This window comes from Adiantum capillus-veneris, chromosome 26 (genome assembly GCF_014529385.1).
Source record: "Adiantum capillus-veneris isolate H3 chromosome 26, ASM1452938v2, whole genome shotgun sequence".
NCBI lineage: Eukaryota > Viridiplantae > Streptophyta > Polypodiopsida > Polypodiales > Pteridaceae > Adiantum > Adiantum capillus-veneris.
Genome location: NC_140956.1, coordinates 5,210,753 through 5,354,931, shown reverse-complemented (window position 1 = coordinate 5,354,931; position 144,179 = coordinate 5,210,753). Strand labels below are relative to the sequence as shown.

Sequence of the window (144,179 nt, the reverse complement as noted above, 5' to 3'; positions counted from 1 at the left end):
AAATCTGATATGGTTGCTTCTTTGCCGCCTCTTGAAGCACCTGTCAAACATGTTTGTGAAGGCTGTATTTTGGGTAAGATGCAATGTTCTAAGTTTCCAAAGGATGGGTCAGTTCGGGCCACATGCAGGTTGCAGCTTGTGCATAGTGATGTTTGTGGGTCCATGCAAACTCCGTCCTTGGGCAATTACCTGTACTTCGTGACTTTCATTGATGATTACTCCAGGCATGCATGGGTATTCCCGCTTAAAGCGAAGTCTGAAGTTTTTATGTGCTTCAAACAATTTCTGGCTATGGCTGAAAAATGTCTCGAAATGTACTATGGGCACCCTCCGTTCCGATCGAGCGGGGGAGTATATGTCTCATGAATTTAATGCATTTCTGGCCAGTCGTGGGATAAAACACCAATGTACATTGCCTTATACACCTCAGCAAAATGGTGTTGCTGAGAGGAAAAACAGGTCACTTACGGAAATGGCACGATGTATGGTCAAAAGTCAAGCTTTGCCGCATTCTTTTTGGCTTGAGGCCATCATGTGTGCCACTTATGTACTTAACAGGTGTCCTACGAAAGCTTTGCAGTCTATTACTCCATATGAAGCATGGCATGATAGAAAGCCTTCTATTGAGCACATGCGTGTTTTTGGCTGTTTGGCATATGCTTTGGTGACACAAGTGCAGCGCAGAAAATTAGATGATAAGGCTGTCAAATGTATTTTTGTTGGTTATAGTGCTAAAAGCAAAGGTTATAGGTTGTATCATCCGCAAACAAAACTTATTCTGGTTTCTCGGGATGTAGTGTTTGTGGAAGATTCTGTTCAGCCCTTGCTGTCATGTACTAGAGACAGTAATGTAAGCTCACAGGACATTTATGACACTTTGTTGCCTCTTTTCAGTGGTGGAAATACGAATGTAAGTTCCAATGAGGCAAATGTACAGCCTATGGGGGTTTCTCAAAATGTTTTAGATCAGCCTATTACTGATGCAGGTGTACATGATGTACTTGATGAGGAAAGGGCTGAAAATGAGCAGGCTAGAGGTATGCCAAAATGGCTGGTGCACACTTTGCGTGACAGTAAATTGGATGCACCTTTGTCTAGTTGTACTCGTTCAGGCTCTCGCCATGCATCTTATGCATCAGATTGTTATGCTTTGGCTGTGTCTAGCTTACATGATGTTGAGGAGTCTCTGTCCTTTGATGAAGCACAAAATTCAGAAAATTGGATGGCGGCCATGCAATCAGAATATAATGCACTTATAGAAAATGACACATGGACTTTATGTGATTTGCCTCCTGGCAAAAAGGCCATTGGTACGAAGTGGGTTTACAAGTTGAAACGCAAGCCGGATGGTGAGATCAATCGCCATAAGGCTCGACTTGTTGCAAAGGGTTATGCACAGCAAAAAGGCATTGATTATGAAGAGACTTTTGCTCCCACTTGTCATATGACTACTGTGCGTTTTCTATGTGCATTGGCAACTCATTTTGGTTGGGATATACATCAATCAGACATTGTTACTGCTTTCTTGAATGGTGACATATTTGAGGAAGTTTATGTAACGCAGCCTCGCGGTTTTGTCATAAAAGGACAAGAGGACAAAGTGTGCAAATGTAACAAGGCTCTGTATGGGTTGAAGCAATCTCCTCGTGCTTGGTATGAGAAAGCTGACACTCATTTAGTCAAACAAGGCTTTCGTAACAATCCAACAGAAAGCACATTGTATGTAAAGAGTGAGGGTGATGTACTTCTCATTGTGGTTCTTTATGTTGATGATTTGCTGATCACTGGACCAAATGAGAGACATATTGCTGAATTTAAGGCTGATTTGAATGCTACTTTCAAGATGAAAGATTTGGGGCTGTTGCATCATTACTTGGGTATACAGTTTAAGCAGTGTGATGGTGGTATTGCCTTGTGTCAGAAAAGTTACATAGAGACATTGCTATGTAAGTTTGGACTTGAGGATTGCAAACCTATTGCCACTCCCATGGAAACAGGTTTGAAGTTGAGTCTACATGATGCTGGCGATCCTGTTGATGTCACTCTTTACCAAACTGCTGTTGGCTGCCTCATTTATGTATGCAACACGAGGCCAGATATTCAGTTTGCAATCTCGCAGGTCGGCAGATTTATGCATAGCCCAGGGTCTAAGCATTGGCAGGCTGTCAAGAGGATTTTCCGCTACCTTAGTGGCACTTTACATCTTGGCTTGTTTTATCCCAAGGGGGGATCATTGCCGCCAGACTTACATGCTTTTTCGGACTCAGATTGGGCTGGTTGTTTTGACACGCGAGTGTCCACAAGTGGTTTTTGTTTCATGCTTGGCAGTTCATGTATATCATGGTTGAGCAAGAAGCAACCTACTGTGGCCACTTCGAGTTGTGAGGCTGAGTACAGGGCAGTCTTCACAGCTACGGTTGAGTGTGTATGGCTCAGACGCCTCATGGCTGACTTGGGTGTTGGACAGGACACTGCCAACACTATCTACACTGACAGTCAGAGCGCATTGGCAGTTGCGAGGAACCCAGTTTTTCATGCTCGCACAAAGCACATTGAGGTGCATTACCACTATGTCAGGGAGAGGCTCTCAGCAGGAGAGATGAGCTTGGCTTATGTGCCAACACAGGACAACCTTGCAGATCTTTTCACAAAGGCATTGTCTCGTGAGAAGCTTGAAGCTTTCCGCAAAGCTTTGGGCTTACTCCCCTTTGTGGATTGATCATGTCCTTAGGGCATGGCACTTTCCTTTACTCATGTGCCAGCTCTCGTTCACCGCATCACTCCAAGGGGGATTTGTTACCATATACATGTGGTAGTGATGTGTGTGAACACACTAGGACCGCTGGGGCATTTTTTCCCTCTTTAGGAGGTTTTTTCCCCAGAGCATTGTATATACGCCCATCACTCTAGGGCTATCAATCTTTCAATTGCACACTAAGTTACACACTCTCTATTGTGTGCCTTGAGCTTCCTTCGTCTTCTCCAAGCTGTGTGTGTTTCTCTGCAACCCTAATTCCAACATATGCACCTCATCAAACTGGTGTTGCTGAGAGGAAAAACAGGTCACTTACGGAAATGGCACGATGTATGGTCAAAAGTCAAGCTTTGCCGCATTCTTTTTGGCTTGAGGCCATCATGTGTGCCACTTATGTACTTAACAGGTTTCCTACGAAAGCTTTGCAGTCTATTACTCCATATGAAGCATGGTATCATAAAAAGCATTTATTGAGCACATGCGTGTTTTTGGCTGTTTGGCATATCCTTTGATGCCACAAACACAACGCAGAAAATTGGATGATAAGGCTGTCAAATGTATTTTTGTTGGTTATAGTGCTGAAAGCAATGGTTACAGGTTATATCATCCGCAAACAAAGTGTATTCTGGTTTCACGGGATGTAGTGTTTGTGGAAGATTCTCTTCAACCCTTGCTGTCATGTACTAGAGACAATAATGTAAGCTCAGAGGACATTTATGACACTTTGTTTCCTCTTTTCACTGGTGGAAATACGAATGTAATTTCCAATGAGGCAAATGTACATCCTATGGGGGTTTCTGAAAATGTTACAGATCAGCCTAATACTGATGCAGATGTACATGATGTACTTGATGAGGAAAGGGCTGAAAATGAGCAGGCTAGAGGTATGCCAAAATGTCTAGTGCACACTTTGCATGACAGTAAATTGGATGCACCTTTGTCTAGTTGTACTCGTTCAGGCTCTTGCCATGCATCTTCGGTATCAAATTGTGCACAGAATTCAGAAAATTGGATGGCTGCCATGCAATCAGAATATGTTGCACTTATAGAAAATGACACATGGACTTTATGTGATTTGCCTCCTGGCAAAAAGGCCATTGGTACGAAGTGGGTTTACAAGTTGAAACGCACGCCGGATGGTGAGATCGATTTCCATAAGGCTCAACTTGTTGCAAAGGGTTATGCACAGCAAAAAGGCATAGATTATGAAGAGACTTTTTCTCCCACTTGTCGTATGACTACTGTGCGTTTTCTATGTGCATTGGCAACTCTTTTTGGTTGGGATGTACATCAATCAGACATTGTTACTGCTTTCTTGAATGGTGACATATTTGACGAAGTTTATGTAACGCAGCCTCGCAGTTCTGTCATAAAAGGACAAGAGGACAAAGTGTGTAGATGTAACAAGGCTTTGTATGGGTTGAAGCAACCTCCTCGTGCTTGGTATGAGAAAGCTGACACTCATTTGGTCAAACGAGGCTTTCGTAACAGTCCAACAGAAAGCACATTGTATGTAAAGCGTGAGGGTGATGTACTTCTCATTGTGGTTCTTTACGTCGATGATTTGTTGATCACTGGACCAAATGAGAGACATATTGCTGAATTTAAGGCTGATTTGAATGCTACTTTCAAGATGAAAGATTTGGGGTTGTTGCATCATTACTTGGGCATACAGTTTAAGCAGTGTGATGGTGGTATTGCCTTGTGTAAGAAAAGTTACATAGAGACATTGCTATGTAAGTTTGGACTTGAGGATTGCAAACCTATTGCCACTCCCATGGAAACAGGTATGAAGTTGAGTCTACATGATGCTGGCGATCCTGCTGATGTTAGAACAAGGGTAATAAACGAGAACAAGGGTTAGAATATAGACATGTTCTTATGGATCTATCTCAACACGGGGCCAATGGTAAAGGGGCCCAAATGAGAGATGGTATGTCAAAGAGCAAGGTTAACTAATGGAGCTTAAAATATGTTAGGGTTAGCTTCATTAAAGACCTCCAATGGTTAGTATTAAAAGTCATTTGACCTTAAGCAAGCTAGGGTTGAGCTTGAGGTGGGAACCCGACCTAAACTTGTCTTTGACCTTAAGCAAGCTAGGGTTGTGCTTGAGGTGGGAACCTGACCTAAACTTGCCTTTGACCTTAGGTAACCTAGGGCTGACCTTGAGGTGGAAACTCCACCTAAGGTGCTTGTCATGCTTGATGACTAAGGTACTTGAAGTACTTGTCATACTTAATGAGGAAGTTGCTTGAGAAGCTTCCTATGGGGGGGTAAGATGCTTGAGTCAAAAAGAGACCCTACACACTGAGAAGCTTCCTATGCATGGGGGGTAAGATATTTGAGTCAAAAAGAGACTCTACACACTTAATGAGGAAGTTGCTTGAGAAGCTTCCTATGCATGGGGGGTAAGATATTTGAGTCAAAAAGAGACCCTACACACTGAGAAGCTTCCTATGCATGGGGGGTAAGATATTTGAGTCAAAAAGAGACTCTACACACTTAATGAGGAAGTTGCTTGAGAAGCTTCCTATGCATGGGGGGTAAGATGATGGAGTAAAAAAAAGACCCTATACACTTAACGAGGAAGTTGCTTGAGAAGCTTTCTATGCATAAAAGTCCCAAAGTTAGGGAAATCTTTGACCTAACATTCCACTCACCCGAGGGGCACACCTTTTCTAAAAGGGCACATGGGATACATGTCAGACTCTCATTAAGCTTAACCACATGGTGTGCTTGAATGCTATTGGTTGGGCTAAAGAGGGGTCCAATGAGCTTCTACTTCCATCCAACAAATATCTAGATATTTTCAAGCTCTCTCTCTCTCTAAGGGGTAAGGAGGACACTTGTCAAAAGACTACCCATGTACTTGACTACATGCTGCATGTGATTGGCTAGGGCCCTAGGATATACTCCACACACACACACTCATTTGCAGGGGATTCTCACTTGGTGAAAGTTGAGGAACTCCACCTCCTTCTCCAAGCTTGTGAGAAGTGAGAGCCTACACCAACACTCTTGGCTATGGAATGCAAATCCAACCAAGTGCCAGGCTTCAATGCTTAAGCTTACCATCTTCTCCATCTTCATTACTATGCTATTATGTATGCTAGCAAGAAGAGTAATGATAAGTGAGGAACTATTTCTTTCTCCTATGCAATGTTTCTTCTTCCTCTTCCCTATCCTCATTCCCCGCTAGCTCTCTCCACCTTCAAAGATGTTTGAGGCCTTGGGACTGAGGCTTGGGATAGTTAATTCTTTCTTTAGAGTTTATGTTATGTTTGTGTTGCATGAAGCTTTCCATCTTCATTGCATCACCTAGGTCACAAGGAACACAAAGATTGTATTGTACCAAGTCTCTCTTGATGGGAGAAACTATAATACAAATGCCTATTGGAGGGGGGACCGGCTCTGTATGAATCCGGTTCTCAACTGTTGTCACGTTCTCTAAACTCTCTCTCTCTTGCAAAAGTATTGTTCATGCCAAGTTAACTAAGTACCATGTTTATTTTGCTACCATCAATTAAGTTCACCCGCTATGCTCACAAAGTAATCTCACATAAGTGCTTCATCTAATTTCCTAATTCCGCTACTCTCAAAGTTCATAGGCAATTTCCATTACATTGGTATTAGACCATTTGGTTTCTCTGTTCTTGCTTAAGAAGACTCGGAGGTCCTTAAGTAGCCTATTAATGGTTGATTTTGTTGATTATATTAGGGTAAGTGGGACTGGGATCTATTATCAGTTTTGTTGAGCCCACTATGTGGAATATGGTGCACACCTCGGGAGCTTTGGTCTTAATAATGGAGTCTTTTAGACTTGCCTACGGCTTTACCATTATTAAGCCATAAGAAGTCCGAAAGGAGCTATCCCTCGGCAACTTTGCTATGTTAGACTCACTCCACTACTCTCTATAATTAACCAATTCGAGCCGTGGGTGTAGATACTTAAGTGCCTATTTTCAAAGGCTAAGAGGAGTAGCAACTAAGGTTTTGAATTGCCAAAGCATACACTAAGTAAACACATGAGTTTAATTAACATGGCTGACAATAACCAAGAGAGTAGAATGAACATTGATAATTTCAATTTTGCACATGAAGGTGCTAATGATCATGTCCCCATGTTTGTTAATTATCTTGTCACTAGGTTGCAACAAGCTATGGGCAACCCCGCTTTGCAAGCCGAAGTTACTCAACAACTTCGTGTTTATGGGATTTCCTTTCCTCTCCAAGAGGAGAGAGAGCTTAGGAGGCCTCTTGATGAGACCCCCAAAAGAAGACTCTCTCCCATACGAGAGGAGGAATCTTAAGATCAAGAAAGTAATGAATCCCTAAATTCCTCCGAAGATGTGGCTCCACAAAGAGGGCGGACTAAACGATCGCCAACTCCTCCCAAGAGGAAACATTTAACCCATAGTCCTTCTCCTCGTCACTTCAAAAAGGAAGAGAGGAAAAAGGTCAAGAAAGAGGTCACCCTCTTCTCCTTCTTCTTCACCTTCCTCCTCTACCGATGAAAGCTATGGCTATTCTCCTAGAGAATACAAGAGGGGAGGACATCACAAATCTTACCCTGCATAGCGAAGGTCACAAAAGCTCAAGAAGCTCAAAGAGGGAGAAAAGAGTATCTCTTTTCTCACCTAAGATGGCACCTTTGGTGCTACTGACAAAGTATTGGCCTTCATCCAACAATTTGATGGGCCTTTGGAGATGAGGGCTTCACGGAGTCCTCCAAGCTATGCCATGTAGCTATGCACTTGCAAAAATCGGCTCGTCAATGGTGGGCTAGCCTTCGTGGCAACGGCGAAGCCCCAAAGACATGGAAAACTCTATGAGTTTCCATCATGAAGCAATTCCTTGCAAGTGATGCAAAGGACAAAATGCTTACCAAATGGCAAAGCTTAAAGCTTCTCTCTCGTGAGTCTATCGACAAATATGTGGACAAGTTTTGGGATTTACATCTCAAGGCTACTATCTTTCAAAAGATAGACTTTGCCGAGCAAAAGCAACAATTCTGTGTGGGATTACCCAAAGAGATGGCCGAGTATGTCAACTCTCAACGGCGTGGTTCTATCACTGAAATAATCCACCACACCATGGTTGCTTCGCGCATCAATTTCCAACAAGGGGCTAGACGGAATGTCAAGCCCATGGAAAATAAAGACAAGAGGAAAACCAATGCCCAAAATTCTTACCAAAGCTATTCCAACAACAACAACAATCGATCCAAGGAGAAGGGAGTTTACAAAGGTAAATATAAACTCTCTCCTAAAGAGCTAGAAGCTTTTAGTAAGGACCACAAATGTTTTAAGTGTGGGGAGCAAGGCCATGGTTATCGTCCTTGCCCCAAGAGAATTGTCCGTAATGAGACTCCTAGAGTCTCTATGTTTGAATCTCCAAAAGAGGATGCTCATTGCCAAGGATTTCTCCTTTCCTATGCTTGGGGAAAGATGCAAGAGCATGATGCCTTTAATTTGTTTGACCCTAGTTCAACTCACGACTTCATGTCCACGGAGTTGACCACTAAGCTAGGCATACAAGCCCACAAGATAGGAGATGCATTGAAAGCCAATGGACCTATCAAGGGACAAGACGTCTCAGTTACTTCTTTCATTGGAAAATTAAGGCTTCATGTCCAAAGCTATGTGGACAAAAAGGATTTCTTCATCTCCCCTCTCAAACATGAGAATGTTATCGTTGGTGCACCATGGTTTAACCGCATGGCTTCCAACATGAATTTCCTTGAAAGGAGAATCTACTTCAAGGAAAATGATTGGGTCTTGCTAAAGTTTCTCAAGGCTCATCTCAGGCATACTATGGGCAAGAGTCCTATGGACCACCAAGAATATGATGCTCAACTAGCAAAAAGATATTATGGTCTTTTTTAAATTCTTAAGCTAATCAATGAGATGGCTTATCAATTAAAGTTACCGAACCATTGGCTCATGCACCATGTTTTCCATGAGAGCTTACTTAAGCCTTACAAAGGAGCGCCATCAAAAGAAGCAATAATTGTTGCAGACCCTCCAAAAATCGAAGATCCAAAAGAAGTACTTCAATCTGCGTTCTTCTTAAGACATGAAAACAAGGTATTAAGAAACGGTAAGATTATCTGACGATATCTTATTAAGTTAAAGAATTATCCTTTTAAAGATGCTAAATGGATGCAAGGAATCTAGCTTAAGGATAATATGAACCTTGTCAATGCTTAGAATGTTGCACTACAGTAAGCATATTAAAATGCATTTTAAATTAAAAATGTTTTTGTCTTATAAAACTGATTCTCTCTTTATTGTGCACAAATTTAAGTAGTATGCATACTACTAAGAATCATGTTTGGGATGACGACGTCTCTCAAACACCATGTAGAATTTGTCACTCTACTTGGGAGGGTGAAATGGACTAAAGAGCGGACAGGCTTGCGGCAGCTATAGCTCCCAAGCACCAAATGGATTAGTCATCCATCTTGGAATGATGGCGTAGGGTAAAAAGGGATTCTCTACCCGCTAAGACAAATTGACTAATGACTATGACTTTATCACGTTTACCTCATAGTCGAGGATGACTATGATTTCCAGAGAGAGGTCATGTCATTAAATATCTAATATCTAACCAACCCAAATGATTTTCTCATATTAAACTGATCATTTAATGTGGGGTAATAAACGAGAACAAGGGTTAGAATATAGACATATGCTTACGGATCTATCTCAACACGGGGCCAACGGTAAAGGGGCCCAAATGAGAGATGGTCTGTCAAAGAGCAAGGTTAACTAATGGAGCTTAAAAGACCTTAGGGTTAGCTTCATTAAAGAACTCCAATGGTTAGTGTTAAAAGTCCTTTGACCTTAAGCAAGCTAGGGCTGAGCTTGAGGTGGGAACCCGACCTAAACTTGTCATTGACCTTAAGCAAGCTAGGGCTGTGCTTGAGGTGGGAACCCGACCTAAACTTGCCTTTGACCTTAGGCAAGCTAGGGTTGAGCTTGAGGTGGAAACTCCACCTAAGGTGCTTGTCATGCTTGATGACTAAGGTACTTGAAGTACTTGTCATACTTAATGAGGAAGTTGCTTGAGAAGCTTCCTATGCATGGGGGGGGTAGATGCCTGAGTCAAAAAGAGACCCTACACATTTAATGAGGAAGTTGCTTGAGAATATTCCTATGCATGGGGGTAAGATGTTTGAGTCAAAAAGAGACCCTACACACTTAATGAGGAAGTTGCTTGAGAAGTTTCCTATGCATGGGGGGTAAGATGCTTGAGTAAAAAAGAGACCCTACACACTTAATGAGGAAGTTGTTTGAGAAGCTTCCTATGCATAAAAGTCCCAAGTTAGGGGAATCATTGATCTAACCTACCACCCCGAGGCGGTCACTTTTTAGAATGTGTATGATATCACGTGAGTTAACCGGAGAGGATTATTAAAAGACCAAAATGTATAAAAATGTATACATACAGAGGGGGGTGGGGGTTTTTTAAATAGGCTCACAGTGTAAGTATAGTATGTATATTGGGGTATTATTAATTACCTCTTAAACGCACGTGATATAGGGGTCTTTTCAAAGTGACCGCCCCGGGCCTGCCACTCACCCAAGGGGCACCCCTATTCTAAAAGGGCACAAGGGACACATGTCAGCTCTCACTAAGCTTAACCACATGGTGTGCTTGAATGCTATTGGTTTGGGCTAAAGAGGGGTCCAATGAGCTTCTACTTCCATCCAACAAATATCTAGATATTTTCAAGCTCTCTCTCTCCAAGGGGTAAGGAGGACACTTGTCAAAAGACTACCCATGTACTTGACTGCATGCTACATGTGATTGGCTACGGGGATATACTCCACACACACACTCATTTGCAGGGGATTCTCACTTGGTGAAAGTTGAGGAACTCCACCTTCTTCTCCAAGCTTGTGAGAAGTGAGAGCCTACACCAACACTCTTGGCTATGGAATGCAAATCCAACCAAGAGCCATGCTTCAATGCTTAAGCTTACCATCTTCTCCATCTTCATTACTATGCTATTATGTATGCTAGCAAGAAGAGTAATGATAAGTGAGGAACTATTTCTTTCTTCTATGCAATGTTTCTTCTTCCTCTTCTCTATCCTCATTTCCCTCTAGCTCTCTCCAGCTTCGAAGGTGTTTGAGGCCTTGGGATAGTTAATGCTTTCTACAAAGTTTATGTTATGTTTGTGATGCATGAAGCTTTCCATCTTCATTGCATCACCTAGGTCACAAGGAACACAAAGATTGTATTGTACCAAGTCTCTCTTGATGGGAGAAACTATAATACAAATGTCTATTGGAAAGGGGAGCGGCTCCGTATGAATCCGGTCCTCAACCGTTGTCACGTTCTCTAAACTCTCTCTCTCTCTCTCTCTCTCTCTCTCTCTCTCTCTCTTGCAAGAGTATTGTTCATGCCAAGTTAACTAAGTACCATGTTTATGTTGCTACCATCAATTAAGTTCACCCGCTATGCTCACAAATTAATCTCACATAAGTGCTTCATCTAATTTCCTAAATCCGCTACACTCAAAGTTCATAGGCCATTTCCATTACAGATTGCCTCAGCTTAGTCTTGAGCCGATTGAAAATCGAGACTAGCTAGCTGCAAACCATGGTAAACGGAAGAAAAATCGACGAAATATGTGAGAAAGTCGTCCAAAAATTCTGTAAATCTCAAAATTTCTACTAGTATTTATGGTTTTCTTCTTTCTGAGGAGGAAACTCGATCAGTAGAGCCGCTTAGTAAAAGAAACTTTCTCGAACGTGAACACTGACTGGAATCAAGCTATAAAATGCAAGAAATGTAAAGCCATGTGAAGTTGTGAAATGAAAGGTGAAATAAAAAGAACTAATTAATATATGTGTGTGTATGTATAAATTTATTAGAATCATGCAAGGTGAAGTTTCACTTTAGCATTCTAAAACAATAGAATGCAAAAAAAAAAAACACATATGTGTGTGTGTGTGTATGTAAAATTTACTAAAATTATGCAAGGTGAAGCTTTACTTTAGCATTCTAAAACAATAGAATGCAAGAAAAGTAAAGACATGTAAGGATGTGAAACGAAAGGTAAGTCTCCTTCATGCACTGAAAACAATGAAAGTCTCCCTAACCCAACACAACACTAAGGTTCTTTTAGGAAGCCAAAAAAGTAGGACACCTAGCAAAAAGCAACTCTAGTTTCAACAGGGCGGTTGTAAGCTTTCTTTTCGATCTAAGTCATTCTTATAGTCGAGTCTACCATCAACAAATCTTGTATGGTCTATGGAAATGTTTCAAACGTAAATATGCTAGCTTTAAATTCCTAAGAGAGCACCAGATCTTGAAGAAATGGACACTTCATTGATTACCATAAGTTCAAAAAATTAGATTAGAAAGAAGTAAAAATTACAAGAGGTTACTCCACGGACAAAGCCATCACTACCACAGTCCGAGATACATGGTGACTCACTATCGAACAGAAGAGTGGGGAGTACATATCAACATACCAAGAAAACAAGATACATGGGAACTTTGAGTTGTGGGTAGGCCTATGGAGACTTGAAATCCAAAGACTCAAAAAGATAGGATGGTGGGCCTTTCTTTTAGTCTCTCTCTCTTGGCAAATGCATGTGTTTCTATTGCTGAACAAACTCTCAGTTAATATTTTTGGTCAATTTTTTAATGATCAAACTACCCTTCAACTCAACAAGGCAGGAGCATTTCAATGAACCACCTTTTTCCCCTTAAGCATGATCGGCTCAAACATGCCAGCCCTGAAATTGAATCGATCTATACTTAATTAATAGGTGACATTTGTAATCCACTAACTTTGCAAATAGAGCTCTCTTAGCGCACAAGAAATTTAATGTATACAAGGACCTCAACGTGGAGAGTCAAATTTTTTGAAGTCGTTCCCCCTAAAAGGGAATTCTTTATTGTTAAGTACTTCACTATTCGAGTAATTAGGAGCTCAAATTTGCCACAGATTTCTATATCCCTAGCCTTTTTCTCAAAAGGTGAATATTCAACCATAACAAAGCAGTGTTTTTGAATTCATTTATACCCTCTTCTTATGTTGTGTTGCAATAGACTATCTACTAAGTACTCTTACAAAAATATTAGAGAGATGCATCAAGGCTGTATAAGAGATTTGTGAGTTGTATATGCATGCCTTGGCTTCTTTGAAGAGTCTCCTTGCCACATAAACAGTCTCAGATGAACCCGGTGTTCTGTTGAAGCTTGTGGAAGAAAGAGATTGTAGTTTAATTACTTGCATGCCCACTTTACCTATTTTGTTGTAGAAATGCCCCCATTTCACACTTTTAGGGTGACTCTTCTGACACTTGGGTAAATGATGGGGAGTCACACTTAGTCTTATTTGCTCATCCCTATATCTGCATGCCCTATTCATGCAGTTCTTGTACGACTCTCTAAACACAAGAACAATAATGGAGATGAATATTTAGATATTTTTATATGTTTATTTGAATTTGATCTTATCAATGATGCATTGAGAATTGATATGATTATTATGATGACATAGTATTGGTTTGTTATTAGCAAATTAGTGAGTGGTTAGTTGTAGGACGCATTTGTTATGGCTTCAAGTGTTTATGCACATGGCTTGTATCAATTATCATTAGAGCAACTATCTAATGATTGTAAATAGAGTCTTTGTTATATTCCTATTTCACCCAAAGTGGATTGTATCTACTTTAAGCTGGACCCTTTATCTATAAATAAATATGTACAGAAAGAAGAAGGTAACTTCTACATGGGGAGAGATTGTACCATGTGCTTGTGCTACTCTTCGCTATTCTGTATCTCTCATCTCTACCTTTGCACACATGCATTGCACTCTAATTGCAGAGATACGCATGTCCACTCACTTTTTAGTCTCCCTTGCATCTTGTGAGCCCATCATCAAAGGTATGCACATTTGGTTATGTTGCTTGTACGCATGTTTTTCTGTGTATATTGTAGGGTCACTACGCTTCTTGGATTACATATATGCTTAAAGCCATCACCAATGCATCTTGCACCTAGCCACTTAGTGATTTGCTAACAACACTAGCATACCATGTGATCATATCAATCCTCAATGTGCCATCAATAAAACCAATTCCATAAACATCTTTCAAATATCCATAAGTAGCATTCCATTCTAAGAGGTGCACATACATGTGCTCTCATGTTCTCTCTCCCTCTCTCTCACCCACTATGAGGAAGCCATAACAGAGAAACAAAAAACCGTAGAGAGCTTGAGGGCACCACAACTACTAGTCTTACATGTATGAGGAATTCTCAGTAGCTATTATTAGAGATGATTGAAATCTATATGGTGGGTTGTTTATTGCTTTCTCTTTTAGCTCCTACTCTACAACTATTGGTTGGTCCATATGTCATGATTACTAGACTAAAATTATTTGTTGTCCTGTACGCGATGTTGAGCATCTACAGTCCTCTGTGTTTGTGTGTGTGTGAGTTTATTTTCCCTCATGTTTCACTTATTAACCTCTTCATGAATCTCTCTCACACAAGCAATCGTTAGACTTCTTGTGTACTATTCTTATTATATTCATGTTAAGGCATGTTCTTCTTTGGAATTCATACTATTGCATTAAATTCCCCACTATTTTATTGGTGCAATTATCTAGACAGGAACAAAATATTGGGCTCTAACAACACATTTCATCAAGGGCAATAAAATATGCACCTAGGATGAGAAGATTCAAGAAGAAACGCAAAAACAAAATCTTAATAAATAAGGTCTTACTTGGCTTTGACACTCGACTGCGATGAATATTTTCAATCACAAGCTTAGCCACATCTCCATATGTTGACTAACATAAACTAGGAGCCTAAACTAGGCTTTGATACCACTACAACAATCAAAGGTGTGGCAACCCTACAATATAAGAAAACCACCACTTACGAAGTACAAAACATGCATACCTTGGCAACGATAGTGACAATTCTTCTCTATGCTTGCAATCGCTCATCGGCTACCCAAGCTTAGTTCTTTATCTAGGAGGTACACAATGGCATGCAGGTACTACAATTGCACCAATTTTGATTCCCCTTGCCTTAAGTGCTATGCATAGTCGCTCCACAACGATGCAAATAGATTCATGTGTCTATCCATCAATGAACACACGCGTGCATGTGCACACACACACACACACACACACACACACATGCAGACATGTTGGCTCTCAACACAATATGAAAACAATTTCTCTACCCCTCAACACATGCAAATCTGTTGTCAGGCAGATTCGTTGCTCGCAATTGCTAGCAAAGTGAGAACTAGGCCAACAAACAAGATGTCAACCAAGGATGGAGCTTGACCCATAGGTGCATGGAAACAAATAGATGTGTGTCAATTACCTACTTGACCTTCTAATGACAATCACTAACAAGGAAAAGCAACTCAAAGCACACTATGTATGCGTGCAAGTTATCGTATCTATGATGGCTACGCTCTCTGAAACAAGACCTAACGTTATCGAATTGTCGTGAAACTCAAGGGGTGACCTCTACACACCTAAAGGACACTACCCTAAAGCCTTTAACCCAAATCACTACTTTTAAACACTTGGTGCAGAAATCGCATATGAAGACATACCAAAAATTATAGGTCACTGATTCTAGACGTGTTTAGACCGAATGTGTAGTTCTACTCGCCGTGAATGCAATGACATATAGCAATCTCTAATCGGATGGACATTTAGAGAGAAAACTCACCTCAAAGCTCATACAAGAGCTCTTTGTGAAGAGATCCAAACCGTGTAGCGCTTGCCATTGCTCACTCAGTGGTAAAACGCCTTTGCGATGTAGCATTCATAGCGCTCCTGCAGAGTAGAAGAAGTTCACTCACTCTCTCACAGCACACTTAGTTGAGCTCAAAAGTTGATCAATTCAAAAGTTCTAATTAGGGTTACAAAAATTGGCTTTTATACCTCAGCCTTGGAGATTCTAACTGCTCAGACATCTCCTAGGTTCTCCCATGTGTTCAGCTAATCCGCATATTTAGTATATCACAATCTGGAAACTCAATCGAGTCTCGAAAAGTAATTATATTGAGTTTGACAAAGTAAATAATACAAAATTGGGCTTTTCTCGTGTTCAATGGGTTAACACTCCCCCCCTCCACGTCCATGGCGTCCCTGGCATGATGGGTCTTCGGCTGTTTGGAACTCGTGTCCAATTGTTGTAGTAGACTTTGGGGCTTTGGTGTCAATGGAACCCTTGAGGCTTCAACAACTTTAAGTATGACTCATATCTTACGTTGCCCAAGGTGACTGTAGGGTCGAGGATCCTGCTGTCATAAGTGAAGAAGCTAGTGTAGAAGGCTTCCTCAACGGCTTACATATGATAGCTTAGCACGAACATTAGCCTTTGGCAAAACAAGTGTAGAACCTCCTCCGGGGATGATTGCTTTGATAAGTCATATGTCATCCTGGTTACAGTGTCGCTTGTCGATAGTAATGTGGAATCGGTTGCTTTTGATGGGGCGAACACTTCAAGGTAGGCTAGGAGGGTCTTGCATATCTTTTGAATCAGCACGCACATTTAGTTCGGAGATCCAGTGACAGTCTTAATGGTGTCCTTTAGGGTTTTCACCATATAAGGAACACCTATTCTCTCTCCTTCCTTAGGTGGTGGCATTGATGGGTAATTGAGCTACGTTGGGTGTTCTTCAGTAGCCTAGAATGGTTTCCCTAAGTGCGTACGTGAGGTACCGGGCAAAATAAAAGTGGATCCTTTATGTTCTTTGGGGTTGCCACCAAGCATTGCAAAAATCTTGGGTACTTGAGGAGCCACCCTTTTCTCCATTTTGGTTCGGAATCCACTATCTTCTTCGTAGCCTCTGGGTCCTTGAGATCCCCTTCGTATACTGGCTTTGTTGCTTTTGATTCCACTCTCTTCTTTATTGACATAACTTCATATTTTGAAGAGGGTTGGGGAGGGATGCCTGCATACACTCTTCCCTAAGTACATTTGTAGTCAGAGGCCTTGGACTCAAACGAAGTGAATCATTCTCCTTTCCCATTCCAAGGCTACCTTTTGGTCCTCCACTATGGATAGTTCAATTAAGGTTTGGAGGCGTTCCTCTTCTTCTGCCATCAATGGCCGTTCTCCTTCTCCTTGTGAGTGTAACTGTTCTTCAAGGTGTTGTAGGTCTTCTGCACCTTTGGGGATCTCCATGGGCTCACTTTGTGCGTTGATGCCCAAATTTTCAAGCCCTTGCTCTATCTGTTGTGTTCTTGTCTCTTCTTTTCCTTGTTGGAACTGCGATAATTATTGTTGTGCAAGGCTATCCCTTGTTGTGGCCTCCTCTACTTTTATCAACTAACAGCTCTTGCAGATGCTTTCGTTGGAGTTGGAGCTGTTCTTTTTCTTTTTGTAGGTCTTGTTGATGAGCCATTAGCCTCTCTTCAGCAGCTAGGGAACCTTCTACCATGTGCAATCTTTGATGTTGTTCTAGCCGTAATTCCCTCTCAAGTCCTACAACCTGGGCCTCCAAGGCTTGTATTGCCTCATTGTCTGCTCCTGCACTTGCTCGTGCAGCCCTTGGGGTTGCTCTAAGCCTTTGGATTGTCACATTTTGGAGCTCTTTTTACACCCTTTTTTATTTTTTTCTTCTTTATTAAGCTTGATTTTTTTTTAATTTTTGGCTTGAAACTTACTAAACTCAATATCTCCTATAGATTTAATTTTCTCAGCTTTCTATCAATGATTTTTACTTCCAATAATTTTCCTAGTAACTTTTAATGGAGTTTCTAATTATCTTAATTAAATTTTAACTTTAAAAAAAAATTTAATCTATTATAATTAGTCAAATTAATTACCTAATTATGGTATAATTTTCTTGGCTTGCTAGTAATATTTTTTAACTTTGATAATTACTTTATAATTATCTAAGCTATTTAACTAACTTTTCTCTTTAATTTGAAAGTAAAATCAAATAATTTTAGCTTAAGTAAATATCTAAACTAATTTTTTGGTCATGAGCTAACTATCTTGACTTACTAATGATGTTTACTAACTCTAATAATTATCTTCTAATTATCTAAGCTAATTAACTAATTTTTCTCTTTAATCTATAGCTTAATTAAATAGGTAAACTATTTTTTTGCTAATGAGATAATTATCTTGGTTTGCTAAGAATGCTTCCTTAATTTGATAATTATCTTATGATTTATTAAGTTAGATTACTAAGTTTTCTATTAGTTTTATAATTAAAAATAGATAATTTCTATCTAATTAATTACAAAAATTAACAAAAAAATTATGATTAAATTTTCCTAGATTTACAATAGTGTAATCAAGCTTTGATAATTATCTTAGAGTTAACTAAGCATGTTTAATATATTTTTTATTAATTAAGGTCAAACTTAATTAATTTTAATCCTAATAAAGAGTAATAATTAAGTAAATTATTAATCTTAATTAAGATTAAGTAACCAATAGTTTAATAATATATAAGAGAGTAAATAATAGTAGAGGTTGGTCTAATATTTTTTAATTAATAGATTAACTAGAAAATTTATATCTAAATTAATATAAATTACTAATTACCTAAGATTAGCATTAATTATCTTGCTTAATTACCTAGAGTTTTACTCTATTAGTGATTTTTGTGAAGTATCTCTCTTGCATGGGAGATTTTTGGCCAAGACTCCAAGTTTGACTGAATTTTGAGGTAGCATGTCCTATTTATAGCTTTTTTTGACACTCACAAACTCTCACAGGCTGAAACTGGCAGCTGCTTGAATCTCAAGCAGTCCCCAAGCTCAAGAAGGCACCATCTGCTACTAAATCCAGCTTGGCAAAGTCCAGATATTCTCTCTAAATACTTGGCTACTTTGAAAATCAAGCTTGCTAATTATGCTAATTCTTTGGGGTAATTTTCTCCCATGACCTAAGCAATTGTGCTAAGTCATGGAAATATGTTTTAGAATGGTAAGAATCAGGATTTTGATGATTTACCTAATAAAAAGAGGTCTGATGAGGAGGTCAATGTTCCCAAGAGAGCTAGAGCATCATACGACCATGGGTCAGGCCTAGTAGTAGGCCTATAGATGAAAGCATTCAGGCCCCAACACTGCAACAAATGCCCAACCAATCTTAGATGGGTCTTCATTATAATTTTAAGTTGAATAATTCAAGTTCTTTTTTAAGTATTAACATTACATACGTAAAAGAGTGGGTAAGGATTTAGAAAAGATGAATTTGACTGGAAAACAAAAGGCATCTTCCAAGAAACCAACGTTCACTTGTTTGTAAAATAGGAAAGAATTGTTTGGGTTAAGGCTGGTTGATTTAGGAAAGATATGATTGATCATCCTTAAAATAGTTTGTCTCAAGACACCTCCAACTCCTTGGTATATATATTGATGAATAATGATGGATTTTTAGCCACGGATAAGTCGGTTACCCCCATGAACGATTAGTCTCTACTTCGTCATGTCTTGATGCTTCTACATAAATTAGGATACCGTTTCTTATCCTAGGGGAGCCACCCGATTGCATGGGCAACTGGTTTGGCATATGGGCACCCCAAACTTTGGGTGATGGGTTTCCACCCGGATTATGAATAAGAAATGGGTGTTGTTTTTCACCCTTAGATGTGTTTGAGACAAGTGGGTACGGATCAGGGTTGTTAAGAAGTATCATAAGTGATTGTATCTTGTCTTAAGTTTAAAGATGTCTGTTTGCTAAATGACTTTTTGTATGCTGATTTTCAATACTTGTTTAAAGGAATCACTGTGTTTAGAAACTAAAAGGACTATTATTTTAAATGCTAAAAGAGTGTGGTAGTAATTAGAAAACAAGGAATTATGTGTGAGTGTGGGGTGGTAAGTGGAGATCAACTAAGGTTGTCAATCAAGGACAGGTGGACCTGATTAGTCAGGTAACTATCCATCCCGCACAGTAAAAACGTTTAGAAAACTTCTTCACTTGGAAGGGGAGTCCACCAATGGATGTGCCCTCACATCTGTTAGGGGAAAAAAAGTGTTGGTTGAGGATACCTTAGCCCAATTTGTGGAAGTTATAGGGCCAAAAGAGTTTTGGACTTTTTAGATGTTGTCTCATTTATGCTATGAGATAGAACTAGGTCTTCTTCTAGGGCTGTAGACCCAAGCCATTTTCAATGGTAAAGGTCTACTCTTTGGACCCTTCTCACTTAGAGACTCTAACTTTTAATAGGCCTAGAGACTTTTCAAGGACCCCATATTGACTTTGATGTCAACAGGTTGGGAACCTAATCGATTATATGTGAGTTGGGGTGGTAAGTGGGGATTGACTAAGGTTGTCAATCAAGGACGGGTGGACTTGATTAGTCATGTAACTATCCATCTCCGTGCACTAAAAACGTTTAGAAAACTTCTTCACTGTGAAGAGGATTCCACCAGCGATTGTGCCCTCACATCTGTTAGGGAGGGAAAGTGTGGGTTGAGGATACCTTAGCCCAGTTTGTGGACGTTATAGGGCCAAAAGAGTTTTGGACTTTTAAGATGTTGTCCCTTTTCCACTGTGAGACAGAAGTAGGTCTTCTTCTAGGGCTATAGATCCAAGCAATTGTCAATAATAAAAGTCTATTCTCTGGACCCTTCTCACTTAGAGACTCTGACTTTTAATAGGCCTAGAGTCCTATCAAAGACCCATCTTGTCTTTGGTGTCGTCGGGTTGGGGACCTCTCACTTGGTATCAGAGCATGTGTTTATTAAGGTCTTGGACCTAGGGAAAGGATTAAGATATTATAAAAATTGGGTTTTGACAAAAGAGATTAAAAAAATGTGTGTAATTGAAATGAGAAAGAGAAAGAGAAAGAGAAAATTGTCCCCATCTTTGCAAGAAGATTTCCATCAGGTCTGTCGCAAATTGATGGTCTCAACATTGGGTTCATGATGGCTTTCCTATCTCAATGCTATTCAATGCAAAAAAGCATGATGAAAAGGCTAGATCAGAGATTGTCACATCCCACTCGAAGGATCAGGTGGTCAAGATCTGGTGGAAATTTCTTCATTTTGATGTGGGAGAGTTAAAAGGTTTAGCACTAAATATGAAGAGACTCAAATGAGTTGAAGATCTTCAAGTGATTGAAGTATACTTTTTCATTGGAACAAAGAATCCAAAGGAAATCCTTTTAGTAGATGGTGCCTAAGTATCACAGAATCAGTGGATGTTTGATCAGGTTTCTAAAGTAATCTACCCAAGTAGACTTAGACCCATAGGTGTAGGCCCCAGTTTTAGTGGACCAAAAGATGTTGTATATTTTGATCCTATATCTGATCCACCCATAGTCCACAAGATTCTAGTATAGGCCTATCGTCACCCTTGTACATAGTAGGATCTTCATGGATTGTATTAGCTCTTGTACATACTATGGTTCTTATGGGTATGCTATAAGCAATTTTTTTAATGTTTTGGCAATTGTCTTCATCTAGTGTACAATTTGTTTTTTTTAGTATGAGATAATTTTTTTTCCACTAATTCAATCCCAAGGTAGTACTTGTGTAAATAGCCTTTACACTCCTACTCAAGAGAAAAAAATACTTCTAAAGCAAGTACAACTCCCTCTTCAAGGGAGAAGGACCCAATTTAGAGCAAGATGCCAAAGCATGGTTAGATGCTATGGACAACTATTTCAAAGCTGCAAGAACTGCTCAAGAAAACCAAGCAATGTTAGGCATGTTTCGTTTGAAGCAAAGATGCCAAACTTTGGTGGAAGCAACACTGCAGAGATAATCCCACCAGTAGTCCATCTTGGGAGAAAGTGAAGCAGGCAATGAAAGAATGATATCTCCCTCCTACACATCAGGCTATTAAGATGAATGAATTCTTTGATCTACGCCAGCTAGGGCTTTCATTGGAGGATTATTACACCAAGTTTGTGTCTTTACGATGCTATGCTCCCTAGATGACCATGGAGCAACAAATTTCCCTTCTTAAATCCATGAGTACGTACATCAATTTAAGATGCCCTTCTTAGAGCCAAGCCTCTTGTAATTGAAGGGACCAACTCTACCAAGAATTATAATGATTTTAATAACTTTAGGGAAAGAGCTAAGAGAACTTTTAACCAAGGATATCAACAACGTGGAGTAGCTGAACTTGGAGTAGACCTTCCCAAACATTAGGTTCTATGAATGCAATCAAATGGGACACTATAGGAATAACTGTCCACAAGAGCAAAACCTTGTAACTACTGCTAGAGACATTCCTCAAACTCATATAAATCAAGAAGACAATCTAAGAGGAGGTAGAAATGGAAGAGGGGGCAGAGGAAGAGCAAGAGGAGCAAGAGCTTACGCGGTCATGGAAGAACCAACTTTAATGAACAAGGAGAATGAAAGAGCCACTCGTTTGGCCACAATTAGCAATACTAGAGCTCAACAACAATAGGCAGTTTTGTACTACTATAAACCAATAATGTAAAAACTTTGAGTTACTTATATATTATAATGGTATACATTATTTTATTTTTTAAATTACTTAAGGAATCTAAAGTTAAGTTAGTACTCATTCAAGAAATTAATGGTAGATCTAGCAAATGAGAAAGAGGTTCTCGATAAGAAGGTAGATTTCGAATCTTAAGAATGAGATAGTTATCCAAAAACCAACTCACATTCCTTATGCACAAGATATCCTTCCTTGAAAAATGACCTAGATATGGAGATATTAATGCATGAGACTGATAGGAATCCAAAATAACTATTGGTATGATGCCTCTTAAAACCTTTTACATATTGTTGGTCAACCATGTTAGGGCACAGAGGGGGTACCTCTAGTGTAGTGGCAAAAACTTGTGCCGAACACAGTTTGCTCAGAATGGTAAGAACACGCCGAGCATGTTCAGATTGGCAAAGCTAGAATACATAATACTTGTTGAATATTGATTTCTCTAAATGGTCAGTTAGACCAAGCACATTGACAAGGTGGATAATATCATTGGTTTGTAAAGGTTTTTAAGATGGGCTCAATCCCGAGAGTTTCTTGGATAAATTGAGTAGCAAGTAGTTAGTAATGCTAAAGTAAGGAATTGTGGGATCTCAAAATAAGTCTTGAGGAAAGATAAAGAAAGTTATTAGAAACAAATAAATTAAGGATCAACTAGTTGTATGAAAAGATGAACGTTGATTGCTCTAAATGGTCAGCTAGACCAAGCGCGTTCATGTTTTCAAGGTGGATATATGGATCTCTTATGAAATGGATTTAACCTGATTTTTTAGGGAATACAATTGGTTGTAAAGGTTTTTAAGATGGGCTCAGCACCAAGAGTTTCTTGGATAAATTGAGTAGCAAGTAGTTAGCAATGCTAAAGTAAGGAATTGTAGAACCTCAAAATAATTCTTGAGGAAAGACAAAGAAAGTTATTAGAAACAAAGAAATTAAGGACCACCTAGTTGTATGGAAAGATAAACCCCTAACTCTAGTTGAGATGAGGACATATCAAATTCTTAAGTTGGGGTGATTGTAAGGTTTCCACCTTTTCAGCAACGGAGAGATGAATCCTAAACTTTATAGTGAGAGCACTGGACATACAAACTGGTAACCACTATCTCAAAAGTAGAGAAAATTGGTATTTTTGGAATCTTACGCACGACAAACCTATGGGTAGAAATTTTTACAACCAAATTTGAGCAAAAATCGACCTCGCTATCCTCTCTGAAAGTTTTCACTACTACTTTAAATTACTAAAATAATTGAAAAGTTTTAGTAATAATTAAAGCTAAAGGCTTTACCTTAACCTCCTAGATACTTACTAGATGTTTACTAGATATTTACCAGATATAAAAAAGCATAAAATTCATCCTAAAATGGTAAAATTGAGCAACCAAGTTGAGCAGGGGAGGCCATCATTGACCTACTAGGGACACATTTAGTAGCAAGTATCACTAGAAAGTTAAAGGGCTACCTTGGGCTGCAAGGAACTGCTAAATGCAAGCCATGAGTGCCAAAAACCTATAAATAGACCCCCTATACTTCTCAGTTCCAGTCAGACTCAAAGTGCTGGCCAGAAATCTCTCGTGCAATTAAGATCATAAACCACGAGGGCATCCCCTCGAGACGTGGGAAATATGGTATCCTTGTGGTAAGTATTGGCTCACTGTCTGGGTACTACGTCCGTATTGTGGCAATTCTAGTATCCTTATGGTGAGTCAACTTCCCTTCCCCTTTCCAAAAAAACATATGGGCATCAGTCGATAAAGTGGCTATATGATACTCGTATGCAAGCCATTATACTCGATCAGTAACGCGGCTAATTGAGTGTCGCTTGTTAGAAGCATCTATTTTTGCATAAATGTGGCATTTAGGTCGTTAACTGAGCCGTACAAACGCCATATAGTTTGTATGTGCATGTGCAGTTAATTTTTTTAAATATTAAGTATATGAGATACTTGGTTGGTAACGCGACTGTGAAGAGTATTTTATACACAAATGTTTGAATTGTTCGATATTGTTGTTTTTTTAAGTGTTCTTATGAAAATATATACTAGCTAATCATATTCAAAAGAATGCTTTATTCATCAATCATCATCGCTATTTTAAATTCTACCTTTACATAAGTAATATTCACACTATGTTATTTCTCTATGTAAAAAAGTATATGTACACAATTTGCATGTTAAATGTTCAATTTCATGTTTTTAAAGAGCAAGACGTTCTTTGCAATTTATGATTGGTTTGTATATTTTCAATGTTTTAATTGAGCTAAAATAAAATTGGCAAAATGTACATCACGATGCATGTATCTTCTAAGAGGCGTTTTTTTAAAGTGTATCGTGATAACGTGCAACATATAAACTCAGGTCTTATGTTCTATCAGAATATTTTGAATTCTTTTAGGTTTTTAACATGTTTTGTTAGATTTGGATAACTTTATTAGGAGTTACTTATTTTTATTGCATTTTACACAAGTCAACATACCATTTTAAAGTCAAAATGATTATCAGCCTGAATAAATATAATCTTGCACAATTTTTTTAAGTCTTTGAGTCAGTGTATGGTTTGTTTGAACTAGCGTGAGAGTGCAACGTGCAAAATATAAGTAATAAATTCACAATATATTGAACGTTTTAGGTTTTTAACTTGTATTGTTTGATCTGGATAAAGTTCTTAAAAGCTACTTGTTTGCTCTGTATGTTGCACAAGTAAACATTGCATTTTAAAGTGAAATTTGTTTCTAATGTGTATCAATATAATTGTGCGCATTTCTTAAAGTCTTCAAGTCATGGTTAGTTTATCTAAACTAGTGTTAGTGCAATGTGCACCCATGAAATTGTAAATGATATGTTGTTTTATTGTCCAATGCTAAAATGACGCCAGATCAAAAGAAAATTATTATGAGTGCCATTCAAAAAGAATGTATTTTGGCAATATCTTCATGTGAAGATGGTCGCATACAACAGATTAGTGAAACTGACCTCTTCATTAAATACCTCACTAGCACTATATGGGAGAAAACATAGCGTAGGCTGGAAGGTGAAGGCCATTATGAGTTGCTAAATCCAATAGGGATTCGTGAATTTGACCCCCACCACAAGGTTAGGACAATGTTGGACAATATGAAAGTTTGTTGGAGAGACTTACAGGAAGATATCCCTCCCACCTGCGATATGGCAAAATTAGAGCTCTGAGGAAAATTATGGGAGGAACAGAAGGTCAAGATGAAGTGGTGAAAGCTCAAGACCAAGCTTTTTTATCTAAGAGATTGAAGATGACCCAAGATGCACAAGCGACTGTGAGGGGCCAATCAGATGCCAACAGCACCGTCACAATCATGCGCACCACATTGAATTCCAAGTGCACTCATCTAATTGGCATTTTTGACAAGGCCCTAGTAGAAGGTACAAGGGTTGGAGCAGGCTCTTTTGGTGTGTGCACATTATACACCATTAAAGGCATCTCTTTCTTTCTAGAGCACATCACATATGTGGGAAAATGATACAAGGGAGGGAGTGAGGCAAAATTTGATAGCTTTCAAATAGAGCAAGGAGTGCAAACGCTTCACCCCTCCATTGTAAGATGCATTGGATTTACCACTGAAGCTCCTTGGATCACAATCTTTCCATACTACAATGGGGACACCTTGGGAGACATGATGTGCCACTTGCCATTAACCCACGAATCGTTCAGACACCACATGCACAGGCTACAACACAGTTGGAGGTCACTACCACAAAAAAATCAACACTTACCAGAGATAGAGACTGTACGGATCAAAGTAGTGATTGAGATGATGCCAACAATCTTACACGCTTTAATTGATGGCATTGTGGTTGCTCACTCAGCTGGTATAGTGCACAGCGACCTGCATCCTTTCAACATAATGTTGGACTTTACTCGTGCAAATAAGCCCCATGTTGGCATCATTGATTGGGGCATGATGCTTAGAACGCCAGTGAAGCACGTATCAAATAATTATTTGCATCCAAGCGGAGAGTCGGACCCTGCAGTTTTGGAGGCACAGAAAGCAGGGGAAGGAGAGATTGCAAAGCGACCGTGGGTTGCTCCAAAAATATATGATCCACGAGGCACAAATGCGTACACAAAATCAAGCGACATTTATGCATTAGGATACCTATTTGGCATGTTGATAGACTTTTGGAGTGCAGCTAAGAAAGTTTATTTCCCCAAGAAGAAGTATTTTACCACCCCGATCAAGATGTCATGAGGGCCATTCAGATACAAATAGACTGTTGGGTAAAGTTAAGAGAGCAGGAAGCTAGAAGAATCACATCAAATGTTTTGATCTTTTTCAAAGAGCATTTAAACGTAGACCCTAATCCTGTCCAGTGATTGCTTGTTGAACTTGGCGCCATCTTTTTACCCGCCTGAACATTTTTGTGTTGTATATTTTTCTTGTTGTCTGGGTATTTTATTTGTATTGAAGTCTATTATTATCTGCGTTTGGGGTGGTTCACCTCATTGAGTCATTTGAAGTATATTTGAATCTATATGTCTCTAGTAAATTATCTTGTAGTTCAATATTTTCAATTGTCTTGTATTTCAATCGGATAAATTATCTTTAGTCATTTGTCTTGTGGTTTCTTTGCATCAATTGTGATTTGATTGAAGGGACCTACGGTGTGTTGTGTAGTGGACGAGACTGTTGTCTTTGTGTATCTGTGAGATTGCGAAATGGTGAGAATATATTTTGTCAAAGATATTGAATATTTTTCTATTTGTCCATTGCAGCTCTAAGATACTATGTCCAATAAAGAACCCAATCGATGTCAAATGATCAACAGCAAGTGACTGTTAATGCATTTCAGTGCATGAAATCTCTAGCGCACGATATGTCAGCACAGCAAGTGACGTGCACTGCTCGACGATTATCAAAATGGGCAAATCCAAACCACATGCAATGGAAAGATATCTACTTGGAAGTTTATGGCCATCCACTACACAATGCAAATTGAGCGTTATATTTTGCAAAAATATTGTATGTTCATTTTGTGCAACAACGACCAGTAGACTTTTCATCGAAGGAGACAATTGTTGCCACCCATGATATCAGAGAGAGTTGTGCCACTTTCACCTGAGATGAGCTCACATTGATAGTTGAAGGGATCGACCTACAATTAAAAAAGGAGAAAGATATTTACACGATACAAATGGCAGACAAAGATGCAGAAGTAACACGAATGTCTATAGCCACCCAAACACCCCAACCATCACAGGTCCGGATGGAGAAAAGTATTAATTTCTTAAGCCAAGATGTTCAAAATCTGAGACAACGAGTGAATCCTCTGCATGTACAAGGGACACACATTAGTCACCTTGTCCTGCATTCAGAGTTGGTTCCCTTGCTGCTTCGAGTGCATCTTCATCTTCCCAATGTCCACTTTGTTACAAGAATTTTGATGGATGGAGTGGATATACATTGACATATGGTCATTATTATAACCTCGTCTATTTAATTCATTTAATACAAAATAGTAGCCAATGTGCAATCTGTTCACAAGATATTCCACAAGGAATATATTATATAGTTGGCATGGCAAATGAGTATAAATTCAAGAAAGCCCGCCAAGATACACCTAGCACAATTAGAAATCTATTTGGTGACAAAGATACAGGTTCTGAGCATAACAATTGAGATCGACAGACTATGTACAATCGCTACTATGAAGCATTGTATATGATCAAAACACATTAAATACATGCTCTTTCATAATGGTTTTTGACACAATCTTTATTCTAGTCTCAAGCTATATTCAATCTTTGAAGTTGTTAACCGGTTCTAAGTCTGAGTGTTGTGGGTCTTCTTCTAATTCAACTTCCACATATATTATCAGATTCTCTTCAATTTTTTCTATAGTGCATTAAGATACACCAACATTGAACTCTTCTTTGTCTTTGTTTGGACAATCATACAATCAAATTGGCATTTCCTTCTCGTAGCTAGCACTTTTGGGTGTGATGTAATATCTTTTTGTTGCAAACCATATATACTAATTTTTTAGCTCTGTGGACTAATAATCTGTTGCAAATAGTGCTATGAACATACATACTCCAATTTCTCTCTGAACTTGAGTTTGTTGCACATGGTGCTAGTACTTTCATTGCAAGCGGACGTAAGGTTGAGTAATGCTCTCCACCATTCATCATCCACCACATCCATGCAGGTTGCTCTTTTGCCATTGATTGAACAAAATCATTCGCAAAAGTACTTTCTTTTAATATAAATGCACTCATTCTTTTGATACAAATCAATTTGGTCCTGAACAATGGAGTAGAACGTGTTGATCACGTGATAGAAATCGTTGACCACCTTTGTATTGGACATCATATCTAAATTCCAATACTCTAGATTGAGCATCTAAGCCACTGTATGGAGTGGACTATGAGCGCTCTTCCATCTTGCATGAAGATACTTGGCCAAAATTCTTCGTTGTTTACCAAAGAATGGTAGTGCCACTCCTTCTCTACTACAGACTCTTTTAGCTCCTCAAAATTGACCACCATGTCATCCACACTTTGACCATAAATTTGGTACCTTCTGATCAAGGTTGCATCAGAGCGCTCTTCCATCTTGCATGAAGATACTTGGCCAAAATTCTTCGTTGTTTACCAAAGAATGGTAGTGCCACTCCTTCTCTACTACAGATTCTTTTAGCTCCTCAGGATTGACCACCATGTCATCCACACTTTGCCCATAAATTTGGTGCCTTCTGATCAAGGTTGCGAATCACGAACATAACGGGCATCATTACATGTTATGCATCCATTACACTCCTCCACCAAGCAGCCTTGTTTATAGAGCAATGTAGACATGTAATTTTCTCTTTCACTTCTTCTTTATGCTCAAGTTGCCATTCGTCAAAGGCCGTGCAATTGAAAGTGTTAATCACAGTGCACTTATTACGGAGAAGTGATTTCAATGTATAAAAATGAGTGCAAAACCAAGTTTTAGCAGGAAGTTTAAACATCATTGACATGCACGTTCTGTACTAATCGAGCACTCTTTATCGTTTTAAGATAAATTTCACAACTTGGCACGCTTTGCCAATTATTTTGGCTTACCATGTGGTTTCTTCACTAGTGTACCAATCCTTCAGCACCAAGTTTAAGGTGTGCATATTACAATTATTGGCAAAATTTTGTGGAAGCACCTCTTTATTAATTTGCTAGCGTTTTTACAGTTTTTTGCGTTGTCCATGACTACTTGAACAACATGTTCAGCTTTGATTTCTTTAATTACATTAATCAAGACCTCAAAAATATATTTGTCACTTTTAATTGCACCGGAATTGTCAATCGCCTTTATGAACGTTTCTCCCCTTGGACAAACCAGCATTACATTGATTAATGGTCTTCTTTGAACATTTGACCAACCATCACTCACAATTGTGCAGCTTGAAATTGAAATATTCCCAAGTATTATTTTGGCAACATGCTCTTTGACTTCGATGTAATGTTTGTCCAAGAGAACATTTTGTATCGTGTGATAAAAAAAAAGATGAAAATCCTGGGCCAAACTCATTAATTTTCTTCCAAGCGGCCTTCCAATGATTGTTGTCTACCATGACCAGAGCACTTGCAGTGAATTAATCGCTTTGGCGAGTGCAGTTTCTGCTTCTTCTAGGGACAGTATCCAAAAGCTTTGATGCAATGATTTTTGACATATTTGACCAAGTCCACCTTCATTGTGACGCTTAAAAGGAGTGCTCCTTGACATTTCCTCTCCCTGCGTAGGCTATTCTCCAACGTTAGTTGGTGTCACCACAGGATCAACAGAGTTAATATTTGTCTCTCACTGCTCTTGACTTGCATCCATAACAGAGCTATATATATGTTGTCTCTCGCCATCATTTTTGGTGAGCTCTTCTCTCAAATACTTTGCAATTGTAGGTACCTGAAGATGTTCATATTTCCTACAATTCTTTTTAATGCTACCGAAAAAATGGTCCCTAATACGTGGTGCACTGCTTGATTTTTTTGTGAAGCAAAAGTTACATTGCCACTCCATATATCGACCGCATATGTTCTGAGCATAATCCCACTCTTTGCCAGGGGCTTTTTTATTCTTTGGCTTCTTCGTACCACTTGTGCCGACATTTTGTCCCATTGCTTTTAATTTAAAATTGAAGGCATAAGAATTAGATGTTCACTTTTTAGAACATTTTTGTTCTTTTCAATATATATTAAAAAAACAATCACTAAGAAATTAATCAAATCTACACAATATGAGATTTGCAATGCACTCTAGTCAATCCACATATCGATCACATATGTTGTGAGCAAACATACACATTGCAATGCACTCTCTACACGACATGATAAATACAACAATGCTATGAATTTCTCAATGTAATTATTATTATGATGATTATTTATGCATCCTCTTCAATTTGCAAACTATAAGACACATCTAACTTCAAATGCTACAAAGAATAATCAACTTCTACACTGAAACGATGTCACTTATTTACAAAGCACACACGAAAGCAATAATATCTATGATTGGTCATGTCATGCACTAACAATCTTTCATAATACACAATGCACTCTCTATATAAACCAATGCATGAAACAACGCAAAGAAATATTCAATACAATTACACCCTATTTATACTTTTACATGGTAATTATGACTCCCCTTCTTATGTTCATAAAATTTGTAGTGAAAAAATCATTATAACCCAATTTTACACATATGATTTTGTATGGCTCTTTGAAAACACAATATGGCTAAATTTATTGTGTAAAATGCACTTTCAAATTAGTTTATGTTAGTATACCTTGATGAAATTCTTCTTATTCTCGAGCCTCAAATAACGTAACACCATAAGAGAGAGCAAAAATAAAATAGTACTCACTTGGTAATTCTAAATGGTAGCATGTGAGTGTCTGTAAACTTGACTTGACTTATGTGAAAAGTTCTACATTTTGTAATATCAAAGACTAAATTTCAATTGACATCACATGGAAATTACAATATTGTGCTAGAAATATTAGTCTTTGATGTATTCACCAAACTCAATCTTTATGTGTCAATAAGGATAGATATTATTACTAGACTTCATAGAGGGAGTATATGCTCTTCTCCTTCCAATACATCCGTATCTCTTCTCCTTCTTTCCCCTTCCCCACCCCACTTATAATTTTAGAAGGGGAAATTATTGGGGGTCTACCCCTAACTTATATAATTATCTAGACTTTTGACAAACCCCTCTTCCTTGCACTTAGGTGGTATGTTAAGTTTTCCATGGTTGATCCCCTAGGCTTCAAACCCTATCCCAGAGCTTTGTTGCATCATTTTCTTAAACAAGAATCAAACACAATATAATGCTACAAATCTACAGCTTCAAACAAAAGATAGAAGAGACAATTAGAGATTGTGCTAGTTGATTTTTACATTTCTAGTCGCACTAGTGCATGGTATTGATATGAATTTGGGGATGCCTATTTGACATGAATTTATCCCACCAATCAATTACAAAACACGCACAATGAATCTCACCCATGAAAAAAAAATGTACTCCATCCAAGAAATCCTTGAATATCAAAAATCTCCACTTCTTTCTCACACTCACGCCAAATGAGCAATTTGAAGCCAAGGGAAAAACATACATAGTGCTTGTAAACCAACTATGTGCTAAAACTGAAACTCCACATCTCTCTTCATACGATGACTTTCTCTCACAATTTAAAGATTGTTTTATGCACGATTTACCTCCTAGAATACCACCATCATGCCCTGAAGGCCATATAACTAATATTATCCCCAGTAGTGAATGTCCATGTAGTGCACCCTATTGTTTAAACCCAACCGCTCATAGGGAGATACAAAACCATATCATAGACTTACTTGACCAAGGACTTATTAGACCTAGTATTTCACCATACGGAGCCCCTACCTCTTGTTAAAAATGGAACCTTTCATATGTGTATCAACTACTGGGCTTTAAATAAGATTACCATTAAGAATATGTTTCCTATCCCTAGAGTTGATGACCTGCTAAACCCTTGCTGGACGGCTCATTGGAGACCTTGCCTAGATGACCTCAGCTTTTTAGAAAGTGTGGAAATTGTAGCACAAATCGCATCCATAATCCACCTTTGGGGCTTCTTTGGTATAGTGTATGTGCAAAATTTCATCATCAAAGCAAAAGATGAGAGAGACAGCATGCTAGATGCTACCACGATGGGTAAGGTAACGGCCCCACCATCTTTGCTACAGCGAGCTTTCCTTCTGAGTGTAGAGCTGGCGAGGCCAGCTATTGCTATCGCCATTACTCCTTGGTGCCCTGGACTGTGTCACGCTAGAGCTACTAGCCAAGAATGTTGTCAATGTAGGCTCCCAGCTCTTCGCCGTTATATACGCCTATAGACGCTAGCAACGGCAAACACACACACATACACACACAATGACATACCAATTTTCAATTATTTTTATTAAGTTTTTCTTTGATCACATCAAAATAACTATGGCCTTATTTACTGAAGAGGATGTTCACACTACTGTTAGAGAATGCATGTTGAATCTCATTGACAAAGAATGTGATGATGTAAGCTTAATTAGAGAAACCCCCCATTATTGTAATTGTAATCACGAATATAATTGTGATAAACAATGAAACGCGATTAGACAATGCCTTGGCATGAGAATGAGTAGGCGGTAAGACCTTTGCAATGCAAAGCCCCATGTCTTTTGTGTCCCAGTCTCATAAGGTTAATGGGTAACCTAAACTTGAGGTTTGGGAGTAAACCAAAAACCCTGCATGATGGTAGCTCATAAGTAGCACCAGGTTGTGAGAAAATCTAAAACTCACGGTTGGTGAGTATACCAAAAACTTATTATGTCATGAGATTGAGGAGCTTAGTTGAAGGGGATGTATGATGATGATAATGGTGCCAAAGTTTGGCATAAGGGGGGGCAATTGTTAGGGTAGCACAAACTTGGGCGGCCAAGGGTGTGTGAACATATTGTTAACCTTATAAAGGTCTTTTAAGCTAGGGCCTATTTATAAGTGTTGGGACCGGGCTTTGATTGATCAAAACAGCCATACAATGTCGAGCTTGGGGGGGGGGGGGGGGGGGGGGGGGGTCATTACAATAACAAATTCCTATCACGTGGGTTCAATAGTAGGGATTATTTATTCTTAATTTTTTCACAATTTGACATACAAAAGGGTTTTGTAAAAATGATCTTGAAAAAATAACTACAAATTGAATAGGAAAAGGGTCCCTTTTAATAGTGAAAAATTCACAGCCAAGGGGTTTAATAAATAGTCCTTGGAAGGCATGTGATTTAGAGGTTTTACATATAGTGACCCCCCCCCGGTGTCAAGTAATTGGTGGTAACTCCACTAGGTAACTTGAATGCCTTCTAGGTAAATACTTAGAGATACCCATCATCCAGGGATCTCTAAGGACTGGTTTCCACCTTCTACATCCTTCTCTACTTTCTTGAATTTTTTCATATACAAAATTTCTTCAGATATCACCTTTCTTACTTGCACTTAGGCTTTGTTTGAAGCCTTCTTTACTTCATGTTTCTAAAGAAGTTGAGCTAGTGATTGTGTAGATATGGCCACCATTTGCTATCGAGGAGTGCTAGAGGTCGCATTTTCCTTCTAGATAATTTGATAAATTGCTTCTTGCTCCAATTTCTCCCTCCTATACTTAACATCTTGTTTTACAATCCTCTCTCTCTCTCTCTCTCTCTCTCTCTCTCCCCCAAATATTATCTTTCTATCATTTTGAATTAATATATTGTTAAAAATACCACTCTATGACTGTGATATCAAGTTACTCCTAAGAACAACCATAGAATGACAACACCAACCCAAAACCCCATGTCATGAAGGCTTATTTGTAGGCCTTCAAAGGTCGCTTAATCATTGATTTAAGCACCTTCCTCTTTCTTCACATTGATTCAACAACTTGACCATCAATTGATAAATGGTCTTTAGATTTCAAAAAGGAGAAATTTTAAATCTCCTCTCAGCGTAACTACAAGTTGTAGCTCCCTAAAATACTTTCACCTCTTGACCCACTGGAAGCTTCTACATGACTTTCCTTCTTCCTCTCAACCATATGGGGATCTCTTGTCCGCATACCCACTTGTTTCAAAACTTTTTGCCAAGATGGTTCAAACCACATCAATGCCCTGCTCACTTTGAGTATTGTAGCACCGGCTTCACCTGTAATCCCTCCCCTCCTGACTAGCACAAAAGACAAGAGTGTCAGTTGCAGCAATTGGCTCAAAATACTTGACCCGTTTTTCCATGGAAACAAAATACATATCAAGATGCTTTTTGTTGATGACTATTCTTTCTTCATCTTCACACTCTAACCAAGACCATGAGCAAAACCGTGTTCATCCACTTTCCTTACCCAAAGTCATCCAAGTGAGACATCCCAACCCAACTACTAGCAAATTTCCAATATCATCGTCGTCAATATATATTTTTTCCTGATTACAACATCTTGAGAGCGATTACATCGTCCCATGGAAGGATATAGTCCCAAGTTGAGCCTTAAGAAAGCGGCCATGATCAGAGCTCGGCCATCTACCAATGTAGATGGTCCTGATGTTTCTATGAGAGTTGTCCACTCCTCATAATCTACATCACCTACCTTACTCGATTCTTCTTGGGCAAGGCCATCCACATGCGTCCAACCCACTCCACCTTTTGTCGCATAGCCAGGAACAAAATCTTGCATAGTGGGTTGAGCTTTATCACCTTCAGTCTCTGACTCCAAGATTGCTCTAATTCATAGTCATCCTTAAGGTATTCAAATCTTTGCAAAGGCCCATTGAGATGATGCATTGTCCACTTGTTTGTCCAATTCATCTGCATCGTCCGGACAGAGGTTCACCGAACACGCCACCTTATCTAGACAAGCAAAACTCCTCATGAGTGGAACTAACCTTGAAGGGCATTTTCTCCACCATTGCGGCCTTTTTGTGCAGCATGCATTGCCAGGGAGAGGAAGCTTTGTGGCCAATGAGGGGTTCCCAAAATTGTGATAGCACTAGCTTTGAAGCATAGCTTTTGCATTGAGAAACAAAGAGGATTTCCTTTAAGAGACTTGACAAACGCAAGGGCGTGGCACCATTGCCAATATGGCCTGCAAGTTCACATTCTCGTGGTCTTTGACGTTCCAAATTCCTCTTTCTCTGTGTGTGTGTGTGTGTGTGTGTGTGCATCGGTGGCTTTCCCTCTACTTGGTGGGGAGAGAACGATGACTACACCTTGACACTAGTCAAGCTCAACCAAGACATTCACCCAATTGAGTTCAACCCGATACAATTGGAAAAGTTCAACGTGACAATCGCACCAACCAAGGCATCTTCATCTTCAAGACTAAACATACGTGTATAGCACTTCTACAACAAGCATGACTTCTCAAGGGCACCAAAGTATGGATAAGTGAGACCTTGACCCCCGCCCAACTCAAAGTCAAGAAGCAAGAACTCCAAGAAGTTTGTGAAGCCTGATCAATTAATAAATGGGCCATCTATCAAGGTGTCAAGGCCATCATCGAGAAATTTTGGGATCCTAAAACTCCCAAACCACCCTCCCCTAAGTGACATATGTCACAATTTTGTTCCAAATGTGACCAAACTTATAGGATGGATAGACTATGACTAAAGACACATGTCTATGGCCTCAAATTCCCCCTCCTGACAACTTTTCAAAATTGCCCTTATTATCTATAAGGCAAATTTGACCTAACTATTTTCGGTCCAAAATGTTCTCTATGGCTCAATGTTGTCCTAATGCCCCTCCTATGCATAAAATGTGATTTGGATGTGTAAAGCTTGAGTTATGAACAAAATAAGAAAAGAACTAGCTACAAAAAACCATAGATTCATTGCAAGAAACTTACAATGTCACGTAGAGATTTCTCCTACAAATGGAATGGAGTAGGTGTTGCTTCAAATGGACAATTTGCAAGGGAGTTACAAACTCAAGAAGAAGAGGAGAATACCCAGTGCTCAAAGACTGTACGTGCACTTATTATCCATAAACTTCAATCTATAGTAAAGTTTTGTTTACAAAATTCTTCTTTTATACCTTAGCAAAAGGCTTCAAAATGTAAAATAAACTCAAAACTAGGTAGGTAGAGTTTGGAGAGCACATAGGAATAATTAAATGTGAAACATACTCAAATCTTGGTAGGTAGAGCTAGAGATAACATAGGAATAATTACAAATTGAAATCTCATGGCCCTTACTATTGACTTCAGATTCTTTAAGACTAACCAAAATTACATTTTTGGACATAATGGTATTTTTATTTCAAAAATAAAGGGAATTACAAAATTGGGCTCAAAATGTGTTGATGGCTTAGACTATTACTAACATGTCACCCTCGTATTCTGATTTGGGTTGCATTTATATTGTCATATAATGAAAACTATACGTATTATTTGAATTATATAGCATTTTTTCAAATAATACATTGTAAAACGTATAATCAAAAGATTTCTTCAATCGAAAGTTTCTTCGATCGAAGGAGCGCATTACAATTTATAGCTTGACAGCGAGAGGTGATAGAGCAAGCAGGTATAATTGCATTTTTCAGTTTTATTTTTAACTTTTTTTTTTTGCTAATTCGTGTTGTGCTAGAGGTTCACCTCACACACAAAATTAGTTTGCAGGTGTGTAGGACTATTTCGAGGTTGTGTCGACATAGTCACACTCTTGAAATAGATTGGACATTAGAGCTATGTCTCATGGTTGTGTAGACCAATCAGTCACACTCCAGAGAGATCCATAGGGAATCCCACTTGTGCTATGGTAGGGGTTTGTCACTTCGTGTTGTGTATGAGAATACTCACACTTGAGAAGTTGGCAAAATATACACATATCTAGAATCTTGCTATTCAATATAGTTTACTTTACACGCTAGAGACAGAGCTAAGCTATAGTATAAATAAAGTATACGCATTGCCACGTTTGAAGAGTGAAGAGTTAAGTTTAACTTTCTGTTCATTTACAAATGTACCAATGTTGATATTTTGTTTGTACCATTATTTATTCTTTTGTTTTATGTATCCAACTCACCTAAGCAATAGTACCAGATAGTGAGTGCTAAGTTGAAGCTTTGCTTCTCTTTCATCATTGTCTGGTACTTGCAATAGGTAGTAAAGATATACTCTCTACATGTGCTTTGCAACTATGACAAATAGCCTTTTTCAAGATGTGATGATTAATGGTTTGATTGTTGCGTTGTGTTAGAGATTTTCTCAGACTTCACCGATGACCAGATTAATTATTTAATTTTTCAATCAATTTAATAATAGTGACCACTCTTGTGTTAGAGCTATTAGCTCACATAGTTGAACTATTAAATGCGTATCATGCACTTTTTGTAGTCTAATAGACTACTTTTGTGTGACGTAAACTTCTAGTGATCTGTGTTTAGTAATGTCCACACTTGTGTTAGAGTTTTTAACTCACACTGTTGGACTACTTTTTCATAGCATTAACTTTTAGGTTATTCAATTATTTATTACAAAATCTTATTCCAAAATCATAATCATTAAAAATTGTATATATTTCATTTGGTGCAAGAAATTGTTCACTTTGAATCTTTCTAAGTCTTAATATTAAACATTTTCATATTTCAGCATGTTTTTTGAAATTTGAATTATTCTCTTGGTGTTAATATATCATTGTTTATTTAAATAGACATGTCAGAGATGAAGCTATCACAAACATGTCAAAAAACCGTCATTGAAGCTATTGTTTGCTACCTACATGGTGTGGAAGAGAAGCAGTTTCATCGATGTTTTGAAATTGCAGAGCCTTCTAGCTCTTCAATGATTTTGTCAATACATTGACAAAACCTTGCTTTGAGTGCTTACATCAATCATTCCCCAATATCATTTGATATTGCAACTTTTAGTGGCAATCAATTGCAGGGGCTTGTCAAGCAAGTTTTGGGCCAAGTATTGGTTGCTTTTGATGCTCTGTAAAACCCTGAATTTTTCTCTCTCTCTTTAGTACGCAAATAATGCAATTGGTTTTTCAATTGCATGCAGAAATGAAAGGAAAGAGCAAGCTAGAAGGCCCTAGCAAAAGACCGAGAGTGGATGATCCTACCAATCTAGCCACTGAGATAGAAGTGGTAACTCTCGCTCAGTCGGTCAATGTAGAAGCAATAGCCCAAGGTGATGATCCACTAGTATTGCACCTTCTACGGGATTGACATGTTTTCCACTTGCTAGTTCCCCAAGTCGGAGAAGGCAAATGGGCATATATCAAGCAAATTTGTGCACTACATCTTGCCTTCTTAGACCTTGTGTATGCAGCTGAAGTATTCAAGATCCAGCACACGGGCCAATTGCTACACAACAAGCCATAGAAGAAGACACCACTTTAAATTATCCAACACCAAGGTATAATCCTGCCAGTTGTAATTGTGCGTCACTCCCCATGGCCAATGCTTTTCTTCAAATGTTGGAACGACGGCCATGTGGAGTAGTGGATACAAGCATGTCACTCATATGGAAGCAAGCTTGCCATCAGAGAGTTTTTGTAGACAGCTAGTAGTATAGAGCGCTTCCAAGGCAATATCTTGCACATTGTCAATGCTCATTGAAGCTATTGCATCACCATGATTTTTTGCACAACGACCTTCACCCTTGCAACATTATGTTGCATTTTGTTGACAAAGTGTTTCATGCGGCATTACAGATTGAGGCACTTCTAGCTTATTCCCAACTACAAAGACATCTCCAAAACTAATAGATTTGTCTTTGTAATGTCAAGAAAATCACCTTAAAGACTACCCTTGGGCTGCCCCCGAGTGTATCTCCACCAACCTCCTCCTTTTTCTAAAGCCATGAATGTACATTCTCTATGCTGGGTTCTAAAATACATACTTAATTGCATGCCAGAGCCAAGTGATTGAGAGCAAAGAGCCTTTGTAAAAAACATACATAGAACTCTTGATTTGGGCAAAGATAAAACCCCCAAATCGACCTTCAGCTTGACCTTCAGCTTGTTTATCTTTTGGTCCAACCAAACAATGGATACAAACAACTTTTTTGGGTTGGCAACCAAACAATGAATGAATACAAACAACTTTTTTTGGGTTGAAATTGTCATTCTCTACTATTAATGCAATGTTAATTTAAGTATCAAATCATGATTCAAGTGAAAATTTAATGTTTTCAAATTGTCATTATATCATTGAAATTGGTTTAAGTGACATTTGTGTCATTGTCTATATATTGATTTGTCAATTCAACTTGTAGCAGATTTTCATTGATTATATGGTTGTTGGATTTTGGTATTTTGTTTGTAGATATGGTTGAAGACCTTGATTACAACGAGGCACGAGGAATTATCAGTGTGGAGCAAATTTGATGTGGACAATCAGACTTATCAATTATTGCCAGCATTCAAGAGGATGAATCAAACTTAGAGGGCGGGCCCTTGAGTCACAAACAATGCAAAGACTTATGTTCGAACCACTTTTTTTGGAATACACTGTTCAGATTAAGTGGCCACGCAAAGGGAAATCCACCAATAAATCTCTCTGACTTGCAACATGTGGGTTTAGCTTGAGCTCTTCTCCAACTATTTATCCATCAACAACAAGTTATCCCCAATAATAACCATATTTCCATATACTTCATTCACCAATGCTATGCACATTACATATTGGGCAAGAGAGTCAACTAGTATGATAAGACTCCTAACATGGGTGTTGAGCTCGATCGCATTGCCGACAAGGTTTTAGTGTAGAACAAGCAAAGACCCCAACCATCACGAAAGCGTGTTGTTATTCTTCTACCAGAGGAGCATGAAATCATTGTGGAGATGGCAAGCCAGGGAGTTGACCTAGCAAGGCTTGAGGTTGAAGGTGTTAGAGCTTGAGACATAGCTCAATGCCACTAGAAGAGAGCTTTGCACTAGCTCAAAGAAAGCTTGCAAAATACAATGAGAAGTTTGGTCCCCTTGCAGAAGAAGATGTTGCAGCTGCCAATCTCAACGCATTTTTGGCTTCACCGACAAACTTTGCATCTCTTGGCTTTGATGATTTTTTCTTGAATGAGATTTTGGCAGATCTCACTCAGCATGTTGAGTTGTAAAATCTATACCTTCTATTGTTGTGATCCTTCAAGCCAACATTTTGTATTCATTTTACATAATCAACTTTGATATTTGTTGAAAATTCTATACAATAAGTATAAAATAAAATTGTTTGACAATCATACGACACAAAGTGACATGGAAAAAAGAGAGAGATCATAAGATATGGCCAAAAAACACAAGTTAATTACAAATATGTTGTACCAAAGGTGTTTTTAAACAATGTCGTCACAATCAAACATTGGAACCATGCTATCAACTTCTTTCATGTCTGAACATTCTGAAGCCACCTCCCACTCTCACTCACCGTCACTTTGTACTTCAACAACAACTGCCTCATGCGTTCTCTTTCTACCAAAACAATGTTCAGGTGCTCTCATTGCAATGTTGCTTGGAGCATGCAACAATCTCATATTACAAAACACATATACCAAAGCCTTGGCTCGTTTTGGTTTTAATCTATTTCTCTTCTTAGTGTGTAAGAAGACAAATGTAGACCAATTTCTCTTGCAGCTACCACTTGAAGTAGCAATCGATAATACTCTGACAGTAGTTCTATCTTTTCTCCACCATATTCTTTCCACCACATAGGTGCACTAACTTTTTTTACAGCATCATTGTCCCAAGGTTCACCAAAACTACCAACCCTATTGGCATAGTCAATGCATTGATGAAATGCATCTTTCCCCTCATCCAACCCTAAGAGTTTCATGCACACAGCTTTGAAACCATGCATCACTTTTGAATTGGAGGATTGTTCATGAAGCTGAAATTTTGGATCCAAAGAGAATGTTGCACTATGTAATGGCATGTGCATTTACACCCATGGAGGTTTTGTGCATGAAACTAGAAATGCTTTATCTCTATCACTATATCCTTGAAAGTCCTCAAGCTTTTCAATGGCTTCTGACATTTACCAATATACCTTTCCAAAGATAGAAGAGCCTTTATCCACCAAGCACAATAGATCCACAAAGGGTTTAGTAACATTGACAATTTTTTTCACATTTCTCCAAAACACTAGAGAATTGCCAAGTTAATGAACCCTTAATGTTGTAGCTTGGTAGTTGGGATATTTGCTAAGCCATGCATCCCATCGCCTGTCGAAAACTGTCTCCACCAGTGTATGTCAAACATCTTTCAATGTTGATAATACATAATATGCAGTGGCAAACTCAGTCGCACAAAATATTTGTAATGCCTTGTTAGGCGACTTGGTTTTGAACAGAGCATATGAAAATTGATGCTCTCTAATGAACTTTACTATTGTGTTTGCTTCCAACACAGTAGTCTTTATTTTTTCAAGTTTGAAAGTAGATTGATAATATGTGCACTGCATGGTACCCATATTCATTCCGAATACTTTGCTTGAATTGCAAGACAAGCACCTTTGTAATTTGCAGCATTGTTGGTGACAATGGATGTCACATTCTTTGGCCTCCAACTTTTGATATAGCACGCTCATAGATCTCTGAAAGGAAGGAAATGGTTTTTTCCTTCAAGGACGTGTCAATGGCTTCTAAAAATATTGACCCTCGGGGACAAATCAACATCAAATTGATTGAAGGTTTTTTCTGAGAATTGGTCCATCCATCCAAATCTATAGTACATCCAAAAGTAGGAACATATTCCAACACTACACGTTTGAGCGTGCTTTCTACCTCATCTTTGACTTTGTCAACATACTCTGTGTGCATTTTATTATGATCTAACATCATAAATATTTTTTTGGCGGTGCTCATCAATGCATCTTTGAAGATAGGGTTTCGCACTACATTGAACGGAATACAACATGTGAGAAATGCTTGCGTCCACTTCAAATGCAACATGTATAACCACTATATATCAAAAGCTTGATGGATTGTTTGATCTGTAGATAACACTCTTCCAATACCATCGGTTCAATTTCTCTTTGAATTCAATGCATTGCAAGATGCACCTACGCCGAAGGATGGTGTATTGTGCACTACACTTTGGAAACAAGGATTAAAGGATTAAACAGGTTCTTCTTCATCCATTAGATCTGCTCTTTCCATCGTACAACCGCCTTTTCTTACCCCTTTACTTTTGCCCTCAAGGACAACCTTTACTTTTCATACATAATTCAAAAATCTTTCATATCTGTCTCGTGGAGGCAAGTTACAAGGCCCAACATTGCTTGGCAATTTGAACAAATGCTCTTTGATCCTTGTAGCATTGCCACTGAAAGACTTGCACTTCAATCAAGATGCAGTTTATCTTAGCACTATTTCATGCACGTATGTCCACTCATGACCACGAACCATGATGCACAAAAGAGGTCCATAGAAATAGACAATTGTAATTTGCAGATTGATCATTTTTATCAATCACACATGAAGTATACAAATTATCAATTGATTATGCCAAAAAATTGAAAGTACATAGTCAATCGTACTCCTACAACAATTTTACATTGTATGCACAATGCAAAAAATTGAAAGTACATAGTCAATCGTACTCCTACAACAATTGTGCATTGTATGCACAATTTTGCATTGTTTGCACATATCCAAAAAGTGAATACAATTTATTGTTTAGGTATTTGGAATAAAGTTTGAATACTTTACACCTACAAATAATAAGAATTGTACCCTAAACAATATTTTGTAGCATCGGATCATCTCGAAGTGTGAGCATAATACTCTAACTCAACGCAATGGTCATTGGTTACCAACCATCAATTTTGGATTGTAGCTACATTATCATGATTTTTTACAAATCACATTGGTAAAAACAATCTGTATTGATCATTGCATATCTCCCTGGAAGTGTGAGCAACTACTCTAGCGCAACAAGGTGATAACATCGTTGTAATAGAAGCACTTCTAGCGGTACAAGATGAACATCAAGTTTGGTCAAAAAACTAAAATTGAAAATATACCCAAAAGTGTGAGCAGCTGCTCTAACATAACAAAATGATAACATTATTGTAGTTGAAGCGTTTATAATCGTACAAGTTTAAACATCAAGTAGGTCAAAAAGCCTGGATTAGAAACTTCGTCGACATTCTGCCATATGTGAGTATATCACTCTAACACAAAGACTCGGAGAAATTATAATTCCTAAATCTTAATCTAAATGAAACAACTGATTATCTCCAGTGCAAGCAAACACTTTTACTCTAGCACAAAAGTAATTAATCACTATTTATAATATGCACCCATCTTGAAGTGTGAGTATGTACTCCAGCACAATGGCAGATGGTTCACGACCTAATTTTCTTCTCTTTAAGTGTGAAAAAACTCCAACACACAAAAAGCAAGTTTTAATTTTTATTTTGATTCAAAATTATTCAATACAAAAATTAAAAACAAAAAAATACAAGCCATAAAATTGAATTTAAATTAATCTTAGTAAATAACTATATATAGTTTTCTACATTTTTATAAATATTTTGATTTAGAGAGAAGATGATTACTATCGAATAGCTCAATGTTTGGTAGTGTGAAATGTTCCTGAGAGATCTCCGGTGGTTGCATATATATACTGAGCACTTCAATCGAAGAAAATCTTTGATCCAAATAATCTTTGATCGAATTATAGAGAAATAATATGGGGAGTCATATTCAGTGATGTGTCATCGTATAATACGATCATTTTATACTCCCTAATGTATTATACGGACATTAAACACGTATAATACATTTAATGTATAACGTATAATGCAACTTAGATTTTGATTTGTTCATGACATAGTATCTAATGGCCAACTAATGCTTGGGCTTGTGGGCTATGTGCTGCCTTTTGAGAGCTTTGAGGGCTTTATAATACTTTATTATGAGCTTCTTGTCGCCTTTTTTGAGAAACTAAAGGTTGATAGGCGTTTTTAGCTCCATTGCAGTATATCCAACAAACCTTGCTTGTAGGTTTTCAATGACTAGGTCAAAGATCTTGGTTTTGAAGAGATGAAGAAGCAAGTATAGCTGCATGTAGTAGGAAAGAAGAAACATTACCCTTGCATATATCCCATAAATCACTTCATCAAGTGGCTTATTTAAAAGGTCGTAGCAAAGTCCTTGGTCGCGTTCGAGGAAGGATGTCTGTGGAGTGTCCATTTGTCCTACCTGATGGAATGTTTGCATGTATATTAAAAATAATTTTGGCTATTTTGATAAACATAATGCAAGATACATCCAGAATTCTTTGGCATACATCTATGGCATCTGTAAGTTCTTTAGCATGTAGTCTTTTGTAGCCTTGCCTTTGGGTGGAGAGAGTCTGGGGTAATTTATCCATGTTGGATGTTTCTACTCCAACTCCTCACTCTTGGTGATGGTTTAATGGTTGGATCTTTCATGATCTCTAGAGGAGCCTTTGTATACAAGATCTTGTACCTTGGATGTCTCTTTAGCCAAAACTTCCTCCATGTCGGATATGGTTTTGCATTTTTAGTTGCTTGATCATTGAACAACCTTTCTTTCACCTTGATGACTTCATACTTCACTAGAGGACAACTATCCAAAGGAGGGTCCCCGCCACCGACCCATAGGGCCAAATAGTAAAAATCGGAGAAGCCAAAAACCAACCAGACAAACATAGACCAACAACATGCAACCACATGATTTTCATTAATGATCCAAGCACCATCTTGGAGAATATGTAGAGCACCACGCAAGCCAAGAAGGGGGGCCAAGCCCCATCACTGTTGTCGCAGACTGTTGCTACCAACTGGCTAGACCTATCACACCTAGCAAGTTTTCGATTTGCCACCAAGAAACCCCGGATGCCCATTGTCCTCCCCAAGAGGAGGTGGGAGGGCATCATCTCCCAAGCTCCAAAAACAATGCCCGGCAAGGGAGAACTACTTGTGATGTTGCAATAGCCCATTACCTGTACAATGATAATAGCTCCATGCTGAGAATGAGCCATGAAGGCCAAGAAACCCAAAAAGAAATACATTGATTCTTGTTCCATGGCTAACACGGGAGCCACCCCCAATAAAATTAATCATACCAACCACAAACTAGCTTTAAAAAACTACCAAAGCAACATAACCATACCGGAATAGATCCGCATGAGTGGGGAGTACAACAACTCTACACCTCGCTATGTCTCCTAGCCACCACAGAGTCTAGAAGGAAGCCAGATCCACAAACAAATCCAAGACCATACTTTAATTGTCCCTGCCTGCCATTGACAGGGCAAAACCAGCACCAACAAACTAGGCTTTAGGCAAAGCCCACGCCGTTGAAAGCAGATCTTTGTTGCCACCATGTAGTATTGCCCTATCATGACCACCCTAGCATGCCAAAAAACATACAAACTACTAGTCCCCTTTGCCTCCCACAGGAAAGATGGGAGGGAGACTTCTCTCACTGCCAAAAAGAGGGGGGCAATAAGCCGCGTCGAAGGAGCACATGGTGAGCCAGCCAAGAGCTATTTTCAAAAAATAGGTAGCATAGTGTTTGTGCGTAACTCACAATAGTATTTACTCCTAAAAGTTTGGTTTTATTTTTTGTGCAAAACTCACAATTGTGAGTGGATTATATTAGCAAAACCAAAAAATTTCAAATTTCTTTCATGCTCGTGACGAGCCATGATAGCTTCAAAGGGTCATAACTACACCGGCTGATAGGGGAGCCATTCCACGAAAAGGAATGAGCCCACATCTTCATCCAAGCACGTCAATTCAATGTGGCACCCAAGGTCATGTTCCACTCATCAGAGTTCGGCTATTTCCCAATGGCGATGACTCCTCTCCCCCCCCCCCTTCCCCCTCCGCTTTCTTGGATTATCTTTGAGAATTTAGCTGTTACTATGGTGTTCTCAAAGATTTGACAATTTCTTGCCTTTTATGCATGTTTAAAGTAGAAAAATCTCGGTATTTGTGTGACGATAAGCAAAAATTAGCTCTTAAACACTTTCCCTCTCAAGAAAAGATCGTTCTTGTAGAATCCTATATTCCAAATTTTTTGAACCCATTTGCAAAATTTTCCTGCAAGGCCACATACTGTTGATCGCTCCTTGAATAGAAGGTTTCATAATAGGACTTCCAAGTAGCTTTTAGGAAACCTTCTATTCAAGGAGTGCCCAATGATTTCTTAACCTAGTTGCCCATGTTGATGCCATGTGCACCAAATCTATGATCTCCTTGGTTAAATCTTGGGCTATCATGACCAAGGATATGTTAGATACAACTAAAATTGGTTTGAAAGGTGGAAAGTGGAAAGGGGTAGAGTTTCACAACAAATTTTTAGCCCCAACATGGTCTAGCTTAAGTCTAGGTGGCATCTCAAGGGAGCTGGTGAGGAAGTGCAAAAGAGCAGTTGGGGTATTGGAGTGGGGGGAAGAAACTAGGTACTTCAAGAACTCCATCTTGCACTAGTCCCCCTGGCTTGCTAAAAATCTATGACCACCACAAAGCCCTCGTTGAATAGAAACTGTCAAGAAAGTGGATAATAAGGGTGTGAATTGGCTTGTTCACTTCTGGGATGGTAACAATAAGAGATGGAAAACCATTGACTTGCTGACAACCCAGTGTCAACTAAATGACAATGAAATATTGCTAGTCAATAGAGTGATAAAAGAGCTGGACAAGTTTGTAACGCCAATCTGTGAATCCGTGATTGAGTCGAACACCTGGAGATGGCCCGGAAGTAGTCTTTTCTAGAAACCCCATTCTAAAAGCATCTATCATGCCTTAATGCATGAGAAGAATTGGTCTAGACCCCTCAACAAAATATGGAAGAGACAATGGCTAGAAGAACGGTGGGAGGAAGTCATGGAGAACATCTAGAAGCCAAAGTGACCACAATTTATGAATATATTTTTGTGGAAGGTGATGGGGGGTGCTCTATCAAACGGGCGTAAAGATCTAGAAAAGATGAATTGGGTCCAATTGTTGCTTGGGGTGTAGGATAGCTAGTGAAGATATGGCCCACCTATTCATGGAATGCGAGGTGATCAGAGGCCTGGCAAGGAAAATGTGCAAGTGGGTCCAAAGGACAAGGCGAATCAGGTTCTTCAAAGCTAATATGTTCCTTGGTGGCAAGAAGATGGGAAGTCTTGCTCTTCTTATCTGCACTCAAACTGTCATGTACTTCTTCTTTCACCATATATGGCAGGCAAGGAATCGTCGTGTGTTTAAAGGAGACATTGATGTAGAAAGATTCTTAGAGACTATAAAGAAATCAGATCGATCATCTATACGCTCAAAAGCAAGCAAAACTCGGGAGATTGGTCTAGGGCTATCCATGCCATGTTGTCAACCTACGAGAAGTAAAATCCTAGAACTAAAGTTCACCTATTTTGTAAAGCTGGTTATGATTAGCCTCGATGAGAAGCGGTAGATAGCCAATTTGTAATCTTGAGCACCTCAAGGCTCGACCTGAGCTTGAGACTGTTTTGTAATTGTTATGTTGTGCTTAATACAATTCACTCACAAATTGTGAGTTTTTTTTTTTAAAGGACTTCCAAGTAGCTTATGCTAACATGGATTACTTTAAAGAGCTTTAAATAACTCATATAGTGTTAGCCCCCCAGAGATTTATTTATTTTTCAAAACTCACCAATAGTAAGTGCAAAATGTATTTAAAACCAAAAAGTTTACATTGACAGACATGCTCATACCGAGCCATGTCATCAAATTCTTCTTTAAAACCAAAATGATTCCCATACATTAGTTGATAAAGGGAGCCACCCTGAAGCTGAGGAACGGCTCACATGGGAGCCACCCAACCATAGATAAGACAAGAAAACCTTTATAGCCGATTTTGACCTCGGGTTGCCACCAAGGGAGATGACATGCCACATCAGCCACCTTGTCCACCAAGCCATAAAAGATGCAATAATAAAGCCAAAATCGAGGAGGACATGCAAACAGACCTGCCAAACATAATCACCCTCAAAATCAAGACCACACATAGGCATGGGTGCCACCAATTGATGAAGCTGTGTAGTTGAAAGTCGACCACCAATCCCATCCTTCCCAGATTATCTAGGAGAGAAGGAAAACACAGTCGACAAGGCCATTGATGGTGGCCATGCACCAATGAAGAGGAGGTACTGAAAAAAAAAACGAGTTTCAAGGGCTCTCTAAAGTAGCCCATGTTAACACAAGCTACTTTAGAGAGATTTTTTTTAGTGGGAAGAACGTCTGAGGGTGACTAGGAGAAGGTCTAAGTGTGGGAGGAATATCTATAAGAGGGTGACAAGCGTTCCAAAGGCCATGCAGCTAAAAGGGAAGACTTGGAGCTTTTACATTATTGCTTAGGGATTGAGGTCTAGCAATCCACAAAGGACATCTTCATCTCTTAGCAAAAGTATGCAATAGAAATTTTAAAATTGTTTGTGATGATTAATTATAAACCTTTGAGTACTCCAATGGAGATGAATGTGACACTTTCCATGAAGGATTCTTCTCCCTTGGTTGACACCAAGAAGCACATGAAGCTTGTGGGAAGTTTGATTTTATTGTGTAATACTAAACAAAACACTTTTTTTGCAGTTGATGTTTTGAGCAAGTTTTCTAGCAAGCCTAGGGAATCTCATTGGAAGGCGGGTATGGGTGTTCTAAAGTTATTAAAGGTACTTTAGGCCATGGAATTTCCAATGAAATTGACACAAATACCCTAATTGGGTATTGTGACTTTGTTTAGGCAAGAGATTGTGATTCTAGAAAGTCAATTTCTAGATATTCTTTCTCACTTGATTCTAGAGTGTTTTCTTTGATTAGCAAGAAGCAAAAAATTGTTACTCTTTCTTCAACAAAAGAGGAGTATAAAGCTGCTTGTTTTTCATCTTGTGACACATTTTGGCTCAAGAGAGTTCTCGTGGACTTAGGTATTCTTATTGATTCAAATACAACACTTCAATGTGACAACTAGAGTTGCATGGATATTCCCAAGAACCCCGTCTTCAATGCACATTCAAAGAATATTGAGGTTCAATGTCATTATGTTTGAGAACTTATTAAGGATGAGATCGTGGAGCTAGAGTATTGTTCTATCAAAGATAATCGTGCAAATACCTTCACCAAAGATTTAGGAAAGATCAACTTCCTTGACACCTTCATCAACTCAGAGTTGATGCACAACCAATAGAAAGTATCTTTGGGTGTTAATTAAGGGGAGTGTTATCATACCGGTAATGCTCATCTATCAATTTTTCCCACCGTCATGTGCGTTGCACAATTTGTAAGAATCAAATAGTGCACATATATTTGGTGGATTCCAACTTGCACATGGATGAGGTCTTTATTTGTGATCGTAAATTGTACGAAGCTAATTTAAGAGCCCAACCTTGGGGGGGTCTAGGGGACTTGCAAGCCCCTAGGTAGGGGTTCAAGGGAAACACCTCTTGAGAAATTTTTTGTAGAAATATTCCTAGAATATTTTATGGATATTAGGCCATATGCACATGCAATTACTAATATGACTGGTGGCTGGTTGTCAGTGGTCGGTGGTGGATGTTGGTCACAAGCGATGGTTGGCATAGTCAACACCACACATGCCACACACAAACCCACACACACACACACGCCTATCTACCACACACCCATAGCACTATATAAGGATCATATCTCCATGAGTCACAATATCCTATGTTGAAGAATAACTAGCCTCTTGTATTCTTGCCTACTAGCTCTAGTTGTCTATATCACCATCTAAGCTCTATCTTGAGAGCGCATGGATCATGATGCTATCACTTTGTAATAGTGCTAATATAAATTTTATTTTTCATTAATCTACTTTGCATCATATCTCTCTCTAATCTTCTTGCTACAAGATCCTATTTGTTCTACATTTCTTATAGCATTGAGTATTGTCCAAAGTGTGGCAAGATACATCTCATTCAAGATTTTCCCAAACATCCTAATAAGGCAAGGAAAGAACTTATGAATATGATAGATCTCCTACCAAGTTCAAGTGGTTTAGATTTAGAGCAAATTATTGTGATAAATGTGCTAATAAGAGCTCAAGCTCGAGAAGCCATGAATGAAAAGAGTGATGAAGAGAGACATCATGAGTTAAACCAATGGGAATATATGGAAAACCCATTAAGATCCAATGTAAATCTTGGAAACCCAAATCAAAAAAATTAAAAGAAAAATGAGATTGTGAGCAAGCAGTTATGGTGACAGAGTCCTCTCAAGCTTAAGAACGACTAAAACAACACCAAAAAAAGGAAGCCTCACTAGTAGAATCAAATACAATTTCTATTATCGTTTCAAGAGGATCCATATTGATAAACACAATCTTGGAACCATTGGATACTCAATTGCAAGCCTATGAGGCATGGTGGCCACGCAACCCAAAAAGAAATGCATTGATTCTTGTACCATGGCTAACACGAGAGCCACCCCAACAAAATTCATCATACAAACCACAAACTAGATTTAAATAAGCACAAACATACCCTGATAAATTTGCAAAAGGCGAGGACTTTAAGAAAGCCTTTGATATGATTCCACGTAATAATTTGTGGAGAAGGATGGAAGAACTCCAAGTGCCAAGTGAGTTTATGCTTGCGGTTTCTCAAATCTATAAGAAGGTGATTTGTCAATTGTGCATGGGAAGAAAAATTTCAAAAAAAATTGTAAGCACTATTGGCATTAAACAAGGATGTCCGTTGTCACCAACTCTCTTTGGTCTATGCATCGATCAATTGGAACAAATGGTACTTGACTTTATGCAAGAAGAAGGGATTGAAGAGGTCACTATTTGCAATGCGATAATCATGCTTTTGTTGTATGCAAATGATGTAGTGCTTCTAGCACACACTTTAGAAGATAAACAAAAGCTTATGGTTGTCCTTTAGAACTTTTGCTTGCATAGTGGGATGATTGTGAATGAGTCCAAAACAAAGGTTATGATTGTGAAAACCAACCATAAGGAGAAGCCATGCATTGTGTACAACAATGAGACAGTTGAAGTTGTTGAGAGCTTTAAGTACCTTGGCCTTGAGGCTCCATCCAATCACAAGTGGCATGAATGTGCTATGCGTCGTTTGGAAGCGGGAAAGAGAGCATATTATGCATTTGAGAACATGTGTAATGCGGGAAACATCAAGTGTTGGGTTCTCAAGAAGTATCTTTTTGATGCATTGGTGACATCGTTTCTTCTTTATGGAGTTGAAGTGTGGGGAGGGAGCATCTCAAAGTCTACTTGGAAAGAGTTTGAGAATGTCCAAAAGCGTTTTCTTACAAACTTTCTCCAAGTTAAGACACAAACACCATATATGCTCCTACTTCTTGAGTCGGGATCTCTTCCAATTGAGGTTATGGGCATGGAAAGGGTTGTGGAGTACATGATAAAGATGCGTCAAAACCCCTCACATCGACTTCCTACAATTGCATGGGAAGCAAGCAAAAAAGTTCAAAAGATGCATAAAAGAAAGATCTTGAGCACGGAATGGATGCAAGACATAAAGAAGTGGTTTGGGAGATGGGATGCATTACACTTGCTATATGATGCTTCAATTGACTCCCAAGTGAATGAAGCTTTTCTACAATGCCAATGTAACAGCTTGAGAGAAATCCGGTGGGTCACGGTTCATACATTACACCACCCATATTGCCCCCAACTACAAAACCATGTTCTTCGCTGAAAGATGAAACCGTACTTACATTTACATGCTTGAGCCTATCCCCTTGTCGGCGATACGCACTATTGCAGCCATTCGGCTTAGCTCCCATTTCCTTCAATGTGAGATAGGGCGTTGGGGCAATGGAGAAGAGTCAAATCGACTGTGCACATTATGATCACTGCAAGTTCGAGAGTCTAAGTACCACACACTACTAGAGTGCTCAACTTTTGGTCACATCCGAACTTGCTTCTCTCACATTTTCAGCCATAACTTAGACCTACACACTTTCCTCTCCCAGCCACAGTGTGGGCTCTCCATTGCGACTCTCATCACCACAATTTTGAAGCATCGAGAGTCACTCATTATCCATACACATACTACATCACATGTAACTTTGGTCCCATAGGTCATATTTGCCCTCCGAGGACGATATTAAAATATCTCTCTCTCTCTCTCTATCTATCTATCTATCTATCTATATACATGTGTACATATATTTATATATGTATGTATGTATGTATATATACATACATACATATATCACACACACACACATATGTATATATATGTGTGTGTGTGTGTGTGTATATATATATATATATATATGTATGTATGTATGTACATATACGTACATACATACATATATATAGTACATATATATACACACACACACATATGTTCCTCTCTCTCTCTCTCTCTCTCTCTCTCTCTCTCTCTCTCTCTTTGGAGGCTCCACCAGAGAATCAGAACTATTCTACCACGACATGGGAGACGCCCAGTACGACTATTTATAGAGGTGGACATTGACAAAGCTCTTCAGCGACCGATGCAGTACTTTCTTGAACACTCCCGATGTCACGCATCCTTGGGCATGGATGATGATGATTTTAGTCGGACAATTTTCTCTTTTAGTTTTAGTCTTTCACTTTACTTCATTTTATTTTTGTACCTGGAAATTGGAATAGATGTAATGGAAATGGCCTATGAACTTTGAGAGTAGCGGAATAAGGAAATTAGGTGAAGCACTTTTGAGAGATTACTTTGTGAGCATAGCGGGTGAACTTAATTGATGGCAGCAACATAAACATGGAACTTAGTTAACTTAGCATGAACAATACTTTTGCAAGAGAGAGGGTTCAGAGAACATGACAATAGTTGAGGACCGGATTCATATGCAGCCGGTCCCCCCTCCAATAGGCATTTGTATTATAGTTTCTCCCATCAAGAGAGACTTGGTACAATACAATCTTTGTGTTCCTTGTGACCTACGTGATGCAATGAAGATGGAAAGCTTCATCCATCACAAGCATAACATAAACTTGTAGAAAGCATTAACTATCCCAAGCCTCGGTCCCAAGGCCTCAAACACCTTCAAAGGTGGAGAGAGCTAGCGGGGAATGAGGGTAGGGAAGAGGAAGAAGAAACATTACATAGGAGAAAGAAATAGTTCCTCACTTATCGTTACTCTTCTCGCTAGCATACATAATAGCATAGTAATGGAGATGGAGAAGATGGCAAGCTTAAGCATTGAAGCATGGCTCTTGGTTGGATTTTCATTCCATAGCTAAGAGTGTTGATGTAGGCTCTCACTTCTCACAAGCTTGGAGAAGGAGGTGGTGTTCCTCAACTTTCACCAAGTGAGAATGCCCTTGCAAATGAGTGTGTGTGTGGAGTATATCCTCCTAGCACCCCCCTTCCTTGCCTTGGGCGAGTGGTGACTTTTCTACATGCTGCAAACTCATTGGACCCCTCTCCCCCTAGCCAATCACATGCAGCACGCAGTCAAGCACATGGTTAGTCTTTTGACAAGTGTCCTCCTTACCCCTTAGAGAGAGAGAGAGAGCTTGAAAATATCTAGATATTTGTTGGATGGAGGTAGAAGCTCATTGGACCCCTATTTAGCCCAACCAATAGCATTCAAACACACCATGTGGTTAAGTTTAGTGAGAGTCTGATATGTGTTCCATGTGCCCTTTTAGAAAAGGGGTGCCCCTTGGGTGAGTGGAAGGTTAGGTCAAAGATTCCCCTAACTTTGGGACTTTTATACATAGGAAGCTTCTCAAGCAACATCCTCATTAAGTGTGTAGGGTCTCTTTTTGACTCAAGCATCTTACCCCCCATGCATAAGAAGCTTCTCAAGCAACTTCCTCATTAAGTGTGTAGGGTCTCTTTTTGACTCAAGCATCTTACCCCCCGTGCATAGGAAACTTCTCAAGCAACTTCCTCACTAAGTGCGTAGGGTCTCTTTTTGACTCAAGCATCTTACCCCCATGCATAGTAAGCTTCTCAAGCAACTTCCTCATTAAGTATGACAAGTACCTCAAGTACCTTAGTCATCAAGCATGACAAGCACTTTAGGTGGAGTTCCCACCTTGAGCTCAGCCCTAGCTTGCCTAAGGTCAAAGGCAAGTTTAGGTCGGGTTTCCACCTCAAGAACAACCCTAGCTTGCTTAAGGTCAAAGACAAGTTTAGGTCGGGTTCCCACCTCAAGCTCAGCTCGAGCTTGCTTAAGGTCAAAGGACTTTTAAACACTAACCATTGGAGGTCTTTAATGAAGCTAACCCTAAGGTCTCCATTAGTTAACCTTGCTCTTTGACATTCCATCTCTCGTTTGGGCCCCTTTACCATTGGCCCCGTGTTGAGATAGATCCGTAAGCACATGTCTATATTCTAACCCTTGTTCCCGTTTATTATCCCACATTAAATGATCAATTTAATATGAGAAAATAATTTGGGTTGGTTAGATATTAGATATTTAATGACATTAGATCCACAAGGATTGTATCAGTTTGGTCTCGTAGGTCAGTTTGGCCTTTTGAAGACGTTTAATATAACATTTCATTTTATTTCTCTCTCTCTCTCTCATCTCTCTCTCTTTCTCTCTCTCTCTCTCTCTCTCTCTCTCTCTCACACACACACACACACTCACACACACATGCAAGTGGGTGCTAGCGCTCACTTGCGCAAGCAGTGGCCGCAACAATAGCATGTTCATCAACGATGGGTGCAACACAAGTCTCTCATGATGGACGGTACCTTCGACGAGTCTCTCACGCTTTACTGTAAAGGAGATTGAATCCATTAGTTCCCCTCTCTCTCTCTCTCTCTCTCTCTCTCCCCCCCCCCCCCCCCCCCCCCCCAACACACACACACACACACACACACACACACACACACACACACGGACAAAGCAACATACAATGTGGGATGACAATTCCATTTATCTGGAAGTCGGTGAAAAAATCTCGGATGTAGCATGTCAAAAAAGTGCGAGTGCCTAAAAATGATATGATGTGGTATGCTTAACTTTTCACGCATGGTAGCGGTTGTGCGTGCGTGTGTGTGTGTGTGTGTGTGTGTGAGAGAGAGAGAGAGAGAGAGAGAGAGAGAGAGAGAGAGAGAGAGAGAGAGAGAGAGAGAGCAACCCTTCTTCTATGGGCTACTAAGGGTCTACTTGTGTAGATTTTCCAAAGTCCTTGTAGCTCTATCTACAAAAACTCTCAAGTTAGCAATAGCAATGCCCTCGTGTGACAACCTCAGCCACACACCCTCTTTTCATAGTGTGAGATTTTGGCTCAATGATCTCTTGAATTGAAGAGATAGATGGATTTCATTATCGTCCTTGAAGCACAAATATGACATATCACGTGGGGTGTGTGGAGCATACAAGTGACTTTTAGTGCTCAAGAATTGTGGAAATGAGCATCACAATTAGAGTCCACATTGTGGTTGCGACAGGAAGATGTGGAGGGAGATCTCATGACTGAAAATATGGGAAAAGCAAGCTCTAATGTGATCTAAAGTTGAAGAGTTGAACAAAGTCAAACTGTGAACACTCCTGTTGCTGAAAAGAAGTCGAAGAGAGAACTGTCTGCCTCCCTTAAACATGAACTCGAGGGCCCAGTCTTGGAAAGGTCCCAAAGCAGCTTGGGAGTTGATCCTCTCAAAGGAAGGCATTGGAAAAGAGATAATGGAAACTATGTATAGAGCTTACAATCACTTGCATAGAAAGGAAACCTCCCTTTATTCACCATGCGATCAACATACCTCTGTCACAACAATCACAAATTAGTTGCAACTGCAGGGTCATGGAGTGGGTCACCCTAGTGGGCTCATCCATGACTCAAGCCACATTTCTCTGTCGGCTTCTAGAGTTGAGGAGTAGCAAAGTGTGTGCCTTGGTCTTTCAACTGTAAATTTCACATCCACCATTGGTGCCATTGTTCATGAGGGCTCTTACCGTTGGCTCTGTTAAGAAGATATGCAATTTGTATTCTGATATTTAGTTGGGTTGAAGCAATGCCATTTCATTGATCTGAGATGCCTATGACTTGCATAGTGAGAGTCTTGAGTACATTATCGTTGGGATTTGATTCCAACACGAGTCTTACAATAGCATGCTCGGATTTAAGGCTAAGTACACATTTATGAGATGGTATCAGGGAATGTAGAGAAGAACAAATTTTTTGTGACCTTGTCCCATGTTGTTTCAAGATCCCTCTTAGTGAGGCCTTGTATTTTGTCAAATGAGGATTTGTTGACTATGCATTACATGACACATTATATTTTGTTGAGTGGTGCTCTAGATAGTGTGTCTTGGGACTTTTTGCTTCAAGAAAAGAGAGAGAGAGAGAGAGAGAGAGAGAGAGAGAGAGAGATTAAGAAAAAAAGTATGTTTTTGGAGCGAAGCGAGCTTTTTTTTGAATTGCTCAGTTGAGCAAAAATATGGAAAAATCTCCCTCCATTCCCATCCCTATGGCCTAGCATATATTTTATCACATAGTCCAGATATTTCAAATTGAAATAATAAAATGAAACTAAAGTTAGTAGATTTGAAAATCAAGGTGGGCACATGTTCGAGATATTGTGGACCTGCCAGGGACTAATTCAGCAATAGAGGCACCTAGGGAAGTTTTGGGGGGGGGGGGGGGGGGGGGGGGGGTGGGGGGGGTGCTCAAGCACAACCCCTGCTGCTTGCCCAAAAACCATAGATAGGCCCCTAGTTTTCATATCACCCTGTATAGGTGACCTTGAGACAAGAGAAGTATTGGTCATGGTTATCAAAGATTGTTAGGTAAATGAATGTACTTGTCTTAAGTCTAAAGATGTTTGTTTGATAAATGATGTTTGCAATGCTACTTTCAAGGACTTCTTTTCAAGAACACTGTTATTGGAAATTGAAAGGAACCATTATTTTAAGTGTTAAAAGAATGTGATACTAATTAGAAAATTAGGAATCATGTGTGAGTACGGGTGGTAAGTGGGGATCGACTAAGGTTGTCGATTATAGATGGATGGACCCGATTAGTTGGGTAACTATCCATCACCGCACATTAACTTCTAGTAAACGTCTTCTATGAAAGAGGAGTTTACCAATGGTTGTGCAGTCACTCGCGTAGAGGGAAAAAAACGTTGGAAGAGGATTCTTTAACCCATTTGCGAAGGTTACATGGCCGAATTTTTTAAAGGTCTTTTAGGTTTTGTCCCGTTTTTGCTTGCGAGACAGGACTAGTTCTTTTTCCTAGGGCTATAGACTCGAGCCATTGCCAATGGTAAGGACATGTTCCCTAGATTTTTCTTACTTAGAGACTCTGATTTTTATTAGGTCTAGAGACCTGTTAAGGACCCCATCACCACTTTAGAGTATGTGGCTTGAGGACCTCTCAAGTTGTCGACCTCGTGCAACAACAATATCGCGCAAGGCTTGGTAGAGGGATACAAAATCCACTGCTGAGGGTAGTCAGGGGTTGAATGATGCAAATTACTTGCATTGTTCGAAGCTAAGGAATGTGTGGTGTAGCGAAATCAGAGGTGCTTAGACGACGGAGCATCAAACATTGTGGTTGTATAGCTGATAGATCAGGTGGCGGATGGGAAGCATGCTTGTCTTGGTTTTTGCTATAGCAAGAGGAGACGAGGGAGAGCACAAGTGTCGAGTTGTGGGAGGGTGCGGGTCAAGAGGAGGGGGACTCAAGGGGGGTGGAGGAGACTAAAGGGGGAATCTAAGATAGCAAGAAGGAATCTTCATTCATAATGATATTTAAAAAAGTTATACCAATAGAGTAGTAGAGAGAGTAATGCCTTTTTTAGAAAAAAAAAATTCAATAGAATCTTGAGAGATTCTCAAAGTAGGTGCTACCACTTTTTAAAGGGAACTAGAGTCTAGCAAGTTGTGCCTGACTCTCTTGATGTTTACACCCCTGGCCTACACAACTCTCTCGATGTATACGCCCTTGACCCACACACACTCAACAAATCCTCTCTCCCTCTTTGCATGCAATGAAGCTCTCTGCTAGATTCACCCTTCTCGCACACACACATACCCATTCCTCTCTCTCTCTCTCTCTCTCTCTCTCTCTCTCTCTCTCTCTCTGTGCATGCAACAAAGGCTCATGTTTGTTTCATTGGACACGGAGGCAAGGCACCTTTTTGCATGTAGGAAGTCCTCCAATGAGTAGTAGGGATGCAGGCTGCAACTGGGTCATGTAGAAGCATTTTGGAGCGGGCGAAGGCCAGTGGCCTTAATCAAGATAGAGAGAACAAAGATTGATAATTTACGAAGGCTGCTAGTTAGGGGTTGCTAGAGAAAGGTCTCGTGTGCGGGGGGACACAGAGATGTAGGGGAGAAAATGCCGAAACGTGTCTTTTTTTTGGGGAGGGGGGGGGGGGATCTTCTAAAGTAATCTATTTGTTTTTAAGAGTTGCAAGTTAGTGTCGAGGTTTTGCAACAACAATCAATACAAATTTATGTAAGGTTGCGTTCAGACTGCGTGCGAAGCTCAAAGGCATTTAAACATCGTAGAGTTCACATAGGCTAGCACATGCCTTTGTAAAAGATATGCAGCTATGGCGATGGGAACTCAAAGATTCAGTGGTTCTGGGGAGAGCCTCATCTCTATATCACATGGGCATGGTCAAATGGGATCAATGGTGGAGGAGGAAAAAGCGACGTGCATCAATTATGGACCATCAGATCTGAGGTTGCCCAAATTTACCGATTTGCTCGAATTTACAAATTTGCCCCGAATTTACTAATCGGCCCACATTTACAATATGACATACTCGAATCGCCTATATTTCAACGTACGCAAGTGGTTAGTGCACATGGCTCGTGGTGGGGAGGTCGGGGGTTCGAGATATGGGGTGCAGATCGGCCCAAATTTACAAGCCTGTCCGAATTTACTTTTCTTCCGAATTTACCAAATGCGCATCCGACGGCCCATATCACCTCAGCCGTCGATCTCATTTGAGCATTGCCCGTGCGAGATAGTGTGGAGGCGGGGAGAGACTCACTTCTTCAGCCACATTGCTTTTTCCTCTGGGCAGTCTGAACACTTAAATGCAATGAATGTGAAATGAAATGTTGGGCTAACGCGTGAACGACCTCCGAAGTGAGCAGTTGTTAGGGAGAAACACAGAACGGTTGGGACATAGAGCTTGCTTTCTCCGCGTAAATTAATAAGTAATCAGAGTCTCCCTTAAACCCTAGCTCTTTCTGTCGCAGCCGGAGCATGGAGCTACTCTGCTCGCCGTTAAGAAAGAGGTCACGACTATAGTTGAAGGACCGCTTTACCATGCGAGAGACGCGCTTGCAGATTACGGCGTGCCTTGGCTCCTTCATGCTTACTGCTTCAGTATCTCCCTATGGGGAGGGGACAAACATCACGCTGCACAAATTGTAGCAACGCTTTCTTTTTCATTCAGTTTTTCTTTCCATTCAGCTCAACGATGAAAGATAAACATATTCAGGCTGCGAATGAGAAGTAGTTTATGCGAGCAGTTGCACAAAACACACTGGCAGACATGGTGGATAGGATTCCTGTTGAGATGACACAGAATTTGCCTCTGGCTTTGGATTCGCCATCTTGTGAAAAGCAATGCGTTGAAGGTCTCAGTTGTGGGATGGAAGTGTCTAGTCCAGGTCAAAATGACCGGTTGGTTTCATTACCAAATATGGCTACTGGAGATTTGCTTTTTGGAAAACATGCAAATAGTGATGTTTCTCTTCAGCAAGTGCTTTCTGATTCAATTTCGTAAGGCTTTTTGGAATGTTATCCTTTTGCAAACCAGCTCTTTCCGACACTATTTCCTTATGCTTCAACTCCAATGGCTTTTGGCTGTCCTTCGTCAGGGGGGATTTGATGGAAGATGCAATGGTTATGTCCTGTGGTCATTCATTTGGCATCAGTGGTCTTCTCCGTGTCAAGGAGACGGTTTGTGATTATCCTACTCTGTTATTTTCACATCCCTTGTTCTCCTGTCATGTAGAATTGTTTTGAGCGCAATGCTGAAAGCATCGTGTGGAGACAATAGCAGAACTTGGGAAAGCTTTATTGCGTGTGTGTGCACGCGCGCGCCATTCATCTATTTATACAAGCATGTCTTGGGTTTTTCTGAGTAACAAATATCAGCTATGTTCTGTCTAGAGAGAGAGAGAGAGAGAGAGAGAGAGAGAGAGAGAGAGAGAGAGAGAGATTTATGGTGACTGGTGACTCTCCCCCCCCCCCCCCCCCCCCCCCCCCCCTCTGGCGGCCCCCTTCCCCCCTTTTCCCTGTTATCCTCTGGTTTCTGCCTTTCTTTTTACGTGGGTTTTTGCTTTTGTTTTCTTGTTTGTTTGCTTGATTGTCAGTTTTTGTTTGCCTATGTTTTCTTTTTACTTCGTTAGCGTAGAAGGCAAAATCCAAATGCTGCCCTCTCGTTAACCCACGTGGCATGAGTTTTATTTTCGCCAAGCTCGCCAACTTTACCGTTTATCAGCTCTGAGCGCTTAGCTTTTACTTGCTCGCTTCACATCAATTTTCGTGGAAGATTGTGTGGCAAGGAAGCAGATTGCAGGATTGCGCAACAAGAGCAAGGCCAGAACTCTCCAGATGCAATCACCTACACAGGCATCTTGAAGGCACTCCGAGCTCGCCTATCTTTACCGTTTATCGGCTCTGAGCGCTTAGCTTTTACTTGTCCGCTTCACATCAAGTTTCGTGGAAGATCGTGTGGCAAGGAAGCACTGATTGCAGGATTGCGCAACAAGAGCAAGGCCAGAACTCTCCAGATGCAATCACCTACACAGGCATCTTGAAGGCACTCCGAGCTCGCCTATCTTTACCGTTTATCGTCTCTGCACGCTCAGCTTTTGCTTGCTCGCTTCACATCACTGATTGCGGATTGCGCAACAAGAGCAAGGCCAAAACTCTCCAAATGCAATCACGGTATCACCTACACAAACATCTTGAAGGCATGTGGCTCTACGCAAGATGCTGATATGGGCACAAAACTTCACAGTCAGTCGGAGACTATTGAAAAAGATGTCGTGCTTGGTAGTGTCTTGGTTGATATGTATGTCAAGTGTGGTGCGCTTGAGAAAGTACAAAAATTGCTTCTCTAGAATGTCGGCACTGATTGTGGGAAGTGCGTAACAAGAGTAAGGCTAGAAAGCTCTAGGCTGTTTTCAGTAGATGTGAAGTGAGGGCCTCTCTCTAGATGTAGCCACCTACGCATGCATCTTGAAGGCATGTGGCTCTATGCAAGATGCTGATATGGGCACAAGAGGCTGATATGCGCTTGAGAAAGCACGAAAATTGCATGAGAGTTTCCCGTCTGGAATGTCGGCATGGATTGCGGGATGTGTGCAATAAGAGTAGGGCTAGAAAGCTCTAGGCTATTTTCAGCAGATGCCAAGGGAGGGCCTCTCTCCAGAAGTAATCACCTACGCATGCATCTTGAAGACATGTGGCTCTATGTAAGACGGTGATATGGGCACAAAAATTCACAGTTAGTCAAAGACTGTTGAAAAAAGTTGTCGTGCTTGGCACTATCTTGCTTGATATGCATGCCAAATATGGTGCGCTTGAGAAAGCACAAAACTTCACACCAGTTTTAGTCGTTGATGAAGATCGTATGGCAAGGAAGCAATGATTGTTGGATTGCGCAACAACTCTCCAGATGCAATCACCTACACAGGCATCTTGAAGGCATGTGTGGCTCTACGCAAGATGATGATATGGGAACAAAAATTACATTGTTGAAATAGATGTCGTGCTTGGCAGTGTCCTGGTCGATATGTATGCCAAATGTGGTGCGCTTGAGAAAGCACAAAGACAGGAGCTTCTTGTCTGGAATGTCGGCACTGATTGTGGGAAGTGCGCAATGAGAGCAGGGCTAGAAAGCTCTAGGTTGTTTTCAACAAATGTGAAGTGAGGGCCTCTCTCTCGATGCAACCACCTACGCATGCATCTTCAAGGCATGTGGCTCTATGCAAGATGCTGATATGCGCTTTAGAAAGCACAAAAATTGTCTCAGGAGCTTCTCGTATGGAATGTCGGCATTGACTGCGGGATGTGTGCAATGAAAGCAGGGCTAGAAAGCTCTAGGCTGTTTTCAAAAGATGCGAAGCGAGGGCCTCTCTCCAGACGCAATTACCTACGCATGCATCTTGAAGGCATGTGGCTCTACGCGAGATGCTGATATGGGCACAAAACTTAATAGTTAACTAGAGACTGTTGAGAAAAGCTATTGTGCTTGGCACTGTCTTGCTAGATATGCATGCCAAATGTGGTGCGCTTGAGAAAGCACCAAAAGTGTTCGAGGAGCTTGCTGTCCGGAATGTTGACTCTCGGAACGCATTGATTGCGGGATTTTATTGTTAGTCAGAGGATGTTGAAAAAAGATGTCTTGATTGGCTCTGTCTTGGTTGATATGTATGCCAAATGTGGTGTGCTTGAGAAAGCACAAAAAGTGCAGCAGGAGCTTCCTATCTGGAATGTCACCTCTTCCAAGGAATGCACTAATTGCGGGATTGTGGAACAAGAGCAGGGCCAGAACCCTCCAAATCCAATTACCTACACAGGCATCTTGAAGGCATGTGGCTCTACGCACGCAACAATGTTTTTAGTTTGCGCAACAACTTTATGAAGTGAATCTCCGCATCTTGCTTTACATAGCAAATCTCCCATCAGCTATCTCTCACGTGCAATCTACTTCAACATCTCCAGCATGGTGGGGATTGCCAAACCTTCTCCACACAGATTGTCGGAATCAGCAACAAGGTTGGTAACCTCCATCTCTCTCTCTCTCTCTTTTTTCTTTTTCTGTTTGGTAAAATAATCATTATACATATACAACATTTATTTAGATGGGTCTTCATTGCACCTTAGAGAAGTATGATGGCAGACTTGACTATCTACTCTCTGTTCAGTCCTTGTAACACTATTTAGATGGGTCTTCATTGCACCTTAGAGAAGTATGATGGCAGACTTGACTATCTACTCTCTGTACTGAAGTAAGTAGTCGCATAAAGTCAGAGTCATCATCAATGTTGTTTCTTCTTCTTTGGATTGATCCATATCTATCTAAGCAGGCCGACGATTTTCATGTGGATTTAAGAGATTGATATCTCTATATCTGTTTGGTAAAATAATCATTATACATATACAACATCTATTTAGATGGGTCTTCATTGCACCTTAGAGAAGTATGATGGCAGACTTGACTATCTACTCTCTCTTCAGTCCTTGTAACACTATGCAGACACGTGAAGTAAGTAGTCGCATAAAGTCAGAGTCATCATCAATGTTGTTTCTTCTTCTTTGGATTGATCCATATCTATCTAAGCAGGCCGACGATTTTCATGTGGATTTAAGAGATTGATATCTCTATATCATGAAGCATCCTATAAGAGCCAGTTCATTGGCAAAGCAATACTTGTCCCTGTGTAGGTCAAATTATTGGAAAACCTCTCTTAGAGTTATAGTTTTCATGACCACTAATCGCATAAATGTTAGACATAGGTAAAAGTCGAAGCATCAGGATTCTTCAAGTTCAAAACAATCTTGAAAGCTTCTCTAGCAGCCTATATGTTGTCCGTATTCTGGTAAGCAGTCTAGAAGGTAGCTTATCCATCCTACAACATCCCTTCTTGATATCTCACCCAAGGCATGTTGGGCGTCAGTTAATTGGCCACAGCTGGAATATAGCACCATCAAAGCATTGCTGATTGTACAATCAACTTCAAATCTTTTCTCAATAGTATCAGCATGGAGTTGTTTACCCCTATCCATGGCTTCAATGCTGCAGCAAGCTTTCAAGCGGCCAAGGTACATAACTAGGTTTCGAGAGCTTGAAAATGGCATTTTGGCCCATGAGAATTTTCGACTAGACGGGTCCAAAGCACCCGCTTCTCTACTCCAACAATCTAAGACTTGCCTTGAGAATTCCTTTGGCTCTCACGCTCCATAACATCCTAACCGTGATAGACTCGACCAAATCTGGCCATTTACCACCAGGTAAATACTCTTTCTATTTCCAACTTCAGTCTTAGTCTTCCTCCTGGTATATATCAAAACCCAAAGCACCTGCTTCTCTACTCCAAAAGTCTAAAGCACCCGCTTCTCTACTCCAACAGTCTTAAGACTTGCCCTGGGAATTCCACTGGCTCTCATGCTCCGTAATATCCTAACATAGACTCCACCAAATCTGACCATTCCAGCCACGTAAATACTCTTCCAAATCATGCACTTCTCTACTCCAATAGTCTAAGACTTGCCTTGGGAATTCCTCTGGCTATCATGCTCTGTAACATCCTAACATAGACTTACCGTGGGAATTCCTTTGGCTCTCACACTCCAACGGGTCCAAAGCACCCGCTTCTCTACTCCAACAGTCTAAGACTTTCCTTGGGAATTCCTCTCGCTCTCAACATCCTAGCATAGACAACCAAACCTGGCCATTCATCGCCACATAAATACTCTTCCTATTTTCAACTTCAGTTTTAGTCTTCCTCCTTAAAACCCAATCCTTACTTGCTCTGTGACTTTTGGTCTCCAATTTCCCTCACAGCATCATTACAGGTTTACATAGACCCAAGCTCAAACTCCAACTTACGGTTTCGCACGGAGGAGTTGGTGCCAATGATAAAGAGAGTTAGCGTTCTTCGCAAATTTGTCGGAGGATGCTAAGATGGGCAGAAACCCTGGGCTGTTTTCAACAAATGCAAAGCTAGGGCATCTCTCCATATGCAATCACCTATGCTTTCGTCTTGCAGGCATGTGGCATTGCCTTGGCCCTTGATGTTTAGAGTGTTATCTCTTGAAGTGCAATTGCGAGATATGCACAAGACAGGGCCAAGCTGTTGTGGCTGGTTGTTGGAATGTCGTCTCTTCAAGTGCATTGATTGTGGGATATGCCCAACAGGGACATGACCAAGAAGTTTTGGCTGGTCTGTTTTCAACATGCGAAGCGAGGACATTTTTCTCCTGATGTAATCACTTGTGCTTGCATCTTGAAGGCATGTGGCACTACTACATAGGAGCAATGATCACATATGCAAGATGTGGTGCTCTTGAGAAAGCACCAAAAAGTGCAAGAGAAACTTTCTGTCAAGAATGTCATCTCTTGGAACGCACTGATTGCCGGATATGCTCAACACAAATTTGGAAGACACCGAGTTGGGCAAAAGAACTCACAATGATATTGTTACTTAGTGGTTGTCAAAAATCAAATGTTTTGCTTGCACTGCCTTGGGCGACATGTATGGAAAATGTTGTAGCCAGGAACCCTTGGGCTGTTTTCAGCCAATGGGAAGCGAGGACATAGCTCCAGCTGCAATCACCTATGCTTTTGGCTTGAAAGTAGGGGGCACTATGCAAGATAGTGATATGGGCAACAAAATTCAATCTTCCGTTTTCCTCTCTTTGTCTTCCTCCTAGTATATATCAGAACACAATCCCTACTTGCTCCACACTTTTGGCCTCCAATTTCCCTCGCAACATCGCTACAGGTTTATGCAGATCGAGGCTCAAACTCCGACTTGCATCTTTCGCATGGAGAAGTTGGTGCCAATGATCAAGAGAGTTAGTGTTCTTCACAAAGTTGTTGGAGGATGCTGAGATGAGCAAAAGCCGTGGGCTGTTTTCAACAAATCCAAATCGAGGGTATCTCTCCTGATACAATAACCTATGCTTTCGTCTTGGAAGGCATGTGGCATTGCCATGGCCCTTGATGATCAGAGAGTTGTCTCTTCAAGTGCACTGATTGCGAGATATGTGCAACAAGGGACAGGGCCAAGCTGTTGTGGCTGGTTGTCTGAATGCCATCTCTTCAAGTGCATTGATTGTGGGATATGCCCGACAGGGAAAGGGCCAAGAAACTTTGGCTGGCTGTTTTCAACATGTGAAGTGAGGATATTTCCCCTGATGTAATCACCTATGCTTGCATCTTGAAGGCATATGGCACTACGTAGGAGCAATAATCTCATATGTGAGATGTGATGCTCTCGAGAAAGCACCAAAAAGCACTTGAGAAACTTTCTGTCAGGAATTTCGTCTCTTGGAACGCACTGATTGTAAGATATGCTCACCACAAAAAGCTCTCAGCGAATGCGAAGCAATTTGGAAGACGCCAACTTGGGCAAAGAACTCACAATGACAGTGTTACTTAGCGATTGTCGAAAACAAAATGTTTTGCTTTCACTGCCTTGGTCGACATGTATGGCAAATGTGGTAGGGCTAGGAAGCCCTAGGCTATTTTCTGCTTCTACTAATGGGAAGCAAGGACGTCACTCTATGATTTTGCCTTGAAGGTAGGTGGTGCTATGCAAGATGCTGATATGAGCAACAAAATTCAATCTTCCTATTCCCAACATCAATCTTTGTCTTCCTCTTGGTATATATCAGAACCCAATCCTTGCTCCGCGACTTTTGGCCTTCAATTTCCCTCACAACATTGCTACAAGTTTACGCAGATCCAGGCTCAAACTCCGACTTATGTTTTTCACATGGAGAAGTTGGTGCCAATGATTGAGCGAGTTATCGTTCTTCGCAAAGTTTTTGGAGGATACTGAGATGGGCAAAAGCCATTTTCAATAGATGCCAATCACCTATGCTTTCATCTTGAAGGCATGTGGCACTGCCTTGATGTTCGTAGTGTTGTCTCTTCAAGTGCACTAGTTGCAAGATATGCGCAACAAGGACAGGGCCAAGATGCTGTGGCTAGTTGGCGGAATGTCATCTCTTCAAGTGCATTGATTGTTGAATATGCCCAACAGGGATAGGGCCAAGAAGCACTACGTAGGAACAATGATCACATATGCGAGATGCGATGCTCTCGAGAAAGCACCAAAAAGTGCTCGAGAAGCTTTTTGTCTGAAATGTTATCTCTTGGAATGCGCTGATTGCGGATATGCTCAACACAGAAGGCTTTGGGCTGTTTTCACCTGATGTGAAGCAATTAGGAAGACACCGAGATGGGAAAAGAACTCACGATGATATTGTTACTCAGCGGCTGTCAAAAACAAAATGTTATGCTTGCCTTGGTCCTTCATGTACGCCAAATGTGGCAAGGCCAAGAAACCTTGGGCTGTTTTTAGCCATTGCGAAGCGAGGATATTGATCTAGATGCAATCACCTATGCTGTCGTCTTTGAAGGTAGGTCGCGCTATGCAAAATGCTGATATGAGCAACAAAATTCACGATGATATTGTTAGTAAGGGGCTATTGAAAACAATCCATACCTTTTTGGATCAGCTACGACTTGCCTTGCCAATTCATTCCTCTAGCTCTCACTTGCTTTGTGACTTTTGGCCTCCAATTTCCGACACAACATTGTTACATGTTTACGCAGATCCAAGGTCAAACCTCGACTTATGTTTTTCGCATGGAGAAGTTGGTGCGAGTTAGAGTTCATTGCAAAGTTGTTGGAAGATTTTGAGATGGGCTAAAGCCTTGGGCTATTTCCAACAGATGCAAAACGAGGGCATCTCTCCATATGCAATGACCTATGCTTTTGGCAAGGACATATTTAGACATATCAAAATTGAGACATCAAGATCGTGGCTGATATAAATCTGGCTAACGAAGCACTCTAGTTGCCTATGTTGTGTGGTTCTTGTTACAAGAATTATGTCTATGCATGAGGTTGCTTGGTTGCATTAGGGTGGTGTGTGTGAGTGTATGGCTGCATGTTGCTTGTTAGTTGCTTGTTTTTCTATTTCGTGGTGAAGGTGGTGTTGTCCAGCCTCTTCTTCGGCTTATCCTACAATATTCTTATGTTTTTGCAAGTTGAAGAATGTCATAGCCGTGTTGATTAGTGCCAGGGATGGCTTGAGGCTATATCTCTCCTCGAATTTGATGCAAGCTAAATGTACGGGCTGTGGGACCCCATTGGCGTCAAAGTGTATGTGATCATGGTACATTGGTCCATGGCAGAGCGATGTGAATTACTCTAGAGAGTGATGACTCTTTGGTAGGTGTTATGAAACCGGCCCGTAGGGCGGTAGGCGTTGGCTTTCACCCGAAATTCTTTACTTAAAACACACACACAGAGCACTTTGCAAAGGAGACCTGTAACGGGAATTAACACTTGAATACACACACGGCTCGGAAGCTAGAATGCTCCGAGTAGACGCCGACAACCTGTAGGCCCCAAAATTGGCGCCCCTTTCGGTATTTCTTTATTCTTTAGGAGGGTAAATTACAAGGTAAGGTCTTGGGAATCCTTCACGTGTATCCACCTAGATACCATTTGATTTGGCCAAATTTCGGCAGCATAACAGCCCCAAAACTTGCGCGAAACCAATTCCCCTGTTGGAACTCGCTTGCACTGTCGTATACCCTCTGATTCCTGTCCAAAAACAGTAAATTCAGCACGCTGTATTTACTGGTTTTTGCCCTGTTTTCAGCCCCAAACAGTCCCCTAACTGTCCTTTGCCAGTGGGGCACGATTCCCAATGATCCTGGCATCCGTACGGCTGAAAAACAGTGAAATTACAGCGCATACACAGCGCTGATTTTGCACCTGTACGGTGAGGTTATGACCCTCACCAGTGCCTGCTTTGGGGCAGCAGTTAGCTACCCCTGTTCCTGCTCAAGGAGGCTCTTGCCTCAGCACAAAAGCATGAACCCACACAACTGTACATCAGTCAAATGAGTAGCCCTCTTGTGGGGCATCACATAACTGCACGTAGGGGAGAGAGAGAGCAGTGTGTAGTGTGCAGGGCATCACTCCTAGCACCACAGTGTACATGAGAGGGAAAGGAAACACTCCATAGCTCTTAACCTGTGACAGGTTGCAAATGAGGCCTCTCCCAGCATAAAAATCAGCGCCCATTTTTCTGCAAGAGGAAAGTTCACCAAAATGTGACACTTGGTGCATTTTCAAGCATTTTCCCGTTTCGGGTTCGCCGCTTAAAAATATCCCAACCTACGCGTCAGTTGACTTCGCGGCAGAGATATAAAATGTTCCCCTAGTCATACCGGAGGTAATGACGTGAACACATTTCACGGCCCAAAATAGCAGTTCCCTAAATTTTAGGAGATGCTTCCGTTGGGCTCCCACTGGTCTTCTGACCATCTATCCTCATTGGGACCGCATCCAAAAATGCAATGTGGCCCAACTGTCGGATACTTTTTGTTGGTAGTCCCACCTTGACTTTACGCCTTAATTGAGTTCACTTCCTAGTATCCACCAACTTGCTAAGTGCGACGGGGGGACCTATATGATCTTGCTCTGAGCCTAGACATCCTCTTACCATACGAATTCCAGTGCCGACCACTTCCCGTCTGCGGGTGAATCTACCGTTCACATTGGCCATACAATGTCCGACCGTTTGCTACTTCAAAAAGAGGGTCTCAAAACAAATAAAATAAACCCCATTGGAAAGAAACCAACAACCAAGGTTAGCAGTTGCCACATCTCTGTGACATGGTTAATAACTGCCACGTCCTCGTGACATACCCCCCTCTTGAAATCGCAAACGTCCTCGATTGCATACCATAAATACACGCCATTGATGATCTTGTGCTATTAACACTCTTTTATCATCGCATGTATCCGCAAGAAAGGTCGTAACATACATAGATACAAATGACTTAATGAGGCCTTCATACTTTTGCCATTTCCATCTATGGCACTGAATTCATATGTACATTTGATGTACTAGCTCTATCATTACCCCTCCTTTGCACACGTTGGATTGGGGCATAAGTAGGCTGTAACCCAAAGGCTTCAAGGTAGAGCTGCAATACATTTGGTGACTCTGACAGTTCATGCTCTTTCATCCACTTTGTATCCATAGGCGGATAGTTCTTAAACTTCACCAAATAACGTCTTGCAACTTGTCCTTTAACTTTTCTGTCCTTATGTGCCAAAACTTGCTCAAGTACCAGGATCTCATCAAGTTCCTCAACTTCTGGCTGATCCTCAACTGGCATATCTTCTGGCACATCACCCACGAAGGGTCTTAGAAGACTCACGTGAAACGCATTATGAATCTTCCACGCATCAGGCAGTTTCAGCCTGTAAGCCACATCGCTGATCTTGTCAAGCACTTGAAAAGGTCCATAGTAACGCATGCTGAGCTTAGGAAACAGCCGTTCCTTGCCCTTCATCTTCTTTAACCTTGCCTTTTCGAACCTTAGCAGAACCCAATCACCAGGTGATAGTAACAATTCACGACGGTGACGATCAGCAGCCTTTTTCTGTTTTGCCTGAGTCTTCTCCAAGGCAACTTTAATCTTCTTATACATCTCATCCATGTTCTCAACATATCGATCTGCCTCAAAGATCTTGTCCTTTGTATGCAAAATGGGAGGAACCTTTTTGCCGCCTTCAACAATTTCAAAAGGTGCTTTGCCAGTAGACGAATGCACCGTATTATTGTACGCATACTCAAGCATAGGCAAATACTGTTCCCACTTGCCCTTATTATCTGACACATAGCATTTCAGCAGATCTAAGACAGTAGAATTGGCCTCTTCTGACTGTCCGTCAGTTTGTGGATGAAACGAAGACGAGAACTTGAGCGTAGTACCCATGTTCTCAAACAATCCTCTCCAGAACAAACTGGTCATGCGAGGATCACGATCACTGATAATTGATTGTGGCATACCATGGTACTTAAACACATTGTACATGAACAAGCGTGCCATCTGATCAGATTTTATCTTCTTCCTGACAGGGATAAAATGGGCCTGCTTGCTGAACCTGCAGATAATGGTCCATATACCATCATTCCCTGTTGGCGTCCTTGGAAGATCAAAGATAAAGTCCATAGCAATGCTTTCCCATGGCTTATCCGGAATCGGCAGTGGTTGTAACAACCCTGGTGCCTTTTGCCTGTCAAACTTGACCTTTTGGCAAACTATGCATGCTCGCACAAAGGCATCCACATCTCTCCTCAAGGTAGGCCAATAGAAGAACGTCTCTACCGCTTTAACTGTTGCATCTATGCCACGATGCCCTGCATACGGTGGGACATGACTCTCTTCCATGACCTTATGTCGCAATGGCCTAGTGACACAAAGTCTGCCATGCATCATCATAAAACCATCTCTGAGGAGGTAGTGCTCGTGATGTTGCCCCTCTTGTAACTGTTCACAGATCCTTGCAAACTCTTCATCAGCAGTATATTGTTCCTTCATGTCATCTAACTCATGATGATAAGGAATTGACACAGCTGAAATTTGTGGCTTTCTTGATAACGCATCAGCCACAACATTCTTCTTGCCTTCCACATGCATAATCTGGAAGTGGAACATGGAAAGAATGTTTGCCCATCGCATATGCTTTTCGGATAACTTTGACTGTGTCAAGAAGTATCGCAAGGTCTGATGATCTGTTTGGACAACAAAATCAGCACCTAAGAGGTAGTGCTTCCAGCTAGAAAGCGCATGAATCACGGCCAAGAGCTCTTTCTCATAGACTTGCATAGTCCTCTCTGGCCCTTGCAAAATTCGGCTTTCATAGGCTACTACCCGTCCATCTTGCATTAGCACTTCTCCGATGCTACTGCCACACATGACTTCCTGAGATCTGGCAAAACAATAACTGGAGCTGAAGTCAACTTTTCCTTTAGGAGACTAAAAGCTGAAATCTCTTTTTGGGTCCATCTGAAAGTGACCTCTTTCTTTTGCAATGCGTGAAGAGGCGATGCTATCTCTGCAAAATTTCTGATAAACCTTCTATAGTAGGAACACAATCCCAAGAAGCTTCTGACATCGTGCACAGTCTTCAAGTCTGGCCATGTCTTGATAGCTTCGACCTTTGCGGGATCCATTCTAACACCATCCTTTGAGACTATGTGGCCCAGAAAGTGGATCTCTTCAAGGAAGAATTCACTTTTCTTAGGATTGACAAGTAACCTGTGACTGCGCAGCTCTTCGAACACAATGGTCAAGTGACGCCTATGCTCCTCTTCATTCTTCGAATACACAATCATGTCATCGAAGAATGTTCCAACAAACTGTTGATGCGAGCAGAAAATCCGGTCCATCATTCTGTTGAACGTGGCAGGAGCATTTGTTAGCCCAAACGGCATCACTAGAAACTCATAAAGACCAAATGTCGTTCTAAACGCAGTCTTGTGCACATCCTCTGGGCTTATACGAATCTGATGGTACCCACTCTTCAGGTCTATCTGCTGAAAATTGCAGCACCCTCTAAACGATCGAGAATATCATCAATGCGAGGAATAGGAAACCTATTCTTGATGGTATTCTTATTCAACGCAGGGTAATCAATACACATGCGCCATGAGCCATCCTTCTTCTGCACTAGGAGCACTGGGGAGCAAAAAGGTGAAGAACTAGGCTGGATAAGCCCCTTCTCTAATAACTCCTCAATTTGGCCCATAATCTCTTTCTGCTGCGCCGCACTAACCCTGTAGGGAGGTCTATTTGGTGGGCTACACCCTGGCACCAAATCTATCCGATGGTCCTCAGGTCTCTCTGGCGGCAATTGCGACGGTAATGAATCAGAAAAACAGTCACTAAACTTTTGCAAAAATGCTGACCTTTCTTTATCTAACACAGATAAATTTGACTGATCCCTATCTGAGACATCACATGCAAAAATCAAGTACACAGAAAGATGATTCTTTATTACAGAAGTGATAGCAGAAGCAGATACAATAGGGACTGACTCTCCTTTAAGCTTTACATCCAAGATGTGAGTTTTGCCCCAATGCTGTACAGTGATCTTTTTGTTGTAGGCATCCAAGACTCCATGTACTCGGAACATCCACGGGATCCCCAACAGGGCGTCACAACCTTCCAGCGGCATGATGTAAAACTCTTCAGTGTCCACATACGACTGAATATGCAGACGCAGTTTTCCAATGATGGGAGTAACACACTCTGAGTGGCCAGGACATGCCAACCCTGCCTCTGCTGTGTACCCCATCTCTTCAGCTTTGATGCCGAGCTTTATAGCTAACTCTGGTGAGATAAAGTTGGCTTTGGCACCTGGATCAAAGAAGATGAGTGCCGTCTGATCCCTAACTTTACCCCATGCCCTGCATAACTCACTGGCATCTGTGTTGGGCCTGTCACCCACCATGTCTGGCACTAAACCTGCCGTGGGTTTAGGCTTCTTGCCTTTCTGGTCTTCTTTATCCTCTGAGTCAGCTGGCCTTTTTCTTTGTGGACAATTGATAGAAATATGACCAGGTTGCTCGCATATAAAGCATTTGTTCTCAGCCATTAGGACCTTCTTTTCCTCGAGCGACTTGCGCACAAAAGGCTTCCTTTTCTGTTTCTTTGCCTGCGCTCCAGAAGTCCCAGCTGAATCCTTATCTTTGGTGGCTTGTTCTGACCCCTGTGACGCATGAGGAGCCGTTTTCACAAAGGGCTTCTTCGCTGAATTTTTCTTTTGCTGCCCTCCTTTATCACTGCTCGGAAATCCACTGTCCTCTCCTTTCAACAGGGCAAGACCAGTGTTCGCAACTTCCATAAGCTGAGTAAGGGTAGCCACTCTGTTCTTTGTACAGTAATCGCGAAGCCCTTTTGACAGCCCACAACAATACTTCTCTATCTGCTGTGTCAGTGGCACAAATCTGTAGGAGGTCATTGAGAGTAACGCTTTACAAAACCTCCTATTGTACTCCAGCAAGCTCTTGCACGAAGCTGCCGTAAGCTGGTGCCAATCTGTCAGGACATCGGCTTCAAATTCATTTGATAGCCAAGCAGATGCAAACATTTGCTTGAAGTAAACCCAAGTGGCGGGTGCCTGTCCTTGCATTAACAATGTCGTCCACCATGTAAGCGCATTGTCCTTTAAGAAAGTGACAGCTTTCCTGACCTTCGAGGCCTCTGTAAAATTCCCTCCCGCATAAGCTGTATCAAACTGCTGGAGGAAAGTGAGTGCCTTTGTCTTATCCTCGAAACCACTGAAGGTACTGAACTTTACCGCTGCACCACCTTCTTTGTAAGCCTTCGGCTTCTCTAGTGCACCCAAGTTCTCATACGGGATGGTCTGCAACATGGGCACTGTACTAGGCATGATCGGCACGTGTTGGCCATTCACATTTTGCATCAGAGGTGCGATATCTGGCTGCTGTCCAGAAAAACCAGCCATGCCAAAATGAGCCTTGTGGCACCCCAAACTGGCCGTGGTTGCCGTGGAAACCTTGCTGCATGCCGATAGTACCATACATGGGGTTTGGCATGATGCCTTGCATACCCCCGAACATTGTTCCTGGCATGTACGGCTGATTTCCAGACGCATAACCAGCCATACTTTGGAACACTGATCCACCCCCGAAATACCTAGGATGTACCGTGGGTGGTGGAAAAACTGAATGCATAGCCTGGTATCCAGCTCCCTGTCCATTCAAGACAGCATGCTTGCTCTGAAAGGTGGCGGGCTGAACTGGCATAACCTGTGGAATAGGCGTTCTAGCCACCTGTTCAAGCAGGGGAGGAACCTGTTTTGGAGCCCCCGACTCCGCAACATGCGAGTGTTCCCTTTCCTCCTGCGCCTCATGAAGTACCTGGGCTTGAGCTTCAACAAGCTCCGTACGCGGCGTAGGTTGCCTATTTTGATGTTGCACTGGTGGCGCTTGCAAGAATTCCATAAACCTCGGATTCTGCACCAGCTGCGAAAAGACATTCACCGCGGCAACTAACTGAGTCTTAAACGCATCATCCTCAAGTTGCCCTGTCATAAAGCCCTGTACTACTGGAGGGACATTCACGTTGACAGGAGGTACAGACTGACGTGGCCGTGAGCTCTCGCCAATCTCAAAAACCATAGGAATCTCCTGCTTGTCCTTTGGAGAGGAACCCTCTTCCATAATTCCCTTCCCCTTGTCGGCCATAGTATAATCCCCGCGTTCTTGCACTGTGTGTCTTTACCTTGAACAATCCAGGCTCACTCTTTGAGGAAAAAGTGATTGATATCCCGGCAATGGAACCATGAAACCGGCCCGTAGGGCGGTAGGCGTTGGCTTTCACCCGAAATTCTTTACTTAAAACACACACACAGAGCACTTTGCAAAGGAGACCTGTAACGGGAATTAACACTTGAATACACACACGGCTCGGAAGCTAGAATGCTCCGAGTAGACGCCGACAACCTGTAGGCCCCAAAATTGGCGCCCCTTTCGGTATTTCTTTATTCTTTAGGAGGGTAAATTACAAGGTAAGGTCTTGGGAATCCTTCACGTGTATCCACCTAGATACCATTTGATTTGGCCAAATTTCGGCAGCATAACAGCCCCAAAACTTGCGCGAAACCAATTCCCCTGTTGGAACTCGCTTGCACTGTCGTATACCCTCTGATTCCTGTCCAAAAACAGTAAATTCAGCACGCTGTATTTACTGGTTTTTGCCCTGTTTTCAGCCCCAAACAGTCCCCTAACTGTCCTTTGCCAGTGGGGCACGATTCCCAATGATCCTGGCATCCGTACGGCTGAAAAACAGTGAAATTACAGCGCATACACAGCGCTGATTTTGCACCTGTACGGTGAGGTTATGACCCTCACCAGTGCCTGCTTTGGAGCAGCAGTTAGCTACCCCTGTTCCTGCTCAAGGAGGCTCTTGCCTCAGCACAAAAGCATGAACCCACACAACTGTACATCAGTCAAATGAGTAGCCCTCTTGTGGGGCATCACATAACTGCACGTAGGGGAGAGAGAGAGCAGTGTGTAGTGTGCAGGGCATCACTCCTAGCACCACACTGTACATGAGAGGGAAAGGAAGCACTCCATAGCTCTTAACCTGTGACAGGTTGCAAATGAGGCCTCTCCCAGCATAAAAATCAGCGCCCATTTTTCTGCAAGAGGAAAGTTCACCAAAATGTGACACTTGGCGCATTTTCAAGCATTTTCCCGTTTCGGGTTCGCCGCTTAAAAATATCCCAACCTACGCGTCAGTTGACTTCGCGGCAGAGATATAAAATGTTCCCCTAGTCATACCGGAGGTAATGACGCGAACACATTTCACGGCCCAAAATAGCAGTTCCCTAAATTTTAGGAGATGCTTCCGTTGGGCTCCTACTGGTCTTCTGACCATCTATCCTCATTGGGACCGCATCCAAAAATGCAATGTGGCCCAACTGTCGGATACTTTTTGTTGGTAGTCCCACCTTGACTTTACGCCTTAATTGAGTTCACTTCCTAGTATCCACCAACTTGCTAAGTGCGACGGGGGGACCTATATGATCTTGCTCTGAGCCTAGACATCCTCTTACCATACGAATTCCAGTGCCGACCACTTCCCGTCTGCGGGTGAATCTACCGTTCACATTGGCCATACAATGTCCGACCGTTTGCTACTTCAAAAAGAGGGTCTCAAAACAAATAAAATAAACCCCATTGGAAAGAAACCAACAACCAAGGTTAGTAGTTGCCACATCTCTGTGACATGGTTGATAACTGCCACGTCCTCGTGACATGTTATGTGTATCTATGCCCCCACTTTAGCTTAGGAGAGAGCTCAGTTTTGGCAGAAGATTGTGGATGTACTGCCTACTATGGATTCATAGATTTTTGGGGGTGATGTCAACAATGTAGAGACTTCTTAGGATTGGCGGGCTACTACCAAAAGCATGCGTAAAATTACCAAATCTGTAGCCAACGCAAAACGTGGAAATCCGTACAGCCTGCTACGTCATCCTATCAACGCAATCTACGGAAATCAGCCATAGTGCAAGCTTTTGACTTTTCTTTTAAAGGTTTAGACTCCTCGACCGGTGCTCCATAAGTTGGTAGGGTTAGGTTTATTAAAAACTCTGACTCCCTTCTGTTTTAGGCCTCTCGGCCACACTTTTTGGACTCAATTACTTTGGGATCTTTAACCCCTTGTCCTCTCAGCCATTTCCTCAGTTGGGCACGCCACGTCACCAACTTGTGACATCCCCCCTTTTGAAAGAATTGTAATCGCCCTCGATTATGCTTGCAAAACAGCTAAAGGATTGTAACACCTTCAATAGGTATTGACTCTATGTACCCATGCACAAGACTCCACAAATCTAGTACTTATACAAAGGCAGCAGTCACGGATCAATCACATTTATGTCGAGGGTCTTAGATACAAATCATGATCATTGTAACCTATTTAGTAATCACATATAAACCGTGTTGATCTTTTCGCAGATGTCTTGATCTACTAAATCTTGTTACTATAAGATTTATATCCTTTCTTTACACATTTCAAAGAAACCACGCCCATGACCATCCCCACAAGATAATACATTCACGGAGCATGCAATTCACAAATTACACACTTAGTTCACAGTGAACCTTTTGTTTCAATCATTCAATCTAACCATCTCATCGGTCGTCTAGAACTCTTGATGCACTTAGATCCCTGTGCAGCCATCTCATCTTGCCGAAACTCTTGATGCACTCACAATATTATCTAGTCATCTCATCTAGATAGAAATCTTGATGTACTAGAATCACATTCAATTTTCATTCACTTAGCCATAACATCTAGATCTCACTCATCTCTAACAAATGTCCAGACCAGATCACGTTATACAGAACTAAAAAAGCTATCTTAAAGGATGGGGGATTCCATTACCGAAGAATGATTGAAGGCCAGGATAAGATCCTCACCAAAGAAAGGTGGGAGAAATGTCAGGAAATGGAGATTAGCCACCTGGAGTGACAAGTCCATGAAGGGAATATGTTCATTGCCCAATTGCAAAATGTGATTGATGCCCTTTCCCAATTTGCTTAATGTAACTCTTGTAGAATTACGTGGTTTTGTAATTTATAGGCTGGCTCGACAGCCTATCGATGTAACTTTGTTCCTTTCTAATACAGTTCTCCGCGCTTATGGTAAAATTAAAAATAAAAATGGCTAGATGCACAATCTAGGCAATCTGTGACAAAGGAGTAGAGTGGCTCCCCTTTTGTGCAGTCTACACTGCACTAGATTCAACCTGTAGATTTATTGGTAACTTTTGGCATAGACACTGCTAATAATTTGAAAGCTTTAAGGTACATCTCAAAACTGAAGAGAATTTGCAATTTCTCCCTTCCCATCCGCTGCGCATCGAGAGCCAAAAGTGCCCTTGACCAAATTTTCCGATGGATTTAGCTTACCTTTTTGTTCTTTTCTTGTGCCCCGTGACTTGTTGGTAGCCCCGTTGGCCTCCCTTGTTCATTGACACCTCAATCCAAATCGTCAAAATTCTCTGATGAACCATGAGTAATGTAAGACGCTTTGTAGATGATCTTTTTTGCAGTAGATTCTTGACTTGGAGTGTCCAAGTCTGTTACAGTGGTATCAGAACGTGGCCGATTTTTCTTCTACCAGGAAATCCGATCCGTTTTACGCGGCACTTATGGATTCAAGCAAAGGACAATCGACTTCCTCTGCATCCAAAGATGCGGGAAGAGATCTGTAAGGTGCAGCGGAAGTGAAAGTTGAACTTTGCTCAAGATGAGTGCTCCGAACTGTGCTGAAGGGTTCCTTTTACTTACGAAAGGGAGAGCCTTCCGTTCCTGTAGTGAGAGAGTGCAATGGACACAAACAAAGTGGTGAACACTGTGAATGAAGGTGCTGAGACTGAGAGATAGAGAGAGAAGAATACGACACCACAAAAGTTGTCAAACCCTCCTTTTAAGGCCCCACTCTCTATGGCGAGAGCGGTCTACTATTGATTGCACAAATCTCTACAATGCTTGGACTTGCCGACAATGATGAGGACGACGATGAGACGGGCTGAAATCTGAAAACGCTAATGGCTGAAATCTGCAAATCTTTATCTGCTGAATTCTGACTCTATGTCGGTGACGACGACGATGACGACGATGCAATGACGACGTGCTGAAAACGCAGATGCTAAAATCTGCGTTTTCCGGGCTGAATCTGAAACTTCGTTGGATGTGACCGTGCGGCAAGGATCTGCTGCGGGAAGGTGAGATCTGCGAGGTGCGGGACTTCTACTGCGGTGTCTTGATGCTGAAAGCTGAAAACGCTGATGCTACTTGTGGTTCTGTCGCGATGAATCTGCTAAATCGCTATGGTGCTTGCTGATTCAAAAACGATAGGGGCTGATCTGGATCCTGCTGCAAAAACACTAGGCTTTTGCTGATGCAATCTGCTTAACGCCAAGCTTGATCTGCTATGTGCAAAACGCTGGCTAATCTTGATGAAAAACGCTAGGCTCTTCTTGGTCTGTTGGCTGAAATCGCTGTCTTCTACCGGGGAGTCTTGCTGAGAAGGTGCACTATCAAACATTGTGTTCCTGCTGTCTCTTCTGCCAGATGTTGCTAGCGCTAGCTTTACTTATATAGTGCCTGACTCAAATTGCCCTACCCAATTTCCTAACAAAAGTCACTTAAAAATAATAAGTGAAAAATGGCTAAAATAGGGAAAATAGGTCTATGCACTGTAAAAATGCTCCTAATGGCAATCTGATGGTCATGCTATATGCAACCAGAGGATATGCATCTACTCTAAGTGTCTGGACATGCACGGTCTGCGAACAGACTTCCTAGGCTAGACTTATTGAACTGAACTGAACCCATGTCATGAAGTAGCTTGTCCACATACACATAGGGATTGACGTGTACGTGAGAAGATCACGAAGAAGATTCACGCGAGGAGTATGGTCCGCCTCGGCCTACTCAGGCGGAGATTGAAGAGATGAAGCGTCGACAATTGGTTGACGATGCGACAAAGATGATGATCAACATTGCGAAGGACCCCAAATTGGCAATTTTTTGACACAGACATCCTTCGACGAAGTGCACTCTCAGTGGCAGAAGGCACAGAACCACCCCTCAAACCGACACTCAAGAAACCTCCTACTCCAAGAATGTGTACATAGCAAGAATTAGAAGAGGTGGTTGATGCACGGATTAGCCAGCTTTTTGACGCGTAGAACAAAGCTAAAAAGCACGGACTTCTCGGGTTATTTGGGTGGTCAATCTACTTTCGCCTCGGCAAGAAAGCAGAAGAAGTGTTTGCGATTTGAAGGAATACCTAGTTCTTCTTCTTCTTCTGACAGTTCTTCTAGCTCTTCTGACTCGAGCGAAGAAGACAGAAAAGGGAAAAAGCGAAGCAAAAAGCAACGCTTTGGAAAGGGCAAGAAAAAGGCAAAGAAGTCTAGATTTCGCCCAGTTTTGGACAGTTCTATAGAGGACTCGTCTTCGGATAGTTCGGACTCCGACGACAATGGATTTTATGCAAGCAAGAAGAATTTGTATAAACCCAACGAGCATGACTTTCTGGAAGATAAAAGCAAGAAAGTTCGAGAGTTTAAAGAAGGTGGACATTCAATTAAATTTGACTCGTTTTTTGGATTTCGAGATGCTTCGAAGGCTTTGGCTTTCATACAACAGTTTGACATAACTTTCTCTGGAGGACATTACTCAGAGTACTCCAAGATTCGGAGGGCTACCTCTTTCTTCAAGGGAAATGCTCGAACTTGGTGGTCCACTCTTCTATTAAACAAGAAAGCGCCACTTAAATGGCTGAAATTCAGAAGGCTTTTTATTTCTTCATGGCTGACTTAGGAGTATGAGTGTGACATATGGACTGCTTGGAACCATCTTTGGATGACCAAGAAGGATACATTGGACGCATATTGCGAGAGATTTTGGAGCTTTTTTCTACCAGCTTCTTCATTTAAGAAGATCTCGTTCAAAGAACAGATTGAGCGGTTTACCTTGGGACTTCCTACAGAGATCCGAGATCACTGCTCAGAGCAAAAGTCAGATTCCATTCAAGAACTGATGAGTCATGCGAAACGTGGTTTTGCCATTCATTCAGGTGATTTGACCTACCCCACAAATAAAATCATGACGCAAAGGACCGAATAGACTTCGAACAATGAAAGTAGAAAGAAGAAGAGCAACCCAGAAAAGAAAGAAAAGGATGCACGACCCAAGCTTACTCTACGAGAGAGAGCTAACTACATCAAAGAAGGGAAGTGCTTTGGATGCGGGGAAACTGGGCATATCTCCGTGAAGTGCCCTAAAAAGGCATCGAAAGAACATAACGATAAAGATGAAGACAGGCCTGAGGGTTCGAAAGCAGCTGAGAAATGTGGACGAAAAGGCAAGATGAGAGCAAGACTAGTTCCAGATTGCATGGGTACTGATCCAAGCATGATTGACGAGAGTACAAAACAATGCCGAGCTTGGGGCAAAGTGAAAGACCAAGAAGTCTTGATTTTCTTTGATGGTGGAGCTAAGGCCAACTTCATTTCACCTGAATTGGCGGCGCAGCTCGAGATCACACCCGATCGGATGGGACCACTAGTAGAGGCAGTTCTAGCGGCACCCGACAGGGATGTAGCCATTACACCTGTCATTGGCAAACTTCGGGTTCATTGCCAGGGGTATTTGGGGCACGAGGACTTCTACATAATGCCCTTGGAAGGTTGTGATGTCCTCTTGGGAATTTCCTTGTACCATAAGAACAACGTCGTGGTCGACTATGGGGCGAGAAAAGCGACTTTGACTACAGAGAAGAGCCGAACTATTGTCCCTATTGTATCGGCTTCAGCCGTTTCAAAATTAATGAAATCTAGTCTGTTTGTTTATTCAATCTTTTTGAAAGAGTTGAATGATGAACATATGACAAATTTGTCGGAACTTGATAAAGAACGCCAAGATTTTCTCCACTCATGCCGATTGCTTTTCAGAGGGCCTGCCAGGCGAGTTACCACCCGCTCGTCCTGAGGAACATACCATTGATCTGATACCTGGAAGTACACCACCGAACCGACCACCTTATTGTGTGAGCCGAGCGCGGAACGAAGAAATTATGAACCAAGTGAAAGACCTCTTGGAAAAGGGTCTTGTCCAACCTAGTACTTTACCTTACTGCTCTCCAGTGTTGTTGGTTTTGAAGAAAGACGGATCTGGAGAATGTGCATCGATTATAGAGCTCTCAACAAAATCACCATCAAGAACAGATTTTCGATTCCCAAGATTGATGATATTCTTGACCGACTACAAGGATCGTCGTGCTTTAGCAGGATCGACTTGAAAAACGGATATCATCAGATCCGAATCGCGCCGAGAGATGCCTACAAGACAGCTTTTCGGACGAGGGTTATTTGAGTTTTTGGTGATGCCTTATGGCCCTACCAATGCTCCTGCGACATTTAACCGGATGATGACACGATTTTTCGAGAGTACAGACTATTTATTGCCACTTTCTTTGACGACATCATTGTTTTCTCCAAGGATGAGGCAGAACATAGAGAACATCTGCTACAGGTCTTTCAGGCATTACAAGATCACAAGTTGGTGATTAATGCGAGAAAAGTGAATTTTTCCTACCCAAGTTACACTTTTTGGGACATTGTCTCAACAGCAGGAGTGCAGATGGACCCGGCCAAGATAGAGACTATCCATGATTGGCCTGATTCGAAGAATGTCCATGAAGTTGGAAGCTTCTTGGGCTTGTGTTCGTACTACAGGCGGTTCATTAGAAAGTTTGCAGAGGTTGCTTCCCCTTTGCATATCTTGACTCAGAAAGGAGTCCCTTTCTTGTGGGGACCCACCGAGGTGACTGCCTTTCAGATGTTGAAAGAGAAATTGACTACAGGACCAGTTTTGACTTTGCCGGATTTGCCGAAGTCATTTGAAGTATATTGTGATGCTTGTGGTCGTAGTCTGGGTGCGGTCTTAATGCAAGAAGGACATGTCATTGCCTACAAAAGCCGATTGTTTTCAAGGCCAAAATTGGCAGCACAGATTTTTGAGAAAGAGCTTTTGGTAGTTATCCATGCTCTTACTCAGTGGCGACATTACCTACTCGGAGCAGATTTTACTGTCTTCACAGACCATCAGAGTTTATGCTACTTGTCACAGAAGCAACTATTGGAAAAGCAGATGCGGTGGGCGAACATCTTGTCACAGTTTCACTTCCAGATTGTCCATGTGCAAGGATAGAAGAACTTGGTGGCAGATGCTTTGTCTCGGAAGCCGTTGGTTTTGGCTATTTCCGCGATTCATCATAAGAGCTTGAAGGATATGGTCGATCAGTATGCCACAGATACAGATTTTGCAGATATTTTCACTCGGATACGGAATGGGGAGATAGTAGCGGGATATTCCATCCGGGATGCTTACTTGATGAGGAAAACGATATTGTGCGTTACACAACCATTGAGGGAAAAGGTTTTAACCGAATGCCACTGTCAACCTTTAACGGGTCACCGCGGCATAGCTACCACCTTGATTGGTGTGGAGAGATACTTCTTTTGGCCGGGACTCAAGAAGGACGTGGACGATTTTGTACACAGTTGCTTGGTATGCCAGAAGGTCAAGTTTGACAGACATAAAGCACAAGGATTGTTACAGCCTTTACCCATACCACCCGCCCCTAGGAAAGTATTGCAATGGATTTCATTTTTGACTCTCTCGAGAACACAGAGTGGTCATGATGGTATTTGGACTGTTATTGACAGATTTAGCAAGCAAGCTCATTTCATTCCAGTGAAGAAAACAGTCAAGCCGGATCACTTAGCGAGACTGTTTGTGGCCAGATCTTCAGATTACATGGCATGCTTGAGACGATTGTCTCCGACAGAGATCCCAGATTCACGAGTTTGTTTTGGAAGGCAATTTGGGAGAACATTGGCACGTGATTGCAATTCTCGTCATCGCTCCACCCGCAGATTGACGGGCAATCAGAGATTGCCAATTTAGTGGTACTAGATTTATTGAAGTCTTACATCTGGGATCAGAAGCTCAATGGGAAAAGTATTTACCTTTGGTGGAATTTGCTTGCAATAACACGATACACTCTTTGACGGGGAAGGCGCCATTTGAGATTATTGAAGGTGCTACGAAGGTTCCACCCTTCCTAAGCACGAAAGATAAGATTTTTGAAGCCGATGAGTACACGCGTGACTTGGACAAGGCTTTTGCCAAGGTCCGCGAGGCTTTGCAGAAATCTCAAGAAAGACAGAAAAAGACAGTAGATCACCATCGTCGTGATTTGAAATTGAAGGAGAACAATTGGGTGCTCTTACGTTTTGAGAAGGCACGCCTGAGAAAGAAAAAGGGAAAGGAGAGGCTTTTTCCAAAGCTTAGTATGCGATACTATAGACCTTTCCAGATTTTCGAAAAGATAAATGATGTCTCCTTGAGACTGAAGCTGCCCGATACTTGGAGAATTTACAATGCTTTTCATGTGAGTCTCTTGAAAGCCTTTTAAAGGTGTGCCCGAAGATAGGGAGCCTGATGAGCAACCCGAAGTGGAAGAAAACGAGGAGATCCTTGTTCGAACAAATATTGGCACATAAAGAGAGAAAGATAAAGGGTAAAGCGATAAGGCGGTTCTTGGTTAAATTCAAGAACTATCCTGCATTGGATGCGAAGTGGATGGAGGAGGAGGACCTAGCAGATACTCTTCAGATTGTGAATCTTTACCTTGAAGCATTTGGATTAGCATAGTCTATTCTAAATGGAACCCCGAACTCAGCTTGGGCGAAATTTGGTGCAGCGGGTATGCACAAGAGGGGAGTCACTCCACCTTTTTGTCAACAGATTGCCTCGATTTTTGATACTAAAGTCACTAATGTCTCTTTTGAGTTTCAGGGATACTGTGAGCTGACAGTGCTGTATGACTTTATGAACTGGAATTCCCCATAATATGATACTGATTTGTTCTTGACTTGTTTAAGTGCAGGAACTGATAGACGAAATGACTATAGCATTTTGGTCTGAACGGTCTCGATAGACATGGTTGCAATAAGGATTAGTCAATCGGGCATCTGTGAGGTCCCGATTGGATCTAGATGCGATTGCTAAATACGTTGCCGATAAATCATGGTCTAAGATCAGAATGAGTTTTGAATGCGATTTGTCATGTGATGTCCTGTGATGTCGTGTGATGTGACTGTCGATTGGTACATATGCTGGATGTGTTTTCCTAGTGCGTCGGTACTAACAGTCAGTGTGTGTTAAGACAATTTATGGCCTTTGTGTGTTTTACAGGCGTAATCGAGGGCGATTACAATGCTTTCAAGAGGGGGGTATGGCACAAACTGGTGACGTGGTTGCCTTGTACACACACACATACCTGCCTCGCTGAAATGTTGACCCCGTTGCAAATGCTGACACGTGGCAGAGCGTACAGATACCCCCGTAGATTGCAGTGCAAAACGCAGGATGACGTGGCAATTGCATACGACAGAATTGTACGGCTGCTTTTTCTATGCATATCAGGCTGCTTTATTCTACGAAATGGCTGAAATTCCTACACAATGAAAGCTTTATTCTCAGTTGCTTTATTTACCAAGGCTTGAGAGATGATTGCTTGATTTGTGAGGGCAGTTTTTGGGACAGCTTTTGGGACTTTGCTTTTGGCATCCCTTGTAAAACCTTTAAAAGAGTGGTTTGGGGTCCCACTTCTGAGAGCATCTGGATGTAGAGTCTGAGAGTGAGACCCACCCACTCCCTTGTACTTTGTGCAACAGATTTAATACAAAAAGAAATACCAAAAGGGGCGCCAGTCTTTGGGGCAATCAAATTGTGAATTGTTTTGAAGTGAATTCCTGTCATGTGCGGTAGATTCTTGACTTGGAGTGTCCAAGTCTGTTACACAAACCACAACGGAAATGCCAATGCTTGATGGACAATTGTGCTCGTGCTTTTGCTGTGACTGTGTCATGTCGAGGAATGAGCATGCAAACCCAAGAGACATGACCTACGATGGTGAAACATCGTGAAGTCCTTGAATTCAAACTCTTTATCTTTCTAGAGTGATCTTCATGTATTTGTGCTCATCTGTTAGTGAATTAAATGCATCGTGCAATATGGAGTTCCTATGAGAAGTAAACACATAAAGACGATGACGAAAATACAAGAGACCGTCGCAAATGAGAGACTGAGACAATGCATATTGACTAATCATGTGAACACAAAGTACTTCCTGAGTGGGTATTGTGGACCTCGACTCGAGAGCCAAGATTTGTCCTGTGTGACTGATCGTATCTGCAATGAGGCTAGCTTTACTAGAAACACAATCATCCAAACCACCATATTGCTCACAAGACTGGAGCCATCTAGCTTGACGACCACCCCAAGGTGTACTTGGTACAGATTGGAGCAACTTGAAGGCTTGATGATCCTTACGAACAATCACAGTTCTATCATGCAAAAAATGCGTTTTTTTCGTAGGAGACAGAATGACAAAAAGAGACTCCTTTTGATGCAAAGACTGATTCTTTTCTAGATTGTGGGATTGTGTACTGAGATAGACAATGAGATTGCGTGTATTATTGAAACGAACGCATGGAGTGGATCTCCCGGCTACATGGACTGCCGCCTACAGACAAGCGTCGGACGAACCACCCGACCATAGCCACCATCCGACAACTCCCTCCGTGCTGGGGCCAGCGTCCGAGGACGTAGGTGTGCACCTGTAAGACCATAGCCACCATCTGGCAGCCCCCCCCGTGGTGGGGTCAGCGTCCGAGGACGTAGGCGTGCACCTATAAGACCGAGCGTCCCATACCACTCGGCCTCACCTCCTCGAGGTGACCTCGCGCACTCCTAGCCTCGCGGGCTAACCAGTGGCACTCTGCCAGTGGGGGTCGATAACTGCAAATGAGGCCTTGGCCTCCCTTTTATAATAATGGCCGACCACACTGGCTGGGTTCACACTACGTCCGCTTGGACACTGGACGCCCATCATGATGGTGTCTGGGCTAGATCCCCTCTCCTAAGAGCGGGACATAGCATACCATTGATGTCCTCATCAATGAAGTGGGGATACTGAGCTTTTAAAGCTCTAAGTGGTTCCCAAGTAGCAAACCTTTCAGATTGACCCTTCCATTTAATTAAGTACTCGTCATAAGCCTTTTGGCGCAAATGACGGGTACGATGATCTAAAACTGTCGCTGGTTCTCGAGGAATATACTCAGTTTGCATATTGTGCTAATTCTTTCTATCTTTTGTGGTGCGTATGCCCTATCAACTACCTTTTCTTTTGTGCTAATTTTTCCAATTTAACGCCTCTCTTAGTGCTAGGCTTCATTATGGCTGAGTCTGCCCTTGATCTCCGGAGTCATGACAGAAACTCAGCACGTTGAACTTTGTGTTGATGTATGCTCATGTGTGTGTGCGTGTGTTGTGTGTTGTGTTTGGGAGCATATGTTTGTACCTAGTTCTACACCCACTATTGGGCACTGACGACGTTAGTGGGGATGTCGTGGTATTTAGTCAATACTATGTTTGTACCTAGTTCTACACCCACTATTGGGCACTGACGACGTTAGTGGGGATGTCGTGGTATTTAGTCAATACTATGCATGATGGAGGTGATGGTTATATTGTCTCGTGGGTGACTACCATGAGTCTATACCTTGCACTTTCCTTCAAGGGTGAATCTGGGTATATCCTGGATTCATCTAGGTATATTTTTTAGTCGTATAGCGGACATGCAGACCTCACATTGTGAAGTTTTCGTTCGAGTTACGACCAATTGATATTGTGCTAAATCTTTCTATCTTTTGTGGTGCGTATGCCCTATCAACTACCTTTTCTTTTGTACTAATTTTTCCAATTTAACGCTTCTCTTAGTGCTAGGCTTCATTATGGCTGAGTCTGCCCTTGATCCCCGGAGTCATGACAGAAACTCAGCACGCTAAACTTTGTGTTGATGTATGCTCATGTGTGTGTGCGTGTGGTGTGTGTTGTGTTTGGGAGCATATGTTTGTACCTAGTTCTACACCCACTATTGGGCACTGACGACGTTAGTGGGGATGTCGTGGTATTTAGTCAATGCTATGCATGATGGAGCTGATGGTTATATTGTCTCGTGGGTGACTACCATGAGTCTATACCTTGCACTTTCCTTCAAGGGTGAATCTGGGTATATCCTGGATTCATCTAGGTATATCAGTTTGCATATCATTTTCCTTGATGGGCACAACAACGTCGGCTTCGCCCAATTTTATTTTAAGGCGGCTGACCCGAAACACTGGATGTACACTAACAGTCGAAGGAAGAGCCAGTTTATGGGCAACTTGGCCAATCTTCTTTGTGATCAAGAACGGACCACAATATCTAGCTGAAAGCTTGTAATGCTTTTCGATTCGTATAGTCTTGGAATCCTTGGGTATCTTTAGATAGACCCATTGTCCCATGACAAGAGTCCTGGGAGATCTCTTTTGATTAGCGTAAGTAGTGACTTGATCACGAGCCGTTCTTATACTATCCTTAGCCAATTCGAGCATTTCTTGCATGTCATACAGGAAATCACAAGCTTGGCGTTCCTTGACTTTTTCTAAGCCAATAGCAATTGGGGATTTAGGCTCTAATCCATACATCAGCATGAATGGGCTAAATCCGGTAGTAGAATGCTTGCTACTATTATAGGCAAACTCTAACTATGGAAGATACCTTTCCCAATCAGACTTCCTGTGAGAGACATAGGCTCTCAACATGTCCTCTAACGTCTGATTCATCCTCTCAGTTTGTCCGTCGGACTCAGGATGGTCAGAAGACGACATACTCAGCTTCGTATGAAGATGAGCAAACACATCTCGTCAAAATCAGCCAGTGAACTTAGTATCTCGATCACTGGCGATATCCTCTGGCAGATCATACAGCTTATAAAGCTGATCAACAAATAAAATCGCCAACTCATGGCTTTTTATTGTCGACTTCGTTGGTATAAACTTCGCCATTTTTTTGAGTCCATCAACCACAACCCAAATGGCGTCATTGCTCCGACTAGTATTTGGCAAACCAACGATGAAGTCCATGTAAATACTCTGCCACTTGGCATCTGGAATTTCCAATGGATGTAGCAGGCCAGCTTTCCTAAGGCGCTCTGCCTTATTGACCTGACACTGAGCGCATCTCTTCACATAGCTCTCTATGTAAGAGCGCATCCTTGGCCAATAGAAATATCGCTTGACCAAAGCCAAAGTTCACTGAATGCCTGGGTGCCCAGCGCTAGGAACATCGTGGCATTCACACAAAATTCTTTGCTGAATCTCATCGATTTCCAGCACGCATACTTTTCCATTTCTGAACAATAGTCCACCTCTAATGGAATATTGTCGTTGTCTCATCTCTCCAGCACGACTCACTTGGGTCTCCGAACCACCCAAGCCTTTATGCGAGTAATGCCCCGCTTCGACCTCGTTCCATATCTTGCCAAAATAGCCATCGGAACGACATAGCCCTCGGAGAGAGAGATAGAAGTCCGTCGAGATTTCAGCCATAGACAAGGCATTAACCTCAGGAATCCTGCTGAGTGCATCGGCAACTCGATTGTTGGATCCTTTTCTATAACGGATCTCAAAGTCAAACTCTTGCATAAGCTCAACCCATCTAGCCTTTCGGCCTTTGAGGTCACCCTGATCACAAACATAGCGCAAGGAGTGATGATCTGTCCATGCAACAAATGTAGAGCCATACAAGTAGTGTCGCTAGCATCCGTTTCAACCACAAACGGTTTGCTAGGGTCCACAATGTGCAATATTGGCGCAGTAGTCACCAAGTGGTTTAGTGTCCAAAAGCTCTCATCGAGACGCTCATTCCAGACAACAGGGGGTTACCTTTACGGTGAGAACCCGAAGTCTTCGGCCCTTTCACCCCTCCTTTTAAAAGTTGCGTAAGCAGAGCAGCAACTTTGGAGTAGTCCTTGATAAATTTGCGAAAGAATCCTGTAAAGTCTAAAAAGGACTTTACTTGGCGCACATTCTTCAGAATGGGCCAATTTTGCACTTTATCCAACTTTTCAGGATCAATGCGAATTCCATCGCGAGTAATGATGTGACCCAAGTACAGAAGCTCTTTCTTGAAGAATTCACACTTAGAGGCCTTAGCATAAAGCTTCTCAGTTCTTAGTACTTCGAGAATTGCGCGTATATGCGCTAAGTGCTCAGACAAACTTCGGCTCTAGATCAAGATGTCATCAAGAAATACAACAACGAAGTTGCCCAGAACCGGTCTCAGCAAATCATTCATCATCTGCTGAAACGTAGCTGGAGCATTGGTCAAACCAAAAGGCAAGACCAAAAACTCGTAGTGACTATAACGCGTATGGAAACCTGTCTTAGGAATATCTTCCAGTTTGATCCGTATCTGATGATAGCCTGATCGCAGGTCTATCTTTGTAAAATACAATGCTCCATGGAGCCGATCTATCAAATCGTCCATGCGTAGGAGCGGATACTTATTCTTGACAGTGAGCTTATTTAACCCCTTGTAATCCACGCAATAGCGCATAGTGTTATCCTTCTTTTGAGAAAGTAACATTGACGCTCCCCACGGGGATTTACTTGGTCGAACAAAACCCCTGTCGAGATAATCTTTCAGCTGCCGCCGAATCTCGTCCTCCTCGGTTTTACTAAACCGATAGGGTTGCTTTGAGAAGGGCTGACTACCGGCCACCAACTCAGTGCCATGATCTACTCCTCTCGAAGGCGGCAAGCAAGGAGGTAGATCATCAGGAAAAACATCCTTGAAATTAGTCACAATTTCTCGGATAAGGTTGGATTCCTCGGAATCCCCAAGTTCAACAAAAGAACATAAAACATTTTTACGAAATTCAGTGACAGAAGTAGCAAGCACTAATGAATCAAACCAAGCAGATGGTACACATTGATAAAAGTCAATATCAGAAGACTTTGTATCTTTATACATTTGCAAAGCAGTAACAACTGGTATTGCAAAACCATTATTTACAGAAATCTGATTACAAAGGGGAAACAAATACATGAGGCATGTCCTGCTTGACAAAAACAAGAGAGTGATGTACATAGTCTATATACAACGAGTCTTGTTTATCATAAAACTATGGCAGGCTAACCATTGGTACTCTGCCAGTGGGGTCGATAACTGCAAATGAGGCCTTGGCCTCCCTTTTATAATAATGGCCGACCACATTGGCTGGGTTCAAATTACTTCCGCCCGGACACTGGACGCGTCTGGGCTAGATCCCCTCTCCGAAGAGCGGGACATAACCCTTATCCTCTTTCAACACATGCGAGTGAGAGATTAATGGCAAAGGCGGAATGTTCTTGTCACAGCGAAGAACCACGGGAGGTGCTCCTTCAAATGTGTGAGAGAGAGTGTGTTTGCTTTCCAATCAATTTGTGGATTATAAAAAGAGAAACCACAAACTTACGACGAAAACCGACATTTCGAACTAACACTGTTACATTAGGACATTCATACGTGAAAGAAGAGTACATGCCAAGGGCGAAACCGGAGATCACAATGGGATATATGGGAAGAGCTTCTAACGTATGCTCTTCATGAGTCACTAATCACATCATGCAGACTACCCGAATCAAACAAGATCACAATGCGTTGACTAGTCACATGACCATAACACTGCATGTGAGACTCATCTATATGATGACTAGAAACTTGGGACACATATCCATGGCGGCACATTGAGTCTCTTGTTGTAGCATCACCTCCATTATCGATTTGACCAAAGTCTCCATAGAGTTTGGAGTACAATCCGAGGCGTAGATGGGGATGGGGGAGGATCGAAAGACAATCCTCCTGATGTAGGGACTTCTATTTCTCCAATTCCACTCTCATCACCTTCACGCAAAGTATCCATTCGCTCAGGTCTTGGGTTCTTGGGGTTCTTTGGTTCTTAGGTTCTTGAGTACTTGGTACTTGGGTTTTTGGCTTGCAATCTACATTTAAGAAGGCTTTATTCTTACCCAAGCTCAACTCCTTCCTTCGGGTGCACCCTTGGGGGCCTTGCGCTCACACCAAGGTTGCTTTTTGAGTGGAAAAGAGGAACGAGGGGAGGCTGGACAAGCCCTTCTTTTCTGGGTTACTTTCCACTGTTCAAAAACATAGATTAGGGATTGACACGCCCAAGTAGTCTTGGGCTACGTGCGATCACAAGAAGCAAAAAAAAATCTTGTCATTCTTTGTGATTCTTTCCTTGAGTGATGATACTGAACACTACCAAACAACTTTGATACCGATGTAATCTACAACGGAAGTGAATGATGGTGTAAGCTCAAGATGCGTGATCAGCGACTGCTCAAGGTTCCTGTTACTTAGAGGAAGGGAGAGCCTTCCTTACTAAGTGAGAGAATGTCACAAACGGGAGCGCATAGCAATATAAAATATACTTGGATAAGTAGAATTTATCACTTAATACTGAAGCCAGAGGATACATAGAGAGAAATAGAGAGAGAGCGAGAGAGATAGAGAGTGAGAAGATCGACACCGTACTGGGGACCAAAAGATGGGCTGGTCCTCCCCCCCCCCCCCCCCCCCCCCCCCCCTTGTAATAGTATCTTTATTACTGAGGAGAAGTCTGTACAAGCACTTGAATTGAACGTATTACCACGTTCGTTCTAGAATAAGACTTGATGGTTCCTGGAAGCCTCAGCTTCCGATTCCTAGGACAGAACCCTATTCCAAGGAACTCCTAATCCTTATTGCGAATCCTCGAGAACCAAGGTACTCGCCTCTGGATCTCACCTTCCAGACTCAGGGCATAGCATCCCTACAACTCTTTTCTGACTTTGTTCCCAGAGTCCTCTTCTTGCAGAACAACTTTGCTTTCTTGGACGTGAAGTCCTTTCCTTGGAAATCTCAACTTCCGGATCACATCTCGAGTCTTACCTCTCTCGGATCCGTGGATCTACTTCCCAAAACTCGGGTACGAAACCCTTTGGCTGATTTGGCTCTAGTTCCTCAGAGTGCTTTTTCTCTTGTAAAGGCTCATGCCTTCCTCTGCTCCTACTTCCTCGCGAAGAGGAAGTACACCTGCAAACAAACACTCATTGATCATGACATGAAAAACGTTACCTTTGAGGTCTCGACGCTCGAAACGCAACTCGGTTCTCGCAGAAACAATTTCCTGAAAGAAATCTCTGCATAGAAAAACATCTCTTCCAATCCTACACACACAAGAGGTGTGTTCTTGGGTTCCCGGTGGCCTTATAGATATTCCCGTTACAGTGCTCCCATCATTACTTTGAATGACGCAATAGAAATACTCTGTACTCGGATGTCTCCGGTGAGAAAAATCCTCACTTAAAATTTCAATAATTCATTTAAAATTATTTTTCTGTCAGATAAAGACAATTTAGCAACAGAGTGTGTGCAATGACCAAAACAAAGAGAGTGGAAACTATGAGAGAATAGTGCTGAAAGTGCTAGAGAGAGAGAGAGAGAGAAGAGACGACACTAGATGGGGTCCCAAACCCCCCTCCAAGGGCCCCCCTGTCTATTTCTAGAGAGGTATTTGTTTTAGATTGCACACAAAGTCTGGTACAATGGTTCTAGATGTAGTGGTACTTGACGACGACGATGACGAAGACAATATCGATGACGAGGTCGTGGCTAAGGGCTGAATCAGCTCAAAACTGAAAACGCTAGGGATGCTGATGGGAACAGAAACAGGCGGCGAAGATAATGGGCTGATCTGTCGCCAGTGACGATGACGATAGCTGAAAACTGAAAAACGCTGGCTGATCTGTTGGCTGAAAGCTGAAAACGCTGTCTTGGCCACAATGGAAAGGGCGACTGCGACGAGGGTAAGGCTGATCTGCTAGGGTGCTACGGCTGGAAGCCGAGGGAATCAAAGCGCTGCTGCTGGCTGAAAACGCTGATGCTCATGGGAAAAACGCTGATGGTGCTGATGATCCTAGGTACTTGGTACTGCTTGGTTCTTGAGAGGCTCCTTCATTGCTACTTTGCCTTCTACTGGTGCCCAAAGGATTTCTTTTATAGGTCCTTTAGCCATTTGCCCTACCTACATTCCAACAAGGGTAAATGAAAAGTCACTTATTAATAAAATGCCTGCTAAGTGGTGGCACGCGCAGTTTGGAAAAATGAGTTCTTGCGGTGAAAATGCTTATGCTAGGTGCGGGGTACTGATGCTAGTGATGATGGGTTGTGCAGTTGGAGGGTATACAAGTACTCTAAGTGCTTGGACATGCACGTCCTGCGTACAGGCTCACAAAGGTGCCAGAACACTTCCTAGGCTACTTAAACCCTAGAAGTAGGTACAGCTTGTCCACATGCACATAGGGTTAGATGTGCACGTGACAAAAAGTGTCTACAACATGGGCACTGTAATAGGGATCATCGGCGCCCCTTGGCCATGGACATTCCGAGTCACTGGTGTCATATTTGCTTGCTGGTCAGAAAAACCAGCGATACCAAAATTGCCCTATGGCACCCCAAACTGGCCCTGATGGCATTGAAACCCTTACCGCATGCCAATCTTACCATATATGGGGTTTGGTTTCATGCCCCAAAGACTGTTCCTAGCAACAATTTGCTGGTTTCCAGGCGCATAACCAGCTATGCTTTGAACACAAATCTAGAGCCCCGAAATACCCAGGATGTACTGTGGATGGCGGAAAACCCTGCTGCATAGCCTAGAGACTGGTTCCTGTCCATGTTAACCAACATTTGGATTCCGAAGGTGGCTGAGTGAATTGGCAAAGCCCGTGGAACTTGCGTTTTGACCACTTGTTCGTGGACAACAGGAGTTGGCCTTGGAGCCCCAACTGACTCCGCAACATGCGAGTGCTCCTTGCCTTGTTGGGACGCATAAGGGACCTGGGCTTGAGCCTCAACGGGCTCTCCTGCATGAGAAAGTTTCCTTGTCTATGTGAGACTAGTGACGCTTGGAGAAATTCCATAAACCTAGGACTCTGCACCAACCGAGAAAACACATTCATAGCAGCAACCAACTGTCTCGAACGCGTCCTCGTCTAGTTGCCCAACCATAAACCCTTGAACTTGTGGAGCATTCACATCAACAAAAGGCACAGACAATGGTGGTCGTGAACTCTCGCCAGCCTCAATTGTGAACTCTCGCCAACCTCAAACACTAGAGGATGAACAGTCTGTCTGTCCTGTGAAGAGGAACCCTCTTTCCTGGTGTCGCTCGTCCTACCAGCCATAGTGTGATTTCGAGTTCCTGTGCTCTGCATCTTCACCGAAATCCACACAAGGCTCACTCTTTGAGAAAACTTCTACAAGCTGTTCTATTTTTATCAGGCTGAAATTCCCCTACTTTAACCCGATTTCGGCAGCATAACCACCGTAGAAGTCTCCATGGACAAAATTGCAAGAGAACAGTGACTTTCCATGCACTTTAGAGCTCTTTACAAAACCTGGTGAAAAATTACAGGACACTGAAATCTCTGTTTATGGCCTCCAACTTGCACCAAAACACGTGTTTTGTGATTTCCTAGCTTCCCCGAAGCTCCTCGGACTGTATGCATCAAAACAGGCCAAAACCCTACACTTGCAAAAAATTACAGCAAGCGGTAATTCTCTGTTTTGCGCTTCGATTCGCGTGCCGATCACTCCTATGGATAGCCCTCGAGGTCTCGCACCTGTAGGGTCACTTGCCCTTTGAATTAGAGGAGATTCCTCGTGAGAAATCTCTCTAAATTTTCCTATACAATCACCCAAGGCTTTCCCGAGGCTCCCCTAGCATTACCTTGCAGTTAGGTGCGAGATCCTAAACCTGCAAAAAAACATAGTAGGTAGTTCCCTGGCTTGAAGATAGCGGACTTAACGTTCTTCTGGCTCTTAAATCGCTTAGACTTGTGTATAAAGTCTGTTCTGTACTATGAATGGAGTAGCCCCAGCTCATCAATTACAATGTTTATCTAGAAAGTAGGAGTTATAATATTCCCGATCCATCCCTGTGTTGTTCATTTTGAGCAAAGCAAACACGTCTACGCGTGTCTCAGAAGCTCCCGCACGCAATGGGACAATTTCCCTGTAAATAGGATGAGTTTCCCCGTGAGAAAACTCTCCGTTTTCACATTCTTTGGCGATGGAACTATACAGAAGGGGATTAGCAATTAGCTAATCCGGTTCTTGTACAGAAGGCTCTTGCCTTGGCAAACGCGCATAAAAACCCCTAGGACTGTACAAGGTCATCTGAGAAGCCCAACTAGTGGGGCATTACTATATGTGCAAAGGGGAGAGATGCACGAGAGCAAATCATCGCTCTACATGAGACAAGGGAGAAGGCAAGCTTTCCATCAAAGCTGTGATCACATGCACCCACTACTCACACACACACACACTGTGTAGAACAATGCTCAAAAATCAGCCCCCAGCCTCAAATTGGGTGGCCCCTCTTGGATGAGTGAGTTTTGACCTGCAAGTTTCTCTCCTACTGCCATGACTTTAATTGAGCCTAGCCACTTCTTTACTAGTCGTATTGCAGTGCCGATCGGCCCAACTATATCGTGGCTGCCTGGCCTCGACTCCTGTAGGTGAAACTCTCGACCAACGGACGTTTCAGACTGGCCATGCAATGTCCGACCATTTGTGATTTTAACAAGAGGGTCCCAAAAATAAAATAAAAATCAAGGGAAAGAAACCAACAAATATATATAGTGGTTGTGACTTGTCACAGTCTCATGACAGTTGCATCGACTTCAAGAGCAAGTATCATCAATAACGAATCGCCCTTGAAGATGTCCATAAGATTGCCTTTTGCACGACCTTTGGACTTTACGGATTTTTGGTAATGCCTTTCGGCTTGACCAATGCTCCTGGTACATTCAATCGATGATGGATCGAATTTTCACCCCACACCGAGCTTTTACAAGAGTGTTCTTTGACAACATACTCGTCTTTTTGAAGACTGAAGAGGTACATCAGAAGCACTTGGACATAGTGTTTTAGGAATTGTGAAAGCACGAGTTGCATGTAATGCAAAGAAAAGTGAGTTCTTTCTCACAGAAATACACTATCTCGGCTATATAGTCAGTCTCTCACAACCAAGTGAGTATGGATCAAGCCAAGATCCAGGTAGTACAAGACAGACCAACTCCCACTACGGTACATGATGTAGATAGCTTTTTGGGATTGTGCTTCAGGTTTTTCCGAGGCTTTGCTCATGTAGCAGGATGCAAGGTTGTAAGGTACGTAGTATTCGGTACGTGTTCGGTACGTACTGTACGTTGTACCGTATGGATTGGGCCATAAGGTACGTAAAATTCGTAGTATATTTTTTAAAAGCTAAAAATACAAAGAATTTCAAATTTATATACAACCTATCTAGTTTAAAAACACTGCACAATACTTAAACATAGCCACAACTTTCAAAAAACACTTAAAATCACCCCACAAGTTAAGTAACCGCTAGATAACTCTGCAACACAATTAACGCACACTTCCAAGTTGAATACAAAACTTACAATCTTTCGCGAGGTCAGGACTCTAGAGTGCCTCCTTGCAGACTCCAAACACAAAGAGAGGGAGGGAGGGAGGGAGGGAGAAAGAACCTTATCGGTGGCGGCAAATCCTTCCTTGGTCTCTGTGCAGACACTGTGGAGAGACTCTGTTCTACTCTCTGATTCTCTGTTGTGATAATAACCAGTATAGGATAGGTGGACTTATTAAAGGCCTCGCCCACCTAATTCGACCACGGGGAATAGGCACCGTTGGCGATTTTTTTTTTCCAGAGGTTTTTTTTTTTGGTGGGTACGTACGGAATCGTACGGATATCGTACGGACGTACCGTACGGTACGGAACCATACCGTACGTACGGACGGAAACAACCTTGGCAGGATGTCACGAGACAAACACCATGTGTCAATAGAAAAAAACAGACTGAACAGTCTTTTAGCACTTCAACAACAACTGAATTGAAAGAGACGCACTCCCACTATGGTACATGATGTACATAGCTTTTTGGGATTGTGCTTCAGGTTTTTATGAGGCTTTGCTCATGTAACAGGATGTCACGAGACAAACACCACATGCCGATAGAAACGAACAGACCGAACAATCTTTTAGCACTTTAACAACATTTGAACTGAAAGAGACGCACTCCCACTACGGTACATGATGTACATAGCTTTTTGGGATTGTGCTTCAGGTTTTTCCGAGGCTTTGCTCATGTAGCAGGATGTCACGAGACAAACACCACGTGCCAATAGAAAAGAACAGACTGAACAGTCTTTTAGTACTTCAACAACAATTGAACTGAAAGAGACGTACGACACACGAGACGAAGAGTTGTGGAATTCCATCCCAAGGGCGCATTGGCTCTAAACCTTGATGCCCCTTTCGGTATTTCTTTATATTGTTGGAACTTAGTACAACATCGGCACTCCAGACTCTGCATATCCACCAGGGAGCGTTCCAGAGACCGAGTCCATGGCACATATTTAAAGGCCCTTGGCCTATGAAAAGAAGTTACACGAAAAGCTTCAAACTCAAAAGCATCTGGCCCAAAAACATCTTCCCCAAAAGTTGCCAGCGCAAAACAGGGAATTTCGTACAACTGCCATGTTAGCACCTGCCGACGCAATTCACGGACGTGCGTACAGCCTGCCACGTCATCAACGTAAATCACGAGCGTCTGTACAATTGCCACATTATCACCTTTTTCTCAAGAGATTGAGTGTGTGTGTAGTCTAGCTTTATTTTAAGGGCTTTAAGTCCCTTGGGCCCCATCGGACGGGGTCCCATAAGTTGGTGGGAACTCTTCTTTAAAAATAAGTCACTCGACCAAACTTTGCAAGTTGGTGGAACTTCTTCTGCTGCTTCTAGGGTTCAGGCTTCTCGGCCAGGATGTGCAGGTTGGCTCCGTTCTTCAGTGGCTTGACACGTAAGTAGTTTGTGACATCTCCCCTTCTTGAAAGAAAGTAATCGTCTGCGATATTTGCAAAACAACTCAAGTTAGCTAAAAATTTTCGAAAGTCATTCCTAGGGACATTCCGAGGGACAATCCGAGGGATAATCAGTTTTTTCATTCTAGATTGGAACTCTTGATATCCTGGGTCGTTGGCTTCCCTGAAAAATCTCATCCAATAAGGAGCCTCGTTCCATATTGGAACTCTTGATATCCTGGGTCGTTGGCTTCCTAGAAAAAATATGATCCAATAAGGAGTCTCATTCTAGATTGGAACTCTTGATATCTTTGGTCGTTGGCTTTTCAAAAAAATCTCATTCAATAAGGAATATTCAGTGGTTGGCACATCACAATGCAACACAAATGCTCACATATGCATGTTACGAGACATAGAAACATAAAGCGGCCGATGAACACTCCCCCCGCAAATAACCATCCAAGTTCGGGCCATGAGTTGTTCAACGACTCCCTTATCACTCCTCCTGCATAACCTAAAAAGGTACGGGCCGGGAGATATAGAGGCCTTTTACAACCAAACAACCCCAGACCGCAGCTTGCATCGTTTGGAGGTGCTGAGAGTAATTACTGCTCATACTTCCTAATACTCCTCCCGTAAATAACCACAAGGGTGCGGCCATGAGTAAAAACAACATTTTCAAACATTCAATACTCTCGCCGCAAATAACCACAAGGGTCCGGGCCATGAGTATGAACAAGCATTCTCAAACATCATTTCTCACGACTCCACCCGGGCGTAAATCACCAATTATTGAAACTAGTATTAAAACCAAACAATTCAAATCGGCACCAAGACATGTTTTAAAACAGATACCATCCATTTCAAACAAATTCCAAACAAGTTCTCAAACAGAAACCAAACTTAAAAAGCAATCTCGACATCAGTCGAGCTCAAAAAGACGATTGGTTTGCTATCCTGAAACCTGTACCAAGATTAGGGTTAGATTTCTTCCATAAGGTTGTAGCCGACCGCAGCATGGTTCATAAGCTCTTGATCAGTTGAAACAAGCCTCGACAAACTGTGTTTTTGTGGTGGTGATGGTAGTCCCAAGATATAGCAATCACACTGGAGCTCCAAGGTTATCAGCTTGAGAAGAAACACTTGGTGAGAGATGTCGAGAAATTTCAAGTTTTAATCTGCTAGGGTTTTCATGGCAAGCCTTTCAGGATACCCCACTTTACCAGAAGGTGCAACCCGAAGGAAGATGTCTGAAAGCATGTAACTTCGGGCAAAAATTTTCTTAAAAGCTTGCCAAGTCCTTTGAGTGTGCGGCTTGGTAGCTAGAGACATCCACCATTGCATGGCACTGCCTCTGAGAAAAACAACGGCTTGCAAAATCTTTGATCCTCCTCTTGCAAGTGATCTTTATGGCTTATGCCCTGTAAGATAGAGCGATGAAGATGGGAGCGCGCCTGATGCGCGATGAAGTAAGGGTGAGAGTCCTAATAAGTCCGGGGTCGGGACACGAAGATACTCTAATAAAATCCCTATAAAACTTGGAAGCGCCATCTTGCTCTGTCTGCTCTTTGGTAGGATTGGTATGCTTTCAGAAAGCACATGCCTGAAGCTCTGACACCACTGTCACGTGGACGGGCACCACGTGCCAACGGAAAAGAACAGACTAAACAGACTTCTAGCACTTCAACAACAACTGAACTGAAAGAGATGCACGACACATGAGCCGGGGAGTGGCGAAATTCCACCCCAAGAGAGCCTTGGCCCCAAACCTTAGCGCCCCTTTCGGTGTTTTTTATATTGCTTGAACTCAGTACAACGCCAATACTCCAGACTTTGCACCTCCACGCGGGAGCGTGCTAGAGACTGAGCCCATGGCAAATATTTAAAGGCCCTTGGCCTATGAAAAGCAGGTACATGAAAAGCTTCAAACTCAAAAGCATCTGGTCCAAAAACATATTCCCCAAAAGTTGCTAGTGGAAAACAGGGAATTCCGTACAACTGTCACGACAGCACCTACCAGAATCGGACGTCCGTACAGCCTGCCACATCATCAGCGTAAATCATGGGCGTCCATACAATTGCCACGTCATTAGCTTTTTTGCAAGAGATTGAGTGTGTGTGGTCTCGTTTTATTTTAAGGGCTTTAGGTCCCTTGGGCCTCATAGGACAGGGTCCCTTAAGTTGGTGGGAACTCTTCTTTAAAAATAGGCCACTTGACCAAACTTTGCAAGTTGGTGAAACTTCTTTTGCTCCTTCTGCTTGTAGGGTTTAGGCTTCTTGGCCGAGATCTGCAGGTTGGCTCCGTTGTTTAGTGGCTTGACACGTTAGCAGTTTGTGACACATGACCACTTCATGACCTAAGAAGGAAGAAGATTCCCTTTCGATGGGGATGGAGACAACAAGGAGTATTTGATAGGCTCGAGTATTTATTAATCCATGGTCCTATTTTGATAGTGCCAGACTTAAGGATACCATTTGAGGTTCACTCCGATGCTTCAGGTGATTGCATTGGCGTAGTGCTCAACCAAGAAGCCCATGCAGTGGCTTATGAAAGTAGACGGCTTAAGGATGTAGAATTGCATGCCTCGATCTACGAGAAGGAACTTATCGATGTGATTCACGCCTTGTCTACGTGGAAGCATTATCTTCTAGGAGCAGATTTTGTGTCCAAAACCGATCATCAAAGTTTGCAGTATTTCCTTACGTAACGGAAACTATCTGAGAAGTAGATGAGATTGGCCAACTTTTTGTCCATGTTTCACTTCCATATCCTTCATATGGTCGGGAGTAAGAACGTGGCTGCAGACGCACTGTCTAGGCGGCCAAGGGTAAATGCAATTACTTATGTATATCACCAGGAACTGGAATCACTTCGGGATTTGTATCCGAACGATCTAGACTTCTCCTCCATTTGGGGCAAATTACAAAACGAAGAGAAAGAATATCCCTATTCCATTCGAGATAGTTACCTCTACCACCACCAAGCAATTTGCGTGGCGGTGCCATTGAGGAAGAAAATGATGGATGAAGCACATGCTTCACCTTATGCAGGTCACTGGAGTATTCTCCCTACGCTCTTAGCATTGGAAAGATATTTCTTTTGGCCAAGTCTTAAAGCAGACATCGATCACTATGTCAAGGAATGCTTGGTTTGCCAAAATGTCAAGTATGATCGGCATAAGAAGCCTTGGTTTCTCCAACCTTTGCGTGTGCTTGATCAACCTTATGAGAGTATTGCCATGGATTTTATTATGGATCTCCCAAAGACTCAAGCTGGAAATGATGCGATTTGAACCATTGTGGACAGATTTAGCAAGCAAGCTTACTTTATTTTAGTCAAAAAAACAATTAAAGCACATCATATGGCTAGGGTTTTTCTAGCATAGATTTTCAAGCATCATGGGATGCCCAAGTCGATTGTGAATGATCGAGATCCTCGCATGAGAGTAAATTTTTGGCGTGCTTTGTTTGATAACCTTGGCGTGAAGTTATGGGGAGAGGTATTCGCCCCTTGTCGAGTACGTGTATAACAATACCGTACATTTGTCTACAAGGAAGGCACCCTTTGAGATTCTGTATGGTAAGCCTTTGCTTCCACCAATCCTTCTTACTAAGGATAAGATATTTGTAGCGTATGAGTTTGTCTGGGATATGGACACGTCCTAAGTTAACAGAGCAATTTTACGCTCTCAAGGAAAACACAAGAAAGCTGTTGACAAGCACAGAAGGAACTTGGAGTTAACAGTTGGTCAATTGATCTTACTCAAGTTTGAGAAGGCAAGACTCAAGAAACAAGCTACCCATAAGGGGAAAGTGCTAAAACTTTTCTATCGTTATTATGGGCCGTTTAAGATAATTGACCAAGTGAACGATGTGACATTCCGATTAGAGTTACCGTCTAATTGGAGGATACATAATGCTTTCCATGTTAGTTTACTTTGGCCATATGTAGGACCGCCTCCAAGTCACCCTATTACTGAGGAACCTCCTGAGGTTGAGAAAACGGAAGAAATACTCCAACCGGAGTAGATCATTTATCAACAGGAGCGGCCACCAAAGTCCGGAAAAAGATTACACGGAAGTATTTGGTACAGTTCACGAATTATTCTACTTTAAACGCTCAGCGGATGATCGAGCAGGAATTAGCATCTTATTTCGAGATTCTGGAAGGATATATACAAGCACTACAGCTGAGGACAATTGTTTAGAAGCTAGAGGGAGGTGCTGAATGGACTATTTTCTTATTTTTCTGAGTAATTTCTATTGAAATTAGGATATTTTAATGTGTACACTTGAACAATAAAAGCTAGGAATTGTAGATCTTTTGGAATTGATAAAAGCCATCAGGAACGTACAACTCTGATGTGTCATTGATGGGTGGCATTAAGCATCGTGAAGGAGTTGTATTGTTAATTTTTTTGGAAGAGACCGAGAAGTGGGTATTTCCGATGCGTCACATGACGGGAGCATCTGATAGGGAATATTTCATTGATATGAGAGGAAATTTAAATTGGATAAAGGAATACGCATAAAGAAGAACACACTTCAAGCGTCCCTGGATGCAATTCCCATGTAGAGATGCAATGCAGATACATATTCCTCGCAAGAAAGCATCTGCTTTCCCGGAAAGCACTTCAAAATATTCCGTTTTTAAAAGAAAAAGCTTCTTAAAACCCATCTTTATTCTTGTGCCTGTGTCTTTACGCATATTCCTTTATCCATTTCGGATTTCCTCCCATACCATTTAAAGGTGTACACTTGAATTGTAAAAGTTAGGAATTGTAGATCTATTGGAATTGATAAAAGCCATCAGGAAGGGACAACTCTGATGTGTCATATGATGGGTGACATTAAGCATCGGAAAGGATTTGTACAGTTAGTTCGGTGGAAAAGACCGGAAAGTGGGTATTCTTGATGTGTCACATGATGGGTGATGGGAGCATCGGATAGGGAATATTCCATTGGTCTGGGAGGAAATCCGAACTGGATAAAGGAATACGTGTAAAGACGCAGGCACAAGAATAAAGATTGGTTCTGAGAAGCTTTTTCTAAAAAAGCAAGTGCTTTCCAAGAAAGCAGACGCTTCTTGCGAGGAATCTGTGTGCATTGCATCTGTGCATTGGAATTGCATCCGGGGACGAGTGTGTTTGTGTAAGCATTTGTTTACAGCTAATGTGTTTTTGTTTAAAAAGTTTGAACAGGTGCACACCATTTTTAACAAGTGACCAGGCTGCCCACTTAATGAGTGGGCAGCTCACTTATAAAAAAAGCATAACAAAAAAGAAGTGCCCCTTTTCCTCCAAATTCAGCCAGCGTGCAGCAATCTCTCTTCTTTCTCTCTCCAGAATCTGCCGCCAGCCCTTCTTCTCTCTTCTCCCTATTCTAGTCGCCCCGCTTGATCTGCTATTGTTGCGGGCGGGTTGCCGGCTATTCCTGCCGCCCCCCGCAGTTTTATAAATTCAGCCAGCACTATCTCTTTGGCTCTCAATTCTGCTTGCGCTAGCACAAGGAGGTTTTTCCGCCAGGAGTTTGCAAATGATTGCGTGAAGCTAGCGTGCGAAGGTCACTTTTCCGCACTTGGATTGATAGGTACAAATTGTGAATACGCTCTTCAAGTTGTTGTTTCATGTTTGTGCTTTTTGCAGGTACCTTATCGCGGAGAAGGAGCAAGGAAGCTTTTGGCCTACGCTTGGGGATTCCAAAAACAGAATGCGTAATGGTCTACGGAGTTTCATGCTCCGGATGTAGACGGAATTGAGAGTTCGCCTCTTGGAATTTCCCGCATGTGAAGGAATTGACCATGGAGTCTGAGAACAAGAACAGAGGGGTTTCTTGGGTTCTTGTGCTTGTAAAAAGATTATCCCTAATAAAGATTCTCTTTAAGGGGGGGGGGACCAGCCCATCTTCTGCTCCCCAATACAGTGTCGATCTTCTCCCTCGTCTCTTTTGGTTGAAAGTCTATTTATTTCATCTCGTTGATTGTTGCATGCTCTCCCGTTTGTGACAACTACTGATGATTGAGTCTTTAACCTTGCACTAGATGAAATTTGGCTTTTTCTGAAAATTTTTAGGTTTTTGAACAAATCTGAATTTTCCCTCTGAAATGAATTTTTTCTTTCATAATGTGCCTTTAACAAGTCTGTGTATTAGGCATATTACAGGATAATACTTTTTGGTTCATATCCACCCTAAACTAGGGGAGTCAGTCATGCAAGGTGTGCCTTTACATTCTCCATGCAATTTAGTGAAAGGAGTAGAGCTAATGTCAATAGGGAGGGCTGACTTGTTATTAGAAAGAGTGCCATGTATGTAGGTTAAATATTGACACAGAGAATCCCAGAAAACTTTATCTTTACAGTGTGTTCAAATGGGTCTAAATATCTGTCAAGGTTTTTCTTTACTCTTATACCTTAAATAGCAACCTTAAACCCAATGAGAACATCGTAGTTTTGAGTTGACAAGCAGAGTAGATAGAAAAGCATCAGATGATTGTCAGTACAAAGCCTCATGAGTTGACATAGTTCATGTATATTTCCTTTCCAACTAATATTCAGCACTGCTACCTGTAAAGTCTTTTTTCCACTTCATTGTTATTGTTAGATGATGCTGTCCAGGTCCACAAGAATTGAGTTTAGCAAATGGGTTGCAGAATTTATGTTTGACATGTGGAGCACGGATACTTGCTAATTCGATGATTCCAAACTATGGTATGCAGACAAGGACCAATCTTCCCTATGACGCTACATTTTGTTGTTGCAGGTTGCTCTGGCTTTTTTAACAGTTCTTCTTGATAAATATTTCAGCTCTTAGGGCTGCTGTCTTGGCTTATAAACACGAACGTGCAAGAAGGAAAAGCGAGATGTATGTGCAATTGGAAAATGATGGAAAGAGATTTAGCAGGGTAAGCCAGCTAGTCCTTACTGTGTTTGTTCAGGATACATAGGGTTTCATTCAAGAAGTGGCTTTTTACACTCAACAAAAAGTGGACTGGACTGAGCGGGGCATTTTCGCTCTATTTATGCAGTGAGATGGTGTGTTCAAGTGGTCTTGCCTAATGTTTCAAAATTATGTGGTTTGCAAAGAACAAAGCAAAGACTCAGAATGGCATTCACCCATGCATTGCAAAGGGGTATGTCTTACAAGGATTTGTTCTCCTACTGTGATGAAGAGGTTGGTGAGAGGGTTTATGGGGTTAGCAGATGGACATAGGGTACCAGTACAAGCGGCATCTAAAATTCATGTGCTTAAATGTTTTTAGCATTGTGGCTGCCATTTTGTAAGCGTTCTTTGCCGCCATCTATTTTGTGAAAGATTTGTATTTGATGTCTAAGTAACGTCTGATCAGTGTGTTTAGGGACCAGGTAAGGAGTATCGTGAACAGTTTATACTGCACTTGCAGCCAAGAGAACAATTAGGAAACTTGATGTGCCATTTGTGTCATTAATAGATGAGAGAACATTTGAGGAAACTTGGTGTGCCATTTGTGTCATCAACAGATGGGAGACATGGATATGAATTCCGTTGTATATGGCTCCTAGAGCAGCACAGCTGGCATCATATTTCGTTGTTTGCCTCTGGCAGCTCGCCATCATTGGGGTGGCAGCGGCCCAACATCAGCAAGTTCCAAGGGCTCCATTACGTAGCCCGAGGGCAAGCGCTACAGTGTCTGTGCGACCATTCGCTGAGCGCCAGTCACATGGCTGCTGGGTGTGTTTTTCAAGTTCTAGCTTATCTCTCGGTCCTTGGGAACTGCCACCCTAGGACATGGCAGTACCCTCCGCGTGCACATCATGTAAGAGGGACTTTACATTCTGGAGTTTGCAGGAGGATTTATGCCATATGGAGAATTAGGGGACAAGAGAGCGAATGCTTTTTGTGCCATAATTTGTAAATTTCTTGGGAAGTTTCCCCTTGAGGCGGCTAAGCACCAAGGGAGAATAGCTTCCTTGCAAGAAGTTTCCTAGGAAGTTTCCCCCTTTTGGAGGTTAAGCATCAAGGGTGGTTAAGCTTCCCCGCAAGAAGTTTCCTGGGAAGCTTCCCCTTAAGGCGGTTAAGCATCAAGGGCGGTTAAGCCTCCCTACAGGGAGTTTCCTGGGAAGCTTCCCCTTGAGGCGGTGAAGCATCAAGGGTGGTTAAGCCTCCCTACAGGGAGTTTCCTGGGAAGCTTCCCCTTGAGGCGGTGAAGCATCAAGGGCGGCGGTTTTCTGGAGTTTGCAAGAGATTTATGCCATATGGAGAAATAGGGGACAAGAGAGTGAATGCTTTTTGTGCCATAATTTGGAAATTTCTTGGGAAGTTTCCCCTTGAGGCGGCTAAGCACCAAGGGAGAATAGCTTCCTTGCAAGAAGTTTCCTAGGAAGTTTCCCCTTTTGGAGGTTAAGCATCAAGGGTGGTTAAGCTTCCCCGCAAGAAGTTTCCTGCGAAGCTTCCTCTTGAGGCGGTTAAGCATCAAGGGCGGTTAAGCCTCCTACAGGGAGTTTCCTGGGAAGCTTCCCCTTGAGGCGGTGAAGCATCAAGGGCGGCGGTTAAGCTTCCCCGGATGTTTCTTGGAAAGCTTCCCCTTGAGGAGGTTAAGCATCAAGGGCAGTTAAGCTTTCCCACAGGAAGTTTCCTGGCACACTTACTCTTGAATGACCCTCGGATATTTTTGAGCTAACTTGAGTTGTTTTGTAGGTATGTAATCGTGCACGATTATTCTTCCTTCAAGAAGGAAGGATGTCACAAACTACTGACATGTCAAACCACCAAGACCTTGAGGGTTGGGCACCCTAGCCCTAACCCTAGCTAACCTAAGATCCCAACCGAGGTAGGAGAAGCAAAAGAAGACGAAGTTCTCACCAACTTACAAATTCACGTCGAGTGGTCCAGTTATTAAAGTAGGGTCAGAATTAAAATCCTAACCCCCAACAACTTATATATCCCAGTGCGGTGGGGCTTAAAGTAAAGCAGACACACCCACACAAATAAACTTGCGTAAAAAGATGATGTTGCAACTGTACGGACTCTTCATTTGCACTGACTGTTGACGTGGCAATTGTAAAGATTTCCGCGAATTGTGCTGGTAGCTTTGGGCGCCAGCTTTTGGGACCGGATGCTTTTGGATACGATGCTTTTCATGTAAACCGCTTTTGGTAGGCCGAGGGCCTTTAAATATGTGCTAAGGCTCACTCTCTGGCATGCTTCCGCGTGGAGATGCACAGTAGTACTGCCAGAATTGTACCATAATGAAGCAATGTAAAGAAATATCAAAAGGGGCTTCATCGTTTAGGGCCAGTGCTCTCTAGGGGTGGAACTATGCCACTTCATGTCTTGTGTGCACTGTATCGCTTTTAGTTCAGTTGTTTTGAAGCGTGTAAAGTTTGTTCCGTCTGTTCTTTTCCGTTGGCATGGGGTGCCCTCTCGTTACAGTGGTATCAGAGGCTAAGACCATGTGCTTGGGAGGAGTGCTTAGCGGCTCTGTTTGTTGTGTCTTATAACATGCATATGTAAACATCTGTGTTGCATTATGATGTGCCATTTGAGTGAGATTTCCTGGGTATGTAACTTTAGTGCATCGAGACACCTGTTGCAAATCAGCCTGGTCTGGGTGTGATGGCTAATTTTGCTACGCTAGAATATCAAGAACTCTGATATGGAAAACTGGATGACCCTTGGATATTTTGAGCTAACTTGAGTTGTTTTGCATATATGTAATGGCAGACGTTATTCTTCTTTCAAGCAGGGGAGATACCACAAACTGTTCACGTGTCAAGCCACTAAAGACTAGAGGGTTGGGCACCCTAGCCCTAATCCTAGCCAACCTGCACATCTCGGCCAAGAGGCCTAAAACCCTAGCAGAAGCAGAAGAAGACGAAATTCTCACCAACTTACAAAGTCTCATCGAGTGGCCCAACTATTAAAGTAGGGTTATGTAACAGACTTGGACACTCCAAGTCAAGAATCAATCACGACAGCACCAAATAACCACTTCAAAACAATTCACAGATCACAATAGATTTGTACTGGCCCGGCGGAGTTCCTTGCCTAGAGATATTGGCCCCAAAGACTGGCGCCCCTTTCGGTATTTCTTTATGTATTAATCAATGTCAAAGTACAAGAGAGCGGTTAGGGTTTCATTCTCAGACTCTGCGTCCAGATGCTCTGCAGAGTGAACCCAAAACCACTTATTTAAAGTTTTTACAAGGGATGCCAAAAGCAGAGCCCCAAAAGCTTCAGAATCCAAAAGCAAAAATTCTCTCTCTCTCTCACAAGAGAGTTTTAGTAAAATAAAGCAAATCATCTTCTCTCTCTCTCTCTCTCTCTCTCTCTCTCTCTCTCTCTCTCTCTCTCATTGGCAATTTGCGTGGAGAAAAGCAACCAAAATCCGTCGCTCAAAAACTGGCCCTCCGTAATTTTCGTCGCAAAAAGCGGGCAGGGCCGTACAATGCCACGTCATCATGCTCATCGCATTTCATGGGAATTTCTCCTGTTGCTAGGGTTAGGGTTAGGGTTTAGGACAGGTTTTAGGGTTAGGGTTTTTGGCAGATTTTAGGGTTTGCAGGTTTTAGGGTTAGGGTTTGCAGAATTAGGTTTTGTTTCCCGCATGCTCTCGGGCAGACACGTCATCACTTTGTGACAGGTTAGGATTAATAACCTAACCTCCTACAACTTATGGTACCCCCATCCGATGGGGCCTAAAGTAAAGCAAACACACCCACACAAATAAACTTGCGTAAAAAGGCGATGATGTGGCAGCTGCCACAAGGCTGGGGCAACCACTAACCTTAGTTGTTGGTTTCTTTTCCTTGATTTTTATTTAATTCTTGGGACCCTCTTTTTGAAGTCACAAATGGTTGGACATTGTGGCTAGTGTGAAACGGTTGATGGTCGAGAGTTTCACCTGCAATTGGGAAGGGCAAGTCGCCACGAGATGGTTGGGCCAGTCTGCATTGTAACCGAAGCAGTAAAAGGGCGTCTAGGCTCAGTTAAAAGTCATTTAGGCCCCTCGCTACATTGTATAAGTCGGTGGGTACTAGGAAATTAACTCAAAAGAGGCAAAGTGGACACTTGGCGGCTCTAGATCATTTTTGCCAAATCTGCATGAAGAGGGGGCGCTCAAATTGAGAGAAGGGGCTGATTTGCTTCATCCATTGTGTGTGAGTAGTGGATGCAGGTGATCACAGCTTTAATGGAAAGCTAGCCTTGTCCCTTGTCTTATGTAGCACAATGATCGCTCTCGTGCATCTCTCTCCCCCTTTGATTACAGAATCGTGATGCCCCACTCAAGGGCTTTTTATCTGTATGTACAATTGTGTGGCTTCATGCGTGTTGTTGAGGCAAGAGCCTCTTGCACAGGTATTGGATTAGCTAATTGCTAATCCCTTGTAGCTATAGGTGAACTCAGACAGATTTCACGTGAGAAATCTTGTCCGCTTCAAAGGGCAAGTAGCCCTACAGGAGCTCGAGGGCTTGCTACGAATGTGACCGACACGCGAAACGGAGCCCGAAACAGTAAATTACAGCCTGCTGTGTATTTTTGCTGTTTTAGGGTTTTGACCCTAATTGATGCCTAATACCCCCAAGAGCTTCGGGGAAGAGGATCATTGTACAGGTGATTTGGTGCATTTTTGGGGCAGAAAACAGAGAATTCAGCGTGCTTTGGATTCTCGCCAGTTTTGGGATAGTGCTCATGCACCAGGAAAGTCACCTTTTACATGGGGATTTTGTCTGTGAAGCCTCCTATTGCGGTTATGTTGCCAAAATCGGGCTAGAGTAGGTCATTTTCAGCCCGACAAAAGCGGGACAGCTCGTAGGAACTTGTAGGTTTTCTCCCAAGTTTTATAAGAAAAAAGAAATCCGAAAGGGGTGCTAGTCTTTGTGGCCTATAGGGTGTCGCTGTCTGCTTGGAAGCGCTCTAGCTCCCAGGCAGTGTTTTGCTTAAAGCGTAATTTCAAGTCACAAACTTATTTGTGAAGTTTTTATGTGTTGTAAAGTTCAAGTAAAGAATTGGTGAAAGCTAGAGTTTGCCGCCCCACGGGCCGGTTGAATGGTTCCACTGCTAGGACAAAATCACTTTTTCCTTAAAGAGTGAGCCTTGGTTGGTTTACGGCGAAGAAACAACGCACAGGAACTTGGAATTACACTATGGCTGAGAAGACGAATGACGCTAGGGAAGAGGATTCCTCTTCATAGGACAGACATGCTCTTCCTCCTCCACTGTTCGAGTGTGGCGAAAGTTCACGGCCACCCCTGTCTGTACCTTCTGTTGATTTGAATGCTCCACAAGGTCAAGGGTTTATGACTAGGCAGCTAGAAGAGGATGCATTTAGGACACAGTTGGCTGCTGCTGTGAATATATTTTCTTGGTTGGTGCAAAATCCTAGGTTTATGGAATTTCTGCAAGCGCCACCAATGTCACAGTAGACAAGACAACTTTCTCATGCAGGAGAGCCCGTGGAGGCTCAAGCCCAAGAACCTTGTGCGTCTCAGCAGGGCAAGGAGCACTCTCATGTTACGGAGTCAATTTCGGCTCCAAGACAAATTCCTGCTATCCACGAACAAGTGGTTAGGACGCCTATTCCTTAGGCTTCTTTACCAGTTTAGCCAGCCGTAAAATGTTGCATTAAATGGACAGGGAACAAGTTTCGAGGCTATGCAACATGTTTTTCCACCACCCATGGTACATCCTGGGCAATTTGGGGGTAGACTGTAGATCAATGTTTCAGAGCATGGCTTGTTATGCGCCTGGAAACCGGAACTATATGCCAGGAACAATCTTTGGGGGTATGCAAAGCACATGTATGGTAACGTTGGCATGCAGCAAGGGTTTCAATGCCATCAGGCTAGTTTGGGGTGCCACAGGGCAATTTTGGCATGGCTGGTTTTTCCGACTAGTAGACACATATGACAATGGCCAAGGGGCGCCAATGATCCCTATTAGAGTGCCCATGTTGCAAATGCTTCCATATGATAATTTGGGAGCATTGGAAAAGCCAAAAGCATACAAAGAAGGTGGTGTAGCTGTGAAATTTGATACTTTCAACAGCTTCGAGGATAAGACAAAGGCTCTTACTTTTCTCCAGCAGTTTGATACAGCTTATGCTTGGGGGAAGTATTCAAAAGCCTCCAAGGTCAGGCAAGCTACCAATTTCTTGAAAGGTACTGCGCTTACATGGTGGACGACGCTGTTGATGCAAGGACAGGCACCCGCCACATGCGTATATTTCAAGCAAATGTTTGTATCTGCCTGGTTGTCAAATGAATTTGTCATGACAGATTGACACTTACTTACTATGGCTACTTGCAAGAGCTTACAGGAGTACAATCGGAGGTTCTGTAAAGCGTTGCTCTCAATAACCTCCTACAGGTTTGTGCCCGTGATAGAGCAGATTGAGAAGTATTGTTAAGGGCTGTACTAAGAACAGAGTGACTACCCTTACTCAGCTTATGGAAGTTGCTAACACTGTTTATGCCTTGTTGAAGGGAGAGAACAGTGGGTTTCAGGGCAACGTGAAAGGGGATCAACAAAAAAAAATTCCAGCAAAGAAGCCCGATGTAAAAAATTGACTCTTGAAGCGTCCCAGGGGTCTGAAAAGACAGGGAAAGCCAAGGACTCAGCCACGACGTCTGAAGGACAAGTTAAGAAAAAGAAAAAGAAGCCTTTCGCGTGAGGAAATGGAGGCTTTTATGGCTAAGTACAAATGCTTTATATGCGAGCAGCTTGGCCATTTTGCTGCAGATTGTCCCCAGAGGAGGAGGCCAACTGACTCAAAGGACAAAGAGGAGAGCAGGCAAGAAGCCTAAACCCATGGTCGGGTTAGTGCCAGATATGGTGGGTGATAGGCCAAACTCAGATGCCAGTGAGTTATGCAGAGCGTGCGGCAAAGTCAAAGACCATACACCACTTATCTTCTTTGATCCAGTTGCTAAAGAAAAATTTATCTCACCAGAGTTGGCCATCAAGTTGGGCATCAAAGCTGAAGAGATGGGGAAACACAACAGAGGCTGGGTTGGCATGTCCTGGCCACTCAGAGTGTGCTACGTTTATCATTGGAAAGCTGCGTGTGCTTATTCAGTCATATGTGGACACAAAGGAATTTTATATCATGCCACTAGAAGGGTGCGGTGCGTTGTTGGGAATCTCGTGGATGTTTCGTATACATGGAGTGCTGGATGTCTTCAACAAAAAGATCACCCTTCAACATAGGGAAAAAACTCACATCCTTGATGTAAAGCTTAAAGGGGAGTGTGTCCCTATTGTATTTGCTTCGACTATCACTTTTCTAATTAAGAATCATCTTTTCTGCGTACTTGATTTTTGCACGTGATGTTTCAAATAATTGTTAGTCAAATTTATCTGTGTTAAATAAAGAAAGGTCAGCATTTTTGTGAGAGTTTAGTGATTTTTTTTTCGACTCATTACCGTCTTAGTTGCCACCGGAGAGGCTTGAGGATCATGCGATAGATTTGGTGCCAGGTTGTAGCCTACCAAAAAGGCCTCCCTCTAGGGTTAGTGCGACTTAGTAGAAAGAGATTATGTGCCAAGTAGAGGAGCTGTTAGAAAAAGGGCCGATTCAACCACCCTTTTACTCCGCAGTGCTTCTGGTGCAGAAGAAGGATGGCTCTTGGTGCACGTGTATTGACTACCTTGCGTTGAATAAGAATATCATCAAGAATAGGTTTCCTATCCCAAGGATTGATGATATTCTTGACCGACTAGAGGGTGCTGTCATGAGGACGTGGCAATTGCTAACTTGAGTTATTGGTTTCTTTTCGATGATTTTTGTTTAATTTTTGGGATCCTCTTTTTGAGGTTACAAATGGCCGGACATTGTATGGCCAGTGTGAAAAGGCCGACGGTGGAGAGTTTCACCCGCAGTCGGGAAGGGCAGGTCACCACGAGTTGGTCGGGCCCATCGGCACTGGAATCTGAGCAGTAAAAGGGTGTCTAGGCTCAGTTCAAAGTCATTTAGGCCCCTCGCTACACTTATAAGTCAGTGGGTACCAGGAAATTAACTCAAAAGAGGCAAACTGGACACATGGCGGCTCCAGATGCATCTGCCAGAAGCATCAGCAAGAGGGGGCGCCCATTTCAAGAGAGGGGGCTGATTTTTGCCCATAGTTGTGTGCTACAATGTGTATGAGTAGTGGGTGCAGGTGCTCACAGCTTTAATGGAAAACTTGCCTTCTCCCTTGCTCTATGTAGCGTGACAATTTGCTCTAGCGCATCTCTCTCCCCTTTGCACATATGGTAATGCCCCTCTAGTTGGGCTTCTCAATTGATCATGTACAATTCTGGGGGTTTTATGCGCGTTTTTTAAGACAAGAGTCTTCTGTACCGGAACTATTAGCTAATTGCTAATCCCCTTCAGGTACGCACAGTTCCATTGTGAAGGAATGTGAAAACGGAGAGTTTTCTCGTGTGAAAACTCGTCCGATTTGAAAGGGAACCGTCCCAATGCGGGAGCACCTGAGACACGCCGCACGCATAAGCGGGCTTGCTCCGCTCGAAACGGTCCAAAACAGAGAAACGCACCTAAATTGTAGGGAATCGCCAGGGGAGCCTCGGAAAGGCCTTGGGATGCATGTACAGGGCAGTAGGCACCTAATAGTGGCAAAACAGAAAATTACAGCATGCTGAAATTGACTCGCAGCTCACTAGCTTCCATACCACAAGGGAAAGTGTCCTTGACGTGTACTTTTGACCTACAGGGATTTTTGCGTCGTTATGTTGGCGAAATTGGGTGAAAAACCTGCAATTACAGCCATGGACAGCTTGGTGAGGGCTAGGTGCAAGCGTTCGGATCGTTTATTTGCCAAGGGAGCCTCGGGAAAGCATTGGGTGCTTGTACATGACAATTAAGAGAGATTTCTCGCGAAGAATCTCGTCTAATTCAAGGACAGGTGCGAGAGCTTGGGGGCTATCCACAGAAGTGATCTGCACGCGGATGGGGGCCCAAAACAAAGAATTCAGCGAGCTGCAATTTCACGCCAGGTTTTGCAAAGTGCTCTAAAGTACGTGGAAAGTCGATGTTTACTTGGGATTTTGTCCATGGAGACTTCTACTGTGGTTATGTTGCCGAAAGCAGGTTAGAGTAAAGGAATTTCAGCCCGATAAAAGTGGGACAGCTTGTAGAAGTTTATAGGTTTTTCTCAAGTATAATAAGAATAAAGAAATACTGACAGGGGCGCCAGACTCCAGTCTTTGGGGCCAATAGGGTGTCGTTGTTTGCTTGGTAACGCTCTAGCTGCCAGGCCGTGGTTTGTCTTGAAGTGTTGAATTCTAGTCACAGGCTTATTCGTGAAGTTCCTTTGTGTCGTAAAGTTAAAGTAAAGTTATTGGGTGAAAGTCAAAGTCTACCGCCCTATGGGCCGGTTTCATGGTTCCAGTGCCAGGATAGAATCACTTTCTCCTCAAGAAGTGAGCCTTGGTTGGTTTTTGAGCAAAGACACAAAGCACAGGAACTTGGAATTACACTATGGCTAACAGGACGTATGACACCAAGGAAGAGGGTTCCTCTTCACAAGGGTTCCTCTTCACAGGACATACATGAAATTCCGCATGTTCCTACATAACCTTTTTAGCGTTCGCCTTGCCAAAAAGTGGTCAAATTAGGGTTGATTTTCTGCGTTTTTAGGGTTTGCAAGTATGAACCAAGATGAGTGGTCAAATTAGGGTTGATTTTCTACTGCGTTTTTAGGGTTTGCAAGTATGAACCAAGATGAGATAGGGACATGTCTCACGGTTGTAGACTGGCCACTATATCTCCTACGGGAGTGATGTGGGTCTGCCAGGTGGCACGATGCTTGCCGATTTTCTGAGGCGATTGCTTGGATTCTTTGACGCATTGGTAAATCATCTTGAAATTTGAGCTTACTTGGTCGTGGGTAGTACGCTACAGTGTTGTGGAATTATGCTCGTTTGCAGAGGCAAGAGCCTCTTGCATAGGTAAAAGTTAAGGGACAGGTTGCAAGATGCTATTTGCTGAAGTTCAAGAACTATCCACCTGTGGATGCAAAGTGGATGGAAGAGCATGAACTGTCAGAGTCACCAAATGTATTACCTTGAGGCCTTTGGGTTACAGCCTACATATGCCCCAACCCAACTTCTGCAAAGGAGGGGTAATGATAGAACGAGCACATCAAATGTACTCATGGATTCAATGCAATAGCAGTATACATTGTTTGACAAAAGTATGAAGGTCTTATTAAGTCATTTGTACAGATGTTTTGACAGTCTTTCTTGCGGATACATGCGATGATAAAAGGGTGCTTACCACACTAAATCATCTATGGCATGTATATATGGCATGCAATCAAGGACGTTTGCGATTTTAAGAGGGTGGTATGTCATGAGGACGTGGTTGGTCGGGCCAATCGGCATTGGAATCCGAGCAGTAAAAGGGTGTCTAGGCTCAGTTCAAAGTCATTTAGGCCCCTCGCTACACTTATAAGTCAGTGGGTACTAGGAAATTACTCAAAAGAGGTAAACTGGACACATGGCGGCTCCAGATGCATTTGCCAGAAGCATCAGCAAGAGGGGACGCCCATTTCAAGAGAGGGGGCTGATTTTTACCCTTAAATGTGTGCTATTGTGTGTGTGAGTAGTGGGTGCAGGTGCTCACAGCTTTAATGGAAAACTTGCCTTAACCCTTGCTCTATGTAGCGCGACGATTTGCTCTCGTGTATCTCTTCTCCCCTTTGCACATATGGTAATGCCCCTCTAGTTGGGCTTCTTAGTTGACCATGTATAGTTCTGGGGTTTTTATGCGCGTTTGCCAAGGCAAGAGCCTTCTGTATAGAAACCGGATTAGCTAATTCCTAATCCCCTTAAGGTACGCACAGTTCCATCGTGAATGAATGTGAAAACGGAGAGTTTTCTCGCGTGAAAACTCGTCCGCTTTGAAAGGGAACCGTCCCATTGCGTGTGGGAGCACTTGAGACATGCGTAGGCGTGCTCACTCCGCTTGAAACGGTCCAAAACAGAGAATTACAGTATGTTGTGTTTTTTTGCAGGTTTAGGGTTTCGCACCTAAACTGCAGGGAATCGCTAGGGGAGCCTCGGAAAGGCCTTGGGATGTGTGTACAGGGCAGTAGGCACCTAACAGTGACAAAACAGAAAATTACAGCATGCTGAAATTGACTTGCAGCTCATTGGAAGCTTCCATGCCAAAAGATAAAGTGTCCTTGACGTGTCTACAAGGATTCTTGCGCCGTTATGTTGGCGAAATTGAGTAAAAAACCTGCAATTACAGCCATGGACAGCTTGGTGAGGGTTAGGTGCAAGTGTTCGGATCGTTTATTTGCCAAGGGAGCCTCGGGAAAACATTGGGTGCTTGTACAGGACAATTTAGAGAGATTTCTCGCGAGGAGTCTCGTCTAATTCAAGGGGCAAGTGACCCTCCAGGTGCGAGAGTTCGAGGGCTATCCACAGAAGTGATCTGCACGCGGATCGGCGCGCAAAACAGAGAATTCAGTGAGCTGCAATTTCTCGCCAAGTTTTGCAAAGTGCTCTAAAGTGCGTGGAAAGTTAATGTTTACTTGGGATTTTGTCTGTGGAGACTTATACTGTGGTTATGTTAGCGAAATCAGGTTAGAGTAAAGGAATTTCAGCCCGATAAAAGTGGGACAACTTGTAGAAGTTTACAGTTTTTCTAAAGTATAATAAGAATAAAGAAATGCCAAAAGGGGCGCCAGTCTTTGGGGCCAACAGGGTGTGGTTGTTTGCTTGGTAGCGCTCTAGTTGCCAGTCCGTGGTTTGTCTTGAAGTGTTGAATTCCATGCACATGCTTATTCGTGAAGTTCCTTTGTGTCGTAAAGTTAAAGTAAAGTTATTGGGTGAAAGCCAAAGTCTACCGCCCTACAGGCCGGTTTCAGGTGTTGCAATTTTCAGCAGGATAGACCTTAAGAGTGGGTATCATCAGATTCGTATCAGGCCAAAGGATGTGCACAACCACTGTGTTAGGACGACATTTGGTCTGTATGAGTTCTTAGTGATGCCGTTCGGTCTTACAAATGCTCTTGCTACGTTCAATAGTATGATGGATCGGATCTTCCGTCCACATCAAAAGTTTGTTGTCACATTCTTTGATGACATGATAGTCTATTTAAAGAATGAAGAGGAGCATAGACGTCACTTGACCATTGTGTTCAAAGAGCTACACAGTCACAGGTTACTTGTCAATCCTAAGAAAAGTGGATTCTTCTTGGAGGAGATCTACTTTCTTGGCCACATAGTGTCAAAGGATGGTGTTCGAATGGATCGTGCCAAGGTTGAAGCAATCAAGACATGGCCAGATTTGAAGACTGTGCATGATCCGTAGCTTCTTGGGCTTATGCTCTTACTACAGAAGGTTTATAAGGAACTTTGCCGAGATAGCTTCACCCCTTCATGCTCTACAAAAGAAAGAGGTCACGTTCAAGTGGACACAAAAAGAGATTTCAACTTTTAATCTCTTAAAGGAAAAGATGACTTCGGATCTTGTAATTGTCTTACCAGGCCTCAAAAAGTCATTTGTGGTCGAGTGTGATGCGTGTGGCAATAGTATTGGGGCTATGTTAATGCAAGATGGTCGGGTAGTAGCTTATGAGAGCAGAATCTTGCAAGGGCCAAAAAAGACTATGCAAATCTCTGAGAAAGAGTTACTGGTCGTGATTCATGCGCTTTCTAGTTGGAAGCACCACCTGCTAGCTGTTGATTTTGTTGTCCAAACAGATCTTCAGACCTTGCGATACTTCTTGACACAGTCAAAGTTATCCGAAAAGCACACGTGATGGGCAAACATTCTCTCTATGTTCCACTTTCAGATTCTGCATGTTATGTTGTCTTAGATCTGTTGAAATGCTATGTGTCAGAAAATAAGGACAAGTGGGAATAGTATCTACCCATGCTTGAGTATGCGTACAATAATACGGTGCATTCATCAAGAGACAAAAAGGTTCCTCCCATTTTGCATACAAAGGATAAGATTTTTGAAGCAGATTGATATGTAGAGAACATGGATGAAATGTATAAGAAAACAACAATTCACGTCAGTGACGATCAACAACCCTTTTCTGCTTTGCTTGAGTCTTCTCCAAGGCAAGCTTGATCTTCACCTGGTGATTGGGTACTCTTATGGTTTGAAAAGGCAAGGTTAAAGAAAATGAAGGGCAAGGAAAGGTTGTTTCTGAAGCTCAGTATGCATTACTCCATGCCTTGTCAAGTACTTGAGAAGATCGTATAGGCTGAAATTGCCTGACACTTGGAAGATTCATAATGCGTTTCATGTGAGTCTTCTAAGACCCTTTGTGGGAGATGTGCCAGAAGATATGCCAGATGAGAATCAACCAGAAGTTGAGGAACTTGATGAGATCTTGGTACCTGAGCAGATAATGGCACATAAGGAAAGAAGAGTTGAGGGAAAAGTTGCACAACGGTAACTGGTGAAATTCAGGAACTATCCATTTATGGATGCAAAGTGGATGGAAGAGTGTGAATTGCTAGTCACAGAATGTACTGCAGCTTTATCTTGAGGCCTTTGGGTTACAACCTACGTATGCCCCCTACGGATTCAACGCAATAGAAGTAGATAGTGCTCTACAAATGTTAAAGGTATTATGCTCACTTCGATTGTGGATAAAATGATAAAAATATGAAGGTTTCATTAAGTTATTTGTATCTATGTCCATGATCTTTCCTACGGATACATGTGATGGTGAAAGGGTGCTAATCACAGAAAATCATATATGGCATGTATATTGGGCATGCAATCGAGGACGTTTGCGATTTAAGAGGGGGGTATGTCACGAGGCTGTGGCAACAACTAATCTTAGTTGTTGGTTTCTTTCCTTTGATTTTTTTTTTTTTTTTTGGGACCCTCTTTTTGAAGTCACAAATGGCCGGACATTGTGTGGCTAGTGTCATAGGGCAGTCCCACAAACAATGACGCTTACTCTCCAAAGGATGGTCACAAGCTGTGCATGCTGTCGAAAGGCCACTACGTACTAGCCAACTCTTCACTGTTGTAGCTTTGTGTGCAACTAGCCATAGAGTGACTCGCCGCGGCTGTCTGGCGTCCCACAACCTTGCCCAAAAGGCTGACAAGAACTCAGATGTGAGACCCTTCTCTTGCCAATGAGGTGCTATAGCAGGACGAGCCTCTCTCCGTGCTGCTAGTATGTGACGTCCCAGTTGAACAATGTACTGAGAGAAAGGGACCCGTGGATGGTTGGGTGAGGACAAAGGGTCCCTCCAAAACCACTCTCCAGGATCCCACTGCACGAGCAAAACCACTCTCCAGGATCCCACTGCACTCGTGCCAGTGGACAGCTCTCCCAAGTCCAAAGCCTCCAGTGGCCTGTCTCAAGAGCTGCTGGTTCAGGATCGATGACACAAGTCCTCCCGCACTACTCGGATCCTCTGAAAACAACACTCTGCAACCTGTGGAGCCTCTACTGAGACTCTGTGTAGTCGACCCTCGCCCTCTATCTCGAAGAACATGGAGGGTACAGTCTCTGAGCAAGCTCGAACTTCGATGAGGATCTCTAGTCGCGTGAAGGCCCTCATCCATCTGGGAGCTTCTGTCTCTAGAGGTGTGAGCCACTCACCTGGTACTGCCTCTGTGATGTCTTGACACATGCTCTGCACCCTCTCATGCCCTGCAACTGGATACTCTGTAACTCCTCTGGCAAACTTGAGAACTGAAGCAAGTCCCCTAGAGTGCGCGCCGGACCCTCTGCCATGGGACCCCAAGAAACATGAGGCCTAATACCAACCAAGTGGCCTCTCTGAGTGCTGACCATGGGGTTCCAAACAAGGGCTGTCTCAAGCGCTCCTCTGTGCAGGTGGGTTGGTGTTGCTCCAGGCCTCTCCGCAATTGCTCCCAAGAGCGAAGCAGGCTCACAGCGAGACGATCCTCTAGTCTCCTGCTCAGACCAACTCCAGAACTGTCCCGAATATGGAACCAATCCTGGGAAGAAGAGGGAGGTACTCTCGCCTCAGCCCTTGGAAGCAGACCGAAATAGGCAAGTCGGCCTCCTCCTCAAGCACATGTGTAGTAGGGTCAAAACCATGATGCCATCGTCTTAAGTAAGCTTGAGCTGTTCGGGCTCATTGAAATCACCTTGGCCGTCATCTCTAGAGACTGGAACTCTATCTCGTAGTACCCTCTCCGGAGGATCTGGACATTGGTGATCTTGCCCACATCGGAAAGAAGGCGGGCCTGAAGCAGATCCAGATCCTCACCCCGACAGGGCCGAGTGTCATTGATCTTGCAAATAACTGAAGTGGCTTGTAAGCGTTCCAGTTCGACCATCAAGCTCGCTTGCTTCTGGCTCCAGAGCAAGTCGAAGGGTCGGCTGCGCGGTGTCGGGCGAGGGGTTTTGTGTAGAGTCCCTTTGAGGTGGAGCAGAGGCCGCCATTCTGTGTCTGTTGTTGAAAAGAGAAGGGCATTGGCGTCGAGGCGATTACCAACAGGCTGAAAGAAAACAGCCTACAGGCAGGGCAGAGTCAAAAGGGGAATGGAAGCCAGGGAGTGAGGAGGAGGGCTGAGGGCAGGGGACCCGGCTGGGGCAAGGCCCTGAAGGCAGGCAGATGAGGAGGGGGCGGGCTGGGGCAGCGAGGGCGTGCGGGTGCAGGAACAGGGGCAGCGCGCAGGATGGAGCAAGGGTAGTGCGAGCTGCAGGGGAAGAGGAAGCGAGAGGGGGGTGGGTGGGTGGGTGAGCGCAGGCAGCAGCGAGCTCGTACTATCATTCTGTTGTGCAAGATGTGCTGACATAGAAAGATTTTAGTAAAATCATACCTAGTTTCACCTTTCCCACAAAGAATTTGGAGAGAGAGAGAGAGAGAGAGAGAGAGAGAGAGAGAGAGAGAGAGAGAGAGAGAGAGAGAGAGAGAGAGAGAGAGAGAATGCTGGGCTGAGGAAAACCCCTTATTCTAAAGGGTTGTATGCCCCTTGCATATGCTCCAGTGCAGACCATGTCTGTGTCATAGCTTATCCTATAAGCGTACAACAATGTGCTTGTACAACTCTCTCGTAGAGAGAGGTAACAAAAGTCACTTCTTGACCCGCCTACCTTGGATGTGTTCGTGACTGTATCAGGGCGACTTAAGTATGGCACTTTGCCTAGTGTCTTATGTATGGAACTTAGCCTGTAAATAAACATAAAATAAAAAATTGTTTTAAGACATCAGTCACTTACCTTGTCCTTGAGAGAGTAGTTAGTGTTATAGCGGAAGCGTAATAGTAATGAGATGGAATTATGTCAATCTCACTGGCATGCCATGTACGCAGAGGTGTAAGCCCTTGGCGACATTGACGGCCCTACAGATTGAGCCGATACATTAAGTGCCTTGCACAATCGGGCATGGATACATCACACTTTGCCGTTTCATACGTAAATTGTGAGCTTATATCCTCACGTTGTCGAATGCTCAGAACTGTGCCAATGGTGTTGATTTGAAGTCAACGGCAGGATCTGGCACGGGTTAGAAGCCTTGCTTCTCATAAATGCTGTCAAAGCACTTTGCTTTGTATAGCCAACTTGAAAGTTAAAATGTAGAAAAACAAGAAAACTTGAAATTGTCTAACTTGGTTGCCCTACTCTGGCTAGTTGTCTTGAGTCTTGAGTTTTTGAAATAAAAACTCGCTTAAATCTAGCTCATAGCCATATTTGCTGCTCGAGTGAGTTAGCATATGTATCATATACGTCCTCGCGTGATTTAAAAACCGGCAGACATCTTGGCAAGTTTCCCCAAGTTCGTATGCAATTAGCATATTCCAAACCCGCTATGCCAAATGTCAAAAGGGAAGCCTTGCTTCACATAAGTACTCATGCAATTTTGGTGCTCATAGATAACACATACTCTTGCCAATTTACAATGGCATAACAAAAGAAAGTCGACCTTGTCGAGCATTCACAAATAATCGACCTTGTTGAATCGTGCAATATATTGAAAAATAGAAAAATATTTGCGAAAGATGTACCTCATACCTACTTGGTTTGATTACTGTTATCTTGAGGATTAGACGGAGCCTTGCTCCCATGATTTCTTAGAAAACTCGTCGTATCACACTTGTCGACAATCGGTGGATCATTTTCTTGTCTGAGCGCATCATGGGAAAACAGCTTGCCTAGAAGTCCAGCTCTAGCAACTTGCTTGATAGCATCTTAGAATTGCAGTTAAGGGTCGACCTTGCCGAGTACCTGTGCCTCCTTCATCGAGGCTAGTAACAGGCCGTGCCGATCTTCATGAGATTTTCAAGCACCACCATGCCCTGACCTTTGCCATGCAAGGGAAGAAGCCTTTCTTATAAATGAGATCATTTCTCACTCAAGCCTTGCTTGACTGTGAGTTGTTGTTGCACACCGTGTGTTCAAAAACAAAAATATCATGCTTTTGGTAATGTTGACAAGCCTTGCTATAGCTTAACACAAGCCGTGCTTGTTTGAAACGATGTGCCAACATATCATATATGGATAAGCCATATGCTCGTGCAATTCTAGAAATCAACAATCAATCATGCGTGCCATTCCATGTAGAGAAATGGAATTGACCAAGGTAGTAACAACCTTGTTGTAATGGCAATCAAGCCATGCTTGACAAATTCCAACCAACCCCTTTGGGCCATAGTAACACGGAACGGGCGGAATGGGGGGTTATCGTACCGAAACGGTGTTCCGACCGGTTCTATGCACCGAAACAGTGTCGGGAACGGAAAAGCGTTCCGGATCCAGAACGTAAGAAGGGAACAGCCGGAACGGGCATCCAGAACGGCCTGGCAGAATGGGCAGCAAAATTGAAAAAAAAAATAGAGAGACAGAAGAGAGTGAGAGAGGTGGCAGTTTGGGGGAGATTTCAAACCTCTCAAGACTAACACAAGGGAGGGGCGGGGGGTCCTTTTTTCTTTAAAAGCTATCAATATGGCACAAGCGGAACGGGCAACCACCCCCATTTCGGGAACGTTCCAGAGGCCCCCGTTCCCATCCATGTAACTATGCTTTGGGCGACAATCAGTGCCTAAGTTGGAATTGACAAACCTCAACAAAATTCAAATGATTGCATAACCATTACGAAATTGAAGTGGAAGCTTAAACAGGAATACCTGAAGTCTTGTCAAAAAATACATGAAGACAACATAGTTGAGGGTACCTGCTCTATCCCTTGGATATCCGTGCATGCAAGTGAAAACAATATCATCAGATGAAGTCTTACCCATCTGCAAATTCATCTGCCGATGTGCCTCCCATCCTCTTAATTGAACAACTTACAATCAAGAAGAAATTGATAATGTTTGCTTGGTTGCTTGTCCTCAGCCTTTAGCATCTTGCCAACTCTGTATTTTGCTTTGCACGGCCCTTGAATGTGGCCCTAAGGACCTTCATCATCCTTTGTGTAAGGTAAAGGCTCCTTGTAGTCTTGCATGGTTTCAGTTATTCGAGTACCGGAATTTCTTTGCATGTTTCATAAATTTTTGGCAATCCTAGAGATTTTGCAACAACTTTGCTTGCTACCTTTTCTTATGGAAGCTCTCCATGCAGGTGGTTGAAGAGGAAGGGTGTGCCGCATGGGCACCCTCCCTTGGAATCTTACAAAGGGAGGCCATCGTGTGAAGACAGGCTTCTGAAAAGAAACCTGCGATGGCAAGCAGCGAAGGAGGAAGCCGATGACATCTCGCATGCGCTACAGACCTCCATGGCCCGAGTGATGGATTTTCTGCAGGTCGACTGTCCACCTTCACCCGCTTCAAGGGCCCCTGCACACGAGTTTCGACTTCGACCTCCTCGGCTTGCTTGCTTGGCGGCCCTGCCCACGGTCCTTCCCCTTTCCTTGCAAGAGCCTCTTGTCCACGGCTCATATTTGCACACACACACACACACACGCACGCACGCGCAGAGAGAGAGAGAGAGAGAGAGAGAGAGAGAGAGAGAGAGAGAGAGAGAGAGAGAGAGAGAGAGAGAGAGAGAGAGAGAGAGAGAGAGAGATGATGACAAAATGAAATAAAATGTAATACTAACGTCTTCAAAAGGCCAAAATGACCTATGAGACCAAAAGGTTACATGTGGTGAATCTAAAACCATGTCTGGGTACAAAAAGTACAAAGAACTGAAAAGAAAATAGTGGGTAGGGGTGGGGTGAAAGCTGATACAAGGGGAAGGGGGGGGTGGTCTGTTGTGGGTTGATGCAATAGAGCTCTTTGAAAGTAGAGACATTAGTAGCCAAAAGGCCGTAGAGGTTCAATGTCCTCCAAGGTAAGCACTCTGTCGAGATGGCTCCTATGTCGCGCCAGTATGGTATGGATCCTCTGTCACAATCTGCGTCGATGTCGAGAGGGCCCCCTCATCCTTTGGCGACGGGATTGCCCTAACTCTATCGCCCGATCAAGCAGTATGCTTATGGTGCTGCTTGAGAGAGAGAGAGAGAGAGAGAGAGAGAGAGAGAGAGAGAGAGAGAGAGAGAGAGAGAGAGAGAGAGAGAGAGAGAGAGAGAGAGAGAGAGAGAGAGAGAGAGAGAGAGAGAGAGAGAGAGAGAGAGAGAGAGAGAGAGAAATGAAATGAAATGAAATGTTATATTAACGTCTTCAAAAGGCCATAATGACCTATGAGACCCGAAAGTTACAAAGTGGTGGATCTGATACAAAGTCAGAGTAACAAAATAACCTAACAACATTACAAAACAAAGATATATACTATGGGGTCCTAAGTTGGTTGATGTGAGTCAAGCAAAAACTAAGCAAAAAAATGGGCGGCTTGTTGGGATACGATGTGCTATTGGCCAGTTACGCACATCTTCTCACCAGTTGCGGATTGAGACTGGGAGATACAACGGAGTACCAGGAGAGGATAGGACATGCCCCTTGTGTAACATGGAACCTGAGACAGAGCTACACTAAACATGCCGCTGCCCCGTCTACTACGAGATACGAGGCCGCTTCCATTGCTTGTTCAGAGAGGGTTTTGGACCACTCTCAAGTGTCATGGGATACGAAGATCAGAGATGTCTGGGTTTGTTCTTGCTCGAGCTGCGCAGACACAGAGATAGCCTGATGAATGGCGAGGCTAGCCAGTCTCAAAGACGGATCACAGACTTCTTCAGAGCGGACACGGGACAGCTGCAAGAGCCACCCCAGCAGAGCTCCCCCTCGTCTCACACCAGAGGCACACTGATTGACCGAGCGATTGAACCGGGGAAATCCAGGCGCCCGCGACTGCGAAGAACTACATAGCATCGACGGAGGCTACGACAGAAAATTTGGAGCACGCTGTCCAGGCATGCACGACGCCCGGTTAGACTACTAACCATGGAGGAAATTGATGAGAGAGAGAGAGAGAGAGAGAGAGAGAGAGAGAGAGAGAGAGAGAGAGAGAGAGAGAGAGAGAGAGAGAGAGAGAGAGAGAGAGAGAGAGAGAGAGCCTTATTTACGTCTTCTAAAGGCCGAAGTCGGCCTATGAGACAAATCAATGTACATCTAGTGGTAGTCCGGGTGTCCGGAAAAGAAAATACTGAAAATAAAATGCTGAAATGAAAGCTAATGTAGAACTGGGATGTGCAGTGTGGTGGTATGATGGTAATGTGTGGTGGTATGGGTATATATGGCTCTGGCACCGCAGATACTGACCATATGAATATATGGCTGTGGATGTAGCTCTGTCACAACAGAAAATGACTACCTCGTGTTGAGTGAAAGTAAAAGTGTGAGGGCATACCCGTATCAGACCTGGCTAGTAGTGTGTGTGTGTGTGTGTGTGAGAGAGAGAGAGAGAGAGAGAGAGAGAGAGAGAGAGAGAGAGAGAGATGAAATGAAATGTTATATTAACGTCTTCAAAAGGCCACAATGACCTATGAGACCCAAAAGTTACAAAGTGGTGTATCTGATACAAAGTTAGAGTAACAAAATAACCTAACAACAATACAAAACAAAGATATATACTACGGGGTCCTAAGTTGGTTTATGTGAGTCAAGCAAAAAACTGAGCAGAATAATGGGCGGTTGTTGGGATAGCTGATTCACAAGAGATCTAGCATCGGTCGTTGGCGAATCTCATCAATTTCCTCCATGGTAAGTAGTTTGACCGGGCGTCGTGTATCTCTGGCCAGCGTGCTCCTAATTTTCTGTCGTAGCCTTCGTCGATGCTGTGTAGTTCTTCGCAGTCCCGGGCGCCTGGATTTCCCCAGTTCAATCGCTCGGTCAATTAGTGTGCCTTTGGTGTGAGACGGGGGGGAGCTCTGCTGTGGGAGTGGCTCTTGCGGTTGTCCCGTGTCTGCTCTGAAGAAGTCTGTGATCCGTCTTTGAGACTGGCTAGCCTCGCCATTCATCAGGCTATCTCTGTGTCTGCGCAGCTCGAGCAAGAACAAACCCAGGCATCTCTGATCTTCGTATCCCATGACTCTTGAGAGCGGTCCAAAACCCTCTCTGAACAAGCAATGGAAGCGGCCTCGTATCTCGTAGTAGATGGGGCAGCGGCATGTATAGTGTAGCTTTGTCTCAGGTTCCATGTTACAGAAGGGGCATGTCCTGTCCTCTGCTGGTACTCCGCTGTATCTCCCAGTCTCAATCTGCAACTGGTGAGAAGATGTGCGTAACTGGCCGATAGCACATCGTATCCCATGAGACAAGTGGGTATCCATGTATCTGGGTCTCGCCACAAAACCATCTTTCGTCAGCTGGAGGAGGTGGTCTCTGTAGAAAGCCATCTTCGTGCCCAATTCCTGTGTTGGTTGTATCCATGTCCTCCTGGTGTCTAGCTGGGTCAGGTCTTGGCGGATGAGCTTGGTGATCTCTGACTGTGTAAGAGTGAGAGATGGTGCATCCAATGAGTACTGGAATGGTGGCAGCCTGTTTATGCTGAACCCATGTGCCTGAAACCATGATGTCATCTCCCCATACCAGCATGTTGTATCTCCTTGTATGGCTAGCTGTCGAGAGGATTCGAGTGCTATGCGAGCATATCTGTCTCTAGGAAGTGCCCATGTGCGGTTTATGAAGGAGACTGATCTGGTGAGCGCCTTCACCACAAGTGGGGTGGCCGCTAGCTCTGCTCAGATAATGGCCGGTGGTACTGATGCCTTGCTTCTAATGAGCCGCGAGATCATAGAGACGAGAGGTTTCTTCATGTTCCCCCATCCGTCTGAGCGACCCGGCCTCCCGTGGTGATCCAGTGAAGGTCCCCATATCTCGGTTCCATAGAGCAGTGCTGAAGCCACCAAGGTGTCAAAGAGCCAGAGCTTCGTCCGGGGCTCCTGAAACTGAACCTGCGAACACATCCTCTCCAATCTACCCAATGCTGCGTGGGCTCTAGTAAGTCTGGTCTCTGCTGCTCTTCTGAGTGAGAATGCAGGTCCGCTAAAAACCACTCCAAGGTAAGTGTAAGCGTCTGTGTACTCCACCGTCTCCTGGCTGTATGTGAATGTAGGTGCTGACCTCCTGATCCACTGTGGGGTGGTATTAAACACCATAACCTTGGTTTTACCCAGGTTGACAGACAAACCACTTTCGTGGGCAAACGTATGCAAAGCATCCAATTGACGTTGCATTCCATCTGGGGATTCGGAGATCAACACTATGTCATCAGCATATAACAAAAGTGGAATCCATGTCCCTGCCAACTGAGCACCTTTATCCCCATCGCTGTCAATGTAGTCAGAAACCTCATCCACATACATACTGAAAAGAGTAGGAGAGAGCGGGCAGCCCTGCTTCACCCCAATAGTGGAGTGAACCGGTGTAGAAAGTCCCTCCGGGGTGCGTACATGCCCTACTACTGATCTGTACAATGCCATGAACCCCCAAATGAGTTCTGTGGGTACTCCCATTTTCTGTAGTCTGCGCATCAGTCTAGCTCTGGGGACCGTGTCGAAAGCTTTGCGGAAGTCCACAAAGCTACAATAGATCCGTCTCCCATGAGATCTGCCTTCTTCGATGATGGCCCTGAGTGTTAGGATATGGTCAAGAGTAGAGAAGCCTCTCCTGAATCCTGCCTGCCCAGTTGCACGTATCCCTTCCCTCTCTGCCCATCTACTCAGTTGTTGCTCCAGAATGGATGCATACAACCGTGCCAGTGTGTGCCCAATCATAATAGTGCGATAATTCCTAGGCTCCATGGGGTCTCCTGATTTGAAGATAGGTATGATCGTAGATAGGCTCCAAGAGTCTGGTAGGCCCTCACACATGGCCCGGTTAAACATAACTGCCAGAAGCTCTGCTAGTAGGTCTTTGGCATGTATGAAATGCTCAGCGACTAGGCCATCATGATCATATGCTCTCCCAGTCTTCATCCTGTCAATAGCTTTCTTCACCATCTCAGCGGTGAAAAAGACACATGCGTGTGGGCATGGATCGGGGTGGTTGAGGAGGGCCGGTTGTCCATGTACTGTGTACAAAGATGATGCGTACTGCCCCCAGGTCTCTGTGGAGGAAATAGCAGGGTGGGGGGACTGCACAGAGAGAGAGAGAGAGAGAGAGAGAGAGAGAGAGAGAGAGAGAGAGAGAGAGAGAGAGAGAATGCATGCCTCATGCAACCAATCTCCTTCCCCCCTCCTCCATGGCTCCTCCCTTCCTTGAGCTCTGATACCAATATAAGATCTAAGAGACTAAGATGTTGGATCCACCGCCCTACCTCCCTATATATAGGCCGGCTCCTAGCCCTAGCCATAGTTCGGATCCCCAGTCCACATTGGTCCAGTCTGAGCCCCTGGCTCAGGTCCCTGACCCCCTAGGTCGAGCCTTGCTCCTTAGGATCCTTGTCCTGACAGCAAATGTCCTCATAAAGTTCACCTTGTAAGAATGTCGTCTTGACATCCCAATTGACCAACTCCATGGTAGCCAAAGCAAGTACTAAGCTCAAGGTAGTCATATTGACAACTGGCAAAAAAACCTAATCAAAATATATGCCGTGCTTTTGTTGGAAACCTTTGGCAACCAATCTACCGTTGTTCTTCAGCTTCCCATCATTGGTGATCATCAACTTGTAGACCCATTTACACGGCAAATTATCCTTCCCTTTAGGCAAAAATACCAATTACCAAGTCTTCTTCTTTTGCAAAGAATCCGTCTCTGATTTCATGGCACTTTCCAACTTAAGCTTGTCATCCCATAACATAGCCTTATCATAGCAGGAGGGCACACGTAAACATAATGTAATCTAGACTCGACATCGACTATTCAGGAGGTGTCGCATGAGGAATCATCTATCCCACTAGCGTTTCAGCATCACTCGATGCACTGCCGCTACTTTCTGCATGGTCAGAGCTACTTTCTTCATGGTCAGAGCTACTTCCTTCATGGTCAGAGCTACTGGGCGCATAGACAGCCTTGTCTTTGTTCACGAACAGGTGGCATAACATCTTGAAACGTAACCTTCCTCATCTCAAGCTCTATTGGAGGGCTTTTGTGCATTTCGTCTCATTGAATATGACATCGCTGCTACGGACTGTGATATGGGAAATTGGATCCCACAAAATTTTACCATCTTCACCATAGCCAAGGAAAATGCACTTTTGCAACTTTGGTGCAAGCTTCTTCATGACCTTCTTTGGTACATGGACAAATGCTTCACCGCCCTAGACTCTCAACTATTCATATGGAGGTTTATGACTACTCCAGGGCGTGTAAAGCAACAGCAACGAGTGCCGTCATTGGTGATCTATTAAGCACATGAACTGCGGTCTTCATAGCTTCAGCCCATGGTAACTTAGCATGAGATAACATACTACGACTTCTTTTGCGAATAATGCCATGTTGCACTCATGGCACGTGCATGGAGAGGGGGAGAGACAGAGAGAGACGGAATGAGACACTATCTCTTGCAATCACTGCAGCTGAAGATCGGGGGCTCCCTTATTCACTGTAGTTAAAATAAGAAGAATGAAGAGTTAGTCGTAGTGAGCAGCGGGCCATGTCCGTCCTGGGCACATTGGCCCTTTACCCAAAATACTTGGATTTGTGAATGGCAGACGGACAACAATTACGATAGACAATTTAGCTAAAAATGTGACGTTTATGGATAGGTGCTCTATATGGAGGATCTCTTTGATCAGCTCCAAAGGAGCAGAGTAGCTTCTAAGATCGACTTATCTTATGTGTAAAAGTTGTAATCTGTCACAAGCAGAATAAATGCATGGGAGAGAGGAGCCTGCCGATGCCAATCTTGATGCAAGGTTACCATTAGCAGAGGCGTAAAAGCCCCATGATCAGCCCTCCCACTGAGAAAAGTCAGCCTTGGCTTGAAATGTTACGCCATAAAATTCCATGCGGGTGCCCAGCCCAGGACAAAACCAGCCATACAAAAGGATGCCATGCGTTGCCCAGGGATGAATAGGAGGTGACCTACAGAATAATGGACTTTGGAAATTATTGGGGAGAGATTGTAAAGTATTTTGGGTTTGGAGAAAGTCTGAGACTCTGTTTTGGTATGTCCTGACGAAGTTCCTGGTTGCAGGTTTTTGCAGATCCAGAAGCTTCTCAAGCCAGAGGGGTGCAGTTTCCTTACTTTACAAATGACCGAGTATTCATAAAGGTCCAAAAGATATATATTGCAGCTGGACACCCTATTTACCTTTTGAATTTGCTCGAGGCTCACTTTTTTTATTCTTTGGCTGATGACAGGGTAATAAACGCACACCAGAGCGCTTTGTAGGACGAGAAGCAATAATTACTACGCAATGTCTGAATGGATGGTGACTTTTCTGACATGGAAAAAATTGTTGTCTTTTGAAACTTTGATTGATGCATTTCTGGTAAGATCGTCTGGAATTTTACCACAGGTACTTGGTTAAAACACTGGATACCGGAGAAAGTGTTCGCCTGCAATATCGCTCGCTTCTAAAATTGGGAGGTCAAATTCTTATTTTACTTCAAAAAACTATTGTAATAGTGAATGGAGGATGTCTATACAGTTAAAATCAAGATTACTGTGGGGATACAACTTCTGAACTCTGATGAATTGTTTAGCACCAAAATTTGTCATTTCCGAATTCATTTTCCAATCAGCTACTGTCTATCAGATAATTAGTCAAGGTTGGTCCCAGCACATGCATATCATTTTCTTGACCTTTATTCAGAATTAAGCTCCCTGCGGAAAGGGAAAAGACATCCTTGACTCTTCATGTGGAGAAAGTTATACAGCTGCCCTTGATGGATAATAGTGTCCCTTTGGACTGGCACGTGCCTGTACATGTGTTGTTGGCTGGTGTGGCCAAGCCAAACTCCTAACGTGTAAGCTTTCTTTGCCCATTTCCAATCATCATTGTCCTTGGTCATCAACATTTGGAAGGGTTTGTGAATTGTGAATTATCGGGCCAGTTGAATTTTCGGACCTTGCTGAATGTCTTTGGTTTCCAGCCTGTAGCAGTTCCACCAATCTCCTATAAAGGTTATCGTTGATTGACTATTGTTATATACTAACGTGTCTTAGCAGGAACGGACAGGTGAAATGTTTTGAGTCTTGAAACGTTTTATCGATCAAGCGAAACACATGCTATTTCACGAACAACAAGCTCCCGTAGTTCCAGGCTTTAGGGCCTGAAAAATTCTATGTACGTACGTTTTAATCATAGTCATGGAACAAGACTAGCAAGGCCATCAAAGACGGAAACGGCTTGGTCCGTTCATCAGAACAGCTTAGATACCTCTTTATATAGGTATACTTAATATGCAATGTTTGGAACTCCCTGAAGAAATAGAAAAACGGAAGTGGGAATTGAGGGACTTTGGGAACGGAGTTATTGATCCGATAGGCCCTAAAACATAGTTTCCTTGTATCCATGGTGTCATTCCTATCGCTGTAGCTGATTCACACTCTCAAAGGCAGTATGATAGCATGTAGGGAAGCTCCAACAGGGATGAGTGACTGTGCTAGGCATTTATTCACATGTGGCAGTTCTTCACGATGGACCATGGTATCCACTGGCACTACAAGCACTCGGGTGGCTCTGCCCCATCCCACTTTAGGATATAGACATTGTACATATGCTGTTAATCATGGGAGAGCCACCCTTTTTGGTTGTACAGTATACCCTCTTGATAGGGGAAGTGGAGCCTGTTAGGCAGTTTACAAAACTAATAGAAGGATCTTCTATGAGAGAAAACAAGTATCTGCCTTTGGTAGAGCTACAACAACATTGTTCATACTTCCTACAAGAAAGGCTCCTTCTGAGATTGTCGAGGGTGCCAAGAAGGTTTCACCTATCTTGTGCACCAAGGACAAGATCTTTCAAGCCAATCATTTTGTTGAGAATTGGAATACATCCTTTGCTATGGTGAAAGAGGCTTTGCAGAAGTCTGAGCACAGGTACTACAAGGCAGCTGTAAGGAGAGAGTCGAAAGGAATTGATTGGGTCCGTCTTAGGTTTGAGAAGGCCAGACTTTGAAAAATGAGGGGAAAGGAGAAGCTGTAAGAAGCTCAGTATGAGATATTATGGTCCTTTCAAGATCACTGAAAATATCAATGATGTATCTTTTAAGTTGCAGTTGCCAAATCATTGGAGGATTCACGATGCTTTTCATGTGAGTGTTTTTAGACCATTCCAAGGACAGGTGCCAGACGATATGATTCTGGAGGAGCAGCCTATATGATCATGAGCATTTCTCGTGCACATTGGATCTGACGTGTGTTTTATGTGAAGAAAATCTCAGTACCTCTTTTAGTTTCTGATGTGTTTCGTTTAAGATGTAGAAAGGCTTTCAGTTTTGAGAGGCTTCTCTGAAATTTAGCCCATTTATGTTTTAGACAAGGAGACTACAACAGGAGTTAGCCGCGAGAAGCTGACAGATGAAAATTCTAATGATGCTTTGAAAGGACCATTCTTAAGTGCATGTCGTATTTCTGTATCTGCCGACAATGAAGAGGGCTTTCCACCCAACTCTGTTGACAGAATTGATGCAAATTCTTTTCTTTGTGGTGTCGTCAAAGGCCCAACTTCGGAATCTTTGGGCAGAGCCAATCAAGATAGTCAAAGGAGTAGAAGAAGAAATCAAGTGCGAATTACTGATACTTCTGGGGCTAGTTGGCATAGTGGCGGGACGTCTAGCAATTCGTCACAAGAATTGCTAGTTGGCCAGGTGATTCTTTTTCTGAAATTCTACATATTTTGTTGTGGACATAAACGAAATATTTTCCCAACAAGCACTGCCAGAACGGATGACAGATAACAACTTGACCTACATTATTTACAGGTTCGTGGAAGGTGCACACAGAAAGCTACAACCATGTACGACAGTGCAGATGATCAAAGAGCAATCAAAAGGATTGCAGCAATAGGTGCTACAGGTGGTGTGGTCGAAGGTTCAACCCTGCAATCTAACTGCTCTGCACGTGAGCACATTGCAACACAATGCAAGGTGCGGGAAGCAGAGAATGGCTGCGCTGAAATAAAAGCTGTTAGAGAGGCTGAAGCTGGCATTGCAGGTATATCCTTCCATTCTGATAGTGATCATCAATACATGAATTCAATTGGCACCTTACTGATCAGAGCTGTTTTTGCAGGAGAGAGTATTCCTCATAATAGTCCTCTTGGATCAAAATGTCAAGGGAAACGCCCCAGACCGAAGCACACCTCTACTCAGTTCCACAAGGGTTTATTGTCTAGATCTGATCTTCAAGAAGCAGACCCATACAAGAAGGTATTGAAACCCTGATTTTTGTGACTTGAAAACATTATTTTTTCTGCATCTGTGATGCATGTCTGGACCTTCAAAATGATTCACAGGTCTACTTGTCTGGACGCCGTAGGGGTGCTAACAAGGTCAATAGCCTTGGGTTAATTTCAAGGAAGCAATCTGCATTTGCTTCACTCAACTCAGACTTTGATCATTGTAGTGCCTTGCCTGCGGAAGAACATCAAAAGGCCGATGTTAAAACCAGTGGAGAATCAAGCAGTTATCAGAGTGCAGTTTCTTTTTGTGAGAGATTAAAGAGGAGGATGCTTGATTTAGAAATGGATATCCCTTGGAGTTGTATGCAGAATTATTGGAAAGAAGATCATGCAATCTGGCTTGATATGTTACATAAGAGCAGCTCATTGAAGGTATTGGCCCCGGTCTTTCGTGTTTGTTCATTGCTAATTCCCGTGACAGTATAAATGCTCAAGCAAGGCTGCTCAAGAGATTACTCACTTTCAGACAACGATACATGCAAAGAGGCGCTGATCTTCTGGAAAAATGTGGTGTCCCCACCTGACCTTAGCAGACCTTTGTATGTGTTTGTCTGAGTAGCGAATCGGGAAACTAATTGTATGCATTTCATAATGTGTGGTGTATTGTAGCTGGGGTTTGCAACTGCAGCATCTTTATCACTCTTAACTGAGTTTTCTGCTGTGGGTATTTGAAGGACGTGGCAAAGAGGCTAGAAGAGCTTCGCAGGGCCTTGATTTTGGAGAAAGCGGGTAACATCTCTGACACTGAATGGAATAGAGAACTTGAGGCTGCAGTTGAACTTGAAGCCGTGGAGGCTGTTGACTATCTTTGGAGAAGCCTTCATGATGACATCTCCAAACTATTGGTTTCCAAGTTGAAACGAGATAAGAAGCCATTAAACAACATCGAGGTTGAGTTTCTCGAGTTGAAGAGTTATTTTCCTCAGTTATGCATTGGGGGCTTGTCACGTGTGGGTGTTATTGCTGCCACAAGCATGGCGGCAGCAGAAGCTTACGCTGTTGGAGGGCAGGATATTGAGGTAGGCTTCGTGGTTTTTCCTGTTTGTTTCCTGTTTCTGGCATGCCCTATGCTGCCTTCTGAGTTGAGAGGTGTCAATGAGAACAGTTTAAGAGGCAATGTTGTCCTCTGCACATGCTTACCTGTTTTCTGCTGATTAAATCCTCCTGTTCTTACACTTCTTGTTCAGAGGGTTTTGTACTAAATATTGATCTTTATGCTGCTTTGGCTTTTGTTCTGGGTAGACATTACTTACCATTCCCATAAAGCTGGTTCAAGAGCACAATGTACAAGATCTGCGGGCAGTTATTGATGCGATTGAAAGAGAGAAGCGTCACCTATCAGCAAAGATTTTGAACCTGTGTTCTGGTGGTAGCAATTTTGGTAAGTCTAATGCTGAAGATGTGCTGATAGAGAATCCAAATCAAGTGCCTGTGTCGCCTACATTTCTTGCAGTGGAATCAGAAGAGCTTGTAATGAGTGAGCTTCCGAAAGAGTCAACTCTGACAGCAAACGATGGACAGCGCATGGTCCATGATGTAGAAGCTGTACTGGTGGATACAGACACCCAAGAGAAGGACGTGCCCACAGGAGAAATAGGTGGAGAAGAGACGGACCTGTCTGATTCTGATTAGTTGTGGGACCTGGGGTTGTAGCTATAGACTGTCTATACATGCCTTGACCCTGCTTGTACAAAATTTGTTGTACTGGCTGTTGTTTTTCTAGCATCATCGTTAGAGATGATCATGGAGACGATGGTGGTGTATATTATTGATCTATAAAGTCTTCTTTAAAAGCAGGCAACATGCACCCATTGTTCTCAATTCAAATTTTTGAACTATGTGTCGTTCCTCTACCTCGAAGGATGTGGAGGGCTTGAGATAGTTGTTTGTTTTCCTACCTTTTCTGAAGGGGATGCTTGTAGTTCACTTTGTCAACCTGAAGACACTGTTGTCTGCTTTGTACATAGCTTGGGCTTATGCTTTTAGCTAAGAATGGTTGATTCTTAACACTAGTCCTGTAATTGGACACTCGAGTGTCCCAAGACACTAAAGTGTCTTGTTCCAAGTTTTGGCAATTTACTTGTCAAGCTAGAAAGAAGTTTTTTAGACCTTGCTTCTACCATAGGTTGGTTATGAGGGGATGAAAAGATTGGATTTTTTTCCATGTCAAAATACAATCCTTGTGGAGAGAATTATTCCTAGTCATAAATTTTATTAAAATTTCAAGCTGTTTTACCAAAAAAATCATAACATTCTTATATTGTTTTGTAAAGATGTTTATTACAACCAAGTGTTAGTACTCCAAGTGTTACAAAACAATGGAATGCCCTTCAAAGACTAGTTTCCAAGTCATACGTAAGTTACAGACATAATTTCATACTTGAGCACGTGCTGAACAAGAGCATAATATTGGTCTTCTAAAGGTCTCCTCATAGGGTTGAAGCTATTATAGTGCAGTTTGACAACTACAAATGACTTTATATGTTGAAACCAATAAACTACGTATTTTTTTGGCTCCCTAACTCAGTTTGATCTCATTGCTTGAACTTTATCTTGGATTTCTTATTGTAAAAGATCTCTTGAAAAACTTAAGTCCTTGTACAATTGGCTAAATGGATGGAGATCATGCAGGGAACGTGGACAACGAATTGTCTACAATAGGCTACGTATACGCATCAACTAGTGGTGCATGGCAGGGAAGATTTGCAAATGGGTTCAAAAGACCTGTAAGATAGGCTTATTCATGAACGATCTCTTCTTGGGTGGGATTCCTGAGTATAAGGTGACACTTTCACAACACCTCTATGGAAGAAATGAAAAAAAAGAGAGTTTTTAGGGCTTTTTAAAGCAGCGCATGTTAACACGGGCTACTTCAGAGAGGATTTTTGAGTGGAAAGATGGTTTGAGAGTCGCGAGGAGAAGATCTGAGTATGGGAGGTGAATGAGATTGGCTATGGCAGAAGCAATAGTGAGCCGTTCATGGTTTGGTTAGCGAGTTAATCACAAGAGATTAGAGAAAGAGGTTAACACTAATAGAGATAAGCAATGATGTCAGATGTAGACTTCTAAAGTAGAGAGGGTATCCACTAGTTGGTGGTGTTGATGTGTCATACACTCAAACAAGCCTCCCCGTGTGTGTCATAGTAACACCCAAATAGTAAAAAGTATCCTCCCCTGGAGAATTGAAGAGCTGGGTGTAAAATAAAAAAAATCCTCCCTAGAGATTGTCAACTGGGTGTATTATCAAAATATTTGTCTCTAGAGAATTCAACAGTAGGGTATAGGCCAAAATACACCTTTCCTAGAGAATAGTTGGCAACTAGGTGGTATGTCAAAGTCGAATGGAGCTTCCTCCAATGTTGGAGGTCAAAAGGTGAATGTCTACTTAAAATCTTCAAAGATTTGTGTTTTGTCTCTCGATGTTGACCGCAAAGTGTGTTTCCAAACTTGTTGTGATCGATACTTATCCTCACCTTCAAAGTTGTGCTGACAATCATCAAAGTGGTCAAAGTAGATGCCGATGGTGGCATAGCATACAAATCGGGCTTTGTGCAAATGATGCGTGTCATTAAGGATGGTCTTACTCTTGGTAGGGAAGTGTCTGATCCTTTCACAAATATTGTTTTTATGAAGCCAAATGTGATCACGCCTTGTATGAATGCAAGTGTGGATGAAAGTTTGTACAAATGCATGGTTTTGGTGGTAGTAGAGATTTTGAAAATCTAAAAATCGAATGTCATACATAGCTTTGTTTTTCAAAGGAAAATATTGGCAAGATCTTCTTCCTACAAACTCCCCCTTTGATGCTAGAACATCCTTCCAAGATTTTGAAAGAATTTGGCTCAATGAGTTTTTGCCTTGTGTGAGGGTGTGGCAGGCCCACTATGACCTCGAGTAGCATTCACAAAGAGGAAAGTTTGGTTAAAAAGTATATATAGGTTTGTAAGGTCATGGTGAAACAGACCACCATGACCTTGAGTAGCGTTCACAAAGAGGAGAGTTTGCAAGGTTAAAAAATATTCAAATGGTATATTTCCTTGGTTTTTCTTTTGCAAAACTCACAATGGTGAGTGGCTTATATTACCAAAACCAATAAATTACAAATTTTAGTCATGCTCATGATGACCCATGACTTCTCCTAGCTACACAGATACATTGGCTGATAGGGGGGGACCACCCCATGACATTGGTATTGGCATCAACGAAAGTCTAATCTAAGCACTCTTTGACCTGAAGAGGACTCATCAACTAACCAGTCATTGCGGCATCATCATCCTGTTCCATTCCTCAGAGTTCCTTCTTTTTCCAATGGTGGCAATTGCTTCCCTGATTTCTTGAATAATTTATGAGAAGCTAGCTGTTTTCAGGGCTTTCTCAAAGATATATGACAATTTATGGCCTTCCACAGACCCTTGAACTAGTAATAAGCAACAATTTGTGTCCCAATAAGTAAGCTTGACTCTTGAATACCTTCCCACCCAGGAATACATCATTTTTATAGAACCCTACCTTCTAGGACTTTTGAACCCACTTGCATACCTTCCTTGCTAGGCCGCAAATAGTCGGGCACTCTTTGAACAAGTACGTTAGATCCTCTCTAACCGTTTTGCATTGTGAGCACATATCTGGACCAATACCTATGGCTAGAATCTTCACACCAATAGGTAAGGCTCCCCAAAGGACCTTCCATAGAAAAAGTTTCATCTCCAAAGGTTATTGAGGGTACCATATGTTCATTACAATTGCCCATTTCTAGCCCCACTATTTTTTTAGGGGATGAAACCAATTTGGTGAAACCATAAGGATGTTGTAAACGACTTTGGTTTGTGGTTTTAGGAAATGTCTATCTGTGGGACATGTATATTTTCTTGGTTTATGCATTGTCAAAAACTCCTAGGGCTTCCTCTATGGAGCTCTAGGTCTTCACATCTCCCCCCCCCCCCCCCCCCCCCCCCCCCCCTAAAAAGTATAAAAAGTATATATAAAAAGTATAAAAAGTATATATAGGTTTGTAAGGTCATGGTGAAACAGACCACCATGACCTTGAGTAGCGTTCACAAAGAGGAGAGTTTGCAAGGTTAAAAAATATTCAAATGGTATATTTCCTTGGTTTTTCTTTTGCAAAACTCACAATGGTGAGTGGCTTATATTACCAAAACCAATAAATTACAAATTTTAGTCATGCTCATGATGACCCATGACTTCTCCTAGCTACACAGATACATTGGCTGATAGGGGGGGCCACCCCATGACATTGGTATTGGCATCAACGAAAGTCTAATCTAAGCACTCTTTGACCTGAAGAGGACTCATCAACTAACCAGTCATTGCGGCATCATCATCCTGTTCCATTCCTCAGAGTTCCTTCTTTTTCCAATGGTGGCAATTGCTTCCCTGATTTCTTGAATAATTTATGAGAAGCTAGCTGTTTTCAGGGCTTTCTCAAAGATATATGACAATTTATGGCCTTCCACAGACCCTTGAACTAGTAATAAGCAACAATTTGTGTCCCAATAAGTAAGCTTGACTCTTGAATACCTTCCCACCCAGGAATACATCATTTTTATAGAACCCTACCTTCTAGGACTTTTGAACCCACTTGCATACCTTCCTTGCTAGGCCGCAAATAGTCGGGCACTCTTTGAACAAGTACGTTAGATCCTCTCTAACCGTTTTGCATTGTGAGCACATATCTGGACCAATACCTATGGCTAGAATCTTCACACCAATAGGTAAGGCTCCCCAAAGGACCTTCCATAGAAAAAGTTTCATCTCCAAAGGTTATTGAGGGTACCATATGTTCATTACAATTGCCCATTTCTAGCCCCACTATTTTTTTAGGGGATGAAACCAATTTGGTGAAACCATAAGGATGTTGTAAACGACTTTGGTTTGTGGTTTTAGGAAATGTCTATCTGTGGGACATGTATATTTTCTTGGTTTATGCATTGTCAAAAACTCCTAGGGCTTCCTCTATGGAGCTCTAGGTCTTCACATCTCCCCCCCCCCCCCCCCCCCCCCCCCCTAAAAAGTATAAAAAGTATATATAAAAAGTATAAAAAGTATATATAGGTTTGTAAGGTCATGGTGAAACAGACCACCATGACCTTGAGTAGCGTTCACAAAGAGGAGAGTTTGCAAGGTTAAAAAATATTCAAATGGTATATTTCCTTGGTTTTTCTTTTGCAAAACTCACAATGGTGAGTGGCTTATATTACCAAAACCAATAAATTACAAATTTTAGTCATGCTCATGATGACCCATGACTTCTCCTAGCTACACAGATACATTGGCTGATAGGGGGGGCCACCCCATGACATTGGTATTGGCATCAACGAAAGTCTAATCTAAGCACTCTTTGACCTGAAGAGGACTCATCAACTAACCAGTCATTGCGGCATCATCATCCTGTTCCATTCCTCAGAGTTCCTTCTTTTTCCAATGGTGGCAATTGCTTCCCTGATTTCTTGAATAATTTATGAGAAGCTAGCTGTTTTCAGGGCTTTCTCAAAGATATATGACAATTTATGGCCTTCCACAGACCCTTGAACTAGTAATAAGCAACAATTTGTGTCCCAATAAGTAAGCTTGACTCTTGAATACCTTCCCACCCAGGAATACATCATTTTTATAGAACCCTACCTTCTAGGACTTTTGAACCCACTTGCATACCTTCCTTGCTAGGCCGCAAATAGTCGGGCACTCTTTGAACAAGTACGTTAGATCCTCTCTAACCGTTTTGCATTGTGAGCACATATCTGGACCAATACCTATGGCTAGAATCTTCACACCAATAGGTAAGGCTCCCCAAAGGACCTTCCATAGAAAAAGTTTCATCTCCAAAGGTTATTGAGGGTACCATATGTTCATTACAATTGCCCATTTCTAGCCCCACTATTTTTTTAGGGGATGAAACCAATTTGGTGAAACCATAAGGATGTTGTAAACGACTTTGGTTTGTGGTTTTAGGAAATGTCTATCTGTGGGACATGTATATTTTCTTGGTTTATGCATTGTCAAAAACTCCTAGGGCTTCCTCTATGGAGCTCTAGGTCTTCACATCTCCCCCCCCCCCCCCCCCCCCCCCCTTCTCTCTCTCTCTCTCTCTCTCTCTCTCTCTCTCTCTCTCTCTCTCTCTCTCTCTCTAGTGAGGAAAGTTATAAAAAGTGTCACCATAAAGTGCACTCTAGCAAGTCAAGACCCCTCAATGCTTCGATGGAATGTGAAAAGATCAGTACACATCCTAATAACATGTAGTTGTGCTTATGATGATACGCAATGCACCTCCTCCTTAGAGAAGTCTTCCAAAATTAGAACCACGATTAAATAGTATGTAATCAAGGGATTCAAGTACTAAGTTGTAAATATATTACTCATTACAAAGTCTTACCCACACCCTCACAGGATTTATGGAAGAACTGGAAAAAGTGAGTTTCAAGTGATCTCCTTTTTTTTTTCCCCCACTCACAATTGTGAGTGGGGGAATGTACTAAAATCTTGACGAAATATACATAGCTTCCTCAAGCTTGTAGCAAGCCTTGACGTATCTATTGACCATGTCAAATTACAGGGGATGCCCTAGGGAAACTGACATCTAAGATCACCTACCCATCAAGAGGGGCGGGGGGGGGGGGGGGGCGATGGCCTAATTCCACTCTTTCGAGTTCCTCCTTTTTTTAATGGCAAAAATGATTGTCTTGATTGGATAATCTCAGTGATCTTTTACCTTCATAGGATTTCATTCCATAGTCCATAGCATATCTTGCACACTCGGACTCAGATCTATATGATCTAGGGGTCTACCCCAGGGTTTGTCGACGTTCCGGACGCAATGGTGATATCAGAATTTTGAAATTCTGACCTCCGAATTTTCTGTAGCAACTTGGGTTTTTTTTTTTGAGACACAAAAGATTTGGCAGTGAAGGGCTTGTATATTGCAAATTATTGTGTAGATTACGTCTAGGGATATGTACGTCACATTGTATAGTCCATTGGGTGCTGATTTAACTTACAATTGTGTATACAAGTGTTGATTTGGGATGTGGTTCTTGGACTAAGGCACGTCCGTATGCAGTTTCTCGGCACATGGTTTTGTGTTGATGTATGCTCTATGTCGGAACAGAGGTGGAGATGTGGAGCCATTATGGCTAAGTATTTTGGATGCATGGTTGATGCTCGTAGTTGAGCACTTGTTTATGCGCATACATTAAAGCTTGTTTATGCAAACAGGTTGACAGGTTTTGTCGATATTCTGTTGAGTGGTACTCCGAGTAGAGCGTGCTTGCTCTTTGTATGACTTTGTAAGGTGATTCCGGACGACTACATTCCCGGATTTGGCCATTTGGGCATTTTGTGTTGTCTCCATTTGCGATTTATTGTTGAGTTTTTGCTCCAGTTACAAGGGAGACTCTGCCAAAATTTTATCAAATTTGTTTGCCTATTGTAGAGGGTTGTGAGCTTAACAATTTGCTCACTTTGTCTGCTTGAGATAGTGGTTTGCTCTCAGGTGGGAGAGTTTTGTGATCTCGAGCATTGTTTGCCATTGTTTGGCATGGCCATGAGAGGTGATTTTTGTTCACGACGACTGACATGTTGGTATTGTGGCCACAAGGGGCATATTAGGAACCGTTGCTTTAGACGTATGAGGCAGCGGAAGAGGCAGATGCATGGTGCTACTATGAGGACAGATGCTAGAGAGTATGCATCTGACGGGCATGTCATTTTTGAGTCTAGCTTACCTTCAGACTACTTTGTGTCTTGGGATAGCACATTGTCTATGCGTTTTCTACTAGATGAGCATGCAGTTTTACACGTGACGCCATGTCGTGATTTGTTTTGCTCTTTCTCTAGTGGGAGACTTGGTTGTGTGCAGTTTGTTGATGGTTCAACATATGACATAGAGGGTGCTGGAGATGTATGCATGTCCTTGCCTAGCGGTGCATTGCTTACGCTACGAGATGTACGTTATATACCACGACTTAATCAGAGTCTCATTTCAGTGCGTCAGTTGCAGAGTAGTGGACATTGTATACTGCTTAGAGAGCGGTCATTTCAGATGCATAGGGGATCACTGGTGATAGTCAGAGGTGCTAGGAGTGGTCTGATATACCCTTTGCATATTTCTGACACACGAGGCGGTGTAGTCTCTGTGTATTTGCAGCCATGTTTGGAACGAGAGACGAGGCATCTCTTTTGCAGATGTGCTACATGGAGAGCAGGTTGTGCATTTGTCTTGTGGTGACGTTCACACAGACAGTGGTATCTCTGGGGATGCACAGCTTTGTCAGTCATCAGTTGAGGTGACATCAATTGAGCCAGAAATCGATGCATTATTCTATGATGCATCTGATACGTTTGAGGGTGACAGTGTCCTTCAGACAGTTGTGTGTGATTGCAGTGATGCTGATTTTTCAGTTTTGCAATCATTCTCAGCAGATATGCCTTTGCTAGAGGATACTGACATGGTGATGCATAGTCAGGTGGTTCCTGATGAGGATGCATATGGCACTGAGGTTGTTGACAGGGATAGGTTGGCACATATAAGGCTTGTTTTGTCGGCTTTCGGGTCTCTCATGTCTGACCTTTTGGTTTCGAAACTTGATCTTGCTTATACGGTTGGTGCATTTGCAGTGGGAGTTGTTAGTCGTGCGATGACTGACACTGGCATTGTGCATTGTGGAGCCATGCAGGTCGTCACTCGATACCTGCATCATGAGTGTCATCGTAGCTCTAGCCCTAGTGGTATGCATGTTGTATCTACACTAGAGCATGTTTGGAATGAGCTAGTGGGCATAGGTTGAGAGTTGTCTTCTCTCACCTCTTGTATATATTAATTGTAGGCTAGTTTTCTCACCACTTATCGGCACACAAACTTTAGTGGGAGAATGTTGGTAAAGGCGGTGTACCTCACCGT

General features: G+C 42.5%; 1 protein-coding gene and 2 pseudogenes across 5 annotated transcripts; 2 read left to right on the top strand and 1 right to left on the bottom strand.

Moving 5' to 3' along the window:
• Nucleotides 1-34,636: 34,636 nt before the first annotated feature.
• Nucleotides 34,637-35,582, bottom strand: LOC147422928 (uncharacterized; annotated as a pseudogene).
• A 13,080-nt stretch (nucleotides 35,583-48,662) lies between these two features.
• On the top strand, nucleotides 48,663-56,031 carry LOC147422927 (uncharacterized; annotated as a pseudogene).
• Nucleotides 56,032-59,272: 3,241 nt separating this feature from the next.
• Nucleotides 59,273-136,087, top strand: LOC147422926 (uncharacterized). Of its 5 annotated transcripts, none has more exons than XM_086502260.1 (13): nucleotides 59,273-59,899; nucleotides 59,998-60,079; nucleotides 105,305-105,362; nucleotides 105,459-105,556; nucleotides 131,053-131,130; nucleotides 131,220-131,290; nucleotides 131,378-131,448; nucleotides 133,342-133,673; nucleotides 133,788-134,019; nucleotides 134,098-134,234; nucleotides 134,321-134,638; nucleotides 134,941-135,285; nucleotides 135,509-136,087. In XM_086502260.1, exons 1-13 carry the CDS (start codon nucleotides 59,637-59,639, stop codon nucleotides 135,896-135,898), a joined length of 2,475 nt encoding a protein of 824 aa, XP_086358386.1. In that variant the 5' UTR covers nucleotides 59,273-59,636; the 3' UTR covers nucleotides 135,899-136,087. The 5 variants fall into 5 exon arrangements, with proteins under 5 accessions (XP_086358386.1, XP_086358387.1, XP_086358388.1 ...); XM_086502262.1 differs by having other exon boundaries at nucleotides 59,883-59,899; nucleotides 105,270-105,362; XM_086502261.1 differs by lacking the exon at nucleotides 134,321-134,638.
• The last annotated feature ends 8,092 nt before the right edge of the window (nucleotides 136,088-144,179 follow it).

Bases quoted from the DNA above. Each gene is read 5' to 3' on its own strand.
- LOC147422926 (XM_086502260.1), top strand. From the start codon at position 59,637: ATGCGAGCAGTTGCACAAAACACACTGGCAGACATGGTGGATAGGATT. The intron at 60,080-105,304 runs GTTTGTGATTAT...AATGGGTTGCAG, and splicing joins TTCTCCGTGTCAAGGAGACG to AATTTATGTTTGACATGTGG. The intron at 105,557-131,052 runs GTAAGCCAGCTA...TCCTGGTTGCAG, and splicing joins ATGGAAAGAGATTTAGCAGG to GTTTTTGCAGATCCAGAAGC.